Raw genomic sequence first — 125,667 nt, 5'->3', positions numbered from 1 at the left:
ATTCTTTTTACTTACTATACCTTATAAAGGATTATTTAGATTTCTTATAGTAAAGCTACTATTAGATTAACTTAGCTATACTTAAGAATCCTAAGAAGGCTTTTCTTTATTAATTAAAATCTATTTAATAAGTCTTACTTATAAGTAGAAGGTGCTATAATCCTTAATAATTATCTTATTAGTCTTAGTAAGTCTTAACCTAAATTAATATTAGAGAATTTTAGTGTAATTAGGTCCCTAAATAGTCTTAATTAGTCTTAAAGCTTCCTTAACTTCCTTAAGCTTCTTAAGCTTCTAATATAGGTCTTTATTAGGTACTAAACTATTAAAAAGGCATTATTAATAGGCTAAACTTTTAATCTTTACACTTATATATTATATTAATCTTTACTATATTAGGTCTACTTAATTACTTTAGCTATTATCTTAAACTAATATATAGCCTTTTTTAGTATTTACTAATTTATTACTAGAAGTACTAATCTTCTTGTCTAGATATTAGTTATATTCCTAGATTATACTAAGTCCTTGTGTTCTTAGAATACACTAGGTTACTTAGCCTTACTTAGGTTACTATAAAGATTTAGTAATCTAAGTAGCTTAAGGCCTAATTATATCTTATATAACCTTTATTAGGAGTTCTTTAGCCTTATTATTATCTAGAATAGCTACTAAATACTTATTATCTTTAATTTAAGTTCTAGGTATTTAATCTAGGTTTAGTAGTAGTCCTAGAGCTACTACTAGATTTAGTTTTTAGCTTAAAACCTTTATAATATACTAATCTAGCTAAGGTAAATATTTATAACCTTAAAAGGCTATTAGTCTTAATTACCTTTACTAGAATTATAAAAGTATATTTTATATAAATATAAGTAGTAATTAGGTAATTACTATACTAAAGGAGAGCTTTATATCTTAGGTAAATAAAGTCTAAAAGTAATAGGTTAATAGTCTTTTATTTATCTTTAATAAAGAAGTAAAAGTTAACTTTATATAATTAATCTAGATATCTATATAATAGAACTATTAAAATTTATTAAACTACCTAGATCTAACTTAAATATCTTTATTTAAAGCTTATTAGTATATATTAGATTTTACTAATTTAATATATTATCTTAATAAGATATTAACTTATACACTAGTATCTAGGATAATAATAATTAAAAGGCTATATATACTTAATTAAGGCCTATAATCTTAACCTTTAGCTAGAGGTATATATTTAAGATAATTATAGTTAGTAGTACTACTATAGGCTTTATACTTTTATTATCTTATCTTAGTAACTTTACTTATCTTTTTTTAATTAAGTATTATACTTATTAAAGAGGTTTTAATCTTAGTCTATTATTAGTCTAAATTAGCTAAATTAAGTAAAGACTTTAGAGCCTTAATAATACTTTATTAGCACTAGTGTATTTTACTTATATAAAGTAGCACCTATAGCTATATTAAACTCTAGCTAGATTTACTAAAGAGTCTACTAAAAGAAGATTAATATATTAGCTTTTTCTCTATAATCTTTTAGGACTTTAGCTAAATCTAGCCCTTATAGTTAGTCTACTATTATAACTTCTTTAATTCTAGCTATAAGTCCTCTTAATTATTATAATTTTAGTCTTACTAGAAATTAGTAATAAGACTAGTTTATTAGGCCTATAAAGTATTATAACCTAGATCTAGAGTGCTTTATTATTAACTAGAAGGTGTACCTTTCTTTATAGGTTCTTAATTATTATTTTATATTAATTATTATAGCTTCTTTTTTTTCTTTAAAAAAAGACTACTTTTATTTTTTTATAAAGCTAGGTTTTACTTTTTAGCTTATAAGTTTCTTATAATTTATTTATTTTACTAATTAACTAAGTCTTAGTTTTTAGAGGTTACCTTTACTAACTATATAATATCTATATATCTTAATTAGGTAACTTAGGGCGCTATATATATATATATTTAACTAAGGTTACTTAAGTTATTATAAAGAGAGTAAGTTTATTTTACTAAAGAAGACTAATCTATACCTCTAGGGTCTAGTAAGTAAGTAATTTATAGTCCTTATTATTAATATATTAGCTATATATAAGAGAAAAGTTAATTAATTAGTAACTTTATACTTATAGTTATCTTTAATTATAGTAAATAAATATTATTTATTAGGCTTTACTATTATATTTACTATAGTACTAAGTACCTTAAATTAAATTATAAGCTAGGTATTTTATTTATTATATACTACTTATACTCCTAGATAAACTAGTAATCTAAAGACTAGTAGTACTAGTATTAGTCTCTAGGTCTAAGAGTAGTAGATTAATTAATCTTATTATATTAACTTTAAAGACTTTAGCTAGGCCTTAGCTCTAGATGCTATTCTAGTAGATCTTAAGGGTCTTTATCTAGTTTATAAGTTCTTAATTAGTAGTACTTAAGACTAGTTAATTAATTTATATATTAACTATTAGTTATTAAGTCTACTAGTGTCTTTAGTACTAATATATACTACTACCCCTAGATTATAAGGTTAAGTCTTAACCTATAGGCTTACCTAAGTCTAGATTATAAGTAAAAAAGGTCTATATTCTTCTTATATATAATTATATTAAGTAAGCTAACCTTAAAGTTAGAATACTTAGTAGCTTTAATAAAGCTCTTTAAACTAACTTTAATATTCTTAGCTATACTCTTAATAATATTAATATAGAATTACTTATATATAGCCTTAATTAGGCTCTTATTAAAGATAGTATATAAATCTTAACACTTTATATAGGTAATAAATTATTAATCTTAATAAATAAGGCTTAGGCTAATTATAAATTAAAGTCTATAATAAAGGCTCCTATAGTAACCTTCTTAATCTACTTTTCTTTATCTAAAAGTAATTTATATTTTAACTTTATACTTCTTTAGAAGATACTTCTTTGCTTAATCCTAAAGTAAGTGTTTAATTATGTCTTTAACTAAAGTCTAATAATCTCTACCTATTATATAGGCTATAAGCTTGCCCTTAAATTAATCTAGCACTTATACTATATTATACTAATCTTTAAACTTTTTAAAACTTTATAATATTATCTCTATAAAAATAATAGCCTCTTCTTAACTAAGATATAGTATTTTATAGAAGTTTAGGTTATCTATTAGATTAGTAGTAGTAGTAGTTATTAAGGTTTAAATCTAAGAGTACTAGCTTAGATCTAAGTAGTAATAGCTTTTAGGAGGGCGTTAATTAAGGCTATATTCTCTTACTAATAAAAAACTAGCTTTTTCTCTTTATTAGCTACTAGTCTTAGCTAATCTAAAGGTCTACTACCTTTATTATTATTAGAGAACTTAATCCCTTTTAGCTTTTTATATATTAAAATCTTTAATCTTATAGTAAAAGTATTATCTATAGTATTTTAGGTTTACTAAGAGGTAAAACCCTAAAGAAAAGTAAAAAATCTATTACTTATAGTAATAATTAGTTATTAAAAATAATATAAAGCTTTAAGTTCTTTAAGTATATATATAATCTTATTTTATTTTAGTATAATTAAATAAAGTCTAGTAATTATTAAAGAGGCTTTATTAAATACTTAGACTAAGATTACTACACTAGTTAAAGTAAATTATAAGGTTATAGTAAGCCTAAGTTATACTAATTACTATAATTTTAGTAGTAAAGGTTTATTACTTTCTTAAGGTTTATTTACTAAGGCCTAGAGTAATAATTATATTATCTTAATTATAAGTGTCCTTAATCTAAGGAATCTATAAGTCTTAATTAAGCTATAGTTACTAACTTATATAGTACTAATTAGTAGTAAATATCTTAATTATATAGTTTAAAGTATCCTTTAAGAGCTTCTAGAGGCTATCTCCCTAGTGCTTATCTTACTTAACTACACTATTACTAATTTAATTATATTATAGAGTTTATATCTTTAGTTTTACTATCTTCTTTATCTTTAATTAGCTACTATTTAGCTAATTTATTTACTTTTTATTACTAGTTAGTTAGTTCTTTATATTAATTATTATTATCTTTTTATAGTTTCTTTTATATTTCTTTTAATTAGCTAGGTTTTTAAAAAAGGAGACTATTAGAAAGGTATAAAGTAGAAAGGACTAAAGTAGTATAGTAATCTAGAGAGAAACACTAATAACCCCTAAGGTAATATAAGATACTTCCTTAATTAGTTAAAGGCTTACCTTAATTAAAGTATTAAATTCCTTAGATTAGTAATAAGTAGTGTCTTAATTATAAGGAGAGTACGTTTAAGTAAGAGAAGGCTTATTATAATTAAAGGGGTAAAAAACTCCTAATTATCTTATATTATTATATATAATTAGCTTATAGAAGAAAGGCTTATAGTCTAATTTAGCCTAAAAAGGTAGGTCTAAGAAAGAAAGGAAAAAGTTTATTATTAGTCTATTTATCTAATTAGTCTCCCTTATATAGGCTCTTTACTTAATTAGACTAACTACTCTTCCCTGTTAACCTATCTTCTAACTTCTAATTAGCTTAAATTAATTTCTAAATTGCCCTACCCTATTCTAGTATTATATACTTAGGAGTTATAAAGTACTATATAGATTATTAAGTATATATACTAGTATATAATATATATAAAGCTTTAAGTTACTTTAACTTTAGCTTAAGTCTTTAGTTTATAAGTTTAGGATTATACTATTAAGTATATATACTAGTATATAGTATATACTAAGCTTTAAGTAACCTTAACTTTAGCTTAAGTCTTTAGTTTATAAGTTTAAGATTATACTATTAAGTGTATATACTAGTATATAGTATATACTAAGCTTTAAGTAACCTTAACTTTAGCTTAATACTTTAGTTTATAAGTTTAGGATTATACTATTAAGTGTATATACTAGTATATAGTATATACTAAGCTTTAAGTAACCTTAACGTTAGCTTAATACTTTAGTTTATAAGAATAGAATTTTACTATAAAGTATAATATACTTAAATATTATAAAGTATTATAGATATTATTAAGTATATATACTTATTATTTCTAGTATATTAAATAGTAATACTTTAATAAAGATTATTTAAAGTATTATATACTTAGTAATAATATAATTTTATAAGTACTTATAAGTATATATACTTATAACTTATAGACCTTTATTATATTTTATATCTAAGACTTAATATAGTATTTATTTTAATTTAGAAAAGTAAAAATAAAAGTAAAATATATATAAAGAAGACTATTTTACCTTTTAAAAGTAAGCTATTAATATAAATAGACTATTATACTATTACTATTTACTTTAACTTTACTAGTTAATAATATAATAATAACTATATTATATTAACTATTAAGTTACTAAGTTAAAAGCTTTAACTATTTATAATACTTATATTACTTTAGTACTTTTATTAACTTTATTACTTTTATTATTTATTATATAAAGAAATCTACTAAAAAAACCTAAAAAATAGCCTTAGAATCTAATAACTTTTTTTAACCTATTGCCTCTTCCTCTAATTCTTAAGCATCTTCTTAAGTTAAATTTTCTAATAATAACTTACAAATTTCTATTAACACTAATAAATCACAATATATATACGCTAATAAACAAGAAAATTAAAAAGACTATATATTTAAAGGCAGTAAACAGTATCCTATTATTAATAATTTGTTTTCTTATAAATTATTACCTATTAATCTAAGTAAAGAAAGAGAAATAGAATTAACTTATAATATAAAGGGCTATAAAAAGAAATTTATAACTAAGACAGCTCAATTTTAGACCTCTAATGCTTTAACACACTATAAGAAATACTACTCTTTTATAGCAACTTCAGAGAAAGAAGAATTAAATATAGATAAAATAAAGTGTAAGTTAATATTTTATTATTTATATATATAATATATAGTTATATTTATTTATGTACTTGTATTAATATACTAATATTCTTATAGTTAAGGACTATAAAGAGTCTAATAATAAAGGCTTAGAATAAAGTAAAATAGATACCTTTATATCTAATACTACTAATAAAAAAAGATATAGAGAAAGTACTATTATTAGTAATACTAATACTATAGACAAAGAGGAAATATATAACTATATTATAAACTATTTATTAAAGTTTAATATTAGCTATAATACTATTACCTCTATAGAGTTTAATAATTTATTAAGCTTTTTAAACTAGTAAGTATTATTAGCTTATTATATATTTATATACTTAAACTTAATATTATAAGAAATAGTTATATACTAATAGTAATAATCTTAATAGTACTTTGCCTAGTATTAATTATTCTAAGTTAACAAGTTATATAAATTTAAAGTTTACTTCTTTAGAAGCTGCTATTATTTATAACTTAAAATAACACTTTAATAACTATAGTTATATATTTATTTAGTTAGATATCTAGACCTCTATAGATAATAAAGCCTATTTAGGAGTAATAGGATCGTTTATAGATAATAGTTCTAGGCTAGTATATTTATAATTAGGTAAGTTATTTTGTACTTATTTAATATATTAAGTAGTAATATTTAACTAATATTTATATTAATAATAGGTTTTAAATATTTAAATAATTTATATACTAGATTATATATCTAGCAGATTTTTAAGAATAATATTCTTAAAAAATATAATATTCCTAAGCAGAATATTATTAGGTAATATAATACCTTATTATTATTTATTATTTACTAGTATTACTAGTAGAACAGTTAGAATTATAAAGCTAATACTTTTATAGTATTACTAAAGATAATAGTACTAATAATAATACCTTTTTAAATCTTTTTATTAACTCTTATAATAATAATAATAAAAGCTTCTCTCTATATAATATAAGATGTACAAGGCATATATTAAATCTAGTAGCTAAAGCTATTATAGATAAATATATAGCTAGTGTTATTAAAGATACTAATATAGTAGACTTTAAAATACCTTTTATTATTAATAACTATAATGGCTCTATAGAGAAATTATCTCCTAAAGAACAAGAAAAAATATTAAAAACACATTATAGTAAGTAGTCTCTATTATAATTATTAAATTTAATATACTATTTAATATCTATATACTAATTAAATAAAAAGGTAGTTTAGGTAAACTTAAACGTATTATTATACTTTTAAGAAATAATACTATATTATATAAGGAGTTTAAAACAGCTATAGAACATGCTAAAAAAGGACAAGAATTTCCTATTAATATATATAAAACTAAAATACCTTTATATAAGTAATATTATTTTTATATCTTAAGTTTTACTTATTATATTGTTAGTATTACTTATAGTACTATACTATATTTGTTTTTATATTTAATAATAAGTTATTTATATACTAACTTTATATAGGTAATAAAACTAGATAGAATTCTGTTTATTTAATGATTAATATATCTATAGAGCTTAAACTAGCCTTAGATATATTAAATAAGTTAACTAAAAATAATATCTTTAAAGCTCTTTATTTAACAGAAGGCCAGTGGCTTTAGCTTAATTACTTAAGAGATATATTAAAGATCTTTTATAATCCTACTATCTATTTATAAAGCTAGACTTATACTACTATAAGTACTATTTTTAGTTTAATAGGTAATATATACTATAGTCTATTAGACGAAAAAGAGTTAATAAGCTATAAAGTAAACAAAGTTAATAAGGTAAGTTTTTAAGGAATTTTTTAGTTAATTAAAGTTTAACTATAATTACTAATATTAATTAATAGTCTAATAAAGCTTTACACCCTTATTCTATACCACTTTTACCTGCAATAGAAGCTGGTTTATAAAAGCTAGAAGACTATTTCCCTTATCCTATTACATATAATAATTATAATAAATATAAACCTTATATTATAGGTTTTATGTTAGACCCTAGACTTAATTATAAAAGTCTAAGAAATAATAACTTAAGTTCTTTTATACTTAATAGTATAATATAATTAGCTAAAGATAACTTAGCTAGAGAATATAATAGGTAACTATTTTATTAAATAAATAAGTTAATAATATTTAACTAATAATATAATAGCTTAAAAGAATATATTATAGTAGACCTAGAGGCTATAGGGCAAAAAGGCTTATATATTAATTCTGTTAAAGATAGAATTAGTATAGATAAACTAACTACTAATACTATTAAAAATAAAGGAAAAAATAAAGAATAACTTAATACTTTATCTAACTTTATAATAGATCCTTCTATAAGTAGAGCTAGAAGTAAAGATATTAAAGTACCTAGACCTAAGCCTAAAGAAGCGTTTATTAGTAATTTATTTCCTATATAAAGTAAAAAAGAAACCAAAAATATACAAAAAGATGAAATTAATAACTATTATAAGTTAGGATTACAAGGAGATAAAGTAAGTCTTTATAACTATATATATATATATATATATATATATATATATATCTTTATATATATATCTTTATATAAATATTTATAACTTATAATCATATATAACTTATAATTATTAATACTAATATATATTAATAGGTTAATCCTTTAGACTAGTAAAAAGAAAATAAAGTTAAATTTCCTATCTTAAGTATATTAGCTAGGAAATATTTAGCTATTCCTCCTACTTTAGCAGCAGTAGAAGCTAGTTTTAACCAGTTAGGTAATATTATTACTAAAAGAAGAACTAGGCTTAAACATAATAATAGAAGACAGCTAGTTTTATTAAAAAACTAGAATTCTATTATTAATAATTCTAAAAGTATTATTAGTAATAACTTAGAAGATATATATACTCCTAAGTTATATAGTAATATTTTTGATTATTCTGAGTTATCTAAGGATAAGTTAGACTTTACTATAGAGGAAGACTATAATAGTAATATAGAAGAAGAAGAAGAGGAAGAAGAAAAAGAAGAAGAAGAAGAAAATAATAATATAGAACAAGAAGATATAATGTCTATTAGTAGTAATAATACTAATAGTAATAGTAGTTATATAAATTAGTTACTTTATTATTAGATTTTCTTTACTTAATAATATTTACTATTCTTTATTATTTATTTAAATTTAAATATTCTATTTTATTTTATTATTACTAATAGATAAATAATATAAATATAATATTTTCTTTAACATTATATCTAGTTTAAAGAAGAAGTAGAAATAATTATAATAGTAGATAAATAAATTAAATAAATAGTTTAATAAAGAAATAAGTAGTATTATATAATATTAGAAGACTAAGTTAATTAAAGTCTTATTTAGGTATTTTATTCCCTATATATATTTTTTAATATACTATATACTTTAGATATTAATTAATAATATTATAGTTATATTTATAGTTATTATTTAAATAGTAGTCTACTGTAACTTATAGTAGCTAAGTTATATTTTATTTTATTTACTTTAATTTTATTTTACTAAGTTAATATACCTTAGAAAAAGTACCCTAGAATAACTAGTACTATAGTTATAGTTCTAGATATAGCTTAAATAGTAGTCTATTATAACTTATAGTAGCTAAGTTATAGTTTATTTTATTTACTTTAATTTTATTTTACTAAGTTAAAATAACTTAGAAAAGGTACCCTAGAATAACTAATATTATAGTTATAGTTCTAGATATAGCTTAAATAGTAGTCTATTATTACTTATAGTACCTAAGTTATAGTTTATTTTATTTACTTTAATTTTATTTTACTAAGTTAAAATAACTTAGAAAAAGTACCCTAGAGTAAATAATATTATAGTTATAGCTATAGTCTTATAAATATACTTTAAATAGTAGTCTACTATAACTTATATTACCTATATTATAGTTTCTTTATTTACTTTAAGGTTTTCTTTTAGCTAAATTTACCTAAAATAGTACTTTTTAATTAGTTATACTATTATATTTTTATTAACTATATCTTTATTATTATTAGTATATTAATAGTATATTACTTTTAAATATATTAATATTATAATTTAGTATATTTATATACTTAAAACTATAATCTCTAATAAATAAAATCTATATAAATATTCTATTAAAGTAGTTATATACTAAGATTATAAATAAGAAGTTATATAAAGTATAAACTTTATACTTTAATCTCTTAACTAAGTAATACTATAAATATTATAGACCTTTACTATAAATAATAAAAAGTATATTCTTAATAAGCTATTAAACTAGTAGTAACTTTAGGTAAAATACACTAGATATATATATATATACTAATAGCCTACTTAGTTATATTTTTCTTATATTTAATATAATTAGTTAATATATTATATATTTTTATATTAAAATACAAATATAAATACATGTATTTATATTTGTATTTTATTTTACCTAAGTAAAATATAAATATAAATACATGTATTTTATTTTTTCTCTAAAATACAAAAATACAAATACATGTATTTATATTTTTATATTTTGTATTTTATAAATACTTTAGTATTTAGTAGTTATTACTTTAAATTTATACTTCTTAATATTAGCCTATAGGCTAGCCTTTTAAAGTTAACTTAGTACTTTTTTAATATACTCTTAGTGTTTAAGGAGGTCTTTAAAGAAAATTAAAATATTATTAAAGTATATAGTATAAAAATTATCTAAGTATTCTATAAGGATATTATTTATATAGTATTAGTAAGTAGCTAGTCTATTATAAAGTCTAAAAGGTAACACCTTATACTTATAGGCTTTATAATAGGTATAGAAGGTTATTAGGTCCTTAGAGTTAAAGTATACTTTAATTCTATAGAACACTTATTAGATATTTAGCTTAGTAAAGATCTTTACTTTACTAATTTAGTTTAAAGTCTTATTAATAAGTAGTAAAAGGTATTAGTTTTTTTTAATAATCTTATTTAGCTTCTAGAAATTAATATAGAATTATAGGCTTTTATTAGCTTTATATATAAATAATATAAGAGAGGCCTAGGGAGTATTCCTAGAGGATATAAAGCCTTTTTAAAGATTCTTTAGTAAGTATTCTTAAGTAGCCTATAGTTCTACTAATAATTACTTATATAAGAGGTAGTAAATAAGCTTATCTTTTTTACTTTTTTTAAGTTTAATTCTATAGTTATAAGAATAATAAAAAAAAAGTTAGTTACTAGTAGTTTTACTAAAAATATCTTAGTAGGCTACTAGCTTAAAAGGTAACTTTATATTAACTAAGTCTTTTATAACTTACTTATCTTAGTTTAATAAATCTTATTTATCCTTTTTAGCTTCTTTTTTTATATTAATTACTTTATCTAGCTTATAAAGAGAAATAAAGCCTAATTTAATATCCTTTTTTTAAAGGTTTATATTACAAGTAATAGTATTTATAAAGGTAAAGTAGTTATATTTCTAAAGTATAGCTAGTTATATTAAGTGTCTTTTTTTTCCTTTATAAAGTCTTAGCTACTAGAGGTCTTAGTCTTAAAGTGTCTATTTTATTTTATAAAGGCTTTTAGTTATATTTTACTTATAAAAGTATTAAAGAATTAACCTAGGACACTAAGGTAATTACCTAGCTTTTATCTTCTACTAGTATTATTAGTAGTTAACTTTAAAGATAGCTTATTATTTTTTAGTGTTAATCTAGTGTTAAATATTAATTTTATTAAAAGTATAAAGCTCTTCTATATCTTATATAATAGTAGGTAATAATAATACTTAAAGGGTATTAGGAGGCTAAAGAAGATATTAGTTTTTTATATTAAGGTTTACTTTATAATAAATAAACTACTAGTGTCCTAGGATTATATTATAGTAGTCTATATTAAGTTATAAAAGAAAGGTTTATATTAAGTAATATTAGTTAATATATATATTAGCTATTTATACTACTTAAATATTATTTAATTATTTACTATTAAATCCTATAGTAAAGATAGGCTTAGGTAGTAGACTATAAGGGGTATTATAGAATTTTTTAAGTAAGGTAGTTACTTAAGGGTATATAAAGAAGTAACCTCTTACTCTTATATTAAAAAAGGTATATAGTTAAATTTTATATTTATTAAAGGCTATTATAAGTTTAGTCTTAAGAGGTCTTCTCTTTATAAAGTCCTATAGATTTATTAATATAATAAATAGTCTATAGTCTTTTTATATACTATACTTTAGTAAAAAAGTATATTTTACTAAGGTGTTTAGTTTTCTACTAGCTAGTTAAAATCCTCTTTAATAGTCTTTTTAACACTAACCTTATTTATAGTAGCCTTCTAGTAGTAAAAGTAGTTATAGATAGTGTAATTAGTGCTACTATAACTAAAGTAAGTATTAAATTCTACTAGGCGTTAGTAAAAGGCTATAGGTATTTAGTTATAGTTAGGCTAGTAAGTAGTAGTATTAGCCTTTAGAGTATTAGTAATAGTAAGTATAAAGGTATTATACTAGTTAGGTCTTATCTCTTTAGTATAAGTAGTAGTAATATAAAATAATAAAGGTTCTATAGTATAAATAGCTTTTATTATATACTTAGTATACTACTAGTAATCTATACTAGTATTAATATACTACTAAATAATAGTATTCTAGAGGGTAACTAAAAGCTTATTATAAAAGTGTCTTTTTTACTAGCTAGTAAGTAGTTTACTAACTCTAGTATATTCTATAAATTTAGTATACTTAGCTTATATATCCTTAAAAGTAACTATAAGGTTATAAAGTTTTTACTTAGTATTATTAATAACTATAAGGCTAATATAAATAGCTTATAGCTTTACTAAAATATCTTCTATAGTAGTAACTATTAAGTTAATTTTATTAATTAAAAAGTAAATAAGGTTAATAGTATATTTTTTAACTTAGCTATAGGTGTATTTAAAATAGTAGTTATTACTTTAGTAAGTGTAATTCTTAAGTTAAATAATAATTTAGAAAAGCTAATGCTTAAACTTTAGGTTTTTACTATCTTTTTTATCCTTAATCTTAGTAAAGATAAAGACTTTAGAAAGTTTAAGGTTCTTATACTAGTAAGTATTATTACTTGCTATTAAGAGGGTAAAGGAGTTAGTATATAAGCCTTTAGCTTTTAAGCTAGTAACTTACTATTATAGGTCTTTAAAAACTATATAGTCTTAGGTCTTATTAGCCTATTATTACTTTAGGTATTTTATTTAGTTATTTAAAGTAAAATTAGTGTCTTTTACTTTCTAAAGTTTAGCCTTTAGTAAAGTAATTATAAAGATATACTTTTTATAGTTAGTAATAAGTTCTTTAGTCTTAGTAAATAGAACTTCTTAGTTATTAGTGTACACTATAGTAATAAAGCTAAGTTTAAGCTTTAAGTATTACTAAGTAAGTCTTATAGTAAGTTATTAGTATACCTAGTTATAAAAGTTAACTAAGTTATAATAGTAAAGCTTTTTAAATAGCTTTTAAGTAAATTTATACTTTCTTTTATTAGTAAATAAGTTAATATTTTTTAGCTAAAGAGAAGTATTAATATTATTAACTAGGTTATTAATATATTAGCTATAAGTAGCCTAATTAGTAAATATAAAGAAGTTTTTAATGTTAATATTTTTAAGAAAGTAATTAAAGTTAAAAGCTAAGACTTTAGTAAAGTTTTATTCTTTATCTTCTATAAAGGTACTATAGTAGTTAGCTAGTAGAATTTTTATAAAAGTAAAGGTCTTAGTATTAAAAGTAGTAAAACTACTAGTGCTTATAGATTAGGCTATCCTTAATAAAGAAAAAGGAGGTTAATTAGTAAGTATATTATTAGCTAGTGTATAATAGTGTTATAGACAAGGTTTAGAGGTACTTATTAGTTAAGGCTTAATAGTATAAAAGAGATATTATCTTTTATCTCTAGAGAATAAAAAAGTAATCTTAGAATAGTATTATAATAGTAATAACTAAGGTTAAATAACTTATAACTATATTACCTAGAATAAGGATTTTAAGATAAAAAGGAAAAGAAAACTATAGTAAGGCCTTCCTCTATAGCCTTGCCTTTAAATCCCTCTATAAACCTTTTCCTAGTTATATAACCTCTAGTGGTCTATGCCTAGCCCTAGTAGTCTTAATAGCTTATTAGCTACACCTAGTATAGCTATTATAGCCTATAGTCCTAGTTACTTTATAATATATTTATTTTTATCTAAAGTTCTTAAAGTCTAGTAAAATTTATATCTTTATTAATTATCTTTTAGAGATAGTCTAGTTTAGTTATATTACTATTAATAATATTTACTACTTTTTTATTATAAGTGTTAGTTTTCTTAATAATCTTCCTAAGTGCTATATACTACTTAGAAGTAAAAAAGGCTTTATTATTATTATTAAACTTAATATCTAGTATTAGGGGGTTATTTATCTCTATAACTATAGCTAGCTCTTAGTTAAGTATAAGAGGTTAAGTAAAAGGTCTTTTACTTTTAGAGTTAAAAGATAAAATAAGAGTTATTATTTTATTATTATACTATTATATAAGTATTAAGGCTAACTTACTTAATAAAAGTAATTTAAGTATTATAGTTAGTAATCTAATAATAGGGGTTTTACTAAAAATAAGCTAAAGTTAATACTTAGTCAATAGTAGTATTAGCTTACTAGTCTATTAATTACTTAGTAATTAGTTAGGTAGTTAATAATTATAAAGGTAGCTTATATAGCTTTTATTAATTAAATTACTAAAGTTAAATACTAAAAGTTATTTAAATAAATTATATTATAAGAAGTTAATTACTAAAAAGCTATAAAAGTTTATCCTTAAGTATATCTAAGTCTATTCTATATATAAGTCTTAATTTTATTAGTATATTTAAGACTAATATTTAAATATTAGTCCTTTACCTAAGACTACCCTTAGTGCTATTAGTCCTTTACCTAAGACTACTTATTATTTATTAGTCTTTTTTATTATTATATAACTTATACTATAGTTCTTCTTAACCTAAGGAGTAATCTTGTCCTAACCTATTATTAGTCTTATATAAATACTGTACTACCTACTAGTTATCTAGTAAGGTAATATTGCTTATAACCTATTAGGTTATAATACTTAACTTCTTTTAAAGGTCTTTAAAATACTAAAGTTACTTTTAGCTATATATATAGTTAGTCTTATAAGCTAGGTATTATATTATTAAAGCTAGTATATATTTTAGTATATACCTTTAGACCTTTTTTATATAATATTTTTCTTAGTCTTTAATTAGTTTTTCTAATGTTTTTTTATTAGGTTTATAAATATAAAATTAAGAATCTAAAAAGTAACTATTATATATTTCTATATACTTAAATAATTTTAAAATTATATATATTACTTAATATAATTATTACTAAAGTAGTACTTTAATTATTACTTCTAGAATATTATTAAAAGTTAAACTATATCTCTTTATTATTATAATAATTCTTTTACTATTCTTAAGCTATATCTTTATATTATTTAAGTAAATATATAGTTTCTTTATACTTACTTTATATATCCTTAACTTACTACTAAAGTTAATAGTAAGCAGTATTATATTACTTTTTTCTTTATTACTTTATTTAACTAAGTAATTAGTTCTTATAAATATATACTAGTTACTATATTAGAAGTTTAGTAATAGCTACTATTTCTCTTTCTTATAGAAGTAATCTTAAGTATTAAATATCTAGAAAGTAATTTATATCTATAATAAAATCTAAAACTAAGTAGTTAATCCTTTAGTATAAAATAATAAAAGAATATAAATCTTAGTATCTTAGACTAAATAAGACTAATAATCTAGTTTTAAGAATACTTTAGGATATATAAGTCTTAATAATAAATAAAGCACTAAGACTAAATACTTATTATATATACTATCTAAAAAATAAGGAATCCTATATTCTAATATAGTAGTTTCTAAGGTAAATATTATCTATAATTATACCTAAGAATCAAATTCTTTTATTTAGTTAGTAATACTTTAATCTTAGGTTTATATTAACTATAGTATTTATAAGCTAATTCTTTAATAATAATTTACTAATAAGTTAATTATAGAACTACTATTAAAAATACTCTTAATTAAAGTTATTTAGTTAGTATATATAACTATAAGCTACTAATAAGTAATAATAAAGTTATAGACTATAATCTTCTTTAAATTTTATAATAGATTTTTACTAATACTTTATAGCATTAGTCTTCTTAAAGATAGTATTAATAAAATTAATCTTAAAGTTAATAATATAGGTCTAAGAATCCTTTAATAGCTATAGTTATAGTTTATAAGTTATAGTATTAAAAAAAATCTTATTACTTTATTTTATCTCTATATTTACTTCTAGATAAGGCTATCTTAGTTACTAACTTTATTAAAGTATTATAAAAAGTATTATTATAGCTAAAAAGACACTATATAACCTTTTAGTAAAATAGGCCTTGTAGTTATTAACTATTACTTTAGTTTATTAATAAACTATATTATTATATTCTAGCTATACTTATTAAAAAAAGTCTTTAGGACTAATATTTATTATTAGTTTACTTATAAAGAGCTCTTATATAAGGTTTTAACTACCTTATAATATAAATCTTTTTACTAGTATATTATTAGTTAAGTAAAGGTCTTTAGCTACTAGTAAAAAAAGGTCTTAAAACTCCTTATTATTATTAAGCTTAATAACTTAATTAGTAACTAAGAGGTTAAAAAACTAAATATTAAGTAAGTTAATAAGTTAAGACTTATATTACTATTATATATTATAAGACTTTTACTTATAGCTAGGTGTTTTTATTTTCTTAGTAGTATATATATTCTTAGCCTAGGCTATAATAGAAGAAATAAAAAGACTTTAAATACTTATCTATAAAGGTAACTTTTTATATAGTTAAGATTTATAGACTTATTTAATAAAGGTTATATAGTAATATAGGCTTTATAGGCTTAAACTTCTCCTTCTAATTCTAGAAAGATTTTATATACTATATAGTAAACTATATTAATAAGGTATTTAAAGGATTTAAAGTATAGTAAGATATAATAAAAATATCTTATTATTTAGTTATCTTTTATTATATTCTTTATTAATAATACTAAGCTTTATAAAGTCTTAGGATTACTTATCTCTTTAAAATACTAGTAAAAGGTCTTATAGTAATAAATACTATAAGTAATATAGTAGTAAGTATGTTATAGTTAATAATAATATAATTTATTACTTTTAAAACTATAAGTACTTTAGTATAAAAGTAATTATAGTATTAATATTAAAACCTTAATAGCCTTAGTTAAAACTATAGTTATAACTATTACTACTATCTTAGCTATATCTATATTATTCTTTATAACTATAACCTCTTTAACTATAGTTATAACTACTACTATAGGTCTAAAATAAGGCTAAGTTAGTACTTTAGTACTATAAGATTAAGATTTCTAATATTAATAGTTATAAAGTTATTAGGCTAAAGACTTACTAAGTTACTACTATATCTTTACTTATACTTTAGCCTTATTAATTAAAAGATTCTAAAAGTCTTTAGTAAAGGCTTTAACTATAATATAACTCCTTAGCTTATAGCACTAGTAGCTTTTTTTTAATATCTTAATAGCTAGACTTACTATTAGACTTTAACTATAGTATAGTAATATTAGTCTTTAAGTTACCTAATAGCTATTATAAAGCTAATTACTTTTAACTAAATAACTAAATATTTTTAATATTAACTTATAGCTTAATAGTATATTTATAACTTTATAGCTTAAGTACTTAGCTATAGTTGTTATTATTTTATAAAAAATAATAAAAATAATTTATATAAGCTTTATATTAGTAAGCTTTATATCTTTATAGCCTTAGCTTTATATTATAGTATTTAAATAATTAAAATAAAAGTTATTATTTTACTAAATTACTATTTATAATATAAGGACTATTTATAAGTTCTATAACTTCTTATTAAGGTTTTAAAGTATCTTTAGGTCTACTAATCTAAAGACTTTTATTAATTTATTTTTTATAGTTATCTAAGAAGTTTAGTCTTAAGTAATTAACTATACTACCTTTAAATAGTTAAAATAAAGTATATATAGACTTCTTAAATCTTCTTAAATAATTTCTTATACACTAAGGCTAAAAAGTTATTAAACTTCTCTAAGAAGTCTAAAATATTATTATCTTTAAATCTAAGTACTTTTACTAAAAAAAAGTTATTTAAATAATTATTAGTTACTTACTAAAAGGTTAAGCTATTTATAAGTAGTCTTATATAGTTATAAGTTACTTTAAGAAGTTTACTAAGGTTATAAAAAAAGGTCTTTATAATAATAATATATATATTATTTCTCCTATATTATTATCTTTTTAAGAAAAGCTTATAGCTATATATTACTAAAGCTAACCTTACTAAAGATATTTATATCTTTACCTTTAGATAATAAAGACCTTTTACTTTTATTTAAAGAGATTAAGAGGTTAGCTATAGTAAATTAGGTCTATAAATTAACTATAATAAATAATTTAATAAGTATTATAGTTCTTTATAGACTTCCTAAAAAATAAAAAAGCTAGTGTCTTAATAATAAAAGTATATACTAATATTTAAACTAATAAATTAAGTAACTTTTAGCCCTTAGTTTAGTATATACTATAGCTATAAGATATTATCTATATATAGCTATTATTTATTATACTATATAACTTTCTATAAGTTTATTCTTAAAAATACTATTTTTCTTATAAATATCTTAGGTAAAATATTTATTAGCTTTATTTAACTAATGCTTTTACTTTACTTATTAGGTTAATAAGACTATTATTAATTATTTATATTAGTATATTTTAGATCTATAAATTAGCTTATAAGTTAAATAATCTATTTTATATACTTATAATTAAAAAAGGAGAATATAAAATAAAAAAGAGGTTAAAAATAAAAGAAAAATATATATACACTTAATAAATCTTAGTAGATTTTTACTACTTTAGAGGAGGCTTTTAAGGTTTATCTTATCTTTATAAATTAGTCTATAAGAGTATATAGATACTATATTTATTACTAATTCTACTATTAATTTAGTAGATGTTTTACTAAATAGTAATAATATATTCTAGTTATACTTTTACTAATAATAAATTTATTATAACTATATAAGAAAGCCTATTTATACTTTAGTATAAAATACTTATACTAATAAAGTAGATCTACCTCTAGGCACTATTAAGAAAAAGTAAAGTATTTACTACTTAATAAAAGAAAAAGAAATTAGTAAAATATAAGAAAACTACTTATACTATAATAATATGTAATAATAATAATATATATATTAATAAATAAGTCTTATAATTCTTAGACCTAATCTATAAAGATCTTAAAATAAAAGTATAAATTAATAAAGTAATTACTAAAAAAGTAGATTTTACTAAATAAATAAAATTATAGTAATAACTAGTAGTATATTTCTATATAGAGTATTAAGGCTAATAATTATAAGTGTATATAAATAATTATTCTCTCTTTAACCTCTTCTGAGGTCTATAAATCCCTTTTTTAATAGGTAGATAGTCTTTCTATTAATCTACCCCTTAATTAACTACTATATAATTCCTAGGACTATACTACCTAACCTTATTATAATACTACTAGTTATTACTATACTTTTATTTATTTAGTAAAACCTACTTTTTTTATAGTTACTTTATTAATCTATACCCTTATTTTAAATATTTATATATTAGGTCTAAGAATTGTAAGATCTATATATTATTATATATATTATTATTACTAGGTGTTATTATAAGTACAGGTAGTTTTCCTATATTTTACTTTCTTTTCTTCTTTATTAAGTAGCCTAGATTCTTTACCTTTTCTTAGTATAAAGACCTTTTATTAGTAGCTAAATACTTTAAAATAAATACCTATACCTAGAATCTTAGCTATATTCTTAAATATACTTAAATACTATAAAGCCTAGTACTAGCCTATTAGATTCTCTACTATTTATAGTACTAATCTTATTTATATTTTATTTATAAAATAAATAAACTGTCTTTATAGTAAGAATACTAGTTAGTAAAAAAACTAAATAACTTTAGAAGAATAAGCTATTTATTTCTAAGTATTAATTATCTTAAACTACTAAGTCTTAATTAATAGGTTTTACTATAAAAATTAGCTTAGTTACCTTTTTCTTAAAGGTTAATATATACTATAAGTATTTATTAGTATATACCTTACTAAGCCCTTAAGTTATTAATAAGTAAGGCTAGTACCTAGAGTATTCTAAATCTATACTTATTTAAATAAATATTTCTCTTAGGCCTAGGATAGCTTTTATATATAAGTATATATAGTATCTTTACTTTACTACTTATTAAAATAGTATTAAAGTAACTAGTATAGTATATTTTACTTTTAAGTAGCCTAGTAAATATAAATACTATCTACTATATTATTAAGGGCTTACTTAAGCTCTTCTTAAGTATATTACTTTATAAGTAGCTAGAGAAGGTTTCCTAGAAAATAGCCTTATTTAGTTATATATAGTAATTATTATAATAGTTTTAAAAAGGTCGTAGTAGTGATAAAGACGGAGAAACAGAGTGGCTTAGATGCGGGGGTGGCTCGCAAGTGCGGGGGTTGAGTTACGATGGTGGAATGCCTGCCAGAGTCTCATGTCAGCAAACGTTCCTTGCACCTGCACAGCCAACAATCAGGACAGTCGCTCGCCGTGGCAGTGGGATGTTGAGAGTCATATCAGTGAGGATGGTGGTGGCGGCAGTGATGCACCACCGTGCATGCGGCAATGCCAAGGGCGTTTGGGCGGGTTGTAGTAATAATTTGGAACTCCTTTTGCGGCAACAGTCCAACTGACAGCTTGCACGGGGCATCGAGAGTAGTCATGACGGGCTATAGATTGATGATGGGTTGGGTAGGCAGGCTGAGGGTGTGGCGTTGATGTTGAGCGGGCTGGGAGGTGAGGTGACCTCCAGACTGGCCAGTCTCGGCCCCCCCTCACCTTCTGACCCATCAGCCCACGGGCTAGTTAGATCTTTTCCAAGCTTCACGAGCTTCAGCTTCACTTCGGTGCAATATCCGCAGATATTGCCTACATTGTCGCCCCCTCTCCCACAGTTGATAATATAACTAGGAAGTAATGGGATAGAGCGCGTACTTAAATTGGGGCATCAGCGCCAAGAATTCGGCCACAAAGGCATATCCAGGTAAGGAGACAGAGGGGGATAGTACAGCCAGGTCAAGTTCTTTTGGGGGAACTTCCATCTAAGCCTTCTAGACGACGACTTTTCTCAACTCCAGTCCATTGATTGTCAGACTCAGCCTTGTGTTCAATCGAAACGCCGGCGCCAACGACCTTGTTCCGTAGAATCGGTTGCTGTGGCTGTACATGGTGCTCTCTTTCAACAAAGCATCTTTACGACGCAAATCCTACAGTATGCTTCTCTAATTCGAGTTCGTTTTGCTCTCTATATATATGACTGCACTTTCTGCCGTCCGCGGTCAGGCTGATCCCCAATCCAGCTGCCAACAAACTTGATTGCCCCGTTACACTTGTTATTTCGCCCAGTATGCGGGCTCATCGTGCTTGAGTCGCGCAGTTGGGCTACCTTCAATCGAGACGGAGGGCAACCTTGGGCCGAAAGAAGTAAACTCAAAAGGGATTCAGCGCGTAGCGGATGAAAGACTCGCATATTGAACAGCCCTGCGGAGCTTCATCTCGATATCGGTGAACGGAACAGTAATTGGCAGCGGCGGCTGGCTGTCAAGGGCCGAGGAATTGCTACAAGGGTTACTTCTATCAGCAAAGGCTCGCTCTCTCTGCATCGCCGCCTAGCCAACACAAGGTGTCAAAAGTAAGTACCCACTTGTCATCGGGTGTGCGGCGGGGATCCAAGGCGTCGTCGCCTGCAAAGTCGGCCGAGTAGAGTGTCAGCTTCGCATCATGTTGGGTGAGGCTGGTCCAGTTCATGACGCGCTGCGGCTTGCCATGACGCAAAACCCAGAGGGTGATGACGCAGTTGTGCAGCTGATCGAGAATGAGGGCAACGTTGGCGGCAATTTCCGAGTCGTAGGGTATCTTGATGGCAATGGCAGCGCGGACTCGGCCTCTGCCCAGACGCAGGTACCTCTTACACTTGGTGTCCAACTCATTCCTGTTCCGAGGTGAAGAGTAGGCGATTTCGGCAACGACGGATGGGTGATAATTTCCGTCGATGGCACCCTAGGCCACGTCGGGGATCAAAGTCGTTTTTCCCAGACAGAGAGTGAACTCGCGAAAAGATTCGACTTCGATTTCGGCGGGAAGGACGTTGATTGCGGCGTTTGTAACAAGCTCGGCGATACGATCCGACATGATTGAATGGACTGGTCCCTGTGGCATCTTGAAACGCAGCAGCATTCCAGCGGCATCATATTCAATGCGAAGGTCGTCGTGATCGATACGGCTGTCCCGTTCAATCTTCTGGGAGAGAGCGTCAAAGGTCTCGGGGTCGATTGAATATTCGTAGGGAGTGCCGCTGTTCCTGTCAAGGAGCAATGGATCGTACCCGGAGAGGTTCCAGGCGGAGAGCTGGACCGCAACGTTGAGGCAGTCGTCAATGATGCCGTCGTCTAGAAACGGACGGACTCGACTCGGCTTCTGTGGTCTAAGCATTCCACGCTCAAAAGGTCAGTTAGTGAGCACGTGAGTCGCCGTGTTGGTCTGGCGGGAGCGGAACAGAGATTCACTGACATGGCCATGGCGTTCACAAACTTGGCTGGCATTCCTTTGTGTTGACGTGCACTTTGGTTGACTGACGTGAGAGACTGTGATCTCTCGTGAATTTTCGGGGGTCAGCGGACGGCGTTATTGTGGGTGGTATGATTATTGAGAGGAAGAAAGAAAGAAAGAAAAGGGAAGGAAAGGAGATGGTGTTGGGTGAAGAATTGGCAAAAAGAAACAAAGGAACAAAGGAACAAAGAAAAGAAAAGGGGATAATATTGGTGAAGAATTAGGAAGCGGCGGGTCACGTAATCCAAGACTATTCCCTATGTTTGGCAGGAGATGAGCTGAGAAGATACAGTGAAGTAGTTTAATCCCCTGTTGTCACTCTTACCCCGATGTACTCGTTTCCAGCGTGATGGGGTGAAAGGTGAGGGGCTGACTTTTCTGCCGCCGGGCGGTGTGTCACACATACGGGTCTTGAGATCACCTCCCGGGTCAACATGGTGGCATGCCAACAACGACAAATTTGTCTGGGCCCCAGACGTTGATTACTCCCTTGGGTTATGTACATGATGTTCTGCCTTAGATCTGCCCCCGACCCTTGCCCTCTCTCTCCCTGATGCTACCTAGCTGCATTAAATATCACCACCCTGCTACATCCACGAGCTCTTAGACCTCATCGACCTTACGAAGATTACTGATGTAGTCCCCTCTGCCCCCAAAGTCTCCGAAACCATTGGCACTCGCCTTGTAGTGTGGCTGTTGCTAGCCACACTCATACACCATTGCATTGCTCAGAAGTGGCCTCGTTCGCGTATCGCACCGAATGGCGGCGGCAAGGCTGACGCGACAGGAGGCTGGGATGCTGGAAGAGCAGTGGCGGCAGTGGCGGCGGTGGCGGACGATTAAAACAGGAACTAGATCACCCAGGAGACTGTCATCAAGGTAATAGAAGCTAGTTATAGCTACATGAAACATGCCGGCGCTAATATTGTGATGGATGGGGGTAGGAAATGTTCGAGTCATATTGGCGTACAGAAAGGCAGAAAGCGAAAGGGGACGTAAAGGATGTGAGAACCGTGAGGAAGATGAGGGACGTGACGTGCTGCGCGGGAAAAGGTGTGACCTTGGTAAGGCTAAATACGTGCTCACCACGGCCGGAGGAAGAAGTGGTGGTACTTTTTCCATATAAAAAGTAGCATTAGTTCCTCCTGCTGCAAGAAACCGAAGGACAGGCGCTGGTAGAGTGGGGGCAGAAGAAGTGGTGGTACTTTTTCCATATAAAAAGTACCACCAGTTCGTCTGGGCTAAGAGATGCAACGTACCACCACCTACCTAACAGCTTATCAAATGGCCAGACGTCTAAACACCTTCTATTCAGGTACATGCACGTTCCAGTTCTAAATGGTACTGTGACCTCTCTTTCCCTAGCTGGCCGGCCTACAAAATCTTTTGCAGCCTGTAGCGACAGCAATTCGACCTGTGCCTCCTTGTTAGGTGCTGGTCAATCGCATTTTGCCCATGCTGCAAGACGGCGGCACCCACGAGCAGCGCCGTCCGCTTTCTTTTCTCCAGTCTTCTCATCTATTGCCTCAGCTATACCGTGCACCACGGCCAGGGTCGTGACAGACATATCTGGAATGGGAGAGTTGAGGTAAAGTACAAAGGCAGCCGGGTTGGGTTGCTGAGGAGCAATACTCTGCCGACAACAAGCCACACACACGGCCAAGCCACGCCAGCGAAGCTCTTATGTAATCATCGCATTCTATTGCGCATCCCATTGCGCATCAGTAATGCCGAGGGGGGCAGCAAAGCTGCTTTGGGGTGATGATATCGCCAGCCACGAAGATGCAACCAGGGAATTACGGCAACATGTAACCAGCGAGTTTGCACTTCAGCCAAGCGCTACAAAAAGCCGGTCGGGGCTGGGTGAGAAGAGGGAAATCGTGTGCCTGGTCTTGGATGGATATTGCAAGGGGAACTTGTGGGGCACCCACTGTCTACTGTTGCCCCACAGTGATGGCGGTACGGTCCGACCCGCAGCAGGAACAGTGGCGAGCTACCTGGGTACCGCGTGGGACAAGACTACCTACCTACCTAGGCTGCTAGGTAGCGTGTCGGCCCGGCCTGGCCGCGGTGAACAAGGCGCCATGTAACAGATGCCGGATGTTGGGCAAGGGCCGTGTCGACCAATTCACCGTGGCTGGGCAGACCCAGTTCGTCTGCAAATAGTCAGCATTTGCTGGGATTACTCCATCTCCTGAGGCCGGCACGCATCAATAAAAGAACGATACTCTCAGGCGCAGCAAGGCTTCTGTTCAGCCATTTTCGCAATGCATGCCGAGTGACAATGTTGCGGTCGGTACGTACTATGTATGCACCACGAGAATGGCCCTACGCATCCTACCTAGAGCTCCAAATTTCAATCGTACACGCCAAGTACTGACATCACTAGGACCCCCACAAGGTAGCTGCACAGAAGTCGCTGTCCCAGGAGCACGCGATGAGTGATGGAAAAGCTCGAATTGCTTCGTCGGGCGCCCAGCTGCATCCGCGCACCGTCATAGAGCCCGTGAGTAAGTCGACTATGCCCGCCCGTCCCCGTCCATCATTGCCCGCCTTGACGAGTAGGTTAACTGGTTTCTCTACCCCTCTAGGTAGAGTCCAAGACCTCAAACTACATGGCACGCGCGTGAGCAAGCCACAGTCGACAAGGCGAGAGTCACGGACAACAGTCGATGCTCCTCGCGGACGGCGTACCCCGCCAGCCGTCTCCTCGGCCGCAGCATCCAGACGACGCCATCCCGATGTCTCGAGAGCCTGAGTATTGGTCCATCGTCGACCGACACATCGACGACAAGACACAAAGATGGACCCCACATTACCATCACCCGGCAGAGTCCTGAGCGCATGGGAGATTTCGAGGGGGGCGGCAGCGCGAGCCATCATTACGCCTAGTGAGAAACAAAAATACACACGCATCAATCCAAGGAAGGACCCGGTCAGGAACACGATCTCGAACCCGACAGGGACGTGTACAAGAAGGCGGAGATGAACAACCCCCTCCCACATTGTGATACGGACTGAGACGCCGCCTCGTTCATCAACATGGACATGGAGAGAGAAGCGAGCATTTGACCTCGTCCGGCAACGCGGTAGTGTATGCCCGGCCTGAACCTGATCCTGGAACTTTTCCCCTACTAGCTAGCTTACCATGTAGATGGGCTTCCCTGGTGTTGTGGATCCAACTGCAAAGTACCTCTCTATATCGAGATCCAGTCACGTCCCCCGAATGTGCCGCTCTCGGGGGCGGAGTCGTGGTTATTCACTACCCAGGACCCAGACATGGAGGTCTTGAGTGCGGAAAACCTTGGTCAAGATCACAAAGAAGGTTTTGGGGGCGATAGCTCACCTGACGTTGCATTAGATGCTCTATATAGACATATATTTAGTGACAGACAGGAAAAGACAGGGAGGCAGTCTTGATTTTGAATTATCAACTAGTGAGAGTCCTGGTACGGGGACTTGAAGCCGAATGCACGCCCTTAGTATCTTCGTCAAGAAAAGGCTAGCTGAATTGAAGCCGGGCGGGACTCTGGCCTAAGATGTTGAAAGTTATTCCGAAGGAGAGCCTAATTAATAAGCAGTGCCTGGGGTCGAGAGCTACTTCTTTGAGGTAGCGCTCCACACCCCTCGGTCCCAAGGCCATATGGGCCTGAGATGCAGAGCGTGAGCTTCTGTGACACTTGGACAACATGCTTATATGCATGTTGTATATGGAACAAGGAAACGCCGCGACGTACGAGTCATCTTGTCTGAGACCTTCCTTGATTTCAGCCTCGATGGATTAGGGAAAAAACGACGCCCCTTGGCCACATGTACACACCCACGTCCATGTGTCTGTTCTACGCCCACGACCTCCTGAATATCCCACGCGGTTTCAGGCTCCCACAATCCCGGACACGTGAACGAACTTGAGCGTATTGCTTATATTGTCCACTATCAAGCGCACGTGCACGAACGAGTGCAATGTCTGAGTCGTACTGCCCAATTGTGCAGATAGTTGTTGATGCAGTAGTCCTCGTACACTGCCATCGTCCGGTGCATGGTTGTTGAGTAACTTGACTGACTGCACGGATACGTTTGGAGACCTTGGTCGAGGCCTTGTGCAGCATTATGTTTGCATTTCCGATCGCTTCTAGCCCAAGGTCGAATTGATGTCTGTGGATCTGTCTATGCCTAGATACTTGTACGGCTCCCTCATCACGCTGATCTATGAGCACGTGCATGACTGAGGTGTGCCAGTAGGCCCTAAGAGCATGAGCCCGACAATGTTCCATGAATGTGACCGGGCGCACGCTCATGGCCAATAACGAGACCAGGATCCCGACCACCATTCTCCCCGAGTCCTTGAGTGTGGCTAAATCCACAAGCTCAACCATAGACATATATCTACGCCGTGATTCGAGAGGCTAATCCCTTTTTGACATATTAAATTGGTCAAATTTGCTATTATGAACAAGTGGATGACCTTGCCTGCGTACGGGAGCGTAGAAGCAAACGGCCGGGGGAACAAAGGGGCATATTTGGAGACCTAGATATGCTGCTGATTGATTGTGATTGAATCCGTGCCCAATATAGTGGACAACCTCATGGGCCCGGACGGGATCCTGAGTCTGCTGATAATCCAAACCATCCATCTCATCGACATTGTCCTCGCTTAACTCTCACTTGGACCCCCCAACCTTGAGTCTTACCACTCATACGACTCAGCCTAATAGTAGCATCCTGCGTCATAAGGGGGGGGGCGAGGATTTGAAGACGGCGCATGGCGGCGCAAATCCCGGGCGTCGCCTTGCGTCTGGTTTCTACCCCGGAGGGATGAATCGGTGGGACTTGTGCAGTAAAGCCGGCTTAATGGCGTCCAGGCACCGCGCCCTAAGCGGACAATGGGGCAGGTCAAATGGGAAGAATAGGTTGAGAACTGAAAAGTGCCGAGCTTCGTGACACACGAGAGGCTGCTTCGCCAGCAGGGTCCAGATTGTCGCATGGAGACTGGATGAGGTTCATGTGATGCGGTACTGATAGTGGGCGACTTGGGGAGAGGAGATGTGTTGGTATCACGGGGGATGCGCATTCCTTCAGTGTGAATCGGCACACTACTGCGGTATACAGTTGCCCGAAGAAGGGAAAAGAAGGAAGAACAGGAGGCAACTAGAAGCTAAATATAGGTGGGCCAGTAAACAGATGCTGGCATCATAGTTAAACGATCATGGACCACGGATCTGGAATGCGAGGGCCTGGTCGAGATAGGCATGTGCGCTTTGAGTGACATCTTCTGAACCGGGTTTGGATTTGCTCGATCGAGTCCGGCAGCCAAGGCGAGGCGAGGCGAGTGCAGTTGGGTGCATGAAGCGAAGGCGTTCGCCATTCGGATTATGCCATCGAGAATGCGCGTGTGAGTAGTTTCTGTGTACAAATAGAAATCGGGTCGTGCTCAGATAGCTGCGAGGCCTGTTGATTGTGGACGAGAGGAAGGCTATCATTGCCCGTATTTGTCGAGAGACGTACACAGGTTAGCTTTAATATGCGTAATATTCATCAGGTACCCAGGGCGACCTAGCTCATGGAGCCTAAGAGTGACTGCCGTCAGTTGTCAAGGAGGCAGAGTACTTATGGTAAGGCTGGGGCAATGCGACGCCTGGGGAGGGATGGACGCGAAGCCAGCGGGGCTGTTTCGTCCACCTCGTCGTCCATTGTCCACCTTGTCAATCTCGGAGGTGCCAGGCGGCGTAGTTAATAACAACGGCAGCGCGCAGCTCGTGAGGCAGAAATCGGTCCATGTATTATCGCGCGAGTTGTCGTTGATGCGATGGCGGCACTAGCAATTGTTGCCTTGCAGAGGGTGACCGTCTCTTTATGTAGCGACGGGTGGGTTGCGGATCGGTTGAGCCGTGATGTGATGGGGGAGTGGGGTTAGTTGGGAGAAGGAAGAAGAAGCGATACGCGATAGATGGATGGACCTGTGCGGCGTCAGTAACATTCAGGCTGTACAGCGGTAGGGGAGGGGGGGACGCTGTGGCGCTATGATCTTCATCATTTCCCTCTGGGCATGAACAAAACTAACAGCAGGTGTGGAACAAGCACATTTGTTTTTCTCTTGGATCTAAGTAAAGCTCCAGTTGCTACATGAAATTTAAGTACCCGAGGGTGTTAGTCAGCCTTCGTCAAAGCTAAACACCTCCTCCTCACGGAGGGGGCAAAAAAATAGGGTTACTACTAGGAAAATAAGGTTACCACTTGTCCTAACCTAGTCCTACTTTTTATTATATTCTTACTAAAAATAAGTAATTATTTAGATATATTATTAATAAATATTAATAGTAACTAAACTATTTACTTTACTTTAACCCTTTAATATACCTTACTAATATAATAAGAATATAATTACTACTAAAAAGGTAGCTAAAATACTATATATTACCTATTAATAGGTAACCTACTAATAGGTAGATAAGCTAGTAACTAATATACCCTTTATACACTAGGCTACCTAGGATTATAGTGTATTTTATATAGTAATTTAGAAGTACCTTTAGGCCTTTTAAGAAGACTATAACCTTTACGTTAGCCTAGATAAGCCTAGCTAGCCTTAGTCGCTTATAAAGGCTAAAGATATAGCTTTTAGTGCCTTTATTATATAGCTCTATAAATCTAGCTTTTTAGCTTTACTACTCTAGGTTAAAGAAATAGCTAACTACCTTTATAGTATCTAAGGTTAACTACTAGTCTTTAAGCACTTTATCTAAAGCTAGCTTACTAACTATCTAGAGCTCTAGAAAAAAGGCACTATTAAACTAGTTAAGTTATACTAAAAGGGGGCTAAGTTAGACCTAGCTCTAATAAAGGACTTCTTTACCTAGTACTAGGCTACCCTCTATAAGTATAATATTAGCCTATTTAAGATATAGAACACTAATAAATCTAGGTGCTAGATTAGCTACCTTAGTAGCTAGCTATATATAATTATCCTTAAGTAGCTACTAAAATATAACTACTTATCTAAAGTTATAGATCTAGCTAATTAAAAGTTATATACTTTAGTTAGGTCTAGTAATATATCTAGTAATATTATTTTAGTATATATAATTTTTAAAATATAGCTAGTTACTACTTAAGTAGATTACTAAGTCTAAGAAGGTGTCTACTTTATATATTTACTAACTAGCTTTTTTAACTAAGAGATTATAATAAACTATATATAGTACTTTAATATAAAGTTATATATAAGGTTAATAAAGTATTACTAAATAGGCTACTTTTTTAAAGACTATTTTAGTATTAATATATATAGTTATAATACTTATAATTTATATTTACTTAATAGTTAACTAAGTAAATAAAAGGTAAAGTATTATAACTATTAAGATACTATAAAAAAGTTAAAGTAACTATATTACCTTCTCCTTTTTAATAAATTTATAGGCTATATAAGTCTAAAGCTTATAAAATATTATATTAACTTTAATATTATTTTTACTTTTTTTTTACCTTATATAATACACTTTCTTTAACTAATAGATATAGAAGTCTTTTAATACTTTAAGAAGGCCTAATAAATAGTACTCTATAGGTATATATAAGAAGGTAACCTTATATTTATAAAAGGTAACTTTATTACTACCCTTAATACTATAGTTAAAAAGGCCTTTACTACTACCTATATTATAAAAGGTTTTAAGAAGGCAAGTATATAGCCTATATATAATAATATTATACTTAGCTAACTAGTTAAAAGAATATAATAAAGTAATAAAGATATACTATTATATTTTATTTATTATTTACTATATAATAACTACTTTAATAAGGTAATCTTTATTACTAACTATATAGAGAAGAAATATAGTAGTATATAAAGTAGTTCTTTAAAGAAAGGATTTAAAGTAGTAAAGTAAGTAATTTATAAAAGATCTTTTACCTATAAGTACTAGTAGTAACACCTTAAGGACTAAAATACTAGACTAGAAATATAGTAATAGAAAAGCTAGTGCTAGTAAGCTATTAAACTATAATACTTCTTTATAACTAGTGTTACTATTATAAATATAAAGGAGGTATATAATAAGTAAGTTATAAAGGTAATATAAGTAAAAATATAGTACTAATAGGCAGTAGTAAAAAAAATAGCCTATAAGTAAAAAAAAAAAGTCTAGTAGTAATATAGTACTACTAAGTATTAAAAGGTAAATAAATAAATAAAGTAACTAACCTTTAAATAATAGCTAGTCTATACTAGAGAAGATTAACTATATATCCTATTTAACCCTTTAGATCTATAGTAGTATAATAATAATACTAAAAGTAAAAAGAAATTTACTATTAACCTTAACCTAGCTCCTTTACTATAGTATATACTTAACTAATTTAAGTATATAGTAAGACCTCTTAGTTAAGGTAATATTAATTAGGTATTAGCTAATATAGCTATAGAGGTAGTAGGGCTAGAATTTAACCCTAAGATCTTTATAAACATTAATAACCCTATTAATAAGGACATTAATTTAGTTATATTAAGTAAAGAATTAGTTAGTATACCTAGGAGTAATAATAATAATAATAGTTATATATTATTACTATTACTACTAATAATACTAATAGCTAGCCCTTTAATATTATAAGGTCCTTTATAATATAAGTTATAATATTATACTATAAAGAATAAGATAAATAGCTAGAGGGCTATAGGGGTTATACTATAAAATTACCTATTTACACCTTTATTAATATAAATAAAAAAGGACTAGTAATATATAGTAGATAATAATAAAAGTAATACCTATATTATAGTAGTAATATAAATTTATAGTTATTATATAAAAAAAGAAAAAAAGGTACTATTATAAAGCCCTTAATTAGGGCTATTAATTAATACTACTCTTGTTATTATATAACGTTATAGGTATTACTACTTTAAGAAATAAAAAGTTGACTATACTATATAACGCACGCAAAAGTGAGGGTATTTGTGATGGGGGTTGGCAACCCCTTTTTCGGAGTGGCAACCCCATTTTTTCGCCCCCTCCGTGAGGAGGGGGTATTTAGCTCACAGCGCTGACTAAGTTGCCCCCGGGTATAAGAATAAACCTCAAAGTTCAAAAAAGGCCACCACCGCTAGTCATCTACTTTCTATCCCTAATGTGTGTGGTGGGTAATAAATAATCCTTGTGCGTCCCACCATCATCGTGACCCCTGGGCCTTAGAGATCCCTCTCTGATGAAGAGCCCTTTGCTCTGAGAGCAAGCCTTGTTTCTGTTCCTGCAGAGCCCTGCTTAATTCCCTTGGCTGATGAGTAATGGTCATGAGCCGGACCCTCGTTTGTTGACGCTCTTGTGACTGCGCTGCATCTGTCTCTGCGCTCCGCGATGCGGTGGCTCCGTCTCCTCCGCCGCAGATCAGTCCATCGTCGTTGCTTCATGCAGCTGTCTCTGTAAGATGGCAGCCTCGTGGGCCGAGCTTGTCTCTAGAAGCTGCAATATGGAATGCGCTGCGACAACGTCGCCGAGTGTGGAGGTGGTCAATTGAACGGACGGGTCAAGGTCTTGTGCGAGACTGGATTTCAACGTGTTGTCCTGTGCCTCGAACGTGTCAAGGACGCTGGAATAAACTTGCAAGGAATTACCAGACTGCGGTGCCAGCAACGCCTCTACATTAGTAGCAAGCGGTGCTGGTCGGGGTAGGGCTGAAATCAAAAACCTCCACTCAACTTCTTCTCCGCCGACCATGGTGGCCAATGCCCTCTGCTATATTGGGATGGAGAGGCGCACTGGAAGAGGTCGTCCCACCAGAATATGGATACACGATGTAAACGCGTACACGCTGCAGTTGATGCTGTTCTGTTGCCGAGGGATGCTGCATTCTACCAGGTAGTCGGCTCCCATAGGCGCCCTTTGTCCTATATAGGAATGGACCAGGCGTAAAATAATACAACGACAACAACAATCTACCAGGTAGTTGACATTGTTTAGGCCTTAGGGCATGTAGTGTCGGCAGAACCACCGCAGGGCGTCTTGCACTCTGGGCACAGTCTGTGCTCCAGGCAGAGAGTCGTAGAGATCAGGCGGTGTCACGAGAAGCCCGCTGCGTTGCATGATGGCGAGGATCCAGTGGTTTTGGTTTACGAGGAGGGGAAAGATGAGCGTCTGGACCTGCCTGGCTGACTCTGCGAGCCTTGGCTTGACACGGTAATCGGCCTCTGCTATTGCCAATAGTTTGCTCGTGTCGAGCACGCATGTCTGCATGGACTGGCATGCGACGAGGCTTTCGATAGCTTCGTTGAGCCGTGTTGCGTCAGCCATAAGGCCAGGATTCACAAGCCCACGGCTGGGGCCGCAAAGAACTGATCCGACCGAGTGGTTAGGGGTTCCGTCGACCTCATGCGAGATAGACCGGTTCGTCAATGGCGGGGGATCGGAGGGCAGATTATTTGAATTTAAAAGAATAGACGGTGGCGAAGGTCTCCAAAGACCAATCGGTGACGACGGACTGGACAGAACATCATCGTCAAGCCGCGCTCTCTTTTCTGGGCGGCGGTGTCGGGCCTCGGGAACAAGATGGAGATTCGTATCGTCGGAAGGTGACGGGGTTTGTGTGTCTTAGTCGTTCTCGCTGTCCTTGTCGGCTCGGCTGGTGGGTTCTTGCAAGGGACTTCCAAGCTCTTGGAAGTGAGGCTCGTCGTCGTCGTCGGCGTCGTTATCAACTGGACTTGTACAAAGGTCGGAAAAGTCTGCTTCATCTGAAGGGACAATACTGTCGTCGGATGCAACCGATTTCTGGTGTTCGGGATCTTGCATGACAAGCGGTAATTCGGAGTCTCTAAAGATAGATAACTCTATGTTATCAATTCGATAGGCGGATGAAAGGGCAAATACTTCATCGTCGGAGGGGGCGCCGGAGGGAACCTTGACTTGGATTGACAACGGTGTGCAAGGGCTCGAGGGTGATGCTTGGTTTGGACGACGCGGAACCTCTGGCGACGGAGTAGAATGGTCCTTGGCGGTGGCCAGATGTTGGCCAGAGCTGTGTGCCTTGATGTGGCGTGCGTCGCGGGTTAAGTTTAGTGGAGGGAGCCTCTGTCTCGCAGAAAGGACGTCGCTGTATTGTATCCCGGGTGCTTGTTTACTGAGTCCACGCTTGTTCACGCAGTGATGTTGACGACGTGCTGAGGCGCAGCTGCATAGGAGGTCGAAGAAGGCATCTACTTGGTTCGGGCAGAGGCTAGCAAAAGAAAGTAGCTCGGTGAAAAAGGGACGGCCCTGATTTGCCTGGTCGTAGGAAAGGAAGAAGAGCAAGCGTGGGATTTCAATGTCCGAGATTGCTGTCGCCTTGGCCACCTTTCCCGAGATTTGTCTCGAGGTGTATCTGTGGTCCAGAGGGAGTGAAGTGGAGAGGAGACGGACAATGTCAGCCGGCAGGGTGTGTCTGGTGATACTGGGGTCCTGGCAATATAGATGCTCTGCTAAGGAAGCTTTAAAATTGGCCAACGCTTCTTTCAGGCTTTTGGGCGTCGGTAGCGTATCAAGGATCTTGCTGGAGAAACTTTTAATCTTGTCTTGGATGGAGCTTGATTGCGTCTTTGCGGCACTGGGGGCCTGTTGAAGGCGGGCCATGAAGCTCGAGATTGTTTTCGCAGTCGGGGTTGCTGGGGGGGGGGGGGGGGGGGGGCCAGAAAGATTTGTGACAGTGGTTTAAGCGTTATTGTATCTCGACCGTCGACCAAGGAAGGGATGCCAGAGGCTGATGCTCGGCCTGTAACTGATAGAAGATGGTGGACGATGAATGGTGGGTTGAGAGAATAGAAAGGCCGCGAAGCGACGTGATAGGGAGGTGAGAAGGGCGTGGTGCCTGCCACGTTGTTCTTGCCAACTTGCTATTGCTACACCCCACGCACGAGTAAGGAAGCAACGTCGGGTTGTTTTTCGAGAAGGAGTGTATCGCTTGGCAGGGCCAAAAGCCATTTGCCGACGTGTTCTCGACAGATACTGATGCGGCACAAATAATAGCTTCTGCTACCGGTTGCAGTAGACCAGTGGGACGGAATCACTAAGCGGATGAGTGGACGGTTTGTTGGATGCACGAGGTGCCTTATCCAAGGGTGATTGTGTCAGGAACCGGCAATCGATAAGATCCCATTAACAGGTACTCACCAACAATCCAGGAATCAGAACAACACTGCACCGGCCAAACCCCGCAAGGTGCTGGCTCCTCTCCAGAAGGAATGCTGCCGGCAACAGGGTGGGTTGAAATACCCACTATGGAGAACTATTACAGGACATTTTCACCGCATCCCTCCCTTCTCCACTCCACGCACGAGCCATCATCACCATCAACAAAACCCATCAACACGATGCACCACCATCACCACCTATCAACATGATTCACAGCACAGCAGCCTACAATGACGGAGCCCACAGGCCAAAGGTACAGCGACAGGATGTATGTCCTTGTCTGGAGTGCAGCCTTATGCCGGAGGCAGTCATTGTCAAGTCTCTACCTAGTAAGCAAGGCAATGATGTGATGCAGACTAGAGAAGCACTCGCGAGGCACGAAATTGGGCTGCAATGATGATGGCGATGGCGGATGAGGCGATTGCACTTGCAGTGCGGCTTCCGATCAACAAGTGCATTTGACGGGGATAAGGATTTTGGGGAGAAGGGGTCCACTAGAAATCGGCAAAAGATTACCGACTTACAGTGAGTGGATAGGGGTGGCGCCCCTGTAAATCGGTAAAAAATCACCGATTTGCAGTCGGTGGACAAGGGTGGGGCCCACTACAATACTGGTACCTATGGACGTGAGTGGGGTGGTTGGCCGCTTTCCGTGCGGCAGCTTGCGTTCAGTACGTACCACAATAGGCTGCCAGGGAAGCTACCATAGTGACAGCAGTTCGGATGTGGTTGTGGAAGTGGCAGTGGCAGTTGTGGCGGGTTACAGAAGAAGTGGTGCTACTTTTTGTATGCAAAAAGTAGCACCAGTTTCTCCAGGTACTTCTGTAATGCTGTGACTAAGCCCATCTGCCAGGACCACCGTCCTGGGGAAATCCATCCTCAAAAAGATGCTGACATTTATTACCCAGCGGTACTTGCCCATTTCAGCCGATTGACCTAAGCCATCCCAAGTTCATGTTAGTTCGCCTTGTTGCCTACACCTCACGACAATTACCGGTCTAACGGCGTGAGCCTATCAACCTCATCACCAAAAAGCCACGCCTGTCTTGCGTCATAGATAGATGCGAGGCAGATGGTAATATAGTATAGTCCGTTGCGCCAGTAGAGTTCAGAATTCACTTTCCGTTTGTGCGCAAAAAACACCAACGTCAGATGCCAGCCTATTATTGTTATCTATTGTCGTTATCCGAGCGCTGGGAAATTCCCGCAGCACCATCATCTGATGAAGGCTGATGCTACGACAAAACAGTGCACCCAGCCGCCATGCCCCTGCCTCTCCGTGAATCCGCTTTCCACGTGCCGAACCGGAGGCGCGTCCCATTTCTTCTATTAAATTTAAAGCTGTGCTACGTCTTCCCACTTCCTTCTTTGCTAGCTTAGATAATCAAACGTTTAACCGACCAAGCCTTCAGTCGCTTGGGCATTGGTTGGCCTTAAAAGTCGGTGCCATTAACACGCTTGAGGAGTGGGGTCATTAAAACCGGTGGCCTGCCTGGCCCAGTGTGACGGGCACGAGTGAGCGGAAGAAGAGCAGCTATTTGCGAAAAGACTTGGTTAGAGGAGGATCGACTTGGCAGGCCATTTGTCGAACGGGTTCTGGCGACGAGACAGCCGGGCATTGTTAGCTTGGGAGTACTAGGATATGTAGATAGGTAGCTAAAACAAGGCGTATCCTTGCCAAACACTGCTTAGCCCTGGCCATGATGCCTTCTAACATGCATGTCGATGGTCATGCGTTAGATGATGAAAAAGAGGGGTTTGTCTGTAGAGCCCCGGCTTTGCGGGCGCTGAGGCCGTCAATCAGGACCAGGATTTGGCAGATGGACTCGTGCTCTCAAAACGCCTCTGCCATGGTTTTCGCTGTGAGAGAGGTTGTTAGAAAGGCGGGGCAAGGCGTCTAGGAAAACAATTCTGTGGTCAGGAGGAGGGAGGCCGGGCTAGAGCACAGGTAGCACTATTGGCAGCATTTTTGGTGGCCCTTTTGGCAGCACTCTTGGTAGTATTTTTAGCAGCCTAGACAAGTTAAGGCGTAAATTAGACAGGAAACTAATAGGGCTATTAGGTCTTATGCTAAAAGTAGAGTAGGAGTAGCGTCAAGGAAGCTTAGGTAAGGATTTATATCAAGCGCTTGTCAGAGACGTAGCCCTTAGGGAAGGCAGGTAATAACTAGTGGTAGGCTTTGCTTTTAGGTGGGATACTTGCCCCTACGCATTGTTAACTATTTATAGGATTGTTGCTGTTTAATTACTAGGTATAGATGACTAAAGTATAAATATATAGGCAGGTTTACACACCTGTAGTCCCAGCAGTCTAGAAGCAGAACACATTAATAATCCCTCTCTAGTTCTTTTAGGTAGGCATAGTGAGATAAGCGTCATAGAGGGTAAGACAGCTTAATCCTAGGGCAAAACTTTGAATCAGGTGAACAGTATTATTAGAAGGAAGATTGGGAAGAGCAAGCGAGATGCCGACGGCGCCGAAAAAAACCTCACTGGCTCTGTTACTTATGTCGACCACTCTCGGTCGTATGAACAGGATTTATCTTTAGAAGACGAACTGACCGTCGCATCTATCCCGTGCAGCATCTCTAACACAAATGAATCAACGCTGCTAACGAATTCATGACACGCATACCAACTATTCGCTGCCTAGGCCCTTGACAAATTAATCCTCTGGCTGACACGTCCCACAGCCTTTCTTCTTGACTTGCTCTTGACCCAACCCTGCTAATTACATTGTTACAAGGAATGCAGCCTCTAAAAACCCTCGGACTTCCTCATCGTACTCACCCTTACTAAACTTCGGTGCTCGTGGGCCTCCGTCAGATCTTTCATCGCCGCATTTCACCCAATAGAAGCTCCCGCCTTGACTTCAATAGACCAACATCTCTGGCTCATCTTGTCGCAATCGGGCCTCTCGAATCAGGCCGTAACTTTTGACGACATAAAAGCACACTTGGTCCTCTCAACGGCTCACAAGGCCGCCCGACCGAATTCGTTTCACACTCCAGCTCGGTTCGCAGCGGCAGCAAGGCGGGAAGCAAGGCGCGCGACGTTACCACCAGATGCCCGAACTGACCAAGTCGGCCCAATAAATCAGGATGCATAAAGCCATAAACTAGAAATCAATTCCTTGCGTAAAGAAAACGCCACCAGCCATTGTGGTCGTCGCCGTGGTTGTTATACTTGGCCCTTGGTATTTTCGTCGCGCTGGGTTCCACTATCTCGACCTTTCGGCTGATTACCTCGTCAACATCAGATTACATACATGCGGCTGTACCAGATGCGATGCTTTTTTCTTTTTCTTCTTAAGTGGACGTTGCGAGTAATGAGTGTATCCCACGTGAGGTGGTACATTTTGGGGCTGATGCCAAGCCCAAATCATGCATGAAGTTGTGTTGTGACACTTTCTACTCCCCTTCCCATTCCCCTTATTTTTTGGCTTTTGAGAGTTTACAAAGACCTTGATCGTGGACCTGCATTTTCCAAGGTGCTTCAATGGCTCCCAGATATTGTCCTTGGTGCTGTAACCCCTTCCATTCCACCGTGTACATCTGCTCTTTGGCGACGGGATTGATGCGGGAGTCCACAATCGTCTCTACGGCATACTCCTCCTTGGTGAACTGTGGAGTACCATTTCCCTTTGACCATTGGCAAGCGCCAAAGGTCAAAGAGAAAGGGAACTGCATCTTCCAAAATATTGGGCCTGGCTTGCTGGTCCGCCTCAAACTCATGCGCTGGTCCGGCCGTGCCTTTCCCTCCGCTGAACCGCAAGCCCTTCACCGGGTGTGCCGAAGAAGCGGGACCTTCACTTTGAAACAGGCGGATTCTCCAGGCAAGGTCCTGTCCTGCCAATTTGCCGGTCAGTTCAGAATCTTAAAACACAAAGAAATAGGATCAAAATACCCTCTCGGCAAGAGCAGCCTTTCCCTAGTTTGCTTTAGCAGGGACCTCGAACGCATAAGACTTTCTGGATAATCTAGAACAATTGATCCTTCCGCGTCAATGGTTATCTGGTCTGTCGTCGAGTCCTGCCGTCTTGTCTGTCGCGAGCAAGACGACTGTTTTGTCTAGAAGGTACGGATGATATCAGCATCGGGTTCTTGCGCGCTGTTGCAACTGGGATGCAATAATGGGATGAAAATCGCGTCAGCTGATGGGACCGTGTAGGGTGCGAATATGTGGATTTGTGTGTGTGGTGTGGGACGGACTTGTGTCACCTTGTGAATAGGCAGGTATATAGCTCTTGTTGGTTCTAAGCCTGTCCAGCTGCTTTCTCGATTGCTTTGAATCCTTTGGCGACCTTGGCTTCCGTCTGTCTGCGCATAGAAAGGAGCTGAAGGCGCTGCTTGTGATGATAGTGGTTGTGTTTGAGCGGATGTTTGGCGTGATAAGGGGAGAAGGGATGAAGGATGGATGGATGGAAGGCACCCTGCCTCCCCACCTACCTTCCGAAGGTGGAAGGTATGGCTTCGTTCCAAAGAAAGCTTTTGTCATGAAGTCATGAATCAGGATATAAGGCGTTAGTTGCTGCCACGCAATTAACAGCGATGTTTTTAGTCTGGCAGCTTGTTAGTAATCATTAACACAGCCACCCACATAATCCCATGACACACATGTTCCGTCTTCAACTTCATCTCTTCATCTCCATAACCGCCGCTCATTGAAGTCCATGTATGCCTTAACACCTGTCCTGGGAAGAACACATGATTGCTAAGTACGTTTTTTATCTGTCCATCTAGGCAAGTCGTAGCCTTCTGGCGTATCCTGTTTTCTCTACTCTGTCTATCTAGCAACGTCTGTTGCTAAACTCAACTATGCCCCTAACTACGCCCTGGTCTTGATGCTAAATCTATAAGATAAAATTATGTCTAGTTTTTGAGCCACATTAGCCTTTATTAATAGCCCTTAAAAACGTTAACAGACAACACTGTCCTATGCACCTACTGTATATCTAAGATTCTTAATTAGCTGATTTACCACAGTCTATCTTGACATCTGTGCCACTATGCTATCACGTTCTATACTATAAATGCAACTTTTGTCTTGGTGTGCCTAGGTGCCTAAGTACTGCCTTGTAGGCGTAGTCCTACTAAAGCGTGTTGTTCTCTACAATACGTTTTATGTGCTTTAGTGACTCATAAATACTGCTTTGAATTTGCACGTCTGCATCTATCTGCTTACGCCTGTACATTGTCTCTGAAGTGGCGTCTATGATGACGCGACAAGACATGTGGACGCCCTCCTGCTAATTGTCAAGGTGAGTTCTTGTGCGGCTAGAGAGATTGACATGGATTACTGGCCTTTCTACTAATGCGGCGTCTATGTCACCTAGCCTATAGACTAAGTTGCTGACCTTGTGCATGATGGGAGCTGTTATGTGTTGATTGAAAACGCTGCCATGGTACACCTTGATTTTGGACAAGGACTTGCTGAAAGGCTGTAGATTAACGAGTAGCTGGCTGATTGGGGCTTTACCTGCTTTGAACTCCTTTACCAGAAGCACTTGGGACAGGACCGAAGGGAAACCCATTACCTAGTTAGACACCTAAGGTAGGCTCTTATTAGTCACCTTATACATAGTAAAGAGGAAAGTAATAGTAGAATTTAGATACGTATATCACTAGGCGCTATCTGTTATATTGGACAGCTCTATAACGCTAACCTTAGTCTACTAGACAACCCAAAGTACAGTGCTAAGTTTTAGTATAATAGAGGAGAATTTAATAGGATTTAGGTTCCAGGGAGCGGTAGTATATTCTAGACGTCAGTGAGGAGGAGGTGACGATCGCGGGCAAGGTGGTACAGCTGCCAAGAGAGATATCTCAGTGCTAGTATGGAGGACCCGGTGATTCTGGACAATAGCTAGACAATACTTGTCTTGTAGCCTGTGTGGCGGGTAGGTCTGGAGGCTGTTTAGCAGTGCATCCTGCGTGGTGACCCGCCGCGTCTGCTACTACTGCTGCCGCTGCTGCTCCTTTGCTATGTCACCGCCATCACCTTCCGACACGGTAACGCGCGCCAGGCCTGCCGCGTCGCCACCCCGTGAAGGACACTTGTATTTCTTTAGCATCTGATGAACCGCCGGAGACTCCTAGCACTTCCTGAAGACGACGTTGTACTTCAGGGGGGGAAGTGAGATGGTGACATCATATTGATAGATTGTCACATTGTTATTCCACTGCTTGACGCGGAACTGGTTGACCTCCAGGTTAACCGGCTTGCCGGTGGTGTTGAAGCCAGGTCTCTTAATGAAAGGAGACATGCCCGGGTTGAGAAAAGACTCAGGGGCAGTCACGGGCACCGCAGCCGGGGCCGGGAGGATAGCTCCTGGCTTGATAAGCACAACCGTATTATCGTCCAAACGTCCCCCCGGTAGCTCGACCGGCTGACGCTGTTCTTCCACTATGCCCTGTATTACATCATCTGGTGCAGCTCCTGGAGATGGTATTGGACAGACAGACAGATTTGTAAGCCCGCGCTTGGCTATGTGACTGAGGATAACAATCCGGTCTTTGAGGCTCCAGTGGATGCGCATTCGCGGGTTGATGGCGAGGCCGTGGTAGTGCTGTGTGCGAGATTGCTCATGGTTAATAGGGGCTACTTTGGAGGGGAAAGGGGGAAGCAAGGGTTTGTTTGGGTTTAACTTACTGTCTCGTTCGGACGAGCCATAGGATTGATTGTTGATAGGCATGGTGCCGCAAGTTGTCTTTTGACAAGAAGTTTATGCTGTAGTAGTAGAAGCGAAAGCAGTATGTAATGTGGGAGACACGTTTTGGATTTAGGTGAGCGAACTAATGAGATGATGGCGAAAATGGGGAAAGGTGGTGGGAAAGGTAAAGATGATGTTGATGTTGTCTGTCTATAGGTGGGAATTGGACCCGGTGAGCGAGTCGCCTGCCGGCTTGCAAAGGGGCCCCGGAGCAAAGCACATCTCCGGGGGTGGTCGAGGGATGTTTGGGTACGCTTGGACTCCCCCGCCTAGGTTCCACGCTGTGTATTGCGGTCCGTAGTGCATTGACTGTCGCTGTGGTCACTGGGAACAGCGTCCATCTCCATCATCCGTACAGACAGCGAGCATTCCTCGCTTATCTCAACCTTATCTTATCGTCCATTACGTCAGATGTCTATCTGTGTTGTCTGCCACGCCCGAACCGCAGTAAACTTGAAGCTATTAGATGAGGGAGCCAGACTTGATTAACAGGACTCTATCTGGCTCTGAATAACCCCTGTCTACAGAAAATCAGGGTTTTACGACCCAAAGACATCTTCCTAGAACCATACCATCCATTATTCAAGTTCTGGTGGAAGTCGCGTCTTGATATCTGAGATGGAGACCCCTGCGCCATCTCGAGTGCATGATGGTTCACCACCAACCGGTAAAGTGTCATGTGAAATGCGGGTGTGGCTGATTGATTCTTAGTTGTGCATATTTGGAATTGGCACATGAGCTTGATGACACTGTTGAACGCGATGTTTCTACAAGTTCCAACATATATTGGGCTGTCTCCGATAGACTGACGTTTGCTCATGTGATGACCGTGTTGCTGATGTTTAATATGCGAACAAACAATGGTGGTTCAGGCAACTTTTTGTCGATACGACTTGTGCTGCGCGGGCTGGGATCCCCGACCAAAAAATGCGCAGGTAGCAACAGCGTGGGAGTCTCCCTGGCTGTCTTGTGTCGAAGTACGTGAAATAATAATTTTGGTTTAATTGCTGGTGCATTACGCAACCGAGGCATTTCAAGTAAGGTCGTTCAACGGTTGGCGCTTAATGGCGCAACAGTCGTGTAGAGAGATGCTGCTATAGGACGTGGTACAATTGATGTGGTTGCCTCGTTCAGAATCTTCCTCGTCATCATCATTCGCTGCATTGGTGAGAGCCGCCTGAGGCGCCTGGTGGCGGTGCATGAAGCTCCTGTCGGCCACTTCCTTGCTAGCTCCTTCATCTATGTTGCAAAGTCGTCTTGACTTTTCCTGGCCGACAAAGCTCGAGGCCCTTATCTCTGGGCGATGTCCCTGGAAAGCGCAAGATTTGGAGGGCCTGGCAAGCTGATGGTTGTGCTCTTGATTACTTCTAGGATTGTGTTAAAGGAAATTATATTGTTGTATAACTAGGTGCCTCTGGATTTAGCTGAGCGAGGAAGAGTAGTTTCTTGTTGGATCTCTGGCGCATTTAGGCCGAGAGGGGGGACATAAAGGTCTGCCTGTGTTGAATTACGCCTTAGTCTGGGCGTTTAGTGTAATAGTTCTGATTAGGGGAATTGGATTTATGTGTAGTGTTGTAGGTGAAGTTATTTAGTGCGAGCGGTTATGTTGAGACGATTAGTTTGGCTGCTGGTGCTAGGTGCTGCTAATACTAACTCAAATACCCGGGGGCGTTAGTCAGCCTTCGCCAAAGCTAAACACCCCCTCTTCACGGAAAATGAGATTTCAGTATCACCTGTTTTTGGCAAGAGTGACGTGACGGGGAGTCCAAGAGACAGACGGCTGGCTGTAAATACATGTTGGGAGACGGAGGAGGGAAGTCCAAGGCACCTTGGTGGTCAGACGGTGCTTTCGGCCGATTCGCATGGTGTACCACCTCCGTGATCCCCCGTACGCCGTACCCCGAATTGATCCGTATCGGCAGCCCATGGGTCCACATAAAGAATCCATCCCGGCTCCGGTTCCGGCCCCCTGCCCACGGCTGGCTTGCTACCTCCCTCCGATCACAGCATCCCAGAGCAAGTGGCCCTCGTTCTTTGCAAGTGGTTGTGCGAAAAGGAAACAGGAAAAAGGTTTCATTTAGCGTTACAGAATGCGCGCGTCGAACGAACCGCCATCAAGACAAAAACAGACAGAGAGGACCGCGGCTGGGCAAAACTGGACCCTCTTGTTTGTTTGCTGTGATGGATGGGAACGAGCGATCAACTAGGCTACGGAATAACGACAGTGAAACAGACAGGAAATTGTACATTTGCTACAGGTATCGAAGGGGAACCGGGGAAGTGGACACGGCTGAGACCGCAAGATGGAGGAGAGTCAAGAGAGAAGACACCACACAGTGCCCGGTCCGCCTGTCGCCCCTCGCTTCGCTGCGGCCTGCTTCTTGCGGAATAACCAATGTCCTGCCCCTGTTCCCGCCTTGCTGGCAGTGCATAGTGTCGGCTCAAGCGGAGATTGAGGCTCATGTTGCCGTGGAGAGTGCCGCGCACGCGCGAGCGTGTGTGTTTGTGTGTGTGCAGCGTGAGTGCATGTTGTTGGCTCGAGCGGAGGTTGGGGCTCATGTTGCTGTGGAGAATGGCGCGCGCGCATGCGTGTGTCCATGGGTGTGACAATTGCCCAAGAGAAGCGGCAGTGGTTGTTTTGGTCTTGGTTGTATGGTTGTTTGATTGTCTTTCGCAAGAACCGACCCCCTCAAGATGAGTGACCGGCTGCTTAGTCGTGGCTTGTCGCGAGAGAATCAGCTGATGCTTTGGCATCAAAAAGACGGCATCTCTCATCCCCGTGTGTAATACGAAGGACCGGGATCGTGGCTTGCTAGTTGCAGCGCATGATGATGAAGAGAAGCGAACCAAACATGAGCATTGATGTGAGGCTTGACGGGTTTGTGAAGGATATATTTGTGGCTTTTTAGACCTGTCAAGTTGATGGACCATCTGTCAGATTTGGGACTGATAGAGAAGACTCATTCCCTCCGTTAAAATAGCGTGATCCATGTCTTGTCCGTCCAAGACAACGACCTACCAGTCAGAAAGAAGGGCAGTGGGCGATGATGATGATGCATCATTTCTCTGATGCCTTGATCAGTTGAAAATACTTCGCTGCCTGTCTCTGGCCCTCTGGGTTGTCTCGCTCCAGCTGTTAACCACTTCTGTCTAGATTCATCGTACAGGATGAGGAAAGGCCATGTCCAGTACTATGGGCCGCCACCAAACGAAGTGTGTTTATTTCCCACTCTGCTGGTTCGTATTGTCTATCCCTCTTATTCCTTTCGCTTGAACCTGTCTCGGCCCAGCCATCTGTGGCAAGCACCCCCCCGTGAGTTTATGTCGCTTGCTGTTGCTTGCATGAATATTTTCCCTTTGTCTGCCTGCCACGCTCTCGTGAGTACTTGCAGACGCCGAAATCGACCATCTCTAACCACCAACCTTTCGAATCCTAACAACATAGGCTTCCTCGGCAGCACGACAGATTTGGTTTCGCTCAAGACCGCAACGACATACGTGGCCTATGATGGCCAATGCGGACTCTGTGGGCTTTGTTCAGCCGTCCTTCTCCGAGACCTTTGTATCTTCTCCCCACCCACCCGACCTTATGCACTTCACCGTCCCGCAACGCCAGCATTTCACGTATGCTGCTGGCACAGCCGGCTCCCCCCTGCAGCAGCAGTACCTGGTCTCCTTGAACTGGTTGCGCTCCGGGGATCTCCTCCCCGACAAGTTCAGTTACGTGGTCAAACACCGTTTATGCTGCCCCCCCCCCCGTTCCTGCAGACACCGCCGGTCCAGATGGATCAGATGCTGTTCAAGATACCCACAGCGTCTCAACCACCACAACGGACATGGATATCCACCAGGGCAACGGTCAGCTACTGCATCACCAGTGGAAGATCGTCCAACAGTTCGACTTCCGCAACGCGTCCCCGTCGCCAACCCCATTCCCATCTCGCGCCCGTTGGCGTTTGTAACAACGACGAGCATCATGACATTTCCCACCACAGCTACCCTCCTGACCTTCCTCATACCATGCCCGCGCCGCTGTCTCGTGCCCACATGACTCTCTCTCCGGCGTGACTGCTGAGGTTCAAGATATATGCTCAACGCCCTCGATGCCCGCTTCCCGTATCGCCGTGGCGCCCCCCGCCACGACGCCCATGTCATCGTCGCCACGATTCCAGCACCTCGGCGCCGAGCTCAACCGTAACCTAGCGGCTTACCAAACTCACGTCAAGGCTATCATCCAGCTCGAAATGCAGATCCATCAGATCGAGGCAGAAATGTTGCAACTGGCCGGATGAGCAGATCAGTCATCCCCTCTTTTTTTTTCTTCAGGCCTAGCCGAACCGTGTTGGCGGGTGTCTGCCAGCCATTTGTATTCAGACGTGCCTAAACTTCTGCTTTATCACCACTATCCGTCTTGGTGAGAAATCCATCGATAGGCAGCCAGTTGAACACGCATGCACCTGTTAACACACGTAGCGAGACGTATCTCTCCTAAATTCAGGATGCCTAGCGCACGCTTTTCTTCTTGTTTCTGTCTCTCATCCTCTTGCTCTCGCTCTCATACATGAAATTGTCAAAGAAACTAATGGCTGTACTTCTTCTTCTCCCTCTCTCTCTCGCGCTTTCTTATGTCGTTTAGTTCTCTTATGCTATCGTCCATCCTGTGTAGCTAGTCAACCTCCAATTCTCCCATCCTCACCAAGTCTTTCGAGATATCTAAATCATCTACTTGCTCCCTACAATGTTTCCATGATGCCCGTCAGTCAACGATTCCACTTCCCGCGTAACGCCAACAGTGAGCCAATTCGTTCATGCTCGTGGTGCAGCACACTAACTGATACGTGCCCCGTTCCAGACCTTCCATGACATTGAGATCACATCCAACATGCACCTCTCCTTCTCGCCATTTGAGGTCGCCATTATGTTCATATGAGCACATCGTCTGCTACTAGCTCGTCGGCTCGTCTCCCGACCTTTGCCTCTCACAGCTACACAAGGACCTGGGCATCGACAATCTTGGCTTAAAGTACATTAACTGCATCTATCCCTGTGTAGCCAACGCCCTAAAAGCTTGCATTAGATTCTTCTGAAACACCTTCGCCCCTCAACGCACCCAACCATCGAGGGGGACAAACTGCGATAGTGAATTGTTTTCTTCAGTTTATTTTCATTTTCCCCTTGGCCTTGTCCCATGCCTGTCCACTAAACCTGTTGTTCTTCTCTCATTAGTCATCCTAAACACATGGACTCCTGGCTCAAACCTGGTTGGAACGGCGACCTACGAGTGCCTCTGCCTGTGGCAGATTCACCTTCAGAACAGGGAGACCAAAGTTGCAGCCATAAGTCTCCTTCGTCTCCAGACGACAATCAACTTCCACAGCAGCAGATGTCCCCAGATTCAGAACATTACCCCGTATCCAGAGCCAACATGCAAGCCAACCGACACCGCGAGCCTTCTCCTCATCCTCCTCCGCCAGCTGTAAAAACATTTATGAGACCTTGCGTCTCTTTGCCTCAATGAGATGAACCCAAAACTTCCACAATGAACATGCGCCGATCTACAGTAGCGCCTTCACCAATACAACGATTACCAGGCGCCTGGCCCTCCTCGATAGGGCGCAAAAGTAATGTCCTCATGTCGCCAGCACCTATTGGGAGAGCGTGGAAAGGAAATTCCTAATCACACTCCCATCCCTTCCCACTCGCCTCTACATTCTCCTGTTATACCACACAGACGACAGAGGTCCCCGCCATAGAGCGACCACCGCACCATCTCCTTCACACGCTCCTCGCCGTCACCGTATTGGCTGATGTCTCTGTCTGCTAGCAGGGAGAAGAAGCAGCGGAGCCCCATCAAGTCACAGACCTCTCCTGCTCACTCTTGTCTTTTCTCCTTGCTGATTGCAGCTGACCTTTATCCTCCGACGGCGCTAAAAAAACAGGAAGCTGGAGGAACTGGTGCTAGTTTTTGCATGCAAAAAGTAGCACAACCTTTTGCTTAGGGAGGACCACAAGCCAAGTGGTTCAGCAAGGCGTTCCTTAGGCTCCTTGGGATTTATCTTTTGATTTTTGCCACCTCTCCTTTTATGTTTATCACAGCTTTAGTTTCACTTCATCCTCACTTCATCCTCACTTCATCCTCACTTCATCCTCACTTCATCCTCACTTCATCCTCACTTCATCCTCACTTCATCCTCACTTCATCCTCACTTCATCCTCACCTTTACTTTGACCTTCATCCTCGTCCCCATCATCATCATCATCTTTGCTTCATACCTATTTTCATCTCGAGTGAGTTCGTTTATACTTAGAGCCCTTTTCTACCTGTCACACCACATGCGTATTTCCCACCATGCGGTTTTCAGCACACACACGCCTCCCCTTAGACCTCGACCTCCTCCTACGTTCCAAGAACCTCTCAACGAGATAACTAGTCTACTTAACTACGTAAAGCACGTCAAGCTCCCCGTCATTAATATCTTGCTTAATCTCCTTTATGGTGTTAATCAGGTTAAGAAGTACCTAGATCTCGCCAGTCATAGCATCCTTAATCCTCAGCACGCCGTCTACCACGCTCCTTAACGCATAAAAAGCCACTGCTCACAAGAAACCGTGCTTTTTCAAGCTGTGCCACTGATGATTGGTTGCTATCAGTCATACCATCTAGTGTGTTACGAAGCTGCTGCTGTTGCTGCTGCTGTTAGCGCCGCTACAACAGCCTGTCAAACACCCCCATTGCCCATTTGTGCTGACAGATCACGTTCTCGACATTCTTAGCGGTGGCCATGACGTTGTGGTCGTCAAGAAACTCCTGCCGCCGCGCTTTGAGCTCCCGAACCACGTCTACAGCGCTATTCAGACGCGTTACGACGTATGTACGCGTCCTACACCACCCAGAGCACCGGCGCAGCAGGGGAGCCTCGCAAAACCACTGTGGCGATAACAGCCTCCGCCACCAGACCTCAGTGATAGCAGCAGCACCAACTACATCATCAAGGTACTACAACCGCTCCAGCCGCCTGTTCAGGTCGTCCAAATCGTCCAGCAAAGTTGTCTCCCACGCGAGTGCAGGCGTGTCGCTGGCCACGCTACGCCGTATATTGCATAGTTCTATGTACGGTGATAGAGAACAGGTGGTTGGGCTGGGAACCGTTCATGAAGCAGTCTAACATCCTAAATATACTCTGCTAGAACTCACCAGCCGTGATGCGGTAGGTTCTCTAGTAGGCAATCTATGCCCTCTCCTACGCTTATACTCTCTCTTGCCGTACTTGGTGAAAGTGCGCCTACGATTTGTGGTCTGTTCTTGTTCTTATCTTGGCTGCAGCTATGAAGAGGATGCCAAGGTGGAGTCATGTGAAGACTGGTCCTCTCAAGGACGAGAACAACAATGCTGATTCAAGGGATCCTAATTGGGCGTCTATAACTGAATCAAAGTTTGCCCCACGAGCAGTGCACTAATCGAAATGTGGATTTCATGACTTGTGTTCCTTGCACAAATAAACAGGCTTCCTGACTGCGCCTTAATACAGAAGTAGTTCATTATTGGTGAGGCTAGTACTACTCCAGAGATCTTATTCTCCGAACCTTTCTTTAGGTGTTTATGCCAAAACACCAAGTCTCACATTTTTGACTCAACGTGCTGCTGCTACTGCTGCTGCTGCTGCTGCTGCAACACAGGGATCGGTGCTTGGTTTCGATTAGTATACATGAAGTTTAGTGAGAAGTCCATAGCAGGCCTGGTTTGTGGCCTAGTATCAGAAAATGGAGCTAAGCAGATAACAGGCCCGGCAGCATGGCTTAGCAGCTGTTCCGTACCATTCAGTCAACCTGCGTTTGTTTGCTTTTGTGATAAACCTCAAATCCATTGGAAAGAAGTCTAATCAGGCTCGTTTTGGGCCTCTGCGTCCTGCAAGGCTACGTTTGTTGGTAGTGGACTGTGCTATGACTCCATTCAGAAAGAAATCAGGGATGACACATTACCCATGTCACTGACAATGGATCATGTATGTCTTGCCTAAAGATGGTTATGATGGGTGGTAATCGTATGGCCTGTGAGGGATCGAGATTCCCGGTTACCAAAGTCGTCAATGCGCGACGCATTGTTCGGCAACTCTGGGCCATGAAGAGCGCAAAGAGTGCCGTTTGAGCGATGAATTAGTTCCGTCTGTATCGTAAGTGTAGGTGTTCTGTAACGTGATGATATCAACTTTTGTTGATTCATGTAAGAGTGACCAACGAATCGATCACAAGCCACTTGGGGCTGCCACCGCCAGACTGGAAGTCGCCGAACGACTTGGTGATGACAGTCAAGGCAGCAAGCAGCCGTGAACTAGACACCTAGGCCTTGTTGTCGATCATTTTGCTGATTTGATTCGTCATGTTGGTCTAGTGAGACTGAATAACGATGCTCTGGCCACTAGAGATGGTGCATGGGGGTGCTGGTGTGGTGCTGCTACCTGTCGCGACGGTTGTTAGGTCAATGACACCCAAATCTTGAGGTGACTGGGGCAGTATGTTGTTATTGCTGCAGGGCAAGGATGGGTTCGTTGAAGGCTGTCCTGATGTAGCCTGCTCAGGGGCGACATGCGTCACAGACTCGTACTTTGATTTCTCGACGGTGTGCATAAGATTGGCAACCATGACGGGAGTGTTCGATGGATCCGGCATCCTGACGGGCATCCTCTCCCTGCTCTGTACGTCTTGGTCGGTAAGGGGGGAATGTTGGCCTCGATGCGTCGTTTTGGAATTGGGATCAAGAGGGAACGGGCACCTTTCAGTGCCATCTGGGTTGGTTCCGGTCATGGTCTGGGTGCGGGGTCGCATGCCATGGACAAATGGACGATGAAAGCCCGGGTCTGCCTCCTCCTCGACTACGGTAGACAGATCCAGGCCCGGGTCTGTCTTATGTTGTTCAGTGACGTTGCTCATGTCGGTAAGGTCTTCGTCTCCGTCAGAGCTGGCATACCTGTCTAGGAGGAGACAGTGCCGTCCGAACGAGGTCTCCACGTCAAAAGAAGTCATGCCTGTAGACGGGCTATTGCATGATGTATTGTTAGAGTCTTGAGACGGGCTATTGCTGCTGAATAGGCTGGAAACCAGGCTTAGGGATGGCGTATTGAACTGGGTCGCGTCGGGAACGCTACCTTGGCCAGGTAGATGTTGCGTAAGTTTGTTCGATGTCCTCATTAGGCCGTGGATGGCGTTTGGGTAAGGCTGAATAAGCTAGCCGAGAATTGGATGGGGATTCGAGGTGGTGCCAGCAGTCACGCTTGGAACGGGCTTGGCCAGCATGGGTTCCCGGGGTCGGCTTGAGAGGCGTATGAAGGCGTGCACGCTTAGGGGCAGGCGGCGTGACCGGGACTAACATAATGTCGTCGGAGCATTGCTCGGACAAGGCGTCGGTTTCGGCTGAGTTCACTTTCCTTTTTCTGGGCTTTGTCTTTGGCCAGGCTTCGGGGCAGACTGCGACGTGGCAGGGGTTCGGTCAGCGTACGGAAAGATGGAAAAAGGGCGGGGGGCAACTTGCGAGATTCCATAGCCTCCCCGAAACGGTCAAAGTCTGACTTTTTGACGACGTCGCCAGACTTCTTGGTATCGTGCATAGAAACTCAGTCCAGGGCCTGGCTGAGGTGTACAAGGTCAAGATGGCTCCGCTGCAAGCGTAGCGTGTTGAGGGCAACAATGGCGTTGCGGCAGGTGACGACCTGGAAGCCAAATACGAAGAGAGATATGCTGCGAGAGACTGACCAGCGCCTGTGGGCGGCAGAGGAGCGGCTGAGAAGACGACGGTTGGTGTTGTTCTCAATATCTCGAAGCTGAGCGGCGAGTTGATGGTCGAGAGCGACAGTAAGCAGCGAGCGGTTTGCGTGTTTGGGGAGGAAGTCGAGAAAGAATCGCCGCCCGTCACATCGACATCTCCAGCAGCAGTGGCAGCAGTAAAGTCGTCGCAGAGGGTGCCCTAGAGCTCAACGACTTGGGACTTAAACTCGTCGCGGGAGAGGAGAGAGTTGAAGGCGTCAAGGCTTTTGCGGAGCATCGTTTTGATTCGCAACCAGCGTTTGTCTCAAGGACACGAAACAAGGACGATAGAAGGGAAGACGAGACGGAAATTGCAAAGAGAATAGAATAGGTACGTACCGTACGCTGCCGTCTTTTTATTTTTCCTGCCTTGGAGGAGTGAAGCGTACGCAGCTAACACCAGTCTAGAAGGAAGGAATAAAGTGTGCCGCCACGCGATGCTGTTGTATTGCAACTGCTCTCCACGTGGAAGGTGCCGTCCCTTCCCTCCTCTATGAACAGGACAGACAGGCTGGGTGCACTGCACCGTGTACGTACGCTTCAGTGGCTAGCGTATGATCTTAGGGGCCATCGGTAATTTCTTTACCGATTGACGCTGTTGCCTCAGCGCCATGAGCACTCAGCACCAAGGGTAAATCGCCCGGGACCAATGTACGCCAGTGGCAGACATATCAAAAAATGCATTCTATCGATACCTTTGACATGGTACATGCGACCTGATCGTGAGGACGCTCTCTGGCACGAAAATCAATGGCTGCATCTTTGTGTAAGGCCTAGTCAATCTTGTACTTTAGATAGCGGCTCTGTTCTGCTGTCTGGGTAGTTGGTTGCCCTCGATAAGGAAAAGCTGACAAAGCGTATTAGATAAGGAGCCAGCGGCCGCATGTTAATGTCGATTAGTGCCACTGTTTATTGCCAAACTTCGAGCAATCATCCCTCCAACTTGACGGCATCTCTTGGCTTCCAACCACTCCACTGCTCAACATCGCCGTGTAGGTGTACGACAAGCACGACGGAATCATGGCTGCTGTCCCCAAAGAGCTCGTCCTTGCCATCATTGACTCCGTCCAAGACATGCCCACTCTGGCCGCCGTCGCACGTACCTGTCGCTGCTTCCACGAAATGACGCTTCCGTTCCTACACACCAAAGCCCTTGGCCGGGATGACGCCGAGGTAGACAAGCTGAACATGGTTACTGATGACGACCCGTACACCCTTCCTTTGGTATTATGGGCCACTGCCTCCCGCGACTTGCCTCTCCTCGAGACGATTCTCGCCTTACGGCCTTCGCACTTGACGGCACGCTTCCGCTATCCAGCCACAACCTGCCGTGGCCACTGGCCCTGGCGGAGGGATATCGACGTGAGCGTAGGCCACACGACGGCGCTTCACATTGCCGCCTCTACGGGCGACCTTTCCGTCCTACAGTGGTTGCTTCACCATCACCACCCGTCGCCCTGCGGTGGCAGCCCGGCCCTTGATCAGCTGTCACGATACGCTTGCGTGTGCCCGTCACGTCATCTGATCATTCTCCAGCTATTCCACGTCATCTACGATCCAGAAGAGGCCCCCCGTGCTTCCCCCCTACACTTGGCTCTCTGCCATGGCCACATGGATTGCGCTAGGCTGTTGATCAAGTGTGGCGCCGACTGGTCTCGTCCGTTACCGGGGTCCCACGGCGTTACCGGCCTCATGATTATAGTCGCCAACGGTCTGGTCCCTCTCTTTGAGTGGCTCCTCTCGCAAGGACTGATCACGGCAGCCGCCGCCAACGAGCGGGACGACCTCGGCCTAGGAGCTCTCAACTACGCGTCTGCCTGCCGGGACGGTGCCGCGGCCGAGTCGATGGCAAGGAGCTTAATGCTCATCATCGGCAGGGGCGGTTCCACAGACCTGCATGGCCCAAACTACGTCTACGATAACGCATCCCCATCTACGGCGGACCATGACGTCGAGCGGAACTACGAACAGATTCGTAAGTACAGTCGAGACGTCGAGGCGTGCCCCGTCTATACTGCCCGGTGCGCAGGCAACGACCGTCTCTTAAAGGAGCTCTGTCGAAGAAGCACACCCGACTACCACAAGGAGTGCCTGCTCACGGCGGACTGGCAGATGAGGAATGGTCAGCGCTGACAAGGCCGAGTGGCAACAAGCAGAGGGGACATGTGTGTTATTGCCAGCCGGTTCCATCAAGGATTCATGGCAGCAATGCGCTTTTCAAGCTGCTCGCCGCACCCTGTGTCGATGGCAATCCCGGATGGGCTCCATACGTCGCACCCATGCCAGGAGGCTCGTGAGTTGTATCGGAAAAGACGGCAAGTCGGAATAGGTTCAGTTGACAGCAACTATAATGGCGACAGTGAGGATAAGAGTGTCGGTGGAGGAAGTGTTATGTGGGATAGAAACTAGCCGTGTCCAATCGCTTGTACCTAGATAGGAAGTCAGTGCGGCCCTGGGCACACAGTACCTGCAGGCATTTTACTCAATATCAGAAGCGCCGTTAGGACCACCAGACATGAACATCGATACATGACACAATGCTACGCACATGTCAAGGGCTAAGACACCACTTGGTGGCTTCATAGAAAAGAGGCAAAAGAGGACTTCCATGCATGTATGCAGAAAGGAAACAAGGGGAGAGAAAACAGAAACCAAATATATAACATAGGCACCACACTAAACTCCATTACAAACCAACGGCAATTGGAGTGTAACAAAAAAACACTCAACAGCACCAACCAAAACGCAAAAAAAAAAAAGAAAAAAAGAAAAGAAAAGAAAAGCAAAAGAATAACAAAAACAAAAAACAAAAAAGGATGAATACCCCCTCGAACTGTGAACTTCAAACACCACGGCGACCCACGCCCAAGGCGGTCTCGAGCTCGCGGCGCACGCGGCGGCCCGCCGCACCCCTCTGGTGGGGCCCAAAGACATCCGCCTCCCGGCCGAGCCGGCGCGCAAGGTACCGCATCGTGTCTTCCACGATTCTGCGGCCTGCAGCCTCCCGGCCTCCCTGCTGCTGCCGCTGCTGCTGCTGATGCTGCTGCTGCCGAGAGGCTTGCGCCCGGGAAAGGACTCTCATGGAACGCCGGGGTGGTGGTGGTGACAGCGGCGGCGGTGGTGACGGCGGTGGTGGCGGCGGCGATGGTGAAGACGGTGGTGGTGGTGGCGGTGTCGGGGAGTAGTCCATGGGGTCAAACCCGCCCAAGCCATCTTCGTCTTCTTCTTCTCTTCCTCGTCCTTCTTCTCCTTCTTCTTCTTCTTCTTCTTCTCCTCCTCCTGCTGCTGTTGCTTCTCCTCCCCCTCCTTGGGACTGGGACTGCGGCGGCGGCGGCGGCGGCGGCGGCGGAGGCGGTGGTGGAGACAGTGGCGGAGGCGGCGGCGGAGGCGGAGGCGGCGGCGGAGGCGGCGGCGGCGGCCTGAGCAGGGCCTTTGCCCTCTGTAGGGCGAGGGTGGTGACCTCCTCGGTGAGCCGTACGGCCCTCTTCTCCCTAAACGCCTGCACCAGCAGGCCGCACCGGCCTGGGTCGTCGTGCACGACCCAGAGATCGGCCAGGTCCCGGCTCGCCTTCAGCCAAAGCTTGGTCAACGACCACATGGCCGTCGCCACGTTCTCGGCGGGCGGGAGGTTTGGGGCGAAGGCGGCCGGGTACCATTCGGCTCGCGGCCAGGCGTCGCGAAGACGCTCAAGCTTCTTGAGGAGGCGGAGGCGGCGGGCGTCGGGCGCGCTGCCCTGGGCGGTGAGGGCGGCGTTGAGGCGGGTGGCGTGGGTGTCGATATGGTGCGCCAGTGCCGTGGCGCCTAGCGAGGGGCCGGCCGGGACGTTCTGCTGCACCCAGGGGTTGACCACCCCGGTGGTGGGAAAGGCGCGCAACGGGTACTGGTTGATCAAATCCTACCGCACACATGCCATGTTAGTGTTATTCCATCATGGTCTATCTTGATTCTTCGCAAGTTAATTCAAAGTAGCTATAGCGAGAATGATTTCGCAAGGGGTAGGTAATGAAACCACTAATGAAGAAACGCTGTTGGAATGGGGGGGGCGTCTGGGCATACGACTTACATTCATGCCCCCTTCGGAGGGGACCATGTTGTTATTGTTGTTGTTGCTGCTGCTGCCACTGGCGGCGCCGCCGGGGAGAGAGTTGGTAGACATCTTTACTTTTTTTTTTTTTTTTTTTAACAAAAAAGAAGAGAAAAAGTAAACAAGTGACTACAGTCGGATTAGGGGGGAAAACCCAAAACGACGACGCAAAGACAGACAGCACAAGCAGAGAAGAGGAAGACACAGCGAGCACATGGGGGAATACGACGAGGCTTCACGTCACTGTGACTTTCAGCAGCATAGCAACACCGTGACAAGAGACGGGAAAGAACCATGACATATAGCTTACCTGTCCCTGAGGGGAAGCCAGAACGGACGTCGTCAGTCTCGACCCTAGAACCTCACGCAGGCGCGTTCTAGAGTATGCTCTAGGATCGAGGGCGCGGATGATTTGACGTCTGACCGTAACTGGCAAGGAAGGCCGATGACATGTCTCACGAGCTAGAGCACACAGTAGGGCATGTGCGCCCAGCTGCCTACAATCAGTACGGCATTAGACTTGGGCTAAATGTCTATCCCCTAGCCGTGTCGATACAGCCAGATCCAATTCACCTGCAACTCTAGGATTGGTTTCTTCCCATCTCTGGAGACCAAGCCATCGTGCTCATGCATGTAGCAGGTATGACAGCACGCCGCCGCGATGTGGGCCAGACGGCTGCAGCCGCTTCTTACGTGTCGCCGTGACCCCAAGGCCGTGCCCACAACTTGACAGCGTATGCAGCGGCCGTTTAAAGCGCGAAGAACCTATTAATGTTATCAACTTAAGGAAATTGTACCTAAGACTGTCTAGAAGGAAGGCAGGCCTGTGGGGAATGCCACAGTTGTGGCCTGGCTGCCAGCTGTGGCCTGGGGCTGTGGTGTGCCCCCACCCCCATCACCCCACTGTAAATCGGTAATTTTTTACCGATTTCTAGTGGGGGGCAGGTGTGCCTATATGGGTACGGTACCCAGGTACTTGTACAGGTACAACCGCACCTCCACCTGGACCTGCATCTGGACTTGCATCTAGACCCGCATCTAGACCCGCATCTAGACCTGGACCTGCACCGCACTTCACCAATGTACGTACTCGAAAAAGGTACACACCCACGGCTGGTCGGCTAGGCTGATGGCGCCCTGGAAGGCTTCTACCTTCCCCAAGGAACCACTTTCAAGGCGAACTGCCACCCACACCTACCGGTACGTCTCTTGTGGCCAGTCGCTTACCGGTGGTAGTAGGCCCAGATCGGCCATCGCCAACCACCAGTGTCTGTCTCAGCGGGTGTCTTGTCTTGGTCTCATTCATTCTTCAGCACCCTCATCCAAGCTGGCCCCCCCAACATCCATCCCCAAGACACCAAACATACGAGACCATGCATCGTTGAGAAAAGAACCCGGCATCTGAGAGCTTCGCCCAAAGAGACGTCAGGTCGCAAGAGGAGAGTCAAGCCAGGCCATCACAGTCACCTATCCGTGCAGGTATGTAGAATACAAGTCCGACCACTGAAGAAGTGTTTTTTCTTTTGACTTTTATGTGTTCCTGACTTTTCATAAAAGCCACCCTCAAGCTTTCTTCAGTTCTCAATTCTCATTGAGGCAGGTTCTACAGCCGTCCATCCGCTGCCGCCTGGCATCTGTGCTTGGGATCATCTCATCTCATCTCATCGCGCCTCATCTCGCCTCGTCCCGTCTCAACTCATCTTGGGAACGGTCCACCTTCCACAGGCTCGAATGAGCCCCACAGCCACGAGGCGAGGCGTCAGCCACTGCCTAGTCGGCACTCTCCACTTGCCGGCACGTGCCACAGCGCCACACGGCACAACAACCTCCACCACACCACTTCGAGGCAAGAGGGCGATGGCTTCAAACAAACACCACCACCACGCAGCTGTCAGTTCAAGAGCCTTGAGGCGCGGAACGGGCACCGCGTTTTATGGCATCTGCTAATTTGACATCCTATCTGTCTGTTTTCTTTGAAATGTGCGGGTGCAGACGACTGTCCGACCACCCTTGGTTCCACGACGCGAGCGGGTGATGCGCCCGCCGATGGTGGTGACAGAATCAGGGGTCCAGTCTGCTTGGCCGCGGCCCCTGACCTGAGTCTTGTCCTTCTTCCACCTTGCAGCGTTGGAGAGCTCCAATCTGCCCGGCCGCGGGCTCTTTGAACGCTGTTTTCATCACGACTGGCCGTCACTGGGCTGGCCGGTGTCACATTTCATGTACACATACTTGTAGAGAGTAGACAATTGGTAATGGGGGGGAGGACTTGTGAAAGGTGATTAAAAAAGATGGAAAGAAAACAAAAAACCACTAAATATGATAAAATGAAGCACGACCCGTCCCACCCGCACTCTGCACACACTATGAGGAAAAGAAGGTTAACTAGAAAGCAGGTTAACAGACGTATATGCTCCCGCGAAGAACCCCTTTCAAGGCGAACTGGATGCATACCCCAAAAAGCTGCCACCTTAAAAAGCTGCTGCCTCGTGTGGTCTGTCATATTTGTCAGCGCTGCCTTAAAAGGTCCTGGAAACTTGGAGAAGAAAAAAAAAGAAAGGAAGTAACAAAAACAACAACGCGTCTACGGCGTAACACACAAACCTGGCCATCATCAAGAAGAATCTCGGCATCGACAACCACTACCCGGTACGGGCAATCGACCCATTCATCCCCCCCTCGCCTCACCCTACCAGGAAGCCTCTCTCTGCTGACGAGAAAGAAACAGGCCATGGCGAACCAGCGCAGCCGGAGCGTCGGGCATGTCGACCGCGTCATGCGAGCCCGCCAACTCCGCCGTTTCCACCACCACCTCCAGACGGTCCAACCCGCGAGACCCAAGCTGCTGGGCCGCTTCACCGACGAAGTGCTCCGCGACATTGGCCTGCTCCTCGACGGCGGTGAGTGGCGGGACGTGCCCGAGGGCTCAGAAGAGAGCCCCTCTGAGCGGAACTGGGACAAGTTGGCTTCGTTGACGTCCCAGCTGACGTATGTCAAGAGATGACAGGTTGAGAAGGAGGTGGCGGCGGCGGTTGACGACGGCGACGACGCCAACAAGGAACAAGATGCAGCTGGGGAGCAGCCTGAGACGAAGACGACTGCTGGTGACTGAGCATCACCAGCAACAGGAAGAGTACGAGGGAACGGTTCAGCCCAGCATCAAGGACAACTTGTCAAGCCTTCGGTCGCGCCGCAGCCGCGTGATTTTGTCAAGGCTGCGGCAGACCACACGAGCACCCCACGAGACGACGACGACGATGATATCAACGACGAGGACGATGCTCCAACACGTCTTTGCGGCCGGGTCCGAGGCAGACTCGTCCAGAAGCGCCTACTTCACCATGGCGCAGGCGCAGAGTGGCAACGCGACAAAGGCGCAAGTCGACGAGGCGCACAGCGAATGGGCGGCAGCGGCAGCCATCCACAGGTCTGCGTACGAGGCGTGGGACAGTTGCCAAGACATGACCGCCGCTCTTTTTGCCGTGTCTTGGAGGCTTGCCTGACCTTTTCTTTCTTCTTTTCTTCTTTCTTTTACCATCGGATTCATCGATATAGCTCGTTTTCGTCATCGTCGGCATTGTCGCTCCGTCAAGAGATAGACCCTGTTAGTCATGACCGCAACAGCTGTCACGATAGCTTCATGTGTCCCACCATGAGTAATGGCTCTGTCATATGCTTTATCAAGTGGTGTGTCACTTACTCGTGTATAACTAATGTATATGTAGGACGTCAGAGTCCTCACTTTCTCTTATGATAATTCAAGCCTTTTAGAACTCTATTCATCTATGCCCTTCTGTGTGCTCTAACTCGTGACAACAGCACACCCAAGACTGCGGACTCGCCACACATACTCGACCAAGATGAGATCGACCAGGATGAGGCACCGCAAAAGACCCTGTGCTTTACTGTCCGATTCGGTCGGCCCTGGTCGGATGCTCCATCCTCGCATCCGTCTACTCAGTCCTTCGGCCGGCAAGGCATCAGCATCACCTTTCAAGACACATATATGCTAGAGGACATCTCACACTTGAGCATCACTTTGAGAGACAGCCACCACCTGCACTTCGAGCATGATCTGTTTGATCCCACCGCAAGTCAGGATCACGATGTCTTCGTCGTAGAATCGGCCATTGACCTTGTTAGACCCCTGGACAGCCCTCCACGTGTCCTCCGGTCCTGGCACTAATGCGCAGCCCTTATCTGGTCATTTCCAAAGAGCCGTTGCCTCGACGTCGTCGTCGTTCGCTTACTTGCCCTTCTTCTCCCGCTGGTCATTGTCGGCGTTGTCCTGGCATCCTCCCACTCGCCCATCTCTTCCTGCTTGTCCCGACCTCTAGAACGGCCTCCACAATCCAACCAGCGCGTTCACGTTCAACACGCCGCCCTCACTCTATTTGACGACACAAATGAGCTCTTGCACTTCTATGTCGAAATCCCCCTACCCTCCTTCCTTAGCGTGCAAGACCTTGTCGACCGCCACTATCTCATAGACATAGAGACCCTACTACTGCCCCGACGACGTGTTTCTACAACTGTATGTAAACACATTTATCCGTCAGGGTTATACACACCTCTTGACATAGTCTCCCATAGCCATATTCATATATAATGCTGCTAAGCAGTTAGTAGAGTTATCTAACGCTCTACTAGCTCTTTTCACTAGAGGGAGTCTCCTCCTAGATATCCTAAGCAAAGGCAACGTCATTACTCGGTCGCGCCACATCCAAATAGACGCCCCTTGTGGCTGGTTCGCCGTACCACCGCCGCGTAGCAGAACGGACTGGGCCCTTTCCCTGATTGTCCCAGCGTACGACGAGGCAGCCCCGTTGCTGCGGACCGCTGTGTCAGCAACATGGGCAGTTACCGCAACAAGGGAAAGGCTACAGGGTTTGGTTGAGACCTTTGAAGGACCGGGCAACCGCACCAGGGCTCTCTGCGGTGGCCTAGTGCCAATGGCGTGCAGGGACGACAACAGCGAGTGGTGGCGTGGGCTACTATGGGTCAGCTAGACGGCAGGCGACGACGGCCGGTTAATAAGGACATTCTGGTATCTACCTCGCGCCAAAGTCTGGCCTTTGCTTTCGTCTTAGGAACGTGCCAAGCTACACCAGACGCAAATGTGATAGAAGTAGGCCGACTTAGAGACGGGGAGGTACTGGCATCGGAAACTCTGAGACGGTTTGGACAAACGGTGTCCCTCATGTGGTTTAGAGACATAGATCAGGCGGCGGCGGCACCTGCTGTCAGCTCGAGCATCACGTATCCAAACGACACCACTTGCTTGGTGTTGCGTCCGCTCTGTCTTTGTATCATGGGCGTTGGCCAATTCGTTATCGTACCGAGAACCATGACATTATCCTATGCTTGTTGCATTGGCTCCGTCGTTCATAACAAGGTAGAAGCTCCTCTGGTGCCTACGCTACGTCCTTTAGGTCCTTACTGTCAAACTTTGTTATCTATAATACACGTATTAGTAGCATTAACTGACCTTTTGTATAGACAGCGTTCGATGACAGCTGTAAGGATAAAAGGGGGTTGCTTAGCCACCATAATACATTTGAATTTACACGATTAATCATAGTAGACTAAGACACAACTTGCAATCATCAGCATCAAAGACTGCTATCTATATTGTTTGTCTCTTTATGTCTTTCTCCAAAGGGACATCCCGCCAAGTGAGGGCAGCAGGCAGGCAGGCAGGCAGGCAGGCAGGCCGGCAAGCGGCGGGGGGGCCCGCTCCGTCCGGGGCATGCGGCCCCGGCCCCGGCCCAATAGACATAATGGCCCGTACTGAAGGTAGAAATCATTGGGGGATAAATCTGATGCATCCATCCAGTAGCCCTACTGTCGCTTGATGCTTTCCACTGTTAGTAAATATATTTAAGCGGAGCCGAACACGAAATTATCAATTCGCACTGTGACGGGTTCCCCGTCTCTCTGCCGTACCCAGATCCCGGCTTTGAACCCATACGCGCAACGGTGTGCGTGCGTGCGCATACTTGGGTTGGGTTAGGCTGCAAGTCATTGCGTCAAACATATACAGCGAGCAGGTAGGTTATGGGCATATCTGGACGTCATCAGGCATGCGCCATAAGATTAAGGTGGAAGATATCGGGGGCATCGCCGAAAACGGGACGTCCTTGGCCACGCAAGGTTAGGGAGGGAGGGGGGGACATGCCACGTTATCCTCACATGATGTAAATATCCTACTAGTGACCGTTGGTACTCCTCTTACAGACAACACCCATACCATATGTAATATAACGTGGGATTGGTACCTTGTTATTGGCAGCGTTGGTTTTGCGTGAGATTTGACCATACGCTTGCACCGAGTATCTAAGATTAATCCCCCTAAATACTTACTCGAAACGCGCTCGACTTCCATTCTACATATATCCTTTACCATCAACCACCAAATGCTATTACATCGAGAGAATCAGACCCCGAGACAGACACGCTGTAGTGATTTAATCCATCGGATACATATCTAGTCTACATTCTTAGCACACTGGTTGTTTGTCCAAGCCAGCCCTGAACTATTCATTTCCCCATCCCGCTCGTGAGTTGTACGCCCCCAGCGTCAAATGGGATCTACATGCATGATACACCCCCGTTACTTCTTGAAAAGCTTCACAAAGCCCGACAGACGGGCGTCGCTCTCGCTGTCGAGCGTCTGATCCTGTAACGCGGCCCACTCCTGCACTTTCTCGAGTGCGTGCCGTAGGCACATATCAGTCCCAGCACGGCTCCGATCTGTCGAGTACCACAGCGTGTAGCGGCCCGAGTTACACGCAGTCTCCCAGAGGCTCTTTTGTAGGCCCCAGAGGACATCTGAGATACGGCTGCTGGCCGTATCAACACCGGCCTTGGCGTCGTTATCATACAACAGCAGGTGCTTGCCACGGCCCCGCCCGTCCGCGACGACCAGGGCCGCAAAGCAATGCCAGTCGGCCGACTTATACGCGTTACCGGAGCCAACCCAGCTGCGCTGCGGACAGCTGAAGAAACCCACCCAGCTCTGCTTCCCGGCCTTTGGCGCCTTCAGGAACGCGCTAATATTGTCGCGGTGGCTAGGGTCCGGCAGCATCCTATTCCAGTCGTCCTTGTTCCGGCCGTTGAAAAAGGAGATTTGCTTGCCATGGACGTACGGGCCCTCTCCGTCCCGCCGCTGGAGGCTTCGGAGGACAGTTGTGATGGTTTTGGCCCGGGTATAGGGAGAGCGTGGTAGTCTTATTGTTGCTGTTGCTGTTGTTGTTGTTGTTGTTGTTGTTGCCATTGTCGTTGTCGTTGTCGTTGTCGTTGTAGCGGGACGAGAGGCGCGGAGGCGCCTCCTTAGCTGGAGCCGAGCCATGCCGTCTGGCATGGGTTCGTTCGAACGCGTGTTTGGAAGTAGTAAGATTGTCAAGCTGATGGTGGTGAGGATGAAAGGTTTTTCATCTTTTTATTTGTTCTTGTTTGTTTGTTGTGTCCGTTTGCTTGCCCCTAATTTGCCGTGCTTCCGCCAGCTGCATATTTAATTACACCTACTTACAAACCGAATCCAGTCGTGTCCACCTCGTGATCCAAAATGGCCCCATTTCTCCTAGTAATGAATCCAATTGACCGCTAGAGTTTGGTGCATGGGTCTGTTTGTCCCTGAACGAGGAAAATTAAGGAAAGAGGGTTGGCTGGCTTTTCCGCTCGGGAACATGAGAAATAGACTGGTTTTGAAATCCATTTTGAGGGCTTTTATATCTGGTTGTTGGCGTGAGTTCTATACATTCCTAATCACTACCAGGCCAGCAAGATATCATCTGATCCCTAAACAGATTGCTAGCCAAGGTCCTTTTTTAAATTATTTACTCTGCTGGCATATGTGTATAACTCGAGCCGTCTCCCATCCCCCTCCCAACTATTCCCCTGCCGTCTATGTACAGAAAGTGGTGAGACGTTAATCAGCGATGAAAAGAATTGACGGTGCTGCTTATCTAGAAAGTTTAGACTTTCTGAGACTGAAGATGACTATGCTAGTATATAAACAAAGGAAACAGTCACTTCCGGCCTAGAAATTTATAGCTGCGATGTCGCGATACGATCTAACGGCATCTCAATAGGGCGAAAACGAAAAAGAAGCAGCGCTTAGCTCATAAAATACCTTACTAGTAGTCTAGAACTAATAATTTATCAGGAATAAGAAGGTTATAGTGCTAGCAGCCTAGCGTTGGCAACTTTAGCTTGAAGCTGCGCATCCCAGTCGTGGAATAGCTATGCTCCAGCACGCGCCTAACCCATAGCTTAACACCCTTATAACAGGAGTTACGACATCTGTCATGAAAGAAATGATAGCATGTTTTTCGTCTCAGTCATCACAATGCTGGGCGCTCGTCGCCCACAAAAGATCAAGAGACCCGTGTACTTAGGGAACAACTAGCCGGCGCCAGCCACTGTCAACCTCCAGATCCGGGCTCTCAACAACCAAGTGACGCATACACCAAGCCTGGAAGATGACCGATAGCAGTCGCCCGTGTTGCCGTCGGCAGTAGGCCTTGAGGCAGGGCTGTATCTCGGCCCGGGCTCCCTGGACTCGGTCTTCGAGCTTGACTCGTTCTCAGCGGATCAGGGGTTCGACCAGTGTTCCCGCCAAGGCCTTGGTCAAGTTCTTGATCAGCACCCTGCCAAAGGCCTTGGCCAGAATTGTCACGGAGCCCAGGATAAAGATCATCAGGGTGGTCTTGACCAGGACCCATATGATGGTCTAGCTCCCCTGTTGGCTAGCCCTTGAGGAGATCGCGGTGGACTACACGGCCGTTAATCACACAGCGACCGGGGATAACACAAGGCCACGAAGCGTCGAAAGTCCCTTAAAGCAGAAGAGAGGCGACATCACTGGGGTGGTGAAATAGGCTCGCTCGTCTGGCCTGATCGTTACTGGGGGTCCCGAAGGACAAGGATAGCAGAGCGGCACGTTATCGCATCGCCGTCTGTCTCTTGCCAACGCCATCCGTCGTGCGAGGGTCGTACCAAGATCTCCGGTACTATCGGTGACGGACAGAAAGACATTTTGCACGAGATATAGCTTTACCAAGAGCACGGGCAAGTCGTGGTTACATGTGCATCCTACTCCTGTAGACGAAGGAAAGGTTACTTCATAGGTCCTAGGGCTTGCTGTGGTAGTAGGTACACTAACTGGCATGCTTTTGAGGCTGGAATGCGTAGTCGAGATGAGAGGAACACATACTTGTTTGTCCTCGTCCTCTAAGAGCGCTCTTGTCGCTGATCCTCAACCAGGCGGCGTCAATGCCCGTGAGGTTAAGTGTAGTCTTGATACCCAGTCACAACTGTTGTGAGTTGTGGCCCACAAGAGTCAGGGGCTCATTACCCTTGATGTCAGGTAAAGACGAGTGGTAGGTTGGGGAAGGGGTCTCGTGGGTCGGGGTTGCAGACGAAGTTGACCCATTCGAGAGGAAAGGGGTGATACTGCGATGGGGATAATGACTTGGAGAATCGGGGCGCGCACGCTTCCGTCCCCTGCCTCCTTCCGAGATCTCGTCATACCACTCATCCGCATCGGCGAGGCTGTCGCGGTCCTCCTTCTCACGCGGGCGACTTCGCTTTTTGGGACTGGCACTCCGCGAGCCCCCGCCACCGTAAAAGCTCGACAGATCGGCGCCCGACAACTCTTCAGCTCTCCAGTCGAAGCCATCCTCGCCGTTCCGGCATCGAATAACAGACCGCCGCAGGCCCGCAAGCACGAAAGGCTTAATGAGTATCAGAATGGTCCAGGCGAGACGAGCGAACAAGAATTCATGGCTTGTGTTTTCGAGGTATTGAAAGCACATGTTGTGGTATAGGCTGGAGAACTCTCCTATGTTGGTTCCAAAGACGTGCAGCACATACGCTGGGTCCGTAGTAGTGGACAAGGTGTCTGAGATGGATGATGCGAACTTTGGTTTCGAAACGATGGAAAACAAACGGGTGTCGAAGCAACGGTGTATGTCGGCCCTCAGGCGGATGAGATTTCGGGAATCGTTGACGTCGCGTAGATCCGCCCCATACCGCGACATACCATTCTGCATGAACCATTCGCCTTCTTCCCTTGGTATTATGTGGGCACTCGTAAGGCCAAAGGCGCTGTTTGTCAGCGCGCAGCGTCGACCTGTGTCAGTTGCGAGACCAGACTTTGTTGAGGGCCAGGCTTCGGGAATATAGCCGTGGGGGAATCGCCAGTCGCGGAAGCTTGGTACGACGGGGTACCGATACGAAGCTAGCAGTTGGTAGAAACGTCAGCACGCGTATCATGTCGGAGGGCGGAGCATATTAACAGAGAACTGTGAGAAGCAAAACTGGGCGGACTTGCGATCGGAGTTCACGAGAAAGAAATAGTCCCCGGGGGTGAGGAGGCCATGTATCGGGATTCGGTCCGAGACGGGCTGTGCACCTTGGCGGTCGAAGTAGAGTTGTCCCGACTCAAAGGCATTGTCGGCAATGATCTGGCAAGCAAGGAGCGCGGTGTGGTGGTGCAGGCCTTTGGGCTGCCCTGTCGCGAGCGCGTCGCCTTCGTCGATAGGGTCGACGCATGGTAAGGCGAACAGGAGGTTGAGTGGCTGAGGGTAGGCTGGGTGAAAGAAGTAAGCGTTTTTGTTGTCGCTATTGTACGTTGCAGGAGGAATCGCGGGGGGGGGCGGTGAAGGCAGATGGGCGCGGAACTCATGTCGGCCGCGGGCCGCGGTATGGTGTTGGGTCGAAGTTGGTGACGTTGGGGTTTCCCGAATGTTGCGACCTGTCGGAGAAGGTGCGGTTAAACCATACATAATGCGGCTTAGCTAATCATGTACTAGCCGAGAAGGGAGGGGAGTGGTGTACCTTTTCAACCACGTGCCTTCAGAGAGCATGCTAGCATAAGCCAAGGCTTACCTAAGCATCCTGGGGCATACAGGGATATCCCACACGCGCAGAGCACAGCATGGACCTGGTGCTCTGGCGTCCTTGGCGGAGGCTATCATGGCCCCTATCAGCGGGCGGTGAAATGGCAGACCGAGCACTTGATAGAACAAGCGCAGACGCCAGTGAACTTGGCGAGAAACGAACTCCGGATTGCCACGCAACTCGGCGGCGTCTAGGCCATTTCTTTCTCGGATATTTCTGCCGCTTTACCAACGTGCACAACCATTAAGAAGTACGTCTTTGTAGATCTATTGAAGCAAGCATTGACTTGTTGATATCAAGACCATGGTTCAAAAAGTGTCCTGTGCTATTACTAGCGCCGAAATGAGATTAACCACAAGAAGAGGATTTTAGATGCATATATTGTGTTCCAAGTTGGAGACAATGACGGGTCTAGAATGAGGCTGCTGCAGAGTACGAGATACTTATTGGCTGCTGTTGCTCCTAAAGCACTCGTGCGTTCATGGGGGATGTTTGTGGGGCCGACACCTAGTGTGGACTGCTCCAGCACAAAGTATGAAACCCTTCAGAGGCACCCAAGCATAGTGTAGGTAGGGCGCAACAAAGCATTAGCATCTTTAAGGTTGTGCTGCGTGGGACAGAAAGACAGCTCTTTGTTCTAGAGGTCGGCGCGCGAAGCGCTAGTTCGTTCCGATATTGCTGCTGTGTCGGCTGTAATAAGGTGTCAAGGGTCAGGGTCAGGGTTTTGTTGATTCTGTCAATCAGCTCAGTTATTTGCACGTTCAAGGATGCGGTTTGGCGAGGTGAACAGCTTTGGTTGCGTGGAATGGATGGCCTGCCGGCCTGGCAGCTTGAAAACCTGTCCTCTGGGGATCGGGGTAATGGAGAATTACGTTGTGAGGGCAGGGCAACTCATGCTTCTGGAAGGCATCATATGTTCGCGATTGCGCCGTTTCCTCTCTGCTTGTGTGTGTGTATTTGTGCTCTTGTCACGCGCTGAGTCTCAGCGTCTTGTGGTATTTATTCAGGAGGCTGGTTTGAAGTGAGGGAGGAGGAGGGAATATCTAGCCCCTTGCGCGACATCGTCTTAGTCCCATTGGTGCCACATCACATCGTCCTATCAGCCCCCTCGCACGGCCTTGGCCCGACGTCTGCTAATTGATAAGCGGTGCTGTTGTGCTGAAAGAAACCACGAGCTGGGTTTATTGGAGCCAAATCAGCCTAAGCTAACAGCTGGGCGCGTGAGAGTGGCCGAGCCTATGTAAGCCTAGATGTAAACTGCCTTGCCACACCTAGCCACATCATGGGAAGATGTCGGTCAGGCATTGGGCTAGGCACGGGGCATCAAGTGTGGTGATATGAGAAAGTGTAAGGCAACTCCCGAGGTATCCCAAATCCATCACCAACCGCTTCGGTCGCAACAACAACACCCACACCCGCACCCGCACCACACCCGTTGGAATAGCACCACAAACCACGGTCGCTTGTCGCCTGCCAATCGACAACTCTTGTTCCTTGCCCTTAATCTTCATTAATTGCTAGCCAAGAAAGTCACTCCCCCACGCCATCCGCGCTTCGTCTCCTCTCCTCGTTGGAATCCAAGACTTGCACGCCCATCTCCGCAGACGCAAGTGACGTGTCTGCCCAATATGCTATCATGACCGCATGGCAGATTAGTTGATTCATTCCCCGCCCTTCAATTCCCCTCTGCACAGTCTTTCTACATACTAACCTATCAGACCCTTTCTGCAGGGGCCTCGATCATCGTCACATTCCCGTCCAACACCGAACCGAAGCCCACTGCACACACACCCAAACAATACCACACACTATTACCGACGTTCTACTGTCTGTCGGCGAATGTGCAACAGATCAGACTTCAAGGCATGATGGGTTACGCAGGAAGCTCTCAAGACACGTACTCTTTCGACAATTACGACCTTTCACTTCCCCAAGGAACAAGGCCAATGTGGCAGCGCAGCGGCTGAGAGAAGCGGAACACGGTAAGTCTATGTCTATTTAGCCCAGGCTTGATGTGATTTTGTCAAGGAGCACCCCCATGTCGCAAATGCGCTTCTGCCACACCCGTCACCATCTCAGTGTAGCTGTTGGCATACGGGGGCTTGCGGCGGGAGGAGGAGACTCGCGTGATGGCACGTGATTCACCCCCCCCCCCCCCCCCCCCCCAATTTCACTGTGACGGTGGCCATCACTGGCGTCATCTCCTCGCACGCAGCGAGCAGAAGTAGGCTGGTAAGGCGCGCAACAAACAAAACTCGCAGGAGCGCCGTGACTCTGGCTGCCTCAAGCATGCGGAGAGACGTGTCCTTGAAACCTTCTGCCGCCTGGTGATGTGAAAGAAAAACCATGTTTGATGAACTCGACCCGACTGTGCGTGCCATCCATATTCATCATCACCAGACCAGACGACAACAAGGCCAAAATGTACCACATCTGTAGTACCGGTACGTTTCTGCAGCTGATTAATTAAGCATAACCCCCACTAACCAACAACATTTCATCCCGCCTGTTCATCCCGAGATTGCATGAACCACGGCAGGCAGTCTGCGGCTTCACCGCCAACCAACATGAACGACGCATCCCATGGCATCTTTAATAATTCAATAGCACTGTTGTTTTGTTCATCAACGTCGGCCGGACATTCACCGGTGCATGCATCTCTAGGTGTCAGGTGACCGGATGTTGGTTCCCAATCTTAGTTCCTCAGGTAAATTGACAATGGGAATCAAGTTTTGGGAACTAGCTTCTTGGTTCTTTCTGGCTTGCCAGTGTACCAGAAAATGGTTCGTATTTTGGTTCCTCAGGTGTGTGGTGCGTACATGTGCGTGGCGAACCAGAAAGTTGGTTCGTATGTTGGTTCGTACCTGCAACGGCGTGCAGTACAGCAGTACAGCAGTACAGTAGTACGGTAGTACGGTAGTACGGTAGAACAGTATCACGGTAGTACAGTAGAACAGTCCAAACAGAATAAACAGGAGAAACAGCAGTTCGGCAAAACAGTAGTCCAGCAGAATAGAAGAATAACTAGAGAAACAGGGGAAGCAGGGGAAACAAGCGCTTTATTTTCCTACATCCATCACTGCAACCAACTACAGATTCTCAGAGGGCCCAAACAAACCGTACTCCTTCATTGTGATCTCAGACTCAACCATGATCCTTTGTGCTAGGCGTTGCAACTCCAGGGCCTGCATAAAGGCATCTTTTGGGTGCTTCTCATATGGCAGAAGGATAGTTGTTGGCGGCGGAGGCACAATGGTGCTGTTGTTAATGATAGTCGGCGCCTCGTTGTGCTGGCGTTGCGGTCTGAACACCGTGGTCGCGGGATCGGACACGACGGTGCTGTTGCCCACGAGACTGGCTGGTGGGGTTGCGAGCCGAGTGTTGCGGCCGGAGGGGTCTGTGCATGGGACGGATGGTGGGGCGGGAGGAGGGGGCGGCGGCGGCGGCGGTGACAGCGGCGATGGCGATGGCGGCACCGGTCGCAGACCAGCGTTGCATGTCGAAGCCGCCGGCGCCGGGATCAAACAGACCGAGTATGTCTTCGGTGGCAGGGGTTTGATCGGGTCTTCGGCGGCCCAAGGATTGAACGCCATATCGTCCTCCAGGCTTGCCCACCCGGTGTTGCCCGGCACGCAAGGCGTGTTGTCGACGGGGACGGATGGAGCCTCGGGCGGGTGGGATCGGTCGAGGGTGCTGTCGAGGGCGTGAGCTTTTCAAAGATTGGTCAATGTCAAATCACGATGGAGTGGAGCAGAGGAGGGGGTGAGCTGGAACGTACGTAATGTCGGGCTCGGACAGTTCTATTGTCTCGTTGATTTGACGAAGCTGTCCTGTCTCCAAAGACAGAGTGCTTAGTCGGTTCACGAGGGCCTCGTCGGGTTGTCCAGCGGATTGTGGTGCTGCTCGCGTAACGGTCGTTATTAGACAAGCAAACCAAGCCGTTTGTCATGGGCCCTACCTCTTTGCCACCAATCCGTCTTCCTCAGCTCCCGGCGCATCCACGCCTCAACTGCATCAACACCGACCCAGCCGGACGTCTTGTTCTCGTCCCATTGCCAGCCCGAGACCTGGCACCAAGTGACAAGCGACCCATTGCGGGCCTCAGTGACCCATTTTGTCGCGTAGTGGCGCACAAGACTGTCAAAGTACGGAACAACAAATGCCCAAGCCGGTTCGTGGGCGAGGATGTTACACTTGACACGAAGGCAGGGTATCAGCTCGTTCTTGAATGGGTTCTGATCGGCATCGGAGGGGAGATGGCGGCGGCAATAAAGTTGGAAGAGGATGGTGGCTCGAGTGCGAACGCACCAGCGGAAGCCGCGTTGCTTCTTGGGCTTGGAGGCGTAGTAGGAGATGGAGTCGCCACATAGTTTCTGGTTTCAATGACGTTAGCTAGCGAGGAGACCGAGAGGAAGGGAAAAGGGGGGGGGGGGGTTGCAACGCACAAGGGAGCTGTTGTTAAGGCACATTGTAACTCATGAAGTACCGTTGTACTGTCGTCGTTGTTGTCGTCACAGGAAAGAAGTAGGAAGATGGATTGACGAGAGCAGAGGACGCGATAGATAGGTTGGTTTGGATCCTACTTATGTTTTGGACGTCAAGCAAGTAGCTGCAATCCATCCATCTGATGGAAGGCACCTTTGCACAGCGTTTGCCGCCATTGCGGTCAGGCCGATGTCGGCGCTACCAGCTGCTGATTGCCGAAAATTGGATGCAAGCTGGCGATGAGACGGACGGGCATTGGCGGCGATGAAGCTGCGATCTCCTGCAGGCCGATGATGCGATAGGCCATGATGCATGAACGATTTGGCCTGTAGGGAAGCGGCGAACTGGTTCGCGGTGGGCGGATGGCGACGTCAGAAGTCGGTTGGAGAGGTGGTGATGGTCGGCATCCGCTGTGGAGTGTAGTTCTTGACGTTGGCCATCTGCGCTTGGGTGGAGCCACACGAAGGAATATTGATATACCGGAGGTACGTACGTACGCACACACACAAACACACACTCGCCGTACACGCCAGACGAGAGACATGGACATCCTGGCGCAGGCAGGATGGATGGTCCATGGATGAATGGAGGATGTTGGAATCAAATGACTTTCTCTTCCTCAGGCGGTGAACCAGGGGCCCTTTTCTGCATTAAAACCAGACACTCATCCCACTTGCACTTGGGCCGGATTGCTTCCTCATCTTCCCCCCTACTTCATTCTGCGTCCTTACGCAGCAGGATGGCCATCCATCCATCCGTCCATCTACCTATCCAGTACCGCCCATGCGGTCGTTCCTGTGGCGTTTTTTGTCTGTTTACCCAACAGAGCAGAGCAGAGCAGAGCAGCACAACACAGATGATGGAGTCGGGAGCCTTTGCTTTGGCCCAGTTGTCTGTCACACCGGTCTCGTCCATCCTGTTTTTACAAGAAGGGCACGAAGAATTCTGTGCCGAGCCGAGTCGAGGTCCGCCAATGCGGAACTCCAAGGCCGCCTGTGTTTCTGTCCCGATTCGAGCTCCGTCCGCTAATGCGGAAACGGGAGATCCAGCTCATGATATGATGGTAGAACTGGTGGCCTTTGCTGCCGGGTCTACCTACTAGAACCCCTCTTGCGCCTGGGCGAGAACAGGCACACCGTCGTCAGTGCCATGTGGCAGTAGAAGGCCTATGCCTCTCTTCCCTTAGGTATAGAGAGGGTGGCGTCTCATGGCCGTGTGAATTTGGCGGTCGCCGAACAGCCTCAGGCCATGGGTGGATGGCATGGCATGGCGAGCCTATCTACTATGTATGGTGACACACCGGCAGGTATTCCGCCCAAGGAGCCCAAGGGCCAAGACGCGGTCGCGGTCAGACGGATACCTGCAGATTCAATTCCCAAGGCCTCCATGTTCATGTTCATGTTCATGTTCGCGTCCACGATGTCGCAGATGAAGGACTTGCTTGGGTCGGCCCAGGGACGGCGACTTGCCGGCAGGTAGTGGCAGGTGTTGGAGTACGTATGTACGTATGTACGTACGGAGTACTCCGTACAGCAGGTGACACAGCAGGCAACGATTGCTGCCAGGTGCATGCGTTTCTGGGATCACATAACCAGCCCCACCCAGAAGTATTCAATAGCACAGGCACTACGTAGTAGCTTGTACCTAATACCTGTACGGCGTACGGAGTACCCAGTACCTTGGACCACCTTGAGCGTGGGGCAATCGGTCGGCCCGGCTGCACCCGAATGGTCGAAGGCGGGGCTGGAATGTCGCATGCATTTATCGGACGGATTTCTTAGGTGGCATGTACACAGTACTTCTCCTGCTTCCCCAGTGGTTTGGAGTTTCGTCCCTACCTAATTCAGTGGGGCGTAAAGACCATTTTGGTCTTTACGCGTCACGTGCGCTAGAAGGACTCCACAGGTGTGGTGCGCTAGGCTGCTGATGAATGACCCGGCCTCCGTTTGTCGTCAACCCACCCGAATGGGCCATCTCCCTTCACCGACATGCCCAGCCAGCATTCCAAAGGGAAGCCTATGTACGTCACCACCAGAGCCATCGCGGCTGCTGGCGCTCACGCACACTGGCCCGTTCCCTCACCCTTCGGTGCCGCGGCCTTGACTCCTCTACGGCCTCCAGCGCGGCCCTCTCTTCCTCCAACCGCCTTGTATCCCGCCTCTCCCTAACCTCTACCGCTTCCATTGCGTGGCCCAAGACTCGGACGGCGTTCGACAGCCTCGACAGCAGCGCGTCAAAGTCCTCAAACCTCCGTGGCTTCTTCCCTGCCAGGGCCTCCCCGCGCAGCTCGTATAGCGTTGAATTGAACGTGTGCATCTGCTGTGCAGCCTCGTCAAGGCGTCCTACAGCAGATTCTAGAGTATGGAGGAGAGTATCGCGACGTGCAAGGAGGGGGTCGAAGAGATGGTCAAGTGCGTAAAGCACGTCCTCGCCAGGGCTGGTGGTACAAATCCCGTCATTAGTCGTGCAACCAAACAGACGGACGGACGACGCCACAACTCACAATGTTTTGGGATCCGCATTGCTAATGGCCGACTTGAACACAGTGCTCACGCCGTCCTCGAGACTGCGCGCCTCGCGAAGCGATTCCAACACGGTTCGCAAGGGCACAGCGAGCGCGTTGTGGTCGTCCCACCAGTTGGGCACCTGGGAAATGACGGCGTGGAAGACGCCCTCGGCTGTCCTGTTCCAAACACCGCCACCACCGTCGCCGTTTGTGTCATGGTCAGCATCACCGTTGAAGTGGTCTTGCTGCTGCTGCTGCTGCTGCTGCCGCCGCTGGTAGACGCCATAGGCCATGAGGACGATGGTGTCTTTTAGGGCAGAGACTGGATTCCCGGGGCCTCGTGTGTGCATGCCCACGAGCAGCCGCGACAAGTGCATGTTGGCCTTGTCGAGGAGGTCGACGATCCGATAGCACGGCTCGGACTCGATATGAGGTAGGGCCCAGGCGGTGAGACAGAGTTCGGAGAACTCGCGCTGGACCGCAGGGAGCACGGCGTTTGGACGGTCGAGGAGGCGAACGAGTTGCGCGTAGGGAAGGACGACAGCGGTGAGGTTGCGAAGGGTGATGGTGGTTGATGATGATGTTGACCATGTTGTTGCTGCTGCTGCTGCTGCCGCCGCCGTTCTTGATGCTGTGATGGTACAATAACGGTTGGAGGCTGATGAATCCGTCGAGAATGGCATGGGGCATTGACGGCGGTTGCGCAGCAGAGGGCAAGTGTAGGGTCGGATGGAGGCGAAGGAATCAACGGCGAGAAGGACGAGGGTGGCAAGGGTGAGAAGGAGGATGGGGGGGAACAGAGCAGCAGCAGGCGGGGAGGCGGTGGAGGGCGGGGGCGAGGGCGAGGGCGAGTGGACGGCGATGGGGTCGTAGTTCACAACGGTGAGGAAATCATGACAGTGTTCCGGGTCGGATTCGGGGTCGGATTCGGGGTCTGAGATGTCGGGCGAGTCGGGGGCGTCATCGAGAAGAAGGTCGGTGCTGACGAAGTGGATGCGCAGACGGCGGCGGGCGCGCCACGACGAGTGGAAGCAGAGAGAGAGCAGCTGGCGGCCGACGGGTGGTGGAAGGACAAGCGGAAGGTTGAGCTGGGTTGCGTGGGGCACGAGGGTGTAGTCGACGTCGGCGTCGTTGCTGGCGTCGTTGCTGGCGTGGGTGCTCCGGCCATGATGGATTTGGCTGTGAGGTGGCGATGATAATGATGACGATGATGACGATGCTGATGGCGACGAGAGGCTGCTGGCCTGGCTGCGGGTGATAGGCGGCATCGCGATGAAGATGTGTTCAAACGGGTGGAACGGGAGACATGTTGAGGAGCTTTTGGGATTGGCGATAACGCCAACCTGGCAGGAGGAACGACATTGCAGGGAGCCGACCCGAGGCGGTTCAGGCAAGCGAGGGAGGGAGGGTACGACGGCTGCAAGCAAACAAACAAACAGCTGAATGAAAACACCAAGAAATCAACATGACGATCGAAATGAGGGAGGCGGGCAGCAAAGCAAACAACAACAAATCGAATTGACATTTCGCGGCCCGGGATGACGTAATGACCGCTATACATAATGTCATGTCAGTGTGGCGCATTGTACAAGCCACATCCTGTGCGCGATCACCTGAAAGGTCATGTGACCTGTCATTCCTTATCATGCGCAGTGTGGAGTATGGATATCTAGATCGGCATCTCATCTGGTTACACACACAAATTGATGAATGCATCGCCACCTGATTCACTCGCACCGTTTGCCCTTGTCCTTGTCGCCGCCCTTCTTCTCCTCCTCCAACGCGTGCCGATACCACCACAGCTCCTTGATGCGCGCCTCGCAATCTACCGCCGCGAGCAGGTGTGTCTTCTGGTGATCAATGACCTTGCGCAACTCGGCCGTCACCTCGTCGACCGAACCGAACCCGTGGTGTTGCTGTTGAGGGCGTTGATGTTGATGCTGTTCCTGCTGCTGCCCCTGGCGCTGCCACAACGCCTGGTAGCGCTGGTCGCGCATCTTCTCTTCCAAGAAACGAACGTCGTCCGGTAGCAAGTTCTGTCGCTCCGTACGCACCAGCTGTCCGACCCTGGTGAGGCCGGAACGCATGATGCGCGTGCTCAGCTCCGACTTGTCATTGTTCCCGCCGTAGCTTGTGCTGCTGCTGCTGCTGCTGCTGTTGTTGTTGTTGACGCTTTTGTTGGCCAACAGCTCGGCGGGTTTGGGACTGCGCTTTGCTTGCCTGCTCTGGAGAAAGTGCATCTCATCGGGCGTTATACTCTCCCCGTTGGCCCGCTGCTCCTCCAGGTAACGGCCAAGCACGCTTGACGAATCCGAGGTCGCGGGTAACGAATGCGACATGATGTTGACCTTGATGCCAAAGCTCGGCCAGTTGGGGTCCTATCGATGGTGATGGTGATGATAGTGATGATTATGAGTATGTCAGGCTGTTTGATTTTGGTCGTCTTCGTACACAAATCATGGACAAAACACAAAACTTGCCGGGTTGTCAATACCTGTTGCCACCACCGACTCATCGAGAGACGAACCGCTCGTTTTATAAAAGCACAGTCAGTCCCAGTTCCAATCTCTGAGACAAACCCCAACCTTCCATCCTCGTCCCCGGGAAATGAGACAGGAACATACATATCCTCCTACCCGATACACGACGGTGACAACAATCAGACACGCCCATCTCAGCCCAGTCCTCCCAGCAGTTGGCCCCAGATCCCTCCCATCACGGGTGACGATATATCACCCTGACGGATCCCTGCTCGCCTCGCTGCCGCGCGGTCTAAAGCCCGTTCCAACACCTTGAGCTCCTCCAGGCAGCGCTCGCGCAGCTCCTCTGCCTCCCTCCTTGTCGCCGTGTCTCCTGCCACCGGGACGCCGTGTTGCTGGAAAGTGATGAGCCACTTGAAGTCGATGAGGTTTCCCGCTCCGCGCAGCATCAGCCGGCGCATCTCTTCAAACGACGGGTCCTCCAAAGAGCCAGGCTCATGCTCTGGAATCGCTGGCAGTCGACGCATCGCAATGTTTGATATCGAATCCTCCGGCCTCACTGTCTCCTCATCTTCATCTCTCACCACCAGCTTTTCTTGACCACCTTTATCATTACATTTATCGTCATCGTTGTCGTCATCGTCATCTTCATCGTCGTTATCGTCGTCGTCGCCGCCCTTCAACAGCGTCTCTGCGTACGCTCGACTAAAGCACACACCGTCCCACGCCTTGCTCAGAAACGCCCTGCTCCATGCCGTGTACACAACCTGGTCGTCTTTGATGGACCAAACATTCTCTCGTCCGAGTTTGTTGTACCGCCACCTAAGCGCGTTGACGACCCGCGGCCTCATCAGCCGGTCAAACTCGTCGCTCCAGCGCTCCCCGTTCGGACGCACAAGGTATAGCGCACGTTCGAGCTCCTCGATGGCCCGCGTCTCGCACAGAGGGGGGGACAGCTTGTGCCTGATGAGGTGCTGGTACATGGCAAGCCCACATTGCTGGCCCCAAACGTGTCGCCTGTTGTTCGTCTTCAGCCTCACGATGGCTTGGCCACATGCTTGCTGTCATTGGTTATTTCCTCTCCGTCAGCACGTCGGTTTTTGGTTTTTCTTGAGGGATGAAGGGAAGTGGAGCAAACACGGACATCTTGTGTGTTGGATGAGCACATTGCGGCCTGCGGTCTGTGGACCGTCTGTCGGGAAATGATAAGCAAGGGAAGCGGCTGGCTGGGACGCGCGGTATGGTGGAATTGGGAGGAATAGCAAGACAAACGAACGACATGTGTCGATTCCGGATGTGACGGAAGTTGGACCGTTGAGAAATGAAGATAGGGAGAAAGAGAGAGAGAGAGAGAGAGACAAGGCAAGGCAAGGATGAAAGGAAAGAAAGTCAACTCATTACGCGAGATGACGGACGGGAAGCAAGCCGTCGGGATCCGGGATATTGGTGAATGAGAAACACGAAAACTACGGATACAATTACAAATAACTAGGTAGGGTTTGATAACAAGTCGTGTCTGAGGGGGATGATACACACGACATCTCAGCGGCGCGGTGAGCCCCGGACAGTTCCATCCGCTTCTCTGGCTTTCTTTCTCTCCTCTCGAGCCACCCAATCTCGAAACAGCTGATAATCCTGCGGTGAAAACCGGCTGATACCAATCGTCGCTTCCGTGGGCATGTCGCGGGCACGGGCTTGACGGCTGCCTGCATCGCCGCCCCTGTTCCTGGAGCTGGAATCCTCACGATGATGAGACGGGGACGCAGCAGCAGGTCCATCTCTTTCCTGTTGTTGTTGTTGTTGTTGTTGTTGTTGTACCGGTGGTGGGTTTCGGCTCGCTGTAAGTTGGCTGGCAACGTGATGATGATCTGTGGACACGCTGACGGGTTCCGTTTGTGGCACTGACGGGAGCGAGGATGCCAGCCCCCCCATTTCCATTAGGGATAGTCCGGAACCGCCAGATTGTGCACTCTTCTCACGCCCTTCATCTCTCTGAGTCTCGGCATGGTCTTCGCCCGCCGTCGCCTGTTGACCGCCGTTCTCAATCTCGCCTGTGACCTGCTGATCATGATCGTGTCTCTCGTCCACCCGCGGGCTCTTTTCAAGTTTCCTCCAATTGGCCTGCTGGGACTCATTGGATTGATGGTCCTTCTTTGCCTGTGGACCCATGGACTGAAGATACTTCTGATATGGCGGAACCCCCCGCACGTTAGCCATCGTGCAGTTCTTGGTTTTGGTTCACACAGAAAAGAAAAGTTCACTTACCTCTGTGGCCTTTTTCCACGGTTGACAGGCCAAAAACGCCTTGATGGATTTGCCATCGGGTTTCTCCCAGCCCGGCGGCCACTTCTCTTCATCCTCGGCATCATCACCATTCGCCTGATTGTTGGGGTCGTATTGCGGCTCTAGGAACCGAGCCCGCTGCTTGTGCTCGTCGGTGATGTAGTCCTTGGCGTTTGGCTGTGGCGGGTCTTTTGCCGCCACGAAGCGCATGAGCTGGCGCGAGCGGAGATGCCAGTCGGTCATGTTGCCACGACGCCGTGCCTTTGTAGATGATTCCCGGACGTGAAACGTGCTCTGCGGCGGCGCGCTGGGCCAGCTTGATGATGGCTCCGGAGGCGTAGCTGGGTCGCAGAGATGGACGCGGGTATTCGGCGCAAGGACGTGACGCATCTGTGATGATGATGAAAAATGGCGAGTAAGAGGTTTGCAAAAAGGCTGAGAGAGGAGGCATGGAAACCATGACCGTTCTATCACGGCTGAAAGGCTATTGTCCTTTTGACTCATCTGGCTTTTGCCGTAGCAACAGGAACCCGTTGGAAACACCCTGAAGTTGGTGATGAGATTGAGATGAATCATGAAGCAAACAAGGAAGCTCAACAAAGGGACGGGACGCCATCCAGGGCCGTCTCGAAATGGAGTTACGGGACACGGACGGACAAGGAGGCGGCAGCTCCCCTGGTCAGAACCGTTTGTTTGTTCTTCCATGTTTTCTTTCTGTCTCGTCGCTTTCGTCTCTCTCGTCCCATCATGAACCAAGATGAGAGTCATCCATGTCATCTTTCTTGGCTTGTAAGCATTCATTTATCAATCCAACCATTCGCCCATCTCCTCACCTCTTGCATCCATCCAATCCTCAATGTCTATCCATCCATTCACCATAGCTATGGTTCACCGTCGTCTAGTCATCGCTGCCATTGTCGCTATACTGGCCTCTTTCCTGTACACCTACGCCTACCGAATCCCCTCCTCTGCCAACATCCCAAGGCCTGTTGTGTCCGCAACAACCTATACAGGTAATGATGGATCCCGCAGACATTCTCAAACTCGGAGGGTTTCTGTGGAAAGAAGTATGCTTTTTGTAACAACGGCTAAGACCTTCAAAACCAACCAATCTAGCATCTGACACTATCATACGGATCTGCACTGCCTACAACCGACTCCTCTCCTACACCCTCACTGCGAACCCTCCTACTCTATACGAATACCTATCCCTTACACACTGCGCCCTGCCGAACAAGGTTCCCTGCTCTGCTCACGACATATATCTTGCCCTTGAGAGCACAATCATCAAGCATATTTCGTCCAAGCCCGGAGACTGGTCGGACGCTACTGCCATCAACGTGCTGGTCACAGACGTTCTCCTTGACTCCCATACTAGGACCGTCTACGATCACGTCTTTGAGCCTGCCCTGGGTAGAGCTCGGGATAGGAAAGCTGCCTTGAGGATACATTGCGCCGACTCGTGGCCATCCATATTCACACACTCCGAGGACGAGGCGTGATAAGCAAAAATGGACAGGACTGACCCAATATATGCTGCTGGAAAGGAACGGGCTCGACAGCGCAAGCTGCAGCAAGAGGCGGCAGCGAAGAGCCGTCGACGGGAGGGGCCGAGGGATGCGAGAGACAACAAGGCAAACGCAAACAGGGATAAGAAGGTATCGAGAGACGAGGAGGAGGCGGCGTCAATCTGGGCCAAGGTGTATGGCGTTTCCTGGCTTCTGATATCGATCTTTGCCTGGGTTCGCCATCTGCTGTTACTATCGCTGTGTTTCCGCGTCCGACGGCGTATCCTCTGGATTCTCATCGCCGGCTGCATCGTCGTCTACACCATCATCTCCATTGGCGAAGCGACCTGCGACGGCCTCCTCAGCAACCCCCCGTCCTTCTTCCTGGCATCCATGTTGACCTCGTTAGCCTTCTCAACGGTCTGCACGCGACGACCTGCGGCCTCTGCCCGCGGCGTGCTCCTCCAAGTCTCGCGCACGCCGACTCTCCCGCGGTATAGCGAGTCCCTGACCCAGATGGCCGCCTGGGCTGCTCATGGCGCGGGACACGCGCCCCCGGGGCCTTCGGATGCCATCCGCATCGCCAAGTTCGAATCTTCACTCCGCGGAATCTTAGAAAGCGTGACCAGCGCTCAGCGCGATGCAAGCAGCATCGCGCAGGACATCCAGACGTATCCTGCCGACCGCGTGCGCTGGTGGAGCGTCTTCAACACCCCCGCAGCCACCACCCAAGGCCGCATCTCACGCCTCGTCCTTGTGTTTGAAGACGCCTCACAGACCTTAAGCGCACTTGAATCCAGCCTGGCAGCTGGCGCAATCGAACGGACGTTCAAACCTATAAAGGCGACATGCGACTGGAGCCGCAAGCTCCACAAGGAGGAAAAGACGTTGCGTCAGGAGCTGCGATACATCAGGGGGAGGGGGAGCCCTGATCAGGAGAAGACGGTTCAAAGAGCGCTGGAGGTGCAGGCGCCTCGCGGGGCCATAGCAAGAGTCGCGTGCCACGTAACTGAGATCGAGACGGAGCAGCTGCTCATCCTGAGGGGAGATTTACGACGCAAGGCGGTGCCGCGCATGGCCAGACTGCTCAAGGGCTCCCTGGAGCTGGCGACAGATGGAGAGACAAAGGGGCGCCAGGCGACGGGTGAGGATATAGTCCGGTGGGAGAAGCGGGTGGTTCAGCTGGTAAAGGACTTTGAGGAGACGGTATCCGAGGTGTGCAAAGGATGGGTGATGAACGAGTTGATATCACAAGAATAGAACATGTTGATAAGTCGAAAGAGGTTGTGTATGGCCAGACCTTCCACAGACAGAGCCAAATTCAAAGGCTGTGATGAATAGGAGTAAAAGTGGAACCACAATTACAAGGCAGTAATTGTGACTAATATGGCATCACGACCCCCCCCCCCCAAACTATGTATGGACCGGGGAATGGGTAGAAATACCTTTCTCAAGTAGGTCCAGTTCGGGTGATACACCACATCTGTAGCGGTCGCCACTGGCATTAGCCACACGAAGCTGTTCCAGCTTCACAACAAAAGACTTACCTAGAAATGATTCCAAATGCCAGAGATACTAATGCAGTCCTCCCTCTACATAGCTGTCGACGTCTTAGACAACCCCAAGCTCAAGCTCAAGGCCATATTCAAGAAGAAGGCTGCAAGAAGGCCGGGGCCCCCAGGGCAGCCAAATTCAAGAACCACCCAGCCCAGCCGACAGCTGTTTCAGCGGGCCGGGATCTTGAAGATATGGGTTAGGAGAGCAGGGCGTGAGTACGGCGGTTCAAAAAAGGGCTTCGCGTGCCAGCCCTGTATGAATTAGCACAGATTGTAGAAGTTTTAAGAGATGCGCAACTTAACTACTCCGTTGAGCACGAATAGAGATATTAACATACTCCATCATTACTGTTGTTTTTACTAAGCATTTTATGTGTAGGTGAAATAAGCATTCCCATAGCAGTCAGCGACACAGTAGCTGATGAATATTGACTATGTGCTATTTAATTGTAAGAAAGCCAATAGAATCATGCTTCGCCATCTTTCGAGTCACTGAGCCTTTTGGATAGGCCACAAAGTGACCTAGTACAATGTCCGTGTGCCTAATCGCTACGCCGAACATCTTATAGAAGCTTCTTGGCTCTCTGACGATGCATCGTCTCCTCCTTGAGCTCTCCCTGAAGATGGTAGATAATAAGATTATTCTGATCAAGTTTTCCGAGAATGAGTATTATGCGCTCTTAACGGTCGGGAAAGAGCATTGGAAAGCTTAGAACAAAGATATCAAGTGATTCCAATAGCTTTATTCAAGAAGAAAGTTAGCTCGCAGTGCTTCTGGCACCAGAAAATGAGGTAATTTCACCTGTAGAAAGACCGCGGCGTTTAACTACCATTGAGCTCACAGAAGGTTAGTGACAACCTTAGGTTAGAGTAGTTATCTGGGTATTAAAGCCGCAGGATTCTCTAATTGCCTTGGTACTTGGCCTAGAATCAGAATCTGCGTTATTATGGACAGAAGCTAGCTTGCAAGACAACATGTTATACTTAAAGCTGATAAGCTATGCTAGCGTTTAAAACTACTTATAGTTATATCTGTCTGAGAATCACCTGTTCTGTCGCTGACTGGGCTGATGGGATATATCGGCGAAACTCTCGAGGAACCAGAAGTCTAGCAGGAAATTAGATCAGTAAAAAACAGCTGGTAACCTTTTGGCAGGTTAAACAAGATACCGAGGTTGTTGATGGCGTCTTAGGGGACATCGGGGACTTCATTGCCTACCACTCCGTAGCAAGTTGTTGTTGTTGTTGTTGTTGTTGTTGTTATATTTAACGCCGGGCCGTTCCTGTAAGGGCAAAAGGCGCTTGGGGCAGCCAGTTTCTAACTAGTTATATACATCTGATTCCGAATTTGCCGCCTGCCAGCGCCTCTGCCGTCTTCTTCCATATCTAACGTCGTTATCTGCTAAACCTTCCAGGAGGTCATCCCGAGTTTTCTTCACTGCTGTCAGCCGCCCTAGGCTCTTCAGCGTCCAGAACCGATATGTGCCCCCTTTCCTAGTCCTACTAGGTTAGGGGGTATCCGTGTTGTTAGTTGTACAGTGCTATTAGCACATCTATGTCGCTAGGAAGTACCTCCCTGCTTGCTAGGGAGCTGAGTGATATCCCGTACCGTGTAGTTAAGCCTGCGTGATTTTGCGTGGCCTGGGTTGTGTCTTTGCTTATGTGAATGTGTGATATGTGAGTGTGTGATATGTGAGGGGGTGGAGGTTAGAGGTGCACAAGACGCCACCGTCCTAGCCGTAATAGCCTTAGCGGTGTCACTTTTAGTGGTGTTATGCTAGAATAAACACCAGCCCGCTACAAAGCCTAGCCTGCCGTGCCGAGAGATTGCTTGATAAACGCCCGCAGTGGCAGCCTCGGCTGCTATACGTCCAGGGGTCCCAAAGCACCATGGCGACGTTAGGTGACACTGTGGGTACATCTTGTCGTTTACATCCTTAGGTAATACCTCAGACATATCTTGTTAAAGAAGTCGTTATCTCAGACAACAGTAGTAAAGCTCTTAAAGTCCTTGGTCATTTGCTTCGCGAACCACTGACCCCTGTTAAGCCAGGGGGCATTGTGTAGCCGTCGTGTTTTGCGGCACCAAAGTGGGTGGGCTGGGGTCTTGTATCCGTTGCACGTGCACCGGAGCTCTGCGTCTTCGTGGTTGAATTTCTCGTGATAGGCAGCGAAGTCTCCGTGTTCCGACCTCGCTGCGATCAGCCAGTGTAGCTCGGCACGGTCCAGCACATTGATCGCTGTGCTCCGTAGCAAGTTGTAGTAAATGGTACTAAAGAATAGGGTAAGAAGTGTCGGAGTATACAAAAGCAACTGATGGTACTTCAAGTAGGACCCCGGCCTGCGGTGGGCGACGCAAACAGCGCCGCAGTATCCTCCTCCTCTTCCTCCGCCAACAAGCCCTTGTGCATGAGATGGCGCCGCTCGATCACCAGCCGTCGAAACATCGCTTCCGTGCCGACCATCTGGTGCGCCAACCGCTTACACGCCATGCTGGCTGACTCGATCATGGCGCTGTTCTCTGCCAGGAGCTGGCTTCGATCGGCGTTCGGCGTCGCGGCGGGCTCGTAGTTGGCCATGAAGGAGGTGACGTCTGAGGGCAGGAACACGTGATTAGCTTCTTGTTGCTCAAGTACGGCTCAAAGCAAAGGGGTTAGAAGCGGCTTACGGGGGGTGTTTGATCGGGGCCAGCTCTGGGCCGCTGGCGCCGGCGCTGAGAATGTCATCACCGGAGGATGTTGCGAGGTCTGAACCGTTGCTGGCTGCGACTCTCGGCCTTGGGCCGGCGAGGGTTAGTGCCCCGGAACTATGGGGGTCGGTCGATGGGATCAGGGCCTGGGCCTGGGCCTGGGGCTGCTGGTTGGGCCGGATCGAAAGCGGGGGCTGGAACAGGTCTTGTTGAGACGGGGCCGAGAACAGCTGCTGCTGGCCAAAGGCTGACATCTGCTGCTGTGGCCGCGACAAGCTCGGCGGGAAATGGAATGGGAGCTGCTGCTGCTGCGATTGTTGTTGTCGTTGTTGGTTTTGTGGTTGATCTTGGAGCCAACTGGTGTACTTGGGTTTCGTCTCCTGAAACTTGCGGTCGATGGCGGCCTGGCTGAAGTCGTTTGGGTTTGAGCTCAGGGTTCCCACGTCGCTGAGCAGACCACACGCTCGATGTGTGGGAATGGCCACCCGAGCGTGTGGAGGCGTGCCTCGCCAACGCTCGTTTGGTGCTCAAGGGTCGGCAAGAGGAGGAGGGCCAGGAAGAGGATGCGGATCAGGAAGAGGACGGTGCTCAGGACGCCATGGACCTCGACGATAATCAAGGCGACGGCGCTGTGCGAGGCAGCGACAGTGACAAAGGCGACCAACACGCGGCTGGAGGCGGGCATGGCGTGACAGCGCCCGTGGTTCAGACATGGCCCGCATTCCGAAATGATTCGCGTCGTGGCCAAGGTCGGGAGGCGCAGGTCATTGCAAAAGCAAGGAGCGTGCCGAGCGTGCCGAGTGTGCCCAGTGAGCCAAGCATCATCGCCATCTCCAGCGACTCTGTGATGTCCAGTGGGTCCAGCAATCACGGCTTCCGTGCCCGTGTCCGTGCCCGTGGCGCCAACAAGAACAGTCAAGATGCGGCGGCTCGACAGCATGCCGCAGCGGGTGGCGGTGGTGATGGCGACGGCGATGGCGACGACAGCAGCAGCGACGGCGATAGCAGCAACGGTAGTGATGGTGATGGCGTGGACGCCGCAACGCGCAGCCTCCGACTACGCCACCGGCTCATCGACGCAGCCATGGATGGCCGCCTGCGCCGGCTAGGTCTCGGGGGCGGCGACGCCGGACGTGACGGGGAATCGAGTAGGTGGCGGCGCACGAGCGGCAGGAACAGCGTTAGGAGGCATTGGAGGAGGCCATGAGAGAGCTTCCGCGGCACGACATCTGGAGGCGGAGGGGCCGCGGTGCTGTTGTTGCCTGGCCGTGGAAACCCCAACGGTCAGGCATAGAGAGAGTCCCGCCGACCGTTCGCCATCACTCACCACGTCCAGCCTCCACAGCCATCCGATGCCTCGACCGCCCCGCGTATCTGTCTCCGCGTTCGCAGGCTGAGCCTTTGGCAAGGCATCTCTCCAGCGACCGTCCCCTGACTAGGCACTGACTAGGCATTACCGGAGGGGTTCTTTTATATACGGCTCTAATGCCTTTTGCAGGCACATACGACCATACCCATTGGAAAACTCGGGATCCCGTCCGCTCCCCCATAGATAAGCCAATGAGGGCTGGAGTAGTAGTCGGGTCGGTGACGACCGGCGAATGCCCGGTGTTGTATGTTTTTTGCAGTCTTCCTTAATCGAGGATCGTTGTTCGTTTTGTTCAACTACAATGGTGAGTGGTCACGGAGCGAGGTGCGCGATCGGACAGATGCGATGGATTGGCGCAGACAGCTGCGGGCTTGTAAGCTGCTTGCAGGGGCGGTCACTCTTGGGCGGCACCCCTCACCATCATCACGGTCGCACAGTTGCAATCCCAACCCATCACGACGGGTCAACTCTTCGAATGTGAGAAGTCACCTTCCTTTTCACAATGGCTGGCAACCACCCGACAGGATCCCCCAGGGTGTTGGGGCCGTCACAGGTTCCGAGGCCATCATGACCGCCGGGGCCATTAAGACCGCCGAGCGTGCTACAAGTGAAAAGGCTATTCCGACTGCTGAAGTCGGCACCAGCTCTGACCCTACCGCTGAAGCCATCACTAGCTCAGACACCACTGATAAAGTCATCGCAAGCTCCGAAGCCAGCACGAGCTCTGAAGCCATTACGACTGCCGAGGTCATTACAACTGTTGAAGTCGTCACGAGCTCTGAAGCCATCAATGGCTCTGAAGTCATCACGAGCTACAACGTCATCGCAGCCAACGAAGTCATCACGAGCCCTGACACTGTTGTTGAAGCCATTACAACTGCCAAGGTCATCACCGGCCCCAGCACTAACAAGGGTCTATTAAGCACTGTGGCTGCTACTATCCAGCTCTTGATATTCGCTATCATCACTCTCTACAACGACCTCTCTGCTATACACGTCACAATCTCTCTGCCTAAGGGCTGGGCAGTTATTTTTGCCCTTCTTGTTAAGTTGCTGGCTAGAGGCCGAGGCTGAGGGGGGGTGTTAAGACCGATAGGTCACGTGATCAACTGGTGGGGTCAGCCTGCCTGAGGCCGCTATCGGGTTGAAACGGGCTGTATTGAAGAAAAGGTCTGCAGCGTAGCATCTATAGTTCCTTTAATGAGGGTGGAGGTTGTGTTAGGAAGTGAAGTTGTTAATTACACACGCAGACTCGCGCAATACATTAATTATCCACTGGTGTTCTCTGTGCGTTTGACCATCAGTGTTGGCAACAGCAGGATGACCAAGGGAAGTTGTGGACTAGGAAGCCTAGCAGAAGCCCTGACTTATTAATTGTTAGGTGTGATCGTGTCATAGCGCAATGTGGTGGAAGGTAGAGAGACTTTGGTCCGAAAGCTTAAATCCCAATGAGACAGCTGGTGGGTGGATGGATATTAGTGCCTCTTTGAACATAGAAACGCGGGTGTTGGCTAAGCCGGTGTAATGGATGTGTGGTGGAATCGTTTTGCTTGAGGGACAGAGGAGCTGACGGATTAGGCTGGACCATAGGCGTATGAGAAAGAGAAAAGGGAATATGGGATGAGGCCAGGATGGGGGTGAATTAATACGAAAGGTGAAGTGGGGTGAGAGATGAAGTGAGGTGAAGTGACTCAAGTTCGTCATGACGGCAGCTGACAATCGTTTGCCATTGTCATTGTATTATTGTTGCTCCAGCAAACACCTGTGCATCGCTTCTGCAATGGTTTTGGCATTTGAACGTTGTTGGATTCGTCCAAGGCAGCACCGTTTTTGATTATATGTGTTGTAATATTTATGTATATCCAACTGCTCTGTAACACGTTTCGGCCGACATACTTCCTCTCCCTGTCTATGATAGGTTAGTCGAATGATTGAAATGTAGTTGAATGAAATCACCACTGACACGCGTAGTGGGAAGATTGCTTTCGCAAATCTCATACGCAGGCCTGATAAAGTCAATTACAAAGTGTTGCGCAAAAACGAAGCCGTTAGTTGCGGCAGCATAACTAACGCTTATATCACGTGTGACACAAAGGTATCTATTTGAATCAGGCCTGACAGGTACCAAGACCCCCTGTACCTTGCAAAGTTGCTGACTCCGAGATTTCCATTCATTCACGTGCAGCTGAACTCTACGTATAGCAATTCAAGCTCTGCTGACGTCCTTTGAGAATCTAGAGATGGAGGCATCCCTTAAACTCCAAGCTATCCATTACAGTGTAATTTGGTGTAAATGACAGAAACCTTTTCCAAGGCCTTGTCTGCCACTCACTCCAAGCTTGATGATTGCCGATACGACAAATGTTACATAGACACGCTTTATTATTCCTCCTCTAGCCTGAGCAGAACAAACCGGCAGGCTTATGTGATGTTATTAGCCTTTCCTCTTGATAAACAACCTGCCGCTTAATTTGTAGCAAGCACGACACACTTCCGGCAGCTCTCCTCCACGGAGACGAGTGCACTTCGGCCGGCGCCTAACCACCGGTCAGCAGGCAGACTGATATTCCTTTTCCAGCGTCCATCAAGTTACTAGGCTCTCATATAGCCGCATTTGAAGCCTGTGGTGGGTGGTTCAAGATTACTTCTCGTCGTTCGCTAGATCAAAGTACTAAGAAGGCGTCAAGTCCCTTAACCCATTCCTTCACCCTGCTTGCTATACTAATGAGCTCCAGGAACCTGCAAACAGCCAACGCTTCGTTCCCAGCGCTAAGTTGATTTGGGACTCATCATACGTCATTCGAGCGCTCAGTGATAACATGTCCATGTCTGGCCATGTGCAGGCATACCTTGTATGAGATTTTGTTCGTTACGGCTGCCGGCCTCTCCGATTGATCTAGCTTGTCCTAGAAGAGGTTCCGCTTTGTGTCTGCTACGATCTTCTCCAGTGATGGATTCCTAGCATTTCTGCTGGAGCTGGGTGCCCAAGGTCCCCTTCCTGTGCTGTTGCGTACCCAACCAAGTACGTTCGTACCTCAGTTCTGACGATGGACCTATGCTACTCGCGCCATGCTACTCATGCCATGCCACCTCCCATAAACAGCATGACCAACGAAGCAATGAACATGAATCATACACAGACGATTAAACCTTGCCCGACGAGCTTGCCGCTCGCGGCAAGATATCCACAATTTGGCAGACCCCTCTATGACCAACAGCATCGAATATGGCTTAGGGTTGATGATTGTGTTGGCTAGGTTAGCCAAGCTAAATATTTCCCCATTACTGCCGCCTTTCTTTCCACGTTAACCAGGTGAGAAAGAAAATCAAGAGAGAGAGCCAGATTTGTTGTTGTTGTTGTTGTTGTATTGAACGCCGGGACGTCCCTACTTAGGGCAAAGGGCGCCTAGGCAAGCTTACTTATAGAATACAGACATCAACCAGCAGTCCGCCCCCTACAGCATTCTGTGACATATATATCTCCGTTCCTCTGTTCACCTCCTAGGTGTTTAAACTGTTGCTTGTTCGTTGCTGTTAAGAGCCCATGGCTCTTTAGTGTTCAGGCCTGCTTTGTCTACCCCTAGTCTGCCCTTAGTGTGACTAGGGGTTTTCCGTGTGCCTAATTGTATAGTGCTAATCGCACATCCATGTCATGGTCAAGTATCGTTTTATTATCCAGTGGGTGGCTCTATACCTCTGGTACTGTGGCAGGTGTAGAGGGTAGGATGTTAGAATGGGGGTGGCGTAGAGGGTGTGTAGTCGTAGATAGGTAGGTAGATAGGTATGTTTGCGCCCGGCACCACTTTCTTAGCTAAAGTGGCTCTGGAGGTGCCCGTTCTGGCGGAGGGCGCAACAGCAAGGCTTCGGCCACCCATTTCAGAGCCTACGCCGTCGTGTAGGCAGCCTTCCTGATAAATGCTCGCAATAGCAGCTTCGGCCGCTATGCGCCCAGGGGGTTGTATGCGCTATGGAGTCATTGGGTGACAAAATGAGCACATTTCTGTCTAGACCCGGGGGCAAATCTTCGCAAAGTAGTCGTTGTCTTTTAGGTAGCGAGTTAACCACTTGAACTCGGTCGTCAGCAGTTTATTGAACCACTGCGCCCGAGAGAGAGAGAGAGAGAGAGAGAGAGAGAGAGAGAGAGAGAGAGACTGTCTTGATAACATGAGGTACCTTGGTTCCTAGGTAGCTGATGAATGTTATGTTCTGTTCAAGGCCGCCCCTCACGTACGGCCCTTGCCGCCGCCAAAGTCGTGCGACAGAACAGCTCGTCCAGTAACAAGATAGCATAACAATGGCTTTAAAGTCATGTCTCAAGCACATACGACCATAACCACCGGAAAACTCGGGATCCCGTCCGTTTTTCCATAGATTAGTGCAGAAGAACATGGTCGGTCATATGAGATGAAGAGCGGTGCCACCCAAGCAGGCGAAACATGTTCAGCCGCTCAAATGACCCCCCGTGTGCCATTGCAGGCGAACGATGAAAAGGATCGAGCACACTGAACAACGCCATCTTCACGCAGAACCCCTCAGGTGGCCAGGGACCTTACCAAGACAACAACAGCCTTGATTCACAGGTACGAGGTAAAGTGGAGTCTGATTCGGCACTTGCTCTGCTATCAGGTATTCTGTCCCGTCTTGAGGGATCGAGATTTGGCACAGGTCAGAAGTGCTGTTTACCGGGTTATACGTATTGTGACTATCATATCTGGTGAACTGGGCTAGACCGCTCATAGGGGTCTAGAATGATTACTCAACACAATAACAACTGATCCGCAGATGGCATGAGTGCGTTGGTGCTTAGCTTAAGCTCCTCTGGAAGAAAAAGGACTCTTTACCTGGAGGAGTGATAGATGGCTGACATGATCTATGTGGTGTGAAACCAGCCTCAGCCTACCTAGGATAAGTTTATAAGGAAGCAAGTTTATAAGACAGTATCACAGGACAATGTAATGAAATACAATTAGCGGAAAGTTTAATACCATTATATCACGATAGCTTTATATCAACATGACTAGCAACCAGCAAAACGTCTTACATATGCCATATCACGTGTACCACGTTCATTACTTACAACAAGTCACATATATATAGGCCCCCACTTTTATAACTCTCCTTTAGTATAATCAAGCCACTTTTAGACCTATTCTCATATGCCCTGCTATGTGCTCTAACTCGCGACACATTACACCTCGTTCATAGCTCTGCATGGCCGGGCCTGTAGCGCTGTTGTCCTAGATCGGCCTCCTCTGGGCACAGGTCTATTTTGGTACGCTGACATGATGGGGCTGTTGTCCTACTTGACTACCGGCACGAAGTCGAGGCGTTTGAGCTCGTGGAGCTTGGCCTTGGTTGGATTGGTCAAACCTTGGTTGGCCTTGTGCTCAATAACTGGGCTGCGGAGTTCAGATATGGCGTTCTTAAGGCCTTTCTAGCGGTCAGTGCGCACGTAGGTTTCGGCGCTGTAGCGTTGTTGGCATATGGCGTAGGAGAGTTCTGCTCCAGACTCAAAGCAGACGCCTTTAGCGCCTTTGAAGTGGGGGAGAGGCTGGCCACAGACGGTTTGTGCGGCTTGGTTTCATTACTAGCGGTCGCGCAAGGCTTTTACGGGTAGGAAAAGTGATAGAAAATTGGCTTGAATATCTTTGTGTGAGACTGCCTAGCCTAACCTGTGGATATACGTCTCCTTGCGTGGGTTGGGCTGATGGGGCCGGAATAGTAGATGTTCTGGCTCTGGAGAAACCTCGCGAGGCTGCACGCGATGTCTTGAAGGCATTGCGACATCAGCTAAAGAGAATCTCTGGATAGACTGTGGGTTGATAAATAAAAACCTCTTTGTAAAGATTCAGGTGAATGTTGATGGCTTTGGTTTGCTAAATCAGATAATGCTGTTGGTCTAAGATGATAGATAACACAGCACGCATGCTTTGAGGGGAGAGTAGGGTAAGGAACAGCTGGCTGCGTTGAGTCTTGTGTTGCTTATGACTCCTTGCGCTCAGCACAGCAGCAGCAGTAGCTGTAGTAGATGACTGGAAAAGAGCCGAGGGTGGGAAATCAGACAAGACCTGGGGCAAAAATTCAAATGCAGGGTGAATAGATGGACAGACGAATGGACAGACGAATGGATGGCTTCTTGTTTAGCCCTGTTAGGCTCCGTTTATATAATTGCCTACCTCTATTATTTTCCTAGGTCATGCTCCCATCCGCTGCTACTATAATAGTATTATAGTAGTGTTTAGTTGTCTCTTAGGCGAAAGAGGATGGGATGTGTCAGGGTGCGATGGGGTCGGCGGTGGGAGCTGCTGTGAGTATGAGAGGTTGTGGTGTAAGGTGATAGAGTGGTAGTAGAATTACAATGGCAAGAGCTCTTGGGAGGTACTGGTGGTTGCTTTGTCTGCTATGAGAGTTGTCTTCAAGAGGAAAGGGAGAAGAAGTGTGCATTGGGTGGATAGTCTGAGGACAGACTGTGGGGTTGGATGGAGCCCGCAATGAGAGGTATTGTGTGATGACGATGGCGACGATAACGAAAGTGACGATGATACTGAGGAGTCTGAATAGAGAGAGAGGTCGTCGTGGGGGAGCGACGTGGTTAGATGGATATAGTGGTTATGATTCCTACTTGGACTACATAGTTAGCAACAATCTTTATCAGCAACCACACGCGAGCGATAGGAGAACGTGCAGGACGAGGCGAGGGATGGCCGCGGTAGAGGCCGGATTGGACCTTAACAACGTACGTTTATGGATATGGCCGAATGTCTCTCTTTTCGGTTCGTCGGGCTCGTGTTTGATGGAGGGTGTTGCCAGGCAAAGTGAAGGAGAACGGAGGCTGATGGACTAAGATGGAGACTGAGGTGACAATAAAGAAACAGAATGCAAGGACCAGGATTCCTGAAAATCATGTCAGAAGCAGTGATATGCAGCACCCCAGGCATTTAAAGGCACCCAAGTACCCCGGCGCACTTATCATTTAAAAAAAACTTGATTGGTATGTCAAGGGCGTCTAAAGCAGAATCATCCTGTGGTGTTAGTTGCTATCAAAAACAAAAGTCTTGAGAAGAAAGTCAGGCCGCCGGTTGTATTGGTAACGGAGGTGGTTTGCCGAAGGCGCCGAATGAGAAGACTCTTGCTACTAGTGGCTGGTAACAAACTTGCGTGGTCTAGTTCGTGGCATGGAAAGTCGTAGGGTAGTAGGGTGCATTTCTGAATGGCGGTAGAGGGGTTGACACAGCACCCGAGTATCTCGTCCAGAGTCTTGTCCAGGTAAGGTCTCGTGTAAATGCAGTCGACTGTGTCATCAAGGCAGTCTGAGCTCCTCTATAGGATAGAAGCTTCTTCTCTGGCTTAAACGACGTCTTCCAGGGCCAAGATGCTGTTTTGCGGGAGGTATTACGTAACCAGCTAACGTAAGCGACGTTAAGTACTACTGTGTCGTCCCAGCGGATAGAGAGTGGAAGCTTTCCAAGGCGTCTTAGACCTGGCAGAGGGGCCGTTCTGGATGGCGCGGTTGTTAACCAAGCGCATCAGCCTCACGTAGTCGTCGTCGTGTGTGTCCAGGCCCGCGTCAGTGCCGTCGAAAAGTGTTGTTCAAACGCCAACGCGCTCCGTCGAAAGTGAAGGTGGCAGGGGACCTTGTGTGAATAACTAAACGTAATGAATGTTAGTCTTGCATGACGTAACCTTGGTAGTAGGAGTGTGAACCGAGAAGATGGGGAGGTCATGAGGGCGGAGGGCGGAGGAGAAGGTCTTGGGCTGGGATCAGAGCCAGCCAGCCCCTTTGCGATTGTTGCAGTACTCAATCATAGAATGATTGTGGAAATAGCAGGGTATCAGTAGAGGGACACACCACTCATATATACTAACAATAGCAAAGGCGATAATTTTTGACGTTGGCTGGCCTGGATTGCACCCGAGGGGTTTCGTAGAGAAGAAGACGAGAGTATTGCAAGACTTGAGCATGGCCATCTTTCGCCTCCAGAGGCACCGGAAGCCTTGTCTTTGGAAAGTTGTATTTGATAGTAAATCTCGTTACCGTTACTATCAATCAGTATTATCGTTTTCGTCGTTACTGGGAGGTTCGCCTCTATTTTCCGATTTTTTTGCTGCTATTATTGGGGTTTGATTTGGTAGGCTGGACAGTAGAATCTAGGCGAAGTGTCAGCAACACATGATGGGAGCTGTCTACTGTAAAATACGATATGGGAGTTGTGCTGTGATGAGGTGACCTCACGGCCGAAGAGGAACCGGGAGATGGAAACCGTGATGCCCTAGCGGGACACGAAGGCTTGGGCACGGTGCAGAAGCCCTGCGGATGGTTTCTCCTGACGGATTGTGTCTGTTATGCTCCAAGTCTACGGCCAGGGTAAGACTATTGCGGCTGGCGTGCTTCTTGGACAAAGAATGCACCACAAATAGGCCACAGGTTGGGGTAGTAGTCGGCGGTTGGCGGTTGGCGTTGTTAGCGAAGGTAGGTGCCTTTTTTTTCTGTATGACACGCTGGAAGAAGGCGATGAGAATTCGAGTTGTCGACAGCTGCGCCTGTCCTGGTCAACAACTAGCTACCTAGGACGGCAGGTACTATGTATGTATGTATGTATGTATGTATGTATGTATCGCCGGTGGCGGGGCAGAACGAGACTGAACGAGACTTGAAATCTCGTTCAGCCTAAGATCTCGTGATCAGCAGCTGGCGGGCACTGCCGTATGGGTCAGCCACAGTGTTATTCCACAACAGTCAGTCACTGATACTACTATCTCAGGAGACCAAACTAAACCTCTAGACGACCCGGATTAATTTTCTACACTATTTGAGCAACGCAAATTGTCTTTCCCCAACCATCAACGGCGTCAGACTCGAACGGAGACACTGTTTCCAAAAGAACTTTATCTTTTAATAAACAGCATATATACAATAACCAGAACAACCAAGCCACATATTTCTCACCCCTGCTGATGTTCTGGCGTCCTTTAACAGACTCCTTACCGTCTCCAATACGCTAACGCTCCCGGCCATTGTTGACCTTCCCAGTAACTCTTAAGCAAGAAGGAGATTGAAAGGAAAAGAATCATCTTCTTCGGGTAAGTAATTTACTATAGCACCACCAGTCTCTGACATCCCCTGTCTTGCCAGCGCTCTGATCCATTACCAGCTAGACATACACAGCCACCCATACGCCATCTCGATAGCAATCGCACCAATCTACAGTCAGATTTTATTATCAGATCACCGCCGCTGTTCTCGAGCCTTGGTGCAACGTCACAAACCATATCACACCTTGAACAACCACCGGAAGTCGCGTAACGAAATTAAGAGAGGGCTGGCGGCCAGTAGCAAGTCGATATGCGGATAAGGCAGGGACTGGGGAACGTGTCCGTACTACCCAGCGGCGTATGAGGCCGTCGAGACAACCCTGGAATTGCCCATTGTAGCATGTCGTTATCTGCAGCTCAGACGACCCCAGAACCAGCGCTCGGGCAGGACATGGGACAACGTATACGTGCACAAGTTTCACGAAACAAATATGAGCGTCTTTTACACCAGTAATACCAGCCAGGCTGGGTCCTCTTGACTTGACTGCGATTGCAAAAGGTGATCATAGGAAGATGTGATGCCAGTGAGACTAGGACACACACTTCGATCCATCTCTAACATCTAACATCAAACAACGCTGTCTTTCTTACCTTGGATTCAGCCGAGAACGATCTCTTGATACTCCAATCACCGATGGCTTATGGCCCGGTGTCAGTCTTGTACTCTTAGCCATGGAAGGTCTGTTGCCTTTGTTTCGGAAAATATGATTATCCACACGAGTGGAATTATAAAACTGACTGTCCTTGAGAGTTCCAGACACGGCCACTGGCTCAATACCAACATTTTTCATGGAGGACCGGGTAATCTAGGCAATGTTGCCGCTCCATGACCCGCTAGACTCCATCCCTGATAGTCACCATCAATACCTAGTTCTATAATGCCGGAAGATGGACGTCGGCAATTGATAGTCTCTCGGCTTAAAACTTGGATTCAATACTGAGACTAGTCAGATGCGTCCCCAAAGCTCTTAGGTGAAGAACAGGCAACGTCCCGTCTTAATTAATAACCGGCCCGCTTTTAGCTAAATGTGCACGCAGCAGCTGGGAATTCACAGCTGCTGAGCAGGCAGCAGATCAGAAGCGGGAAAGTAACAGGTCCAACAAAACATAACACACCGACAAAGTTACCCCCGCCCAAAACACATCCAACAAACATAGTATAAAATCGAAAGACTGGTGCTTTATGTCTTCTGACCTGCCCACTAAGCAGCAACCTCTATATTTCACTTACGTGCATTTACTCTTAATCCAACTAACGTCCATCAAAGTTTCTCTCTTCAAGCGGAACTCTCTGAGTTCCGCGTCGCTTACAGAGCCTTTTTCTTGTCTGATTTGATTTTGCGAGATGCTTCCGGCAGCTCTCGTGCAGTCAGCGTGAAAAAGCTGTTGACTTGCGCGCGGTTCTGGTCGGAAATTCGGCGTATCAACATTTCCGGACGCGGAAACGTAATCGGCCACCAATTCCGGCCTGCACGATGGAGGGCAGCAAGATGCTATGTAGACTTGGTAAAAGGACGAAGCAGAGACTAGGACAAGACATGGCGAGGTGGACTGTACACAGGAGAGGGGGGGGAGGCTAGATACTGGCTGATGCTTGGATACCGCGTTGGTATTAATAAACAACCCTTGCTAAACCTCGGCCATTCTTTCGACGCCTTGCTTAGGGACGAGTACAGCTGGTTCATAGGAGGGCTCAACCCTCGATGATCTGGCGGCGCTTCACATTGATGATTATTGGCCCGAGAGGATGCGACTGGATTCGGACCAACGCGTCTTGGCCGCCGTCAGACGAGTGGTGATGATAAGGTGGTCCAGTCAGGCGCAATTGCGGGCCTTTTTTGGCACTTGAGAAGGCGTTCTTTCATATGGTCATGGATCGTACAAGAGGTGATCAAGCCAGGGGAGACGCGTTGGTGACCTCTAGCCGTGAACACGGTGTGGCCAGCCCATATATAGACAAAGACGCCGTCGCCAGTGGTAGGTATGTATTACGTACTGATCTGATCTGCCTTTTCGGACATATTGACGCAAATACTTAGGCGAAGAACCATCCGTTTATTAGGCCTTGTGTGATGGATAGTGTGGCGGCATAGGTCTGGTAGTGTGGTACGCTTACCGCGTGCGGCTGTTCAACACAGGAGTCAGACGGAGCAGGACAACAATGATGGATATGGAGACGACTTTGTCTTAACCCTAAGCAGCTTGTGGGAGTTGTTGTACAGGCATTTGGGCAGCACAAGTGGGCTGAGGGCGATGACTGCTGGATGGGATGGGGAGATGGGCGGTGGAGAGAGGGCAGACAGCTTTGCCGGATGCGATCGGATTTGCCATGTCAATGTCAATTGCTGTGGGAATATCAAACGGAGTACTGTGGCAGAATTCTAAGAAGCTACTTCCAATCCAAGTTTGAGTGAGGAAGATGAAGATGTGCAGTTGATGGTAAAAGAGTGCCTTGGCTTTTAGCCAAGGCACGCTGTTTTGCCCGTCATAAATGTATCACATATGGCGGTACATTTCTGCAGCTGATTACGTGAGGCAAGTGAGAAAAGTCTTGTTTGTGTGTCCACCACCACTGCTAACACCTGGGGAGAGAGCTTCACGGCCAGCCAAGAAGTGCGTGTGTGAAGTTCCGGGTGAGGCCTTCTCTCACACTTGCCAAGGTCGATCAACCGAATGTCATCCAGACGCCCGACATCACAGAGATCCTGGCGGGTTTTCATTCAAAGGCACATGTACATGGTAGACCGGGTCAAAATCAACCGAAGCGCCTACTCAAGACGTCACCCTCACTACCAGTGCACAGGAATTTCTAATATACGTGGCAAGTTAAGTTAATTCGAATTGTAGCTAATAATGGCAAAGCTCCTTGACTGTAACATGATGCTTATGCACCATCTGTGTGTTGTTATGTACTCCATGCTCCAGCAGTCCTTATGTATCAAACGCATCCCACGGGCGCAAAGCTGCCAAGTGATGGTTAAGTACCTCACGGTTTGGCATCGCGTCAATCACCCTAGCCAGCTCCATTAGGGTCCCTGTCCGACGGCGTTGTGCGTCAGCGAGTCGCGCGCATCTTGCTTTGAGGTCGGCCATCATGGAGTTCTCGGTCCGGCGGAGTCTTGCCAAACTCTGCAGCGCGGAATGGCAGTTTGCAAGCTCCTCTTGGATCTGATCCATGCCCTGCGTGCTGCTAAACCCCGAGCGTCGGAGCGCCCCAAAGACAACAACCACGTCTTCTAGCGTCGTCATCATCTGTTGATGTTGACTCCGCCTTGCATCGAGCTGTGCACGCGCGTGGTCCATTACCCTTTGACGGTACTCCCGGTTCTTTTCGTCCCACGAGGCGAAGCTAGCCTCGGTCATTGTCGTGGGAAGTGCTGGCGGAAGCGGCATGTCGTGGGTGCTCACGGCAACGTGCTGTGCCGAGTCCTCTGGCAGGAAATCCGTGACAGCGTTCCCACCTGCACAGAAGGTTAGAAGGACGCGGCGCCAGACCGAGTAATTTGTTTTTGCTGGGATATCTTGGCCGGCGATCACGTACAACGCGTTGACGATGACGGCGACACCACAATCCGTCGTGTTTGACTGTCGCGGACAAACCACGTTGCGCGGGGCTGTTGCTCCTCCAACCAGAGACAAAACGGGGCGTAGCAAGTCAGTCAACTCGTTCTGGTCAATCGCACTGGGTAGTGAATCAAAGATGCTGACTGAAGTTGCCGATGCCGAAACCAGAACCCAATGCTTGCCTCGGGACGTTAGGTTTATCGGATAGAGAATAGTCATGTCTTTCTGGGCGAGGAAGTCGTCTCTCAAGCGTTGGGGAATGATGTTCTTGTGAGATACAAGTGGGTCTAGGAGCATCATCGATAAGGGACACAGCGCGCAAACTGTATCGAGGATTTCCGCGATAACAGTTCCTTCAACGTTCTGGCCGTCCGCCAGGCATTGAGCATTGAAGCCATGTCTCACCCTCAGGTCAAACAGCTCGGGGGAAATTGCTACACGCGGCCGTTTGGGACAGTCGAGCTTCTTGTTGGAGTTCTCGGAAGCTGCCTCCCTGTCTTTTTCAGACGGCTCAGACGCCGAACGAGCCTTGCCTGACGTTGACCTCTGCCGCTTCAATCCGACAGAAGAGCCCCTCGAGATGGTAACCGCTGCAGGAAGCGGATCGCAAGGCAGGCTGGAAGGCGAAGGTGGCGTCTCGAAAGAGCGAGGCGCGGTGAGGGACGGAGGTGTGTCTGCAGCGAGAGGTCCCTTGCCGTCGATTGACCCGTCTTCTGGCAAGAGGTTGTTCTCCTGGGGTTCGACCGGTGCAAGAGCACTTTGCTCCTCCACGGTAGAGAGACTGTGTGGTATAAAAAGGCTGTTGTTACCCGGGCTACGGATGCTTTCGGGAGGGCTCAACTTCACGCGGGAGAACGGGAAGCTGTCGTCTAGCTCCATGGAGACACTGCGGCCATCGCTTTGGGCTCTACGTGCTTTGCGTGCTTGTTCGACGGGTTCTTCCTCGGCATCTACATCGCTGCCATGATCCTGTAGCAAACCGCCGATTAAAGATCAAAACAGCTTCAGTGTGACGGGACAAGAAGTGATAAAGGTACTCACATAAGATGAATCGACATAATCTGGGTTCCAATCACCGTTCTCAGGCCGATCATCAAATTCCACTGCGCCGCCGCCACTCTCACCGTCTGAGCCGTTTGCCTCCTCCCCGTCTCGGGCGCTTTTTTGGTAAGGTTCGAGGTCTTGGTTTTGTTGATGGTTCTTGTTGCTGATGTTTGAATAGTCAGAGTTGGCGCCGCTGGGTTGTCGCGAAAGGCGCTTCCACACAGCGTCGAGCGATTTCTTCTTGTAATGGACGCGGTGCAGGTGTCCACCGGGTTCCCAAAGGCTGTCTAGTCGCTCTCCATGCTTGATTGACCACGTGATTATCTTGCGGAGGTCCAGCACTGTATCGTACGAGAGTGCGTCAATATCAACACTTTGTGGCAGCCAAGAGCGGCGACCTCCACAGAGGCTGTCAAGCTCAGCGTGGTACTGGGAGAGGTTCTCGGTGCATCGACGGCGGCTCTCGGCTTTGGCCATGTTTCGTAGGCGCCTTTTGTCGGGTGTAGACAAGCCTCTTTCCACTATCTCGCGGGTCTTGCGGAACTTGGTAGTGTCGGCAACGTAGGCGAGGCGGATGTCAGTCGCAGTTTTAGGATTAAACTGGGAGAGGGACTCGTCGACCTCTGCGCTGAGCTTGGGAAGCTGACTTGTGCGGTCGATGAAGCCGAGATCGGCAACAAACAAGCAATACTGTTGTGAAGAATGGCGCACGTCAGCCGCATTTGTACAAGCATGTAACAGAGCAAGGGTAGTAAAAATGATGGATGGATTGGTTGGCTACCTGCGCTTTTTCAAGTGATTGAGTTAATGGCGTCGTCTCACTGAGTGCTGTTGTTGTCTGGCGCGTTGTGACGGGCGCTGGTGGACAAATGGATAGTGGGATGGACCTCTTTGGTGTTCCGTCCATTTGTGCTGGTTTGTATCTGGAGAGAGGGCGTCTAAACGCGACACGTCAAGGAATAGATGGGTCTGTCTCTCTGTTTGAGTATGTTGCGAGCAAGTTCGGCCCAGTCGGGGGACGCCCATGATGGTACTGCATCGTGTGCAATGGTGAAGAGTTGATGATGGGTTGAGGAGGAAGTAAGTGCGGTCGGTCGGCCAGTTGGGAAGGAAGGAAGGTGTGGAGGGAGGCAGAGCCAACACCAGGAAGGACCGAACGAGATTTAAAGTCTCGTTCAGTCTTGTTCACACATCAGCAGGCAAGCCTTGATCAAGACTATTGAAGATTCCCAGACGCAAACCCTCTGATAAGAGACCTCATAAGTTCTTGGTCAAGGCTCAGATCCGCCACTCCCGCCGACCGCGACCAGATGCTGCTACATTTGTGCCGCTGAAAGAACGCAATGCACAAGGCGCAGCTATTGAAATCTAGAAAGGCTAAAGAACGACATGTTTGACCTTGTTGGGGAAAAATCCCGCCAAGGTCGACCTGGTAGTGCCACTGACTTGTGGACACAGCCCCTGTAACTGCTTTAACCTAATGGAAACAGGCGCCTTTTTGATCAATATGCACGGCACATGAGGTTGAGGCTACGTACCCAGCCCACCACGTACGTACCAGCTGAGCGAGACCGAACGAGACTCTCAATCTCGTTCTAGTAGTACATAGGACTCCGACGTTGGAAAAGTACTTACCGGCGTTCTGTGGTAACAGGCAACATGAGCGTGGCTTAATTCCCCGCTGTTCTAGCCACTCTGCTCTTGGTCCCTCAGGCTCTATTGCAAGCATCCTTACAAGTCATCAGTTCCGGATTCTCCTGCCACAATTTGACTTTAAGTAAGGGGGTAGGTAATACAATTAATAGGTGTAAATAAGAGGGCGCAGAAGGCAATCATTGTTTAGCAATGATAAGGGTGGTGAGGTGGTGATGGCAATAATGACGCCATCGACACAAGACATTCAATCCAGATAAGCTACTTACTTAATCCAGCAAACATATGAAAACCTAGTAGAACTTGTCGCTTAAGGCGCGTGGAGCTGTGAGAGGCCCGTCGTGTTCACCAAAAAGACAGAGGAAGCTGAAGAAGGCAGGGCCAAACCAAGAAGATGAGGAGAGAAGAAGAGTGGGTCTAGGGACCGAACGAGATTTTAAATCTTGTTCAGTCTCGTTTACCTAGCCACAAAAGCCACAGCATCTATGCTCCTCCCTATATATATTATTAATTTTATAGTTCTATTTATAGTAAAAGTAATAGGGTAGATATATAGGCTAGAGGGAAATAAGGGGGTAGGCCTAGACTTTTTGCATGTGACTATAGGTTTTAGTTTACAGGAGCACGTACATAAAGGAACTTCCAAGGCGGCACTCTAGTCGCAGGTTAGCCTTGTGGAAACTAAATAGCTGAGGCGAGGCAGGACATAGTCACGGCAGGGCAGTCTTGTATCAATCGTGTCTAAATAGAGAGTCTACGTCGGCCGGAAAATTGCAATAGGCAAGGTCATGAGCGTAGAGATCTAATTAGCCTTGAGCTGACATAGAGAGAGCGATAGATGCACTCAATTGCGGTCAGCGGTCGAAGAGAAGACGCGATAGGGGACAGAGCAGGAGCTTGGGGGTATAATTTAGTAGGAGTATAGTTAATTAAAAGATTATTATTTATTAACTAGTATTATATATACTATCTCTAGGCCTACTATATAGCTTATAAGCACTATAGTATTAACTCTATAAGATAGCTAATAGTATCTTATAGTACTACCTACTATACCTCTTGTAATTTCTCTTTAAATAACTTTATATCTACTTTATTATTCTTTACCTTAAATACTTTAAGGTATATATTCTTTAACTTATTCTTTACTAGCTTCTAGATATACTTAACTAGGTTAAGGTCTAGTACATATAAAGGCTAATCTAACTATAAAACACTATAATAGTAAAGCTATAATAATATTTAAGATTAAATATAAATAAGAGTAATATTCTAAATAAAATAATAAATATTATTATTAATAAAGAGAAAACCTTTCTCTAGGTACTTTATATAGCTATTTATATTATATCTTCTTTATAATAAGTTTTAATCTCTAGTTAGAAAGATTAATTTACTTTAGCCCCTTTTTATATTATCCTATATACTATAATATAGATAATTTATTTTATATAGATAGTAATATTAATAAAACCTTATTACTAGTATTTAAAAGATAGTCTAAATACTTAAGTAGAAAAGTAAATACTACTATTCTAGTAAACAGATTTACTACTATATTAGGCCTATAAAAGAGTTAGTAATAATATTCTTTTATATAGGCTTCTTACTATAAGATATACTACTATGGCCACTGTTGTGAAGCTGGAATAGCTTCGTGTGGCGAGTGCCAGTGGCGACCGCCACAGATGTGGCGTATCACCGCCATTTACCCGTTCTTCGGTTCATACGTAGTTTCTTAACAGGACAACCAGTTTCGTCACTGCCGCTCACTTGGAATTTCGCTCAGTCTGTTTCCACGCGAAGCCACACTCTTCTTGCTCCATCGCGCATTCTCGTGGATTCGAAAAGCCTCGTCTCAGTGCCCTCCTTCTACACATTCACCATGGCACCACTCAACTCGGCTGCATCGTTACGAGGAATTCGGCCTTCACACAACCCCTCAGACTTCCTGGTGGTGCTCGAATTTGCTGGATTTCAGTACTTGCGTGCCTCCGTCAGGATTTTCGTCCCCGCATTTCGCCAACAGAAGCACCTCTACGTCGGCTTCACTAGACCAGTAAAACCCCCCCGCCCCTCGTCCTGTCACTCGTCCTGTCACATTTAGGCCTCCCAAATCAAAATCACGAACTTCTGACGACGTCAATCCACACTTGATACTCTTGACGGCTCCCAAAGCCAGCCGCCCTCCCGACCGAATTCATTCTCACACTCCACGGAGAGACATTCGAACCCAGTCAAGTCGGTTGCCAAGGTGTGGCCTTCCGTCCAACTCTATCCAAGGTCTTTTGAGCATGCCGACAGCGACTGGGACAACTTGGACGGACTCGCAAACAATTATTCGAATAGAAAAATTGTCCACGCTCTTTCAGAGAAAGGCAGGAAACGCAAGCGCGGATCGTCGTCACCTAAGAGCCGCAAGGACCGTTAGATGGCCTGTTTTTGACGATGGCTCAGTTCTCAACTCGGATGGTGATAGCTTCTTAGGGCTAACCCTAAAAACGAGAATCAACTGCCTACAACCAAAGGTAAGATCCAAGAGAAGCCAGCCATCCCTTTGCAGCTAGCTGACTCTCTCCCAGGTAGGCGCCAGCGTCCGATCTTTTGAGCTTCGACATCCTCCCTTCACAGACAGAGCTTAAGTGTGAAGCTAAACGAAAAATAACGCCTGGACGCGCGACAAGATCGACACCCGTCCCGGTTCCCTGATTTCAGTATACATACACCTCTTCCCCAGGCCTTCATGTCCTCACGATATGAGAAACGCTGCTAACTCCGATGGTCTCTCAAAAGATCCCATGGTGAATACAAATCCAAGTCAAGCTAGCCAGGCAAGATATTTTCGTCTTCTTCATCACACACGCAGACAAGCACCGCCATCAACTCTCGAGCAGCAAGCAGGACCGTCACTCGGGCCCACACCCTCACTTCGTCCGCACACAACAGCCGCAGGTCCGTTTAATTCTTTCGAATCGCCTTTTGCTCGCCGGTGAAAAGCTAAGTAACAGTCTTTTCACGTCCACCAGCCTTCTCCGCCGGCCGCGCCACTGTCCTTCTCATCCTCTCCTTCTACAGACCCAACACCACTATATAATACTGTCACGCAAGGGCCTTTACGGGTAGGAAAGGTCATAGGACGGTCGGCTCACAAAGAAGTAGGGCTTGTGTAATAGAACGAAGCAAAGTAGTCAGTGTGGACCTAGCTAGGATGTATATACATTCTCCTCACCAGCTTTTATTTATCACATTTCGCACGCAACAATGTGCCAACAACTATCTCCATTCAAGACGCTTCTTCATCGTGAGCTGCCGTTAGTCCCATAGCAACATGGTCTCCCTAAATCCAGGTAGGTATCTCAAGCACTAGATGCCGTAGCCTGAAAGTATTCCTGCGCAGTAGCTTGTTTAGTTTGGTTGGCAGCCCGCCGTGTTCTAAGACGTGCGTCATACACTTTCAGTATTTGGTGTAGGTATCAGAAGCACCAGATAATCCCGGCTCGCTTGGGTTATTGCAATATGCGTGTCACCCATAGCTAATAATGGTGGTGCCATTTCCGCATGCGTTTGTGGGCACAGGCATATATTCACCCACGACCGTGACCGATGTTGCCAGCAACAGGACAACATCGCCAAATAGCCTGTCGACTCAAGCCCAGCAGAACCGCAAGCCCGACAACTATAAAAAGAAAACGTATCTAGGAAAGCAAATAGCTGTAACTCGAGGTCTATCAGCCAAGTTGCAAGCCCTAGACCCCGCTGCATCAAGAGCAGCAAAGACGGCAGCGCCTAGCTGCAGACCCTCATCAACTAGCTTTGCGACAAGCCTAATAGCCACCTATCTCTTGTCAAGTTCGCCCGCCGCAGAATCCCACTGGATGAGAAGGCTCTTAAGAAACAACTCTTCTTGTCAGTATAGATATCTCCCAACAACACGCAGCACGTTAATTAACATTAGGAAATTGGGTTGAAGGGATAGTAAGACAAGCAGGCCCAAGTAAGAGACAGTGAGATAATAGCAACAAGCAAGCTACTCAGGCCAAAGACGTATCCTTACCATCCTTCCCGGAGATCTTTTTTGTCTTTAGAACAGCCCGAGCAGGATTTGTGTCCGCGTCTTTGCTTGCCATCTTACAGAGTCTTCACTGAGCAGGTTGCTGAATAATTCGTCTTTTCCGTTCTTAAGGCAGCAGTAGATACTGACAATTGAGCTAATGCTTGCTGCTTCTCTCAGCCAGGAAGCCTTACTTACACCCCTAACAATAAGTCAAAGCACCCACTTTTCGCCCACCCCTGCATTTCGCCCACCCAAAAATGCCGCCCAGCCACCCGGGTACAGGTAGAATACCAGTGCGATTTGGTCGGCGGCTGGCGGGAATGCGTCGGTATTACCCGATGGCGAATTCCTGCACTCGGGCCCGGGGCTGATAATCCAGACAGATCTTGCCTGGTAGTGTCGACCGCAGACAATTACGGCTTCGTCCCGATGGCAATCAATGCAAACAAACCGATAACACGCACACCGCCCCGGTCCTCGCAGGCCAGCGTCACCTCCTCGCTCGCTCTGTATCCGTAAGCGCCTGTGTCACCACCACGGACTGACAACCATTACATCCTGCCTTTTATCAAAAGGCGTTAGCTCGCCGGGGTCGATACTTGATTAGGCAGCCAGATCGTTGTCGCAGGGGGGACCCACACGAGGCCTTTCCGGTTAGCGGCCCGACGAGTTACGCTTATCCAGGCGGCGGCTGCCCGTCTTCCGTTTGTCCTGTCTGTCTTGTTGTTCATTGCTGTTGGTTGTTTCCTCTTGCTCCTCCGCCACCCCCACCTCCTAGGGCTGGCCTCCCCACTCCAATCAGGGTTACGCCCAGGCCCATCATTCCGCAAAGCAACGCTCGTCCACTCCTGTCGACGGCGATGGACGGTATACCGTCTCGTAACGGCCGTACCCCACCGAGTTGTGACAAGTCATGCCTCATCATGTTTGGCTGTGGGGCAGGCTAAGCACGTTCAGCCAATACACAGCGACGGTGGTGCTTTGCAGATAGCTGTCTTGCAGTTGGGAATCTCACTCCTGGCCCATCTCTCGCATGCACAATCCCCCTTTGGCTCGCGCTAAGCATACTTGAGGAAAGAGACAACGAGGACTTGCATAGTGTCGGGTCTTGGAATCTGTCTGCCCAATTAACGCCTTCTGCATGGGAGCTTGCATACGTGGGGAGGTAGCATTGCAGCACGTCGTCTACTCTACAATGTGGCCCCGAGTGAGAGCAAACATCGGGAAACCTGTGATCAGGAACCTGTCATATCCTCCGGGGACTAGTCACTTAAATCACTTTAGGTGTTTGGCCTGCTTCTTGTAAGCAGACAAGCAGAGAAATCAAGGTCAGTCGCCCCCCTTCGTCTTCGGTTCTATAAAGTATACTGCTTTCCACAACGACTGCAACGTAGCGTTCAAGTTTGATCCTGCCGGCAGGCCCGCCTTTTTGCTCCGGTTCAATAGCTAAGAAGCAAATACAATGGATCAGAACGTCCCACACCTGCTCCAAGTACTGGACCACCAACTTCTCTGGCCAGAGTCTAATCAATTATTCCTCGGGGCCTTGGACGCCCACCAAGGGCAACCCTACCTTCTGCAGAGCTCAAACGACGACATCCTACTGCAATCACTTCTTCCACAGCACGTACCAGGCCTCACACACGCCGATACCCTAACTTGGACACCTCTTGACCATATCGCTGGATTCGGTCCGACGTGGTGCGCCGATGTCACGACCGGCAGCGTCAACCTCTTAGAACACGCCCCCGAAACCGCGAACCTGCTCGAGACCCCCCTGTATGAAAGCGTCAGCATCCGCGCGCCAAAGAATCCACCGCCAACAAGGTCAGGGCATAAGAGAGCACACCAAGAAGTCGCATGGTCGGATCCAGTGCAGATACGCTTAGTGACGCCCAAAAGCAACGCCCTAGGGTTTCGCAAGGAGAGAAGACAGGAAGCCCAAAGACAGCCACAGCATCAGCGAGAAACCGCCGCTCGAAACGTTACTCGGCCCGCGCCAACCATCACCGCCCTAGGCTGTGCAACCCCCCCGCGGCCCTCAGCAAGCAATCCAGTCGACCTGACAGGGTGCCCCTCTGCGGCCGAGGGTCAATACCAGCATCGCGCAAAAAAGCGTCTGCGTTCTGCCGCCCCCGCTCCCGATTCCGGTGTTGGGGTGCCGGCGACTTGTCCGTCATTCGGGGATTTACCCCGGTCAACCCATCAAGCCACCTCGTCGACTCCCTTGCAGGGCCGGCACCGGTCCGGGACACCACCTGCTGCCGGCGTTTCCAAAGCCAATGACGACGACGCCGATTGTGCAGAGCGGCAGCACAAGGAAAAGCAGAAGGAGGGGGCGAAACAGCAGAAGGACGTAGAGAGGAGGGTTCCCGCCCGACTCGGCTCGTATCAGCGGCATGTAATGGGACTTCTTGATGTTATCAAAAGGAAATGTCGGTAACAAATGGGACTAATATGACTGACGTGGCTGGAGTTACCGACCAATCCATAAGGAGGTTCAAACTCAGTATCGGGAATACTTAAACAACAAGGATTCAAAGCATCATGCATGTTCGGATTTGGCTTTTGAAAGCCACTTTGGAGCCCCGTGGCCTTCATCAAGCCAGAGATTTGAGACGGGTTGTCTCTTCTGCGCCTCCGCTAACGTGTTGACTTTGACTTGGCTCTGTTTCTTTATGTTGTGTACAAGTATTGCGTTGAGCGGGCGAGGACGCACCTTGCCGCTTGGGAAAGGCAGAAGGATGCAGGTAGGTAGGTGAGCGAGGGAGCTTCCTTCCTTGAGGGCTGGGAACAATATGCAGGGCGTTCCATTAATTGCTTTCCTTGTCCAGATTAGCTTCTCGTCATACGTCAACAGTGATGATGCATTACGCAGTGCAAGTGTTTACACATATAACCCACCTAGACGCTGCCTCCGTGATGTCAGGGCCCGGCCAGATTCACCGCCATGGGCGACGGCCATGCCGCCCAGTCCGGAGTTAGCCAAGAATTTTGAAATGAAACAGAGTGCATCATCGGAAGTGTGTGCTTCGGGGCCACGTAGACGCCTGTAGGAATGTCAAAAGACGAACCTGACGACTGAGGTGCGCAAGGTCTATATGCCTTGGAATCCACAATCGTCTCCCTTTTGCCTCTCCAAAACAGGACTGTCATCTGAGCCGCACGCCATCGCCTGGATTTCTCGCCAGCAAGAGAGATTGCAAGCCGATATCCGTTTTCCCGCTGCTGATTGGACCATTTCGAGATCCGCGCCGCATCATCTACTATCCCCAAGGACAAGGGGCCTCAGTGAGAATCCAACCATCTGGGTAATTATATCGCTATTATTAGTGACCTTAACGCCTATCATCAGTCTACCCACTCGAGCCACCATCCCGAGTAAGGCGGATGCTGCTGTGCAAAGCGACCTTCGCCAACATGCACTCCTCAGCGTTTGTTCCCCCGGCCGAAGCATCCCGACGTCGTCAAGTAAGCATAAATAGCGCGGCGGCGGTGGCGGCAGGGCGTCTGATTTCTCAGCCGGTCTTGTTGTCGATGTTCCCGAGATATGCCTTGACGCTGGCGATGGCGGTCTGTTAGAGGAGAGGTCCAGTAGAGCCTCGAGGACAAAGTGGATGTGGACCCGTCGATTCTGGGTATGGCGGTAACCAGGGCGGCAAGACGGCCACAGGAGTTGATAGAGTCTTGAGCGTCGGCGGTCTGGTGAGTGTCTGAGACCGAGGAGTGGTAGTCGCGGTAGTGGTTAAAGTGGCGTTTACAGCTGTCTGGGACGTCATGTTTTGGCGACCTCGGGTTAACTCTGGGGGTTTGTGGCGATAACGGCTTTCTTATCGTGATATGGGTCGGGATCTTGTTGGTTTTGGCCCGGGGGATCAGCCAGCTCCGACTCGTTCATACTCCAATAGAGGGGAAGAAAGAGTTTGCCGAGCTTTCTGACGATGACGCAGCGGCATCACTGGGATGCACGATTCGGAGTCCTCTTGGCGCCGTACTTGACCAACGTGGCGAGAGACTCTTTTTGAAGACCGGTGACTAGTTGACTGAAGATGCCCGTTGCCTATTGTAATGGGCTTGGATGGGCTGGTATTACTGTTACTGTTGGTTTCGTATCACGGCGAGGCAAAAGAAGAGATCCCTTATTGGTTTAGTTAGTGCACTGGGGTAGGGAGTATTTGTAGGTTGTATTGTTATTTCTGTAAGAACTATAGGTAGTAAGTAGTTATATAACTACCCTCTACTACCTATACCTCTTATATACTGATACTAGTAACTTTTCTTAATAAAAAAACAGACGGACGGACGGACGGGACTTGAAAATGGCAAAGCAACAAAAGACGGAAAGACGACGACAGTCAACAAATCAAGGCTCTAAGGAGAAGAAGAAGAAGAGGAGAGAGAAGCTAGTGCACGTCAATACTAGATATACACTATTACCAACACGAAGATGCGGCTGCACCTTCGTGTGCACCCCGGCGCTGGCCATGAGTAGGTACACCCGGATCTGTCATTTAGCGCCTACTTTAGAGAAGGAGAGGGCCAAAGGGAGACGTGTGGCCTACCGTTAGTCAGTCCAACCTTGGAACTTGGTCCCTCTATCTCTTTCACTAACAGTCAGCTTGCCTAGCTATCTATATACTATTATTACCACCTTGCCACCCTGCTAGCTGCCACACTGCTACACTGCCAACCTGCTAGCCAGCCTGCCTACCTACTATTAAATTAACTTTGTTGACCTATTAACTAAGTAACCAACTAACTTATAGAGGCCACAATACCCCTTACCGTTCGCTTTTAAAGTGGAGGTGGGCAGATTTAACCAGTGTATACGGTAATCTACCTGAATTACGTATTCCCCGCCAGCACCAGCCAAATGTCACATGCCATCGCGACATAGGCAGGCGGTTCCCGCTTCTTCTCCCATGGTTGTTTCTAACCCCCCGTCACGCATCCGTCCCCATCTTTCTATTAACATGCTTGTGAAAGCAGACGTCCTTGTTTCCCGCTTGCCAGCTGCCAGTCTTCCTAATACCGCCGGACCTTTGGAGTAACATGCATCTTCCCTCGTCTTGCCATTTGTCTTGGAGGAAACGTCAGCGGACGACGGACCACCTGGCCTCACACCAAGTTTACATTCGACTTAGCGCCTTTGCCCCGACTAAAGGATGATTTCTTACCAAGATCGCGTAGGGGAACCAGCCCATCTCTTCCGTATGTTATACTATCAATTGACGGCCTTGAGCTCTTGCTGGGACTCATCCTTCAGGGCAATAACTGGCTAGTTCTTTGTAGCATCCACGCGCAAGGGTGATGAAACAGTACAGGACCTTGGTCCCAACACATTATGCAAGACAATGGTTCGATTTCACCCTTCTCCAGCTCCAGTGCTAGGCAGGGTGCGTCAGCTTGCCGATTTATGCTCCACGTTACATCCGACCGCATTTACAGCCACGTCGGCAAGACAAGAAAGGAATATTAAGGTTGGTTAGTATTTTTACTTGACAAGAATCTTGGTTGGCAACAGACATGGACAACTGTTATAAATGACATGACGTTAACAGGAGGTAATTAGGTGATTAGGTGCGCCCTCTTTAGGTGTAGCAGCACAAGGACAATCAATGCTTTCGCTTAACTTGGGTAGAACGTAATTTGACTCGTACTCATAATCCGACATACGACATACACCCCGTCCGTCAAGCGTAGATCCGGAACATAAACTGAAAGCAGGTAAAGGGCATCCGAGGTAAAGGGCATCCGCAATTTACAACAAGCTGTAAACATCACCGTCGTTGAGGCAGTGTCTACTTGTCAGCTGCTTGAGATCCACGCCGGTCTGGTGCACGTTGACGCAGCATGATCACCAACCAGCACACTCCACATGGCGTCTGAAGCTAGGGAAAGAGTCGCATGGGGGCTGAAAGGGTTGCTTGAACCTAAAAAAAAACACCAACATGATTTTGTTGGTAGATTCAATTGGTTCCATGTGCCCCGACCTTGAACCTTGATACCTACTCGTAAGCCCACACACGCCTGCCTGGGTGGCAGCTGTCGCATCGGTCCCCCGCCGCGCTGGGAATAATCCCAGCGCCGCAGTGCCATAGCGCCACAGTGGCCAGTGCACCAGCCACAGCACACCTCTCGTCTGACAGGTCGACCCGGGCGGCGGTGGCCTTGGTGGCCCTTCCTCCTTTCCTTGACCTCCCATCGACGCTTTCTCTCCACCTTTCTGTCAAACGTCACACGCTTTGCCACACACACACACACACACACACAAAAGAAAACAATAACGACCTGGTTTTGTCCCGGCAACGTGCGCATAACGGAGCGCGCTGTGACCTACGAGACTGAAAACTACAAGAAGCCATCGCAACACCAGAAGACCGAACAGTCAGTCAGCCGAGGCGAAGACTGTTGCGCCAGGAGCAGCCACCAACCTTCCAAGGCCTGCGCAAACCCTGCTTGCGTGACCAGCGCCGGCGATACAGGCGGACAGACAGAAAGACACAATGCTGACTCTTCCCTCGGGCACCTCGAAGCGGGCAGACGTGGCCGACGTCGCTGAAGAGTCTACCCCAACCACCCTGCCCAACACCGGCAGCCTTCCCACCATACACTCGGCTCGGCCCGGCCCGCATTCAACCATGCGCCCCACCAAAGCTCGACGCAAGCAACAGTTCCAGCCCCAAGCCGCCGCCAGGAGGCGGCAGCCGAGATAGCCGACAAGCTGATGTCGGCCATTCTGCGCGATTCGGCCAATCGCCCAATGTGCATGACCTCGGACGAGATTCAAGCCGCGGCGCGCGACCTTCGAGAGGCACTGCTACAGGAGCTTTCCTAGCCCGAGCTGTCACATGCGATAGACTGGAGCACTGCGAGAGACCCTAGAGGGACAGCCAAGCATGGGGTTTACACGATTGAGCTGAACGCATCCATCGTACGGAGGACTGGGCTTGCCGACCGCGGGCCATGACTACATATGTTGAACTTGATTGACGCACGGGTATCGATACAACACACTGATTTTTATGGGTGGATGGAATTAGAGGAATGCATCACAGGTATAGACCAAGACCTCCTTCCTACCTACGTAGGGTGGGTGTTGAGGCGTAGAACCGCGAATGCATCAATAACCACGCGGTCCAAACAATCAGCTTAGCTTAAGATGGAGGATGCAAAAACAGATGATGATGACGACAATAGGTGGTTTTGTGGTCCGTAAGTGATGTGTCATGTCGCTTCGCTTCGTAGGTGGAGCATGCCAGCGGTTCCTTGGTGGGCTTTGGTGGACCAGGTACCCGTGGCGCTGGGATCTGCCCCAGTGCTCCGGGCGGCTTAGTGGGGCGGCCTGCTAAGCGAGGCGCTACTGCCAGGGATGAATCCGCTGTTACGGAGTACTCCGTACACACACCAAGATGGCGTGTGAACATGTTCCGGCCCCGTGCCCCGTTTCTATGGGTCCGTCCTCCGGGGCAGATGCCGGATGCTGGATGCCGGATTTCACAGTTGGTTATTACGGGACATGCCCCGGCTGAGAACGTCTGGTCACGCAGGTGATTTCTACGCAGTCTGGGCAAACGAAGTTGAAACATAGCTCGCACGCACGCTATACGTCTAGCACCGGTTCAAGAGCGACCGCGACCTTGACTGCGACTGCGACTGCAGACATGCCTGCGCCTGCCGTCTATCTCCTTCCGCCCGGTGCGTTTTGGTCCACCGCACTGCCCTTGCTGGAGTGTATTTCTTTCCTCCAAGAAGGTGTCTGTCTGTCTATATGGCCCCTCTCCGTCTGGTCTGTTCTTGCCATCTTGCCAATCTGTGCCTGTCTGCTTCTTGTTGTCGTGTTGTCCTCGTCGTGTACGTTCTCTTCCAAGCCTGCACACTTGTTGCATCGCATCGCATCGCATCGCATCGCATCGAACCGCACCGCACCGCATCCCGTTCTGTCTTTTTGTGTCAGTCTCTCCCCTGTCGCCGCCGCCATGTCTTCCAGCAGCAGCAGCAGCAATGCCGCCTTTGGCCCCGCCAGTGGCCTGCCCTCTGAGGGTGGCGTCAACGTGAGTCCCCACACGCCGGCCTGTCGGACTCCATGAATTTTATCCGGACGTGGACAACAACAGACTGACCCATGACGACGCCCAGGACCTCATCAACCAGTATCCGTTCCGCGTCTTCGCGACCACGGCCAATGTGGCCCCCTGGGTCAGCGAGAACGTCCCCTCCGGCCCCAGCATGCCCGGCTCCGCCCTCCTCTTCCACGCCGACGCCCACACCCGCCTCATCAACACCGCCCTCAGGTCCCAAGAAAGCGCCCCGCCCGCCCGCCACCGCCTCCTGAACAACAACGTCGCCTACCTGCGCGAGACCTGGCCCGAGGCCGCCTGGTACCCTGACCGATGGCGTCCCAGGTTCCCCCTCTCCGAGCGCGTCGTCACTGCCATGAAGATCATCACCAAGATTTGGCTTGCGCGTGCCGGCGGCCGCCCCCTGGCCGACCTCTGGGCCGACGACAACGACGACGATGACGCCCGCGGCCCCATTGCCCTAAAGATTCGGAGGTCTGGCGCCGTCAACCTGACCGACGCCGTCGCCGCTGCCGCCCTCAAGGCCGTCAAGGGACTGTTGCCACCTCCGCCTCCGCCACCGCCCCAGAAGCTGCAGCAGCAGCAACAACAACAACAACAACAGCCGCAGCCGCAGCCTCAGCAGCAGCAGCAGCAGAAGCAGAAGCGGAGGCAGCAGCCCGAGGCTGCTGCCGTGGCTCAGGAAGAGGAAGAGGAAGAGGAAGAGGAAGAGGAAGAGGACACCGAGCTCGCCCGCACCCCCTTGGCCCTGGACCTGGGGAGCTACATATAGACGGGGACGGGGACGAGGATGAGAACAGCGACCACGACACCGCCGTGGAGCCGCTGCCGCTGCCGCTGCCGCCGTCAGACGGCGACGGCGACGCCTTCGGGCCCAGCTCTCTCTCCCCGCCGAGGCGCTCCGAGCGTCTGCGCTCCCTGGCCCGCAAGGAGAAAGAGGAGGACTACGAGGATTATGACGACGAGAACGAGAAGGACGACAAGAAGAAGAAGAAGGAGAAGGAGAAGCCTGCTAGAACGGGCCGGAGTGGTGTTACCGCTGCCGAGGAGGCCGCGGTTCGCCGCCATGTCGTCGAGCACATCGCGATGTTCGTATCGAGGGAGATGGAGAAGCGCCCGGATGTGTTTCCTCCCAGGGAGCGGGCGGCCACAGCAGTCAGCATGCGTCGCCATGCAGAGAAGAGGTCGGGCACCGGCCGTCGGTGCTAAGCGCTTTTGTTACTTTGTTGCTTGTTGTGTTGCTGTTCTCGTTGTTTTCCTTCTTCTTTAATAAACACGATGAGCGCCGCATCTTCTTCTGATCCTAGACCAACCACTCCTCGTGCTCTTTTGTGTGCTGGCAGCTCTTAATCAATACACTACAGACCAGCGTTAGATTAAGTCGGGCTGCAATGGTCACATGAACCGCTGTGAACCTAATGGTCTGACACCTACCGTAGGCAGCAAGTAAATTGGCGGCTTCCTTGATTAATTGATGGAATGGGTTAATTGATGTGGTTGATAGTAATGTTGATGTTAGGTTCCAAAATTCCAGTGGGTTCCAGCAGTGTTCCCTTTTCATGCACACAGTCTGCACCTTCCTCGTCCGTCCCTTCGCCTGCAATACACCCACAATCCCAATTGGTTGCAGGTATTTTGACGGTGCACTCACCCGTCTATAACCCGTGCAAAAAAAACGCGATGCGTCGCGTCACGTCAGATCATCACGTGGTTTTTCGGGGGGGGGGGGGGGGGGGGGGGGGGTTGTTTTTGTTGTTGCACAGCCTGCGTGCCTATCCAAGGCATATGGCAAGCCAGCGGTCGGTGCTACTGTGGTGGAGAAAGAGAGAGAGGGTGAATTCATGGTTCCAGGTCGTGTCAGTCTGGTTCGTGTGGTCTCGTTCAGACAAACTGTTCCTGCACCGGTTTGATGCTACTGCATGGACCGGATGTGGTTCATGCAGCCCCGTGCAGTGTAGCCGGTCACGTCGGGAATGTCTGGAGGCTTTTGGCACCCTGCTGTATGTATGGTGCAGAGGTGTAGCGTGCAGTCCCAGAGACACTTGCTGTCAGCCGGAAGACACCAAAAGAACGGTGTGCAGGATCAGTGCACAAGCCAGACAACACGTCTTCCGTTGACTCTCCAATGCAGCCTAAACATATACGTGTGTTTCTTCAGGGGGACCAGAAGAGCAAACGCAGCATTCACCCATACATCTCTTGGTAAGTGAACGATGAGAGAAGGAAGAGAAGTGCAAAACTTATGAGCTGGACCGCTGATGGCGTGTTGACGATGACTTCAACTAAAGAGACGTGACAACTCAGTCAGTGCGCACACACACACACACGGGTACGTAGGTACTTGGGTACCTGTACGTCCAGGTCCACATCAACGCACAGGTACCATACAGTACATCCATCACACCTGATCCACCACACGCTACGTACCCATCTGACGAGATCTCACAGCCCTGCATCCATCCACGTGGCAGCCCGCCCTCAAGGTACCTAAAGGACATGCATGGCTTACGTAGTTGGTCCTACTGTACTATTACCTACATCCCCTCCATCAATAGCTCCGCAGTCAGTAACGCGCACCCACCGAGCCCTGTGTCGACCGCCGCCCGGCACCCCGCTGTTTGGGCCTGAGGCCAATTTGAGCCTGAGGCAGGGATCCCACGGTCCACAAAGGGACATTTCCCCTCCCATCATTTCGCACAGAACCTAGCTTAGACACACCACAACTTATCCGAGTTTTTCACAGGGTTTTGTCCCATTCGTTTTGCTCCGATTGATTTTCTCCCGCCTCTACGTAAGCGTTCCTGGCACCTCCTTTGCCTCCCTATTCAACCAAACATACCTTGCGCCATCAACTTGCATACCGTCTACACACCCGGCTGACCATGCACGCCTACTTTATTTAACCAGACCATGATCATTCCGACCTCTGAAGCGCTATACACAAATACACCGACTTCCTTTAATCTGACTACAGTCGGTCCGGTTTCCGAAGCGTCATACCTTCCCTCTCTGGCCTCTGGAGCCAACGAAAACGACGACGACAGTGACAGTACCGTCGATCCCGACGACTCGGCAAGCCGCGTACGACCTCCGAGACGCCCCCGCCGCCATTCACGGGCGCCCCCAGCCCCGCCGGCCGAGCAAGAGCCAATACAAGACCTCGTTAACGTTGCTCTCCCTGCCGCACAAGCAGTGTCTCTCTGGTGTGCAAGCCACGACAGCAACACACGGGAGCTCGAGGTGCCTGCAAACCTCATCCGTCAAATCGAAGAACGGACGCAGAGGCGTGTACAAGCCCAGGTTAATGCCTACAATGAGCGACGGGCTCGGCTGCAGCAGGCCCGCGACGCAATGGCGCGCCAGATACTAGACATTCGAGCGGTTCTGCAAACAGTCGTCACCTAGGTTTCTTCTTTCTGTTCTGTTTGCTCGACTCCCGATCCAAAGAGCATGCTACGTACATACAAGAGAAACAAAGCATCTCAAAAGGGAATAGACGCGCCAGACACTCCGTCTCTCGCCTTATCAATTGTCTCCCCATCACTAGTGACTATGCTCATCCATCAGTCTCGTTAAACACCAAAACCTTCCTCTCCACCATCTCTGCCGCCATTGTCTCTGTACACCTGCATCAAACGCTTCACCTCAGCTTCAAGACGTCCAAACTCAGCGTACAATAGTTCCAATTCGCCACCTCCCGCGTTCTCCTCGTTTTTGTCCAAGATGGTTTCTGCTTGTCTATAAGCTCCTGGATCTTCTCATGCGCAGTCAACTTATGCATCCAACGCATAAAGACGAGATACACTGGCTGCTTTCCCTCCAGGAGCCAAAGCTGGCAGTAGACAAACGCACGCTTCTCCAACGTCATTTCGTCCACAACAGTCTCAATCTCACTGCCATTATGCCCACACATGTTCTCCTCATCCAACGGCATGACTCCACGAACGTCGTAGGCGCCCCTTTGCGCCCTCATCTTGGCTTTAAGCCACAGTATGCAAGTTCTGGGTTGGAAGCCCACTTCAATCAGGCCTCGCTCAAGACAGAGGGCATGCCGTGCTCGAGGCCAGCCTTGGCCAGGTCCATCACCATGCGGGTCCAAGTCGGCAAAAAACCCCCAAGCCCCCACCCAGCCATGTTACATGTCTTCCAGAGGCCGTCAAGTGTGGCAGTCAGCGTAGCAGGATTGTCGTCCTCAGATGGCGTCCCCGAGACGACGATAGATGCCACTTTGTCTCGATAAGGGTCTAGAGGATGCAGTCCTTGATGGCGCGACAGAAGACGATCTTGGGAGGCTTGGTCCCTGGTTCGAGCGGGAACTGGTAGGAGGCGGTGGGAACGCCACAGAGCATCTATCAGAGGAGGTTAGCAAACGGCATGGTTGTTTCTGTCGTGGAGAGGGGGAGGCTTGCCGAGCTAGTGTTGGTGACGCACATGGCCGATAGACAGACAGGGCCTGCTTTGGGTTTTGAGAATGCTGTGGAGGTTTGCAAGGTATATACAATTAGCAGAGGACTATCGGTACAGGGTTTGGATTGCGAGCGCGAACGTGTCTTTTTTCCTACGGTTTCCCTCAGGACCTGTATCTTCTCCTCTCTTTGGGCAATGTTCCACCACAGACACTGTGCGGACAGTATTCGTTGCTTATTTATGTCCCCTAGGAAATACGCCTTACAAGTCCAGGCTTTCAAAGACATGGTCTTGGAGGTGACTGTAAAATGTGATATGTTGCAGATAGTTAGTCAGTCCCTGGTTAAGAGAAGAAGAAGAGCCTGAGGAAACAGCCGGCTTGCCTGGTTCTCATCCATGCCGGTTCAAGGCACAGGCGACGGCTGCCGTCGTTAAGGTTTCTTACTGTCCTGCTGTCCCTCACTTTTTCTTTTCTTCCGCACTCTAAACTAGATTCAGACTAGCACGATGGACGACAGTATTATACAACATACGCCTAACACGGCAAGGCACTCTTATACTATATACATAGGTTTATAATTCCACCTAGAGAAGAACAGTTCTAATATATACATACCTACACTCCAGCACATGTTTGGTATCGCCGTCGCCATCTATCGCGGCAAAGACGCCAAACGAAGCCTCTACGTCTGCCCTAAGTGCAAGGGCACCGTGATCCGCAGCCTGGTCGCAATGCTCCCCGACACACCACCCGACGCAGCAGTCCGGGCTATAGCAAGTCTGGTAACGGGCGCGTTTTTCAATCGCCCCGTCACCTCCAGCACTACGAGCATCACTAACGGGGACAACAACAACAAGAGCGAAGACTCATGGAAGGCGCGCGGGGTCGCCAAGTTCCCAGCACTACGGCGGTACAAGAAGACATGGGCTGAGCTTGCGCGGCACATAGCCAAGGGAATAGGGCTGAACCTCGGCGCTAGCGGAGGGGGACAATCCGATACGGCTTTCCAGAGCGCCAAGAGGGAGGCGATCGCGGGAATGTGGCATGTCAAACCCCTGAAGGCGTACCAATAGTGGAAGACGGGTAACGAAGCGAGAGCCCTGTCGAAGCGGGCAGAGCAGGCGAAGCAGGCGACGGCGGCGACAAGGCCCGATCGCGTTCTGTATGATGATGCAGAGACCAGGAAGACCGCGCGGGTGCTGGAACTCTTGGACGAGCTCATCGGTCTGGAGAGAGACCTACACGAAGCCGTCCTGGCCGAGATTGAGCACGACAAACAGGTACAGATTGCCCACTTCGAATACATGGAGGCCTTTTAGCTGAGCCTGGGCGGCAAAGTCAACGACGGAGCCAAGCAAGGGCAGGCGGTCGACGACGCCATCAGCAAGTGGGAGGCTGCGGCGGCGGATGCTCGTACCAACCGAGCGGTTGCTACGGAACGCGTCATGACGCTACGGGGCCGCGTGAAGGCTGCTCAAACGGAGCTATCTCGTACTACCGGATAAGAGCGAGAGAGATATAAGCTCTTTAACATAGCAGAAATGACTGGATTCATGCGTTTCTGTCTGTCTGGATGGGGGATTTTCGGGAACATCTTATCCTAGTTTGTCACGCTGGCATGGCGATAGCTGACGGGATCGGGAACATAAGATTAGGTTGCTAGGGATACCTTGCCGCCATTCATCTCGCATGTTATGCTGATTCCGTCTGACTCTCTTGTGTCATGTGGCTAGACGCGTCACTCACTCTTGATATCTGTGCCTGGCGTTGAACTTGTTGGCCATGGCCATGATTCGGCCAACGATGCCAAACCATACCAACCCATATTCCCTCTCTCCCTTCCCATCTTCCTGGCTTTCATACTTCTCGCCCACCTTCAACGCTGTGAAGAAGAAAGAGTAATGGCTATGCATGTCTTCTTATCTTTAGGCGCCTTTCTTTTATGGCTTGCGTGGCCCTGGGTCGAGAGTTATTGGACGACAGAAAAATGACAGACCTTCAGCCTGGCAACCGGCAGTTGATCCCTTCTTGTGTAACATCTCCGTTTGCCGTTTGGACGTCTGTGCCGGTTGCTGACGCGTAACCAAAACCGCAACCGTCTGCCAGCTCCAGTACGATCTTTACCAGGTCGAGCAACAATTCCGCACACTCTACGACCTTTTCGGTGTCCCGATCGATACGTCCCAGGATGCCATCAGCATCGCGTACCTTGCCAAGCTACACGAGGTCATGCCCGAGATGCAGCACTGTTGGGATGCCCTGGCCAAGGAACAAGAGGCTATGGAGAGAGGCACAGCCGCACAACGACATGTAAGGCCTAATCACTCCTCTGCAAAAATAATACAAGTGCTCGAACCGTGTGGAGAGGCGATGAAGCTGACGCCAACGAAACAGTCAGCAGGAGCTTCATGAGAAAGGAGAGGATCAAATCAAGCCGCCTGCTTCTTCTTTAGCGTCACCGTAAGTTCTGGCTGACAATACTAGACAATTTGGACTACTCATACTGGGTTAGAGGAGTATCGCTATCATCTGAACCCGGCGCTATGATCTGTTCCAAGGTAGATTGTTACACCTATAAAAAAGCGATCACCAAGGTACGGATGCTATCCACTCTGTCTTATATGGAATAGCACATGAGTTTACCCAGATAGCAGTAACAGGGTTATATTGAAGGAATGCTAGCTGATTCTCTTGGGGTTACCCTGTCACAATCAACAGCATAGGTTGATGGAGTAGCCCCGAGCTTAGAGCGCTTGTAAGTAAAAGAGACCTCTTGACCTCTAAGGTGTATAAATTTCTAGCTTTAGTATGTAAATTGTCATCAGGGCTAAGCGAGATGCATGTCGGAGGAGTAGCAGCAAGTACCGGACATTCTATTCCCGTCACAGACCAAGCAGGAAAAGTGAATTTCTACAGACTTGGAGAACTCAGTGCAACGATGAGAGGTGATAAAGCGGCGAATTCGATGTGACTAGTAAGTATATCTTCTACCCCCCGGGTTTAGTTTTAAAGGCTAGAAAGCTTTTTCTAATTGGTAGCTGTAGACTGAAACGAAGCGTTTCTTATTAAGCGAGTAAAAGATGTACAGGCTCCAATATCGTGACCGTTGAATTATGTTCTTAAGGTTCTAGAAGGCTGCTTAAAGCTTACTATGACTACTGTTAGCCTCCTCAGTGACAGCGGTCTCTACCGTTGATTCTATTTCCACCCAGCCCCGGCGAAGGAGCTGGGAACCTGTGCTACCAGTTATGTCACTGATTATTTTGAGGATGACGGTGTAATTGTCTTGCAGCTTGTGCCTCCTTAAGCCTAGCTGCCGCTTGATGTAGACGCTCCTAAGATTAGTCCATCCGGGTCCTCAATGAATTAAGCTTGCACTCTCTTCGTTTCACCACCACTTGGCGCGACGTCTTAGAGTAACCACGTCTGTGGCTAGTGCTTGAAGTTGACCCTTGTGGTGCCAACGGCGGCAACTATAAACCACCCTTGGTGTTCTCCTGTAAGCTGTTTGTTGGCTGTAGGGAGGTGGTCTTCTTGTAGTCTGCGTACATCTTGTATGTATTAGTATCCGCTAGGACGTTCTGTAACCGGATTACTTCTTCTTTTGGTTGAATGGAAAGAGATATGTCTAACATGTGGACGAGATGGTTTAGGTGGACTGTGGCAAAATTCTTGCAGCTATGTCTATACTTCTGCTAGGAGTAGTCCTAGATGATATTACATCATTATTGGAAGGTTCATTAGTTGCATCACATGGGACAGGATGAGGGGGCCATGACTGATATACTGGCTCTTCAAATCCAAAGCTTGATCCAGGTATTTCCTTAGATTTTATCGTCTTAGACGCCTTTGTTACCTAACTTACTATGTCCACTTGCAGGGCAGAGCCATAGTACTACACCTTGATGATTTACTTCCCGGTCATGGTCTGTGGCTGAAACAAGGACCAATGGCTTTTCTGGTGATGCAACATACGCAAAGGTATCTCCCAAGTTCTGGAGTCCACTTTGGTCAAGGATTCTAATGGTTCGACGGGAAAGACTCTGTGGGCCAGGTGGGAAGATTGTAGCAATCACATAGAGGGTGTCGCCTTGTAGTATGTATAGTTCCAGGAGACGCTAGCTGAAGTTAAGCGTTTTCTATACTGTCTTGAATGCTCAATGCTGGGTATTTAAAGTCTGACCATTGTTATCATCGGTGTTGTAGTTGGCCGAATTACTGTGAGAACTCGAGTTTATGAGCTTCGGATGTGGTTTCGCCATGCAAGGAGGTATCCCCGTAGGTGCCCTAAAGCTTCCGAAATGCCACGCGGAAAGCAGCGTTCAGGGGTTTGCTTAGATGCAGCAGCTAGTCAAACTCAGCACCATCGTTACAACTATCATCCTCATCATCATAACCCACTAGATAATCTAATAATAATAGCAATAGTTTCGAAGTAGGGCTTGCCACCGGCAAGGAAGTAGAGCCCTCTGCCATTTCTACAGAGTTGTTGACATTAGTAACTAAGAAAAGGTGTAGAGCGTCTTTAGGTAGATAGTCACTATGAGCAAGGTAGGGTAGTGCTAGTGCTAAAGCAGGAGGACTATCCCCTTTTAAAGAAGGTAATAGCAGGCTTTACCACTCTGGTCTTGGGTATGGCGTTCGTACAACGAAAGCCTGTATAGCGGTTGTCGCCTATTCCCTAACGGCGTGAGGTTAGGTAGGTCTCTTTTGCCTGCTATGTCTATGATTTAGTAAGCAAGTAAGTAAGTAAGCCGCCATTAGCCTATAGAGATTCAAGAGGGATTCCATTAGGACTATAGTAGGCTATTGTTTAGTGACACCCATAAGCTTCACTAAAACCTAAAGACGGATGGCGTCAAAGTAGGCGCTGCTAGTAACTCCAACCAGAAAAGCTAGAATACAGAAGCATAAGTCATGTTAAGCCCCTAGACCAACATTTTCGTCCAACTTCGTCTTGTCCATTTTCAGCCTTTCAAAACACTCATCACTTTATAAATTGCCTTAATCTTGAATAGGGAGCCGTAGTCCTTAACGACAGAGATAGTCAATGGGGTCTACAGCTGAGTTAGGCGTACTAACACCAAGACTCTCATGACTGGCATTGACGGTGATGGAGGAAACAGACCCAATTAGATCTTCCAGATGTAGCTGTCTCAATAAGGATTTGATTCGTTGTCAAGGGATAAAGGCAATGCTTACAAGAGTGGTCTATCTCTATAAAGAGAGAGCCTCAGGGGCGCTAGGCTCGCCGTTCAGGATGTGTGTCATGGGAATTGCGGTGGGAACGGGAGTAGAAAAAGTCAGCATCTTTTCTGTCTTGCGGGATTAAGGCAGAAATACATAATAATATTTAGGGGAGAAGGAGGCAACATTGGTTGTGAAGGCAGACGACCATCTTGGCCTCCTCAATCCCCAGGCCCACTTTGGCTCAGGTCTTATCAGGTCTACTTGAGGTTGGCCGCAGTTTTGCCTAGAGATCCGATGCCTAAATGATGAAAGGGGCAGCAAAGGTTGTCAAAGGACTTTTGTTTAAAGATTCCATCATAGACGCATAGACCATCTCAAGGCCTAGAAGGCACTGTGCATTGCGTTAAAGGTCAAAGTTCTTAACCCTAGTTAAGTGTCTATGTATTTAGAAGCTACTACTAAAAGGCTTAGTGACTAGCTGTTTTAAAAATAATAAAGAAGAATCTATTTTAAGTCTTTTATCAATAATAGTATATATATAAGTATAATTTAGTAGGTCTTACTTAAGTCCTAATAGAGATATATACTCCTATATATTATATTAGCAAATTAGAGGTCCTTCTCCTCTCCTAGAGTTAGAAGTTTTTTTTCTATAATGTGCAGTGCACTACCTATAACAACGTCTATTTCCCTGGGCTTCCTAGGACTTAGGCACCCTCTACTAAGTAATAGATGCTAAACCCCTTCTTTTGCTGCCTCTATACATATGTTTCTATAAATATTATACTTTAGTATACCTTGTATCTATCTATTAGAGCAAACACATTATTATGCTTATAACTTAGATAAAGCGTCATACTATTCTTTACATCTGCTGCTATAATAAAACATTAGAGATGTAAGCCTTCTATCTAATAGTCATAGGAATTTTTATACAAGCTCTCTAGATAATTTAAGTCATAACTTTGTTCTTTAGGCTATTAGAAGATACTTTTGTTATTCTACTACCCCTAGAACTAATTTTATACAAGGTATAGAGCTAGTAATACTACTAACCCTAATTAAGATTATTATATAAGCTTTATCTTTAGCTATCCTAATTTAGCTATAACCTACTATATACTCCTATCTATCTATAGCTACTATTATCTATAGGGAAGATATAATGTAATATACTACCTCTTTTTTTTCTGTTTCTATATCTATAATTATAATACTTATTAACTATAAGTGTTTCCTTAGTTCTTATAGGAGGTTCCTTATAAGGTTTATACTAATAGTAGATAGCTTACTAAGCTAAGTACACTTAGAAATAGTATATAAGATAATAGTATAAGTATTTTTAATATTATTTCTAATTGTTATTATCTTCTAGAATATATTATTTTATTTTATAGCTATTATACTCCTATTATATTTTTAAACCTCCAGTAACTAGTACTACTACTTACCTTATATTATTATTATTACCCCTAACGTTAACGGAGTTTACAAGTTACTAGGTTATATAGGTAACTAGCTTACTTTTTAACACTAATATATATACTACCCTTCTAACCCTTTTTCTTTAATAATAACTATAGTATAGTATTTAAATAAAAGTATTATAATATTAACTATTATAGATAAATACTAGAGTTATTAGATTAACCCTAATAACTTATTACTAGTAAATTCTTAGATAATTAGCTATAGATCTACTAAGAATTTATAGGTAATAAGTTAGTTATTTAACTAACTAACCTATAATAATTATCCTTCTTTTCTTTATATATAATAAAGACTATAGTTATCTTAATTATTTATTAATTACTACTAATATATATAGTTAACTATATTAACTTATTCTTTAGTATAACTAATACTACTTTATACTTAACTTTACTATTAACTATAAGTAAGTTAACTTTACTATTAAAACTATAGATTAGTAAGGCTTATAAGAAGAGGTAATTATTACTAGTTAATTATTTATATACCTAGAGTAGGCAAGGACTAAAAAACGCCTTTATAAATACTTTGACTATAATATTATACTAATTGCCTATTATAATAAGTTAATTAATATATCTATAACTAGTCCTCTTAACTAGTAAAACCCTTATGAATTTATATTTATTATATAAGCTTTATAATATTTAGAAAAGTACTTTTAACTATTTAAAATACTTTACATTATATACCTATAGCTAACTAGTAGTTATCTACTAAATTTTATTTATTATAGGCTTTTTAGCTTAGTAACTTGTTTTTTTATATATATACTTTTTTTACTAACTAAAACTATAAATAAGTTACTAATATAATAGACTATTATTTTTTTAAGTTACTTATCTATATAAGTATATTTTTCTAACTATTTATACTACTAGTAGTAATTTCTTTAATAAATATATATATCTTTTTACTTACTAAAAGAAACATCTATATTTAAGAGGTTATTAAGCTAATAGAGGATAATAGTAAAAACTACTATATCTATAAGAAAAGGCTTAAGCTAAGATAACTAAATATAATAAGCTTCTAAGTAAATAAGGCTTATAAGTTATAAGTATTTTACTTATAAGGTAATAAAAGAATCTATAATAAGTATAATATACTACTTTATATAAATTAATAAGTAGTAATAATAAAGGTATTATTATTATACTTATTAACCTTATATAATATATTCTTTTATAGTAATAAAGAAAATATTACTTTAAGAGGTTATTAATTAACCTTATAAAGAAGTAATAAGCTTTTATACTTAATACTATTACTATATTTTATATTAGTAATTATAAGTATTATAACTACTTTAGTAGTAAATTACTTTACTATACTTATAAAGATTTTAAGAAGTAGTCTATTAATAATTTTAGAGTAATTAACTAAAAAGTCCTAATAAGTCTATATAACTTCTTTATTAATTATAGTATATAAGTTAACTATAGTAAATACTAATTAATTATTTACTATATATTTAATATCTTTTAATTAAAGAAAGTGCTTACTAGACTAATAAAATAATTATAATTATTAAAAGATTATTATATAACTTTAGACTATATCTTAAAAGCTTAAACTTTATTAAGAATATAAAGAACTATAATATAATCTTATATAAAGAAAAGCTAGTAAAAGTATACTTACTACTAGTAACTACTTATTAGACCTTTTATAATAACTTAAACTTTATTTTACTACTACCTTTATTAACACTAAAACCTTCTATAACAGCTAAAATCTATAGCCTATATATAATAACTACTAAGCTACTATAAAAGCTTCTATTAATAATAATAATATTAATAATAATATTAAAGCTAATACTAAAGTAAATAAGTAACCTTATAAAGATATACTTAAATAACTAAGCTATAAGATATATTA

At 45.8% G+C, this 125,667-nt stretch overlaps 26 protein-coding genes across 26 annotated transcripts; 11 read left to right on the top strand and 15 right to left on the bottom strand.

Moving 5' to 3' along the window:
• Positions 1 to 21,565: 21,565 nt before the first annotated feature.
• Positions 21,566 to 22,642, bottom strand: LY79DRAFT_674170 (uncharacterized protein; the record flags this gene model as incomplete). The annotated part of the gene is made up of 4 exons (XM_060564267.1): positions 21,566 to 21,683; positions 21,769 to 22,124; positions 22,191 to 22,541; positions 22,631 to 22,642. The coding sequence occupies 4 exons, from the start codon at positions 22,640 to 22,642 to the stop codon at positions 21,566 to 21,568; spliced, it is 837 nt and encodes a 278-aa protein (XP_060408369.1).
• Positions 22,643 to 24,959: 2,317 nt separating this feature from the next.
• On the bottom strand, positions 24,960 to 26,079 carry LY79DRAFT_570239 (uncharacterized protein). The gene is made up of 3 exons (XM_060559133.1): positions 25,265 to 26,079; positions 25,063 to 25,183; positions 24,960 to 24,980 (listed from the first exon to the last, which is right to left on the bottom strand). Exons 1-3 carry the CDS (start codon positions 25,677 to 25,679, stop codon positions 24,977 to 24,979), a joined length of 540 nt encoding a protein of 179 aa, XP_060408368.1. The 5' UTR covers positions 25,680 to 26,079; the 3' UTR covers positions 24,960 to 24,976.
• Positions 26,080 to 33,113: 7,034 nt separating this feature from the next.
• On the bottom strand, positions 33,114 to 34,276 carry LY79DRAFT_677840 (uncharacterized protein; the record flags this gene model as incomplete). The annotated part of the gene is made up of 1 exon (XM_060564491.1): positions 33,114 to 34,276. The coding sequence occupies one exon, from the start codon at positions 34,274 to 34,276 to the stop codon at positions 33,263 to 33,265; it is 1,014 nt and encodes a 337-aa protein (XP_060408367.1). The 3' UTR covers positions 33,114 to 33,262.
• A 6,651-nt stretch (positions 34,277 to 40,927) lies between these two features.
• Positions 40,928 to 41,505, bottom strand: LY79DRAFT_674167 (uncharacterized protein; the record flags this gene model as incomplete). The annotated part of the gene is made up of 3 exons (XM_060564266.1): positions 40,928 to 41,245; positions 41,294 to 41,401; positions 41,485 to 41,505. The coding sequence occupies 3 exons, from the start codon at positions 41,503 to 41,505 to the stop codon at positions 40,928 to 40,930; spliced, it is 447 nt and encodes a 148-aa protein (XP_060408366.1).
• Positions 41,506 to 45,053: 3,548 nt separating this feature from the next.
• Positions 45,054 to 45,837, top strand: LY79DRAFT_674166 (uncharacterized protein; the record flags this gene model as incomplete). The annotated part of the gene is made up of 3 exons (XM_060564265.1): positions 45,054 to 45,264; positions 45,329 to 45,493; positions 45,629 to 45,837. The coding sequence occupies 3 exons, from the start codon at positions 45,054 to 45,056 to the stop codon at positions 45,835 to 45,837; spliced, it is 585 nt and encodes a 194-aa protein (XP_060408365.1).
• Positions 45,838 to 46,784: 947 nt separating this feature from the next.
• Positions 46,785 to 48,650, top strand: LY79DRAFT_584199 (uncharacterized protein; the record flags this gene model as incomplete). Its single annotated transcript, XM_060560382.1, has 4 exons — positions 46,785 to 47,021; positions 47,648 to 47,833; positions 48,210 to 48,413; positions 48,489 to 48,650. The coding sequence occupies 4 exons, from the start codon at positions 46,785 to 46,787 to the stop codon at positions 48,648 to 48,650; spliced, it is 789 nt and encodes a 262-aa protein (XP_060408364.1).
• Positions 48,651 to 49,930: 1,280 nt separating this feature from the next.
• Positions 49,931 to 50,473, bottom strand: LY79DRAFT_584198 (uncharacterized protein; the record flags this gene model as incomplete). Its single annotated transcript, XM_060560381.1, has 1 exon — positions 49,931 to 50,473. The coding sequence occupies one exon, from the start codon at positions 50,471 to 50,473 to the stop codon at positions 49,931 to 49,933; it is 543 nt and encodes a 180-aa protein (XP_060408363.1).
• Positions 50,474 to 52,278: 1,805 nt separating this feature from the next.
• LY79DRAFT_570234 (uncharacterized protein) lies at positions 52,279 to 53,850 on the top strand. Its single transcript, XM_060559132.1, has one exon. The coding sequence runs from the start codon at positions 52,364 to 52,366 to the stop codon at positions 53,474 to 53,476; it is 1,113 nt and encodes a 370-aa protein (XP_060408362.1). The 5' UTR covers positions 52,279 to 52,363; the 3' UTR covers positions 53,477 to 53,850.
• A 335-nt stretch (positions 53,851 to 54,185) lies between these two features.
• LY79DRAFT_674163 (uncharacterized protein) lies at positions 54,186 to 55,499 on the bottom strand (the record flags this gene model as incomplete). Its single annotated transcript, XM_060564264.1, has 2 exons — positions 54,186 to 55,238; positions 55,407 to 55,499. 2 exons carry the CDS (start codon positions 55,497 to 55,499, stop codon positions 54,186 to 54,188), a joined length of 1,146 nt encoding a protein of 381 aa, XP_060408361.1.
• Positions 55,500 to 57,308: 1,809 nt separating this feature from the next.
• Positions 57,309 to 58,034, bottom strand: LY79DRAFT_570233 (uncharacterized protein). Its single transcript, XM_060559131.1, has one exon. The coding sequence runs from the start codon at positions 57,874 to 57,876 to the stop codon at positions 57,643 to 57,645; it is 234 nt and encodes a 77-aa protein (XP_060408360.1). The 5' UTR covers positions 57,877 to 58,034; the 3' UTR covers positions 57,309 to 57,642.
• Positions 58,035 to 58,155: 121 nt separating this feature from the next.
• LY79DRAFT_707563 (uncharacterized protein) lies at positions 58,156 to 59,610 on the top strand (the record flags this gene model as incomplete). The annotated part of the gene is made up of 3 exons (XM_060565052.1): positions 58,156 to 58,412; positions 58,483 to 58,857; positions 59,244 to 59,610. 3 exons carry the CDS (start codon positions 58,156 to 58,158, stop codon positions 59,608 to 59,610), a joined length of 999 nt encoding a protein of 332 aa, XP_060408359.1.
• Positions 59,611 to 62,037: 2,427 nt separating this feature from the next.
• On the bottom strand, positions 62,038 to 62,700 carry LY79DRAFT_674161 (uncharacterized protein; the record flags this gene model as incomplete). Its single annotated transcript, XM_060564263.1, has 1 exon — positions 62,038 to 62,700. One exon carries the CDS (start codon positions 62,698 to 62,700, stop codon positions 62,038 to 62,040), a length of 663 nt encoding a protein of 220 aa, XP_060408358.1.
• A 1,311-nt stretch (positions 62,701 to 64,011) lies between these two features.
• LY79DRAFT_594448 (uncharacterized protein) lies at positions 64,012 to 66,295 on the bottom strand (the record flags this gene model as incomplete). Its single annotated transcript, XM_060561686.1, has 5 exons — positions 64,012 to 64,134; position 64,783; positions 64,959 to 65,639; positions 65,757 to 66,050; positions 66,267 to 66,295. 5 exons carry the CDS (start codon positions 66,293 to 66,295, stop codon positions 64,012 to 64,014), a joined length of 1,128 nt encoding a protein of 375 aa, XP_060408357.1.
• A 2,688-nt stretch (positions 66,296 to 68,983) lies between these two features.
• On the top strand, positions 68,984 to 70,310 carry LY79DRAFT_570227 (uncharacterized protein). The gene is made up of 3 exons (XM_060559130.1): positions 68,984 to 70,038; positions 70,108 to 70,228; positions 70,288 to 70,310. The coding sequence occupies exon 1, from the start codon at positions 69,480 to 69,482 to the stop codon at positions 70,035 to 70,037; it is 558 nt and encodes a 185-aa protein (XP_060408356.1). The 5' UTR covers positions 68,984 to 69,479; the 3' UTR covers position 70,038; positions 70,108 to 70,228; positions 70,288 to 70,310.
• Positions 70,178 to 70,896, bottom strand: LY79DRAFT_47030 (uncharacterized protein). Its single transcript, XM_060553206.1, has 2 exons — positions 70,775 to 70,896; positions 70,178 to 70,702 (listed from the first exon to the last, which is right to left on the bottom strand). The coding sequence occupies exons 1-2, from the start codon at positions 70,796 to 70,798 to the stop codon at positions 70,250 to 70,252; spliced, it is 477 nt and encodes a 158-aa protein (XP_060408355.1). The 5' UTR covers positions 70,799 to 70,896; the 3' UTR covers positions 70,178 to 70,249.
• Positions 70,897 to 72,594: 1,698 nt separating this feature from the next.
• On the bottom strand, positions 72,595 to 75,014 carry LY79DRAFT_570223 (uncharacterized protein). The gene is made up of 2 exons (XM_060559129.1): positions 73,318 to 75,014; positions 72,595 to 73,251 (listed from the first exon to the last, which is right to left on the bottom strand). The coding sequence occupies exons 1-2, from the start codon at positions 74,586 to 74,588 to the stop codon at positions 72,840 to 72,842; spliced, it is 1,683 nt and encodes a 560-aa protein (XP_060408354.1). The 5' UTR covers positions 74,589 to 75,014; the 3' UTR covers positions 72,595 to 72,839.
• Positions 75,015 to 75,994: 980 nt separating this feature from the next.
• Positions 75,995 to 76,651, bottom strand: LY79DRAFT_527273 (uncharacterized protein; the record flags this gene model as incomplete). Its single annotated transcript, XM_060555919.1, has 1 exon — positions 75,995 to 76,651. One exon carries the CDS (start codon positions 76,649 to 76,651, stop codon positions 75,995 to 75,997), a length of 657 nt encoding a protein of 218 aa, XP_060408353.1.
• Positions 76,652 to 77,342: 691 nt separating this feature from the next.
• LY79DRAFT_584190 (uncharacterized protein) lies at positions 77,343 to 78,473 on the bottom strand (the record flags this gene model as incomplete). Its single annotated transcript, XM_060560380.1, has 2 exons — positions 77,343 to 77,972; positions 78,066 to 78,473. 2 exons carry the CDS (start codon positions 78,471 to 78,473, stop codon positions 77,343 to 77,345), a joined length of 1,038 nt encoding a protein of 345 aa, XP_060408352.1.
• Positions 78,474 to 79,594: 1,121 nt separating this feature from the next.
• On the top strand, positions 79,595 to 80,862 carry LY79DRAFT_707559 (uncharacterized protein; the record flags this gene model as incomplete). Its single annotated transcript, XM_060565051.1, has 1 exon — positions 79,595 to 80,862. The coding sequence occupies one exon, from the start codon at positions 79,595 to 79,597 to the stop codon at positions 80,849 to 80,851; it is 1,257 nt and encodes a 418-aa protein (XP_060408351.1). The 3' UTR covers positions 80,852 to 80,862.
• Positions 80,863 to 85,155: 4,293 nt separating this feature from the next.
• Positions 85,156 to 85,461, bottom strand: LY79DRAFT_527281 (uncharacterized protein; the record flags this gene model as incomplete). Its single annotated transcript, XM_060555920.1, has 1 exon — positions 85,156 to 85,461. A coding segment is annotated over one exon (306 nt), but the record flags the coding sequence as incomplete, so codon positions are not given.
• Positions 85,156 to 86,621, top strand: LY79DRAFT_677809 (uncharacterized protein). The gene has a single exon (XM_060564490.1). It carries the CDS (start codon positions 85,452 to 85,454, stop codon positions 86,277 to 86,279), a length of 828 nt encoding a protein of 275 aa, XP_060408349.1. The 5' UTR covers positions 85,156 to 85,451; the 3' UTR covers positions 86,280 to 86,621.
• Positions 86,622 to 97,838: 11,217 nt separating this feature from the next.
• Positions 97,839 to 99,383, bottom strand: LY79DRAFT_500493 (uncharacterized protein; the record flags this gene model as incomplete). The annotated part of the gene is made up of 2 exons (XM_060553359.1): positions 97,839 to 98,831; positions 98,904 to 99,383. Coding segments are annotated over 2 exons (1,473 nt in total), but the record flags the coding sequence as incomplete, so codon positions are not given.
• Positions 99,384 to 115,412: 16,029 nt separating this feature from the next.
• LY79DRAFT_46957 (uncharacterized protein) lies at positions 115,413 to 116,277 on the top strand. Its single transcript, XM_060553203.1, has one exon. It carries the CDS (start codon positions 115,605 to 115,607, stop codon positions 116,097 to 116,099), a length of 495 nt encoding a protein of 164 aa, XP_060408347.1. The 5' UTR covers positions 115,413 to 115,604; the 3' UTR covers positions 116,100 to 116,277.
• Positions 116,277 to 117,019, top strand: LY79DRAFT_46954 (uncharacterized protein). The gene has a single exon (XM_060553202.1). It carries the CDS (start codon positions 116,455 to 116,457, stop codon positions 116,932 to 116,934), a length of 480 nt encoding a protein of 159 aa, XP_060408346.1. The 5' UTR covers positions 116,277 to 116,454; the 3' UTR covers positions 116,935 to 117,019.
• A 712-nt stretch (positions 117,020 to 117,731) lies between these two features.
• Positions 117,732 to 118,607, top strand: LY79DRAFT_674148 (uncharacterized protein; the record flags this gene model as incomplete). The annotated part of the gene is made up of 3 exons (XM_060564262.1): positions 117,732 to 118,141; positions 118,199 to 118,382; positions 118,422 to 118,607. 3 exons carry the CDS (start codon positions 117,732 to 117,734, stop codon positions 118,605 to 118,607), a joined length of 780 nt encoding a protein of 259 aa, XP_060408345.1.
• Positions 118,608 to 119,089: 482 nt separating this feature from the next.
• On the top strand, positions 119,090 to 119,514 carry LY79DRAFT_674147 (uncharacterized protein; the record flags this gene model as incomplete). Its single annotated transcript, XM_060564261.1, has 3 exons — positions 119,090 to 119,134; positions 119,209 to 119,412; positions 119,497 to 119,514. The coding sequence occupies 3 exons, from the start codon at positions 119,090 to 119,092 to the stop codon at positions 119,512 to 119,514; spliced, it is 267 nt and encodes an 88-aa protein (XP_060408344.1).
• Between the last annotated feature and the right edge of the window lie 6,153 nt (positions 119,515 to 125,667).

The sequence above is a fragment of the Colletotrichum navitas genome, assembly GCF_030913465.1.
Source record: "Colletotrichum navitas strain CBS 125086 chromosome Unknown LY79scaffold_109, whole genome shotgun sequence".
In the NCBI taxonomy this organism is placed as follows: Eukaryota; Fungi; Ascomycota; class Sordariomycetes; order Glomerellales; family Glomerellaceae; genus Colletotrichum; species Colletotrichum navitas.
This window is presented reverse-complemented; position numbering and strand designations above follow the sequence as displayed.

Coding starts and splice junctions, on each gene's coding strand:
- LY79DRAFT_570239 (XM_060559133.1), bottom strand. CDS start 25,679: ATGTGGGAGGGGGTTGTTCATCTCCGCCTTCTTGTACACGTCCCTGTC. Junction 25,184..25,264: donor TTTGAGGTCTTGGACTCTAC/CTAGAGGGGTAG, acceptor TAGTCGACTTAC/TCACGGGCTCTATGACGGTG.
- LY79DRAFT_570234 (XM_060559132.1), top strand. CDS start 52,364: ATGGCTGCTGTCCCCAAAGAGCTCGTCCTTGCCATCATTGACTCCGTC.
- LY79DRAFT_570233 (XM_060559131.1), bottom strand. CDS start 57,876: ATGCATCCAGTTCGCCTTGAAAGGGGTTCTTCGCGGGAGCATATACGT.
- LY79DRAFT_570227 (XM_060559130.1), top strand. CDS start 69,480: ATGATCCTTTGTGCTAGGCGTTGCAACTCCAGGGCCTGCATAAAGGCA.
- LY79DRAFT_47030 (XM_060553206.1), bottom strand. CDS start 70,798: ATGTGCCTTAACAACAGCTCCCTT. Junction 70,703..70,774: donor GCCTTAACAACAGCTCCCTT/GTGCGTTGCAAC, acceptor CATTGAAACCAG/AAACTATGTGGCGACTCCAT.
- LY79DRAFT_570223 (XM_060559129.1), bottom strand. CDS start 74,588: ATGCCGCCTATCACCCGCAGCCAGGCCAGCAGCCTCTCGTCGCCATCA. Junction 73,252..73,317: donor AATGCGGATCCCAAAACATT/GTGAGTTGTGGC, acceptor TTGTACCACCAG/CCCTGGCGAGGACGTGCTTT.
- LY79DRAFT_677809 (XM_060564490.1), top strand. CDS start 85,452: ATGTTTTTTGCAGTCTTCCTTAATCGAGGATCGTTGTTCGTTTTGTTC.
- LY79DRAFT_46957 (XM_060553203.1), top strand. CDS start 115,605: ATGATCATTCCGACCTCTGAAGCGCTATACACAAATACACCGACTTCC.
- LY79DRAFT_46954 (XM_060553202.1), top strand. CDS start 116,455: ATGCGCAGTCAACTTATGCATCCAACGCATAAAGACGAGATACACTGG.